The 121,896-nt window shown below is 47.2% G+C and overlaps 5 protein-coding genes across 8 annotated transcripts; 2 read left to right on the top strand and 3 right to left on the bottom strand.

Moving 5' to 3' along the window:
* The first annotated feature begins 1,956 nt into the window (after positions 1-1,956).
* Positions 1,957-28,208, top strand: ANKLE2 (ankyrin repeat and LEM domain containing 2). Its single transcript, XM_043902197.1, has 13 exons — positions 1,957-2,201; positions 12,184-12,654; positions 14,193-14,387; positions 15,738-15,931; positions 16,011-16,199; positions 18,975-19,097; positions 20,909-20,975; positions 22,301-22,473; positions 23,215-23,321; positions 24,144-24,334; positions 24,628-25,264; positions 25,810-25,941; positions 26,297-28,208. Exons 1-13 carry the CDS (start codon positions 2,015-2,017, stop codon positions 26,517-26,519), a joined length of 2,889 nt encoding a protein of 962 aa, XP_043758132.1. The 5' UTR covers positions 1,957-2,014; the 3' UTR covers positions 26,520-28,208.
* A 1,338-nt stretch (positions 28,209-29,546) lies between these two features.
* PGAM5 (PGAM family member 5, mitochondrial serine/threonine protein phosphatase) lies at positions 29,547-37,312 on the bottom strand. Of its 2 annotated transcripts, none has more exons than XM_043902198.1 (6): positions 37,061-37,312; positions 34,546-34,724; positions 32,763-32,888; positions 32,588-32,676; positions 32,333-32,466; positions 29,547-30,597 (listed from the first exon to the last, which is right to left on the bottom strand). In XM_043902198.1, the coding sequence occupies exons 1-6, from the start codon at positions 37,249-37,251 to the stop codon at positions 30,447-30,449; spliced, it is 870 nt and encodes a 289-aa protein (XP_043758133.1). In that variant the 5' UTR covers positions 37,252-37,312; the 3' UTR covers positions 29,547-30,446. The 2 variants fall into 2 exon arrangements, with proteins under 2 accessions (XP_043758133.1, XP_043758134.1); XM_043902199.1 differs by having other exon boundaries at positions 32,333-32,463.
* A 2,136-nt stretch (positions 37,313-39,448) lies between these two features.
* PXMP2 (peroxisomal membrane protein 2) lies at positions 39,449-50,977 on the bottom strand. The gene is made up of 5 exons (XM_043902200.1): positions 50,664-50,977; positions 48,279-48,395; positions 46,599-46,761; positions 42,294-42,413; positions 39,449-39,783 (listed from the first exon to the last, which is right to left on the bottom strand). Exons 1-5 carry the CDS (start codon positions 50,783-50,785, stop codon positions 39,715-39,717), a joined length of 591 nt encoding a protein of 196 aa, XP_043758135.1. The 5' UTR covers positions 50,786-50,977; the 3' UTR covers positions 39,449-39,714.
* Positions 50,978-51,079: 102 nt separating this feature from the next.
* POLE (DNA polymerase epsilon, catalytic subunit) lies at positions 51,080-107,114 on the top strand. Of its 2 annotated transcripts, none has more exons than XM_043902196.1 (49): positions 51,080-51,191; positions 55,387-55,528; positions 55,956-56,036; positions 56,463-56,507; positions 56,660-56,752; positions 57,060-57,214; positions 59,354-59,495; positions 59,622-59,702; positions 60,408-60,515; positions 60,847-60,957; positions 61,218-61,303; positions 61,477-61,596; positions 63,402-63,534; positions 63,627-63,740; positions 63,849-64,061; positions 64,324-64,431; positions 68,753-68,881; positions 68,957-69,059; positions 69,143-69,289; positions 69,647-69,792; positions 72,950-73,098; positions 74,228-74,320; positions 74,576-74,720; positions 77,692-77,849; positions 78,195-78,390; positions 79,010-79,224; positions 80,442-80,544; positions 81,001-81,081; positions 81,178-81,300; positions 86,701-86,913; positions 87,165-87,374; positions 87,634-87,777; positions 89,202-89,342; positions 89,495-89,648; positions 89,726-89,832; positions 90,045-90,221; positions 90,305-90,528; positions 90,651-90,871; positions 91,104-91,308; positions 92,490-92,663; positions 93,567-93,692; positions 95,228-95,360; positions 96,274-96,466; positions 97,479-97,610; positions 97,732-97,925; positions 104,130-104,330; positions 104,635-104,760; positions 105,363-105,452; positions 105,598-107,114. In XM_043902196.1, the coding sequence occupies exons 1-49, from the start codon at positions 51,130-51,132 to the stop codon at positions 105,709-105,711; spliced, it is 6,861 nt and encodes a 2,286-aa protein (XP_043758131.1). In that variant the 5' UTR covers positions 51,080-51,129; the 3' UTR covers positions 105,712-107,114. The 2 variants fall into 2 exon arrangements, with proteins under 2 accessions (XP_043758131.1, XP_043758129.1); XM_043902194.1 differs by having other exon boundaries at positions 96,271-96,466.
* A 1,357-nt stretch (positions 107,115-108,471) lies between these two features.
* P2RX2 (purinergic receptor P2X 2) lies at positions 108,472-112,019 on the bottom strand. 2 transcript variants are annotated; one of them, XM_043900833.1, is made up of 12 exons: positions 111,841-112,016; positions 111,361-111,496; positions 111,183-111,254; positions 111,010-111,085; positions 110,843-110,939; positions 110,586-110,666; positions 110,328-110,466; positions 109,809-109,939; positions 109,498-109,588; positions 109,311-109,376; positions 109,141-109,218; positions 108,472-108,927 (listed from the first exon to the last, which is right to left on the bottom strand). In XM_043900833.1, the coding sequence occupies exons 1-12, from the start codon at positions 112,014-112,016 to the stop codon at positions 108,844-108,846; spliced, it is 1,227 nt and encodes a 408-aa protein (XP_043756768.1). In that variant the 3' UTR covers positions 108,472-108,843. The 2 variants fall into 2 exon arrangements, with proteins under 2 accessions (XP_043756768.1, XP_043756767.1); XM_043900832.1 differs by having other exon boundaries at positions 108,472-109,218; positions 111,841-112,019.
* Positions 112,020-121,896: the final 9,877 nt, after the last annotated feature.

Here is a 121,896-nt window from a genome sequence, read left to right as displayed (position 1 = left end):
TTCTTCACAGTCCAACTCTCACATCCATACATGACCACTGGAAAAACCATAGCCTTGACTAGACAGACCTTTGTTGGCAAAGTAATGTCTCTGCTTTTTAATATGCCATCTAGGTTGGTCATAACTTTCCTTCCAAGGAGTAAGCGTCTTTTAAATTCATGGCTGCAATCACCATCTGCAGTGATTTTGGAGCCCCCAAAATAAAGCCTGACAGTGTTTCCACTGTTTCCCCATCTACTTCCCATGAAGTGATGGGACCAGATGCCATGATCTTAGTTTTCTGAATGTTGAGCTTTAAGCCAATTTTTTCACTCTCCTCTTTCACTTTCATCAAGAGGCTTTTTAGTTCCTCTTCAGATGGGCAGAGTCAGATTATCTGCCTGACCTGTGAAGAGGAACTAAAAGCCACTTGATGAAAGTGAAAGAGGAATTGACTGTTAGTACTGTCCAATTAATTTTTTTAACCAAGGAAGTCAATTTTATTTCTTTAGGGTTTTTTTCTATTTAAAAAGTAAATGTATAAATTACACAGTAAAATTCGCCTTTGTATTGTACATGCCTGAGAGTTTTGACAAGCGTAGTTGTGTGACCCCATCACTATTAAGACAGATGCTTCCACCAGTCGCTAAAATTGCCTAAGCCACTGTATAGTCAGCCCTTCCCCTGCCTGCAGCAATCACTCCCCTGCCTGTCCATCTGCGTGGAAGTCCAGTGAATGGGGTCATCTGGTCACCTCAGGTACATCTGTCCATTGTGTCTGGGAAGCCATGGGTGTCTCCAGGGATAGGATGGTGAGAAAGTAACCTACACTGGCTAAGAAAGTAAGGCGAGTCAGATAAGCTAGACAAGCCAAATGCAGACATGAGTCTGCTGCCAAGTTAAAAGGAATTGTTGCACAGAAGAACCAATTCTGACTCCATGCTGGAACTGTTTCTTTGACTTGCTTTTCGTTGCTGTTATTATAATCATACATAAATGGCACGCCTCAAAGGGCCCTGCTCCTCTGCCTGACTGTTAAAGTGGGTTTGTTCAGCTCAGAGAGTCTGACCCTGCCCACCTGCGCATGGCTGCAAGAGAGATTAACACATCCCTTCCAAAGACTGGCCATTTTCAGAGATGTTTTGCATCTCTGGCCCTTTTTACTTCCTAATCATCTCTCCCTCTCTATTCTGCCTTTTGACTTTAGTTCCTCGTTAATTCTCTGTCTATAAAAAAAAAAAAAAAATGCCATCCTGAGACTTTAGTCTGCCATCTTCTCAGTCTGACAGCTCTCCAAATAAATTCTTATTCCTTGCCACTACACCTCGACTCTTGGACTCATCGGGCCCGCCTTGCGCGAGCACAGCTAGCTTCAACTCGGTAACAGAGTCATGCTGCAGCTAGAAAGTGCACGGAGAAACTTGTCTTCTAGAATCACAAGCTGTTAGAAACCTTGTTTGAAAGCATGTCCGTAAGTAAAATACCAGGCGCTGGCCTATAGGAGTTTGGTCGCTCTGAGCCGTAAAGCAGCCGCGTTTCCACCTAGCGCAACAGAGAAACCAAAGCGGTTCATTTGTGGTTCCACCGCGACTGGAACCCGGGCCTGGCCTGAACCCCCAGCACAACCTCCCAGACCCCAGGGACTCCCTCGGAGACCCGCCCGCGCCTGGGCAACCTCTTTCTAGGGCTCCAGGCCCGGGCCTCAGGATCTGTGGATCTGTCTTCGGACCCGCCCCTGGGGGCCGTCTGCCTGCCCGAGGACCCCGAGCGCCGGCTGCCCGCGCCACTGCCCGACCACGCCCTCACGCGCCCTGAGCCTGAAGGCGCGCCGGCAGCGGCAGCGCTCCCTTGTCGGGCCGCCGGGCGCCGTCGCGGGATCAAGCGCCCTGCCTCGAGCGTGCGGATCCGGCCCCGCCCCGGCTGCCCCCGGGCGCGGCGCCGTCAGGCAGTGGTGCAGGCAGCCTGGCGCGCGGGGTCCTCGGGCGAGTGGGCCTCGGCGGCGGCGGCGGCGGCGGCAACCGGGTGAGTTGTGGCGATGCTGTGGCCGCGGCTGGCGGCGACTGAGTGGGCGGCGTTGGCCTGGGAGCTGCTGGGCGCCTCGGTGCTGCTGATCGCGGTGCGCTGGCTGGTGCGGCGGTTGGACAGGCGGCCGCGGGGCCTGGGTCAGAGCGGTCCACCCGACCCGCCGCCCCGCGCGGCCGCGGGCCCAGCCCCCGATCCAGGTAAGACCGGTTCGCGGGTGGGCCCGCTCCCTTGCCCGGGCCTGGGTCCTCCTTCCCTTCTTCTCCCACCCGCCTCCCCGGCTCGGGTCCCCCGGTGCTTTTCCTCTCCGGGCTTGGATCCCCTTCCCCGGCCTGAGTCGGTGTTCTGGGAAGAGACCTGAAGTAAAACGCGCGAGTCGTTGCCTTGCAGGCGGTGAGAGCGCCGCAATGCTGGATGCCCGGGGGCACGTTTGTGCCCAGTTTTGTGGGTTTGAGCCCCCTGATTTGACCGAGAAGGCAGTGTGCACCCTGCGTGCATCCCAGATCCTCCTTCGTTCAGTTTTCTTTCACCGCGTTGCCCGCAAGTCTGGTTTCTTCCTGGAGGATAAACAGTTTCTCAAATACCCTGATAAGGAGATAGAATTTTATTAGCAGAAAGCTAATTTTATTAGCATCAACACGTTGATGACCCTACCTAGACATCTCGGGGCTGCAGCGGTCCTTACAGATGACTTAATTTTTACAGCAGAGGGAGCAGGCCTCAGGAAGGTCCCGCTCGGCGGGGATGACAAGTCCGAGGCAGAAGCCGTGTGGAGATGCAGGCCTGTTGACACGAGGTCCAGCTTGCCCTGCAACCTGTTGGGTTTCTGGTTGTTTACCTTCTCTCATCCCCTTCAGAAAGTTTCAGGTGACATCTTTAGTAAATCGCGTGCTGCTGTGTCCAGGTACACTGTCAGCACTGTGTCAGAAAACCCACTGTGACAGAAAACCCTATCAGAAAACAGGACGCCCCAGTGAAAGGCTATGCAAACACTAAGACTGAAGACCGTGGGGGCCAGTGGTGTCTGAAAAGTGATGGGAAAGCCGCTGTCAGTCTCTTTGCAACCTGATGGACTGTAGCCCGCCAGGCTCCTCTGTCCACCGGGTTCTCCAAGCAAGAATACTGGAGTGGGTTGCCCTTCCCTTCTCCAGGGGAATCTTCCCGACCCAGGCAAGGAACCCGGGTCTCTTGCACTGCAGGCAGATTCTTTAGGGTCTGAGCCACCAGAGGCTAAGAAATTACAGTTTGGAGTGTCTTATTTATTAAGTTCTTTTTAAATTTTCAACTTATATTTCTAAGTCACTTCAGACAAAAAATTACAGAAGTGGTACAGAAGAAATAAACACATGTGAAAAGATGTTCAACATCACTAGCCAGTCATGAAATTGCAAGTTAAACTTACAGTGAGATATCACTACACACCTATGAGAATGTCTAAAATAAAAAATACCAATGACATTTGGTAATGCTAGTGGAAACGCTGAGAAACTGAGGTCTCATTTACTGCTGGTAGAAATTTTTTTTTTTTTTAACTTATTGCTGGTAAAAAAAATTTTTTTTTTTTTTATTGCTGGTAAAAATTTTAAAGGTGCAGTCATTCTGAAGTCAAACTCCCAGTTTCTCAAATAGTTGAACCTATACTTTACTCTTGGGCATTTATCCTAGAGGGTCGAAAACTTATTTTCACACGAAAACCCTTATGCAAACGTTTATGACTTCATTTGTAATTGCCAAAAACTGGAACAGCCCAGATGTGTCTGAAGGATAAAACTGGCACCTTCATGCTGTGGAATGCTGCTCAGCAGTGAGGCCAAACTGTTGATCCCTCAGCAACGTGGATGGATCTCAAAGGCATTACGCTGAGTGAAAAAAGCCAACCTCAAAAGGTCTGTAGTGTATAATTCCATTTATATAACATGAAGTAAAGGTATTATAACAATGGGGGACACCTCAGTGGTTTTCATGGGTAGGGGACAGTGGAGGAAGTTGGATGTGACAGTCAAGGGTTGGCAGAAAGATCTTTGTGGTGACGGAACAGTTCAGTAATTTAGCATGTCTGTGTGAAGCTATTCGTGTGATAAACGATCATATGGTAAGGGATCACGGAGTTACATACAAAGACACAAGAGGAGAGTGACTGCAGAACCTGGTGAGGTTGCGGTTAGTGCCAGGGTCGGCTGCCTGGGTTGGATGCAGTGTTTCAGGTGTCCCACTGAGAGAAGCCACATAGTGACTCCACAAGACTTCTCTGTACCATTTTTCAACTCCTTGTGTTTATCATTAAAATATAAAATAAAGAGTTAAAGAAACCCTGTATACATCCACTTAGATTCCCAAATGTTAGGATCTTGTGTAATCATACTGCTAGTAATAAGGTCAGGAAGTATTATACAGTCTGCAGACCTGCCTCAGTTTCTTAATCTGTGTCTTTATGTCTCTGTCAAATGAATGGACATGTTGCAGATACTTCTAACTCTAGCCCAAGGGTCAGCAAACTATGGCCCACAGGCCAAATCTGGTTCCCACCTGTTTGTGGAAGACAGCCATCTTTCATCTATGGCTCTTGAGTGTTTGCAGGTTCTTTGGCTCATCAGTTCAGTTCAGTTCAGTCGCTCAGTCGTGTCCGACTCTTTGCGGCCCCATGAATCGCAGCACGCCAGGCCTCCCTGTCCATCACCAACTCCCGGAGTTTGCTCAAGCTCAGGCCCATCCAGTCAGTGATGTCATCCAGCCATCTCATCCTCTGTAGTCCCCTTCCCCTCCCAGCATCAGGGTCTTTTCCAATGAGTCAACTCTTCACATGAGGTGGCCAAAGTATTGGAGTTTCAGCTTCAGCATCAGTCCTTCCAGTGAACACCCATGACTTATCTCCTTTAGGATGGACTAGGTGGATCTCCTTGCAGTCCAAGGGACTCTCAAGAGTCTTCTCCAACACCACAGTTCAAAAGCATCAGTTTTTCGGTGCTCAGCTTTCTTTATAGTCCAACTCTCACATCCATACATGACCACTGAAAAAACCATAGCCTTGACCAGACGGACCTTTGTTGGCAAAGTAATGTCTCCGCTTTTTAATATGCTATCTAGGTTAGTCATCACTTTCCTTCCAAGGAGTAAGCGTCTTTTAAATTCATGGCTGCAGTCACCATCTGCAGTGATTTTGGAGCCCAAAAAAATAAAGTCTGACACTGTTTCCACTGTCTACCCATCTATTTCCCATGAAGTGGTGGGACCAGATGCCATGATCTTAGTTTTCTGAATGTTGAGCTTTAAGCCAACTTTTTCACTCTCCTCTTTCACTTTCATCAAGTGGCTTTTTAGTTCCTCTTCACTTTCTGCCATAAGGGTGGTGTCATCTGCATGTCTGAGGTTATTGATATTTCTCCCGGCAATCTTAATTCCAGCTTGTGCTTCTTCCAGCCCACCGTTTCTCATGATGTACTCTGCATATAAGTTAAATAAGCAGGGTGACAATATACAGCCTTGACATACTCGTTTTCCTATTTGGAACCAGTCTTTTGTTCCATGTCCAGTTCTAACTGTTGCTTCCTGACCTGCATATAGGTTTCTCAAGAGGCAGGTCAGGTGATCTGGTATTCCCATCTCCTTCAGAATTTTCCACAGTTTATTGTGATCCACACAGTCGAAGGCTTTGGCATAGTCAATAAAGCAGAAATAGATGTTTTTCTGGAACTCTCTTGCTTTTTCGATGATCCAGCGGATGTTGGCAATTTGATCTCTGGTTCCTCTGCCTTTTCTAAAACCAGTTTGAACATCTGGAAGTTCTCAGTTCACGTATTGCTGAAGCCTGGCGTGGAGAATTTTGATCATTAATAGCGTGTGAGATGAGTGCAATTGTGCTTTAGTTTGAGCATTCTTTGGGATTGCCTTTCTTAGGGATTGGAATGAAAACTGACCGTTTCCAGTCCTGTGGCCACTGCTGAGTTTTCCAAATTTGCTGGCATATTGAGTGCAGCACTTTCACAGCATCATCTTTCAGGATTTGAAATAGCTCAACTGGAATTCCATCACCTCCACTAGCTTTGTTCGTAGTGTTGCTTTCTAAGGCCCACTTGACTTCACATTCCAGGATGTCTGGCTCTAGGTGAGTGATCACACCATTGTGATTATCTGGGTCATGAAGATCCTTTTTGTACAGTTCTTCTGTGTATTCTTGCCACCTCCTCTTCTTATCTTCTGCTTCTGTTAGGTCCATACCATTTCTGTCCTTTATTGAGCCCATTTTTGCATGAAATGTTCTCTTGGTATCTCTAATTTTCTTGAAGAGATCTCTAGTCTTTCCCATTCTGTTGTTTTCCTCTATTTCTTTGCATTGATCGCTGAGGAAGGCTTTCTTATCTCTCCTGGCTATTCTTTGGAACTCTGCATTCAAATGGGAATATTTTTCCTTTTCTCCTTTGCTTTTCACTTCTCTTCGTTTCACAGCTATTTGTAAGGCCTCCTCAGACAACCATTTTGCCTTTTTGCATTTCTTTTCCATGGGGACGGAAAATTGAGCCTCAATATTTACTCTCGGCCCTTTACAGAAATTTTCTGAGGCCTGTTGTAGCCTCTCCCTTCTCTGTCAGTGAGGAGTCTGGGTCTCAGCAGCCACAATATATCCAATTATTTGCTGATACCTAGAGGACACACAAAAAGCTTCAGAATCGCTAACCTATACCACTGTGAAAACCCACCTTCCAGCTAGAGTGTCTGTGTACCTTTCCTGTCTTTAGAGGAGAGGAGCACATGTTATTTTTCAGTGGCTACATTCCTTCTCCCATTCATTATGTTACTAACTTGTAATACTGATGAGCACATTTGTTTTGGTTTATAGTCCACTTGGAGGTCTCTTCTATCTGTTTATTTACATGATTTTTGTGTATGTGAATCACAGACGTTAGTTACTAAAAGTCAGAACATATAAAATCATTCAGAAGTGTCCTCTCCCCTGCCCTCTGGCCTTGCTGTCTGTTTCCCACCCTCCCCTGAAACTAACTAGTCTCATTATTTCCTGCTTTATCTTTTCTTTCCCACACATGAGCAAATATTTGTGTATTAAGAATATCAGTAACAGAGGATATATGTTTGTCTTTATTCAAGTTGACTTTCTAGCATACTGTGTATTCTGCAAGGCTAATAAGCTTATATTACTTAGTAATAACTTCATATCCCTGACATTTATGGATACTTTGTCAATGTCAAACACATGCATTATTTTATCTAATTCTTGTTAAGAAGTGGAGCTATTATTATGTCTGTTTTATAGATGAGGAAACTGAGGCTTAGAGTTTACATAACTTGCTCAGTGTCACACAGTTAGTGATATAATGTAATTGTTCTCTTCGTGGCTTACTTGGTTACAAGGACAAAAGCCCCTTCAGATTAGCCTACATTAAAAAGATAGCTTTAACTGTTTATAATAGCCAGAACATGGAGGCAACCTAGATATCCATTGACAGATGAATGGATAAAGAAGTTGTATGTGTGTGTGTGTGTGTGTGTGTGTGTGTGTGTGTATACACATACATGCACAATGAAATATTGCTTAGCTATAAAAAGGAGCAAGTTTGAGTCAGGTCTAGTGAGGTGGATGAACCTAAAGCCTATTATACAGAGTGAAGTTTAAGTCAGAAAGAGAAAAATATCATATATTAACACATATATATGGAATCTAGAAAAATTGTACTGATGACCCTATTTGCAGGGCAGCAGTAGTGACACAGATGTAGGTAACAGACTTGTGGACACAGCAGGGAAGCAGGGGTCGGGAGGAACTGAGAGAGTGGCGTTGACACATACATTACCATATGTAAAATCGATAGGAATTTGCTGTATGATGTAGGGAGCTCTACCCAGTACTCTGTGACAACCTAGAGGGATAGGAGGTGAGGGGTGTTCAAGAGGGGAGGGGATATATGTATACCTATGGCTGATTCATGTTGATGTATGACAGAAATCTTTACATTATAAAGCAGTTATCCTCCAGTTAAAAATATTAGCTTGGTGTAAAAGTAATTGCGGTTTTGCATTGTTAAACTTTGCCATTTGGTATTGGAATATATTCTTAAATACATGTGGTTATGTTATCATTTTAATGTGTGTTTCTCGCTTTTTTTTTTTTTTTGCTGATGACTTATTGCTGTTAATTTTATATTCATTTTAGACTATAGAAATGATGTTAAACAAAAAGCAGATTTGAGCGATTTTTCTTTTTTATTCGAGTTCAAAATGGGCCGTAAAGCATTGAGACAACTTGAAACATCAGTGCATTTGGCCCAGGAATTGCTAATGAACATACAGTGCAGTGGTGGTTCGAGAAGTTTTGCAAAGGAGACGAGAGCCTTGAAGATGAGGCGCTTAGTGGCTGGCCATTAGAAGTTGACAGCAACCAGTTGAGAGCAATCACTGAAGCTTATCCTCTTACAGCTACACGAGAAGTTGCCGAAGAACTCAACATCGACCTGTGTTCATTCTGTGGTCATTTGGCATTTGAAGCAAATTGGAAAGGTGAAAAAGCTTGTTAAGTGTGTACTGCATGAACTGACTGAAAATTAAAAAATCGTTGTTTTGGAGTGTCGTCAGCTTTTATTCTACTCAACAACAGCCAACCATTTCTTGATCAGATTGTGACATGCAGCAAAAAGTGGATTGTATACAATAGCTGGTGCAGTGGTTGGACCGAGAAGTTCCAAGAAGGATAACTTCCCAAAGCCAAACTTGCAGCAAAAAAAGGTCTTGGTCACTGTTGGTGCTTTGCTGCTGGACTGATACACTACAGCTTTCTGAATCTTGGGAAAACCATGACATCTGAGAAGTATGCTCAGCAAATTGCTGAGATGCACTGAAAACTGCAGCGCCTGCAGCTGGCATTGGTCAACAGAACGGGCCGAATTCTCTACAATACCTGGCTGCACGTTGCACAATCAACCCTTCAAAAGTTGAGTGAATTAGGCTACGAAGTTTTGCCTCATCCACCATATTCACCTGATCTCTCACCAACTAACTACCACTTCTTCAAGCATCTCAACAACTTTTTGCAGGGAAAGCACTTCCACACCAGTAGGAGGCAGAAAATGCTTTCCGCGAGTTTGAGGAGTCTTGAAGCATGGGTTTTTTTTTTTTCTCATTGGAAAAACGATGTGTTGATTGTAATGGTTCCTATTTTGATTAATAAAGATGTGTTTGAGCCTAGTTATAGTGATTTAAAATTCACTGTCAGAAACTGCAATTACTTTTTCATCAATCTAATAAATTTTTTTAAAAGATAACTTTAGAGTCAGGACACAAGGATGGTATGTGCAAAAGAGAATGTTATCAGGATCAGGTGGCGTTTCTCTCCATTTGTTCATAACATCTGCCCCAGTCCTCCCCACCTCTACTTTGCCTTGCGTGTGGCTTCAGCCTGTCCTGTACTTCTCATACCAGCCCCTTATCACACCTGTTGACCTTATGCCTAATGTTCAGACTCCCCTTAGGGGCTCTCCCTGAGTGGGCTCCTGTAGTCAGTTGGCCTCCCCCTTGGTTTTCTTTGGCAGCTCTAGAGGGGGCTGTGCAATACATTGATTGTTTAAGATAAGATTTTTGAAGTCTTGGAATGTGTGAGTGGGGGGAAGGGTGGTATAAAAATTTATTAAAAAGAAAAAAAATTTATTAAAAAGAAAAATTATTCAGCTGTTACTGAGTCCAGGCTCACTCTGCTCGCTGCATGACAGGCTAATGAATTGGAGACAAGGTGTTGAGGCAAGGATTAAGCACTCATTTATGTACCCTTGACACCCAGCTCTGTTTTTCTCACTCTGAACGTCTTCTGAATCTCAGACTTGAAAATCAAAATGCCTACTTGATGTGCAGTGGGTGTCTCTTATGCTCAATTCCTAAATCCCCATTTGCATCTTTCATATTCTCTGCCTTAGGGGGAATCGCTTTCTAGGCATCTAGACTGGAAATCTAGGTATTACTATAGGCCCACTACAGTCCTTCAAGACCCCACTCCTGGCATCTGATCTGTGGTCAATACGTCCTGTTTCTCTAGTCTGAGCCCTCACCTCCAGCCCCAGTAACTGCAGCAGTGATCTGTGCTCTGTCCTTTCTTACCTTCTCCCAGTTCTAGCTGACCGTACTTAAACCTGTACCATAGATTTAACTGCTCTTTCTCTAAATGTATTGATGAAACCTCCAGCTCCAGTTCACATCCATTTGATTGGTGACTGTATAACTTGAACAAGTCACTTAGCTTCTCTGATTTAGGATTTCCATCTCTGAAGCAGGGGTGAGCAATGGCAATAAACTTTCTTGGGGAGTTACCGTGAATTTTAAACAACTTAGTGCAGACAGAGTGCTTAGGATAGAACCAGGCACTTGGGAATCCCCCCACATGTTAAACATCAGCTATTTGTCATCAGTATTAGCAAAATGACTTCCAGAGCTATCTGTGTGGCTCTTCTGTTTAAATCTTTGCATAATTTCTCATCATGTATGGAATAAAGTACAGATGTATCTGTAGGATAAATTTCTGGAGTTGGAGTTTTGTTTTGTTTGTTTTTTTTTTTTGGAGTTGGAGTTTTGATGGACATTGTCAGTTGCTTTCCTGGGGATTTCTTTTTAATTATTCTGCAGCTGGGCTTCCCAGGTGGCCCTAGTGGTAAAGAGCCTGCCTGTCAATGCAGGAGACTGAAGAGACACAGATTTGATCCCTGGGTTGGGAAGATCCCCTGGAGGTGCATGGCATCCCACTCCAGTATTCTTGCCTGGAGAATTCCATGGACATTGGAGCCTGGTGGGCAACAGTCCATGGGGTCACAAAGAATTGGATATGACTGCAGCGACTTAGCACACATGCATGCATACTGCAACTGGTGACAAGTGATGTACCTGATTCTCCAGCATGCTGGCCTCGCTAAATGTTGGTGTGATCAGATTGTATCATAGACTCCAGAGAATATGGGGAAATAATGGATTGAGATGAAACTTTGAAGTCAATGATTTTTTTTTTTGGTCATAGTGTGTTGCTTTCAGGATCTTAGTTCCCCAATCAAGGGTCAAGCCCTAATCAAGGGTCAAGTCCTCTGCAATGGAAGCATGGAGTCCTAACCAGGGAATTCCCTGAAGCCAGCTCTTTTGCCACTTTTTTTTAAAAAATGGAAGTATAGTTGATTTACAATATTATATTAGTTTCAGGTTACAGCATAGTGATTCAGTATTTTTACATATTGTACTCCATTAAAAGTTACTACAAGATAATGGTTATAATTCCTCTGATGTAAACCTATCCTTATTCCTTGTCTATTTTATACATAGTAGTTTGCATCTCTTAAATCCCATACCAGATCTTGCCCTTCCCCTTCCTCCCCACCAGTAGCCACTAGTTCTCTTTTTATCTGTGAGTCTGTTTCTTTTTTGTTGTATTAACTAGTTTTATTTTTTAGATTCCTCGTACACATGACTACACATAGTATTTGTCTTTCTGTCTGACTTCTTTCACTAAGCATAATACCCTCTAAGCCCTTCCATGTTGTTGCAAATGGCAAAATTTCACTTTTTTGTAGCTTGGCTATTGTGAATAATGCTGCTATGAACTTTGGGGTGCTCATATCTTTTCAGATTAGTGTTTTTGTTTCCTTTGGGTGTGTGTGTATAGATAGATAGATATATCCCAAAAGTGGAATTGCTGGATCATATGGTAGTTGTGTTTTTAGTTTTTTGAGGAACCTCCATACTGTTTTTCCATAGTGGCTATACCATTTTGCAGTCTCATCAAGAGTGTACAAGAGTTCCCTTTTCTCCGCATCTTCTCCAGCCTTTGATATTTGTGCACTTTCTGATGATAACTATTCTGACCAGTGTTAGGTGATATCTCATTGTGGTTTTGTCTTGAATTTCTCTAATAATTAGTGATGTTGAGTACCTTTTATGTCCCTGTTGGCCATCTGTATATCTTTGGAGAAATGTCTGTCTTCACAGGTCTTCAGGTCTTTACCTCTGTAGTTAAGTTTATTTCTAGGCATTTTATTCTTTTTGATGTGATTTTAAACAGGATTTGTTACTTTCTGGTTGTTCATTATTAATGTATAAAAAAGCAGCAGATTTCTGTACATGAATCTTGTATCCTGCAACTTTGCTGAATTCGTTTAAGAGGAGACGTACTTACAGCCATCAAATTGATTTTCGTTCTTTTGGGCCTAGGTGAGATGACAATGGATACCGTCTTGGCGCGATTGAAGCTCCTAAATCCAGACGAGCTTAGAGAAGAGATTGTCAAAGCTGGATTGAAATGTGGACCCATTACGTCAACAACAAGGTTCATTTTTGAGAAAAAATTGGCTCAGGCTTTGTTAGAGCATGGTACACTGCCTTCACACCTGCCCGCCCTTGGTGCCGCAGATGCCCCGTCCCTGGGCCAGGACACACAAAGGATTGTAAAGTCTGCAGTCGGGAGCCCAGCTGAGCAGGTCAGCTTTTCTGAAGACAGAGACTTTGGTTATAGTGTGGGCTTGAATCCTCCGGAAGAAGACGCCATGACTTCTAAGACCTGTTCAGCGCCTTTCAGTGCCTCGGGCGGCGTCAACAGCCAGAAAGCCGTGCTGAGAGCCTCCGCAGAGGCGCCTCTGTACTATGGGGTGTGCCCAGCCTTCGAGGACACCCCGGCAAGAAATGGTAATGTGACCAGTAGGGTGTCTGTTACACAGGTGGTTCATTTACATCAGGGGAGAGGGATTTTGAAAAATCACAAACTACAGAAGAGAAGAAAGAAGACTTTAATCACCATATTCTCATTCCTCTAAACTAACCATTGTTCACATCTTTATATAGAATGCTCCTGAATTTTTTGTAAATCTATATAGGGATTTTTAGAAATTAAGGAAATTGGATTCTATGGAGATACAGTTCACTTATAAATATTTATGGACTGGCTCCATTTTGTGATTAATCATCTCCCTCACTTTTTTTAAATTCTCTGTAACCTGACCACCTTTTATATTAATGAATGCAAATGACCAGTGAAGTTATAATTTTCAACATTAAAGAATTGTAATTTTAAATAAGACTAAAATAACATTGGACAGAAGTAATGAAAGCTTGATCACAATGAAGTTACTTTTTGTAAAACAGTGTACATAATACATACATTTTATATATGTGTGTGTAGTCTGTAAAGATGAAATTTATTCCTCCCCAGCCAAATCTTACTGTTTTGTGTATCATTCCTGACCCTGCTTACTATGTTTTATTTGTGTATTTAAATTTTAATTACTTTTATATTTTTAATATATTTTAATTTACATTTAACATATATATGTATGTATGTACATTATTTTTATTTTTATAAAATTGGTAAGAGTGTCAGGTCAAAAGGTTTTTGGTATTTTTTTTCAGTATGCATTTTTAAAACTGAAAGCTATGGTCTTCCAAAAGATATCACTATTTGCTATGGATGAGTGATTTTTAGCCTCTCTATAGTATGAATGTACATTTTTGTCTATCTGAAAAGGGAAAACAAGAATCTTATTTCTGTTCCATCAACCATACTGCATGTTATTAAACTTCCCTTTTGGTCTTTTCAAATAAGGGAAACCTGTCGTATTTTTATATCTAGTACCCTTTTTTTGTGTGTGTATTTTCTATTTATTTATTTATGGTGGTGCTGGGTCTTTGTTGTTACACTTGGGCTTTCTCTAGTTGCAGTACATGGGCTTCTCATTGCTGTGGCTTCTCTTGTTGCAGAGCACAGGCTTTAGGGCAAGGGTTCAGTAGTTGCCTTACCTCGTGGCATGTGGAAATCTTCCCAAAGCAGGGATTGAACCCATGTTTTCTGCATTGGCAGGCAGATTCTTAACCACTGGACCACCAGGGAAGTCCAATAGTCATAGATTTTTGACTTACTTTTAAAATTATTTAGATCATTGGCCTATAAATTTTATCTTTATGTCCTTAGGTATAAAAACTGCATATGTAGATATAAAATATTTATCATTTATATCCATGCATATTCATATGATCAAACTTACTGTGTTCTTTTTGCTAACTGAAGCCCTTTTTTTGTGAAGATTAAAAATCTGAAATATTAATGAGAGAAAAATCAGGCTACTGGATCACAATTGTTAATTAACAAACCCAGGGCTTCAAGTGTGAATTAGGTGACAAGGGCTCCAGTTAATCGTCTCTGATTTTCCTTTGTCGCTTTTTCCATACAGAAAGGATTCACGTTTATGAAGATAAAAAGGAAGCCTTACAAGCTGTCAAGATGAACAAAGGATCCCGATTTAAAGCTTTTACAAACCGAGAAGATGCTGAGAAATTTGCCAGAGGAATTTGTGATTATTTCCCTTCTCCAAGCAAAACCTCTTTACCACTTTCTCCTGTGAAAATGGCACCACTCTTTAACAATGGTGGGTTAAAAAGTCATTTATATAGCAGTTCATACCTGGCATTACTATCAGATTTACTCCTGGGTGTTTTACACCCTCTTTCTTGGTAACTAGTTTTCTCCGCCTTTGAGAGAAGTTCAGTGTGCTGGGAGTAGAGAACTGAGGCCCAGGCCACGGAGCAGCTGGAGAAGGACGGGTCAGCTGGCCTGGGTTGAGGCAACAGGAGCTGAGTGGGCCAGGCCGCTCTTGGGCCCCAAAGCTGACAGGGCCGTGGGAGGAGCAGCGAAAGGGCCTCCATTGCCCTGTGTTCTGTCCCTCTTATGGCACTTTCTCTCCTGCAGCCTGTTGGGTTCTTGGCCTTTTTAGATGCTGAGACCTGTCTACTTCCGCCCTGAAGCTACACCTTCTAAGACCCACGGTACTTGCTTGTACCTGTACTTGTGAAAGCACTTTGTTGTGCATGTGCTCAGTCAGTCATGTCCTACTCTTTGTGACCCCATGGACCCCGGAGGACCACCAGGCTCCTCTGTCCATGGAATTTTTCAAGCAGGGATGCTGGAGTGGGTTGCCATTTCCTTCTCCAGGGGATCTTCCCAACCGAGGGTCAAACCTGCATTCTCTTACATCTCCTGCATTGGTAGGAGGATTCTTTACCTCCGCACCACCAGGGAAGCCCAAGTGGTACTTGCTTGGCCTCAGACAGTTCCCAGTAGTTGAGCTTGCCTGCGGGAGCCGTCCAGCTGGAAACCTGGCCACTGCCACTCCCAGCTCAGGACCAGGGTCTTGTGAGGGGCCTTTGCTGTCAGCATCATACAAAACCCCAGTGGACTAGCCTCATTCTGGCCCCTCCGTGAGCTCACAGCAGCCCTGCTTCCCAGGCTGGCTGGGGTTCCTGAGGAAGCAAGCGGCTCTCCTTGCAGGCAGTTGGCCTTGGATCAAGAGTGCGGTGTGCCTCCTCTTCTATCACTTCATGGAGGCGTTTCCTCCATGGAAGCCAGGATGATTCCCAACACTTAACAGGTTTCCCTGTTCACGTTTGGTGACAGTTCCTCAAGTGGCTTTCACACACCCACAGGTGTTGTGATTCAGCCAGTAGACCTTCCTCTTGACTCACTGCCTTGCTGGGGATGCTCCTTGCTCTTGGAAGGTCCCATGCAGGAGTGGATCGTATCCCTGGCTGTGTGCCCACATCCCCCTGCTGAGCTTCACAGCCTGTCCTTCACTGCCCGAGGCTGGGACACGCGTCTGTCTGCTGCAAGTAGGTCATCAGCGTCTATGGGAAAGATTTTTCTTACCCTCAGTGAAGCACATAGTGGATGATGAGAAAATGTTTGTGAAATTCAGTGTTCTTCAATTGTCTCTTCGTGACAGATGGGTTGTACTTGTCTGAGTCAGAAACAGCAAGCAAAGAGCGAGCAAACAGCTATAAAAATCCGCGCACACAAGACCTGACTGCCAAACTTCGGAAAGCCGTGGAGAAGGGAGACGAAGACACCTTTTCCGACCTCATTTGGAGTAATCCCCGGTATCTGATTGGTTCGGGGGACAACCCAACCATTGTACAGGTAAACCTACTTCTAGCGTCATTATCATCAGGACTGCAGGTGATGAAAGCGAAGCTCAGAGTCTGCCGTTTTCTTTCAGGAAGGGTGTCGGTACAATGTCATGCATGTGGCTGCCAAAGAGAACCAGGCTGCTGTGTGCCAGCTCACCCTGGAGACGCTGGAGAACCCCGAGTTCATGCGGCTCATGTACCCGGATGACGAGCCGCACATGCTGGAGAAGCGCATCTGCTACGTGGTGGACCTGTACCTCAACACACCGGACAGAGTGGTATGCCTCGTAGCCATCCTGGTGTGGAAACAGTATTTGGGTGTTTATTTACTGCATCCTTGAGCTGCATCAGCTCAGAGGAGAGGCTTGAGCTTAGAAAGAAGTGTTTTGAGACAGACCCGCTCACACTTGAGAAGAGCCCCCTGCTGGCCTGCATACCTGGGTCTCAGTTGGGGTGGAGCCGCCCCCAGGGCACTTCCCTCATGGCCTTTGTTCAGAGAGGCTTGAGCTGAAAGGAGGGGGAGTGAATGCCCCAAAGCTAAAGGGAGAAGTAAAAAGGTTTTGGTGCCTTACAGTCTAGTGTCCTATGTGTGTCTGTTTTTTCCATCTAACATTATGTGAAGAATATTTCCTGTAGGGTTAAAATGTTCAGTGGGGTGATTTTTTTTGTTCTTAAATATTTTATTCAGGTATTCTTGGCTATGTTGGGTCTTCATTGCTGCTCGGGCTTTTTTCTCTAGTTGTGGAGAGCAGGGTCTCCTCTCTAGTTGTAGTGCGCAAGCTTCTCATTGCAGCGGCTTCTCGTTGCAGAGTGCAGGCTCTAGGTGTGCGTGCTTCTAGTTGCAGCATGCAGCCTCAGTAGTTGCAGCTCACAGGCCCAAGAGCGTGGGTTCAGTCGTTGTGGTGCACAGGCTTAGTTGCCCTGCGGCACGTGGGCTTCTCCCCACCCAGGGATTGAACCTGATTCTCCTGCGTTGGCAGGCAGATTGTTCACTACTGACCCACCAGGGAGCCCCCCAGTGGGGTGATTTTTAATGGTGCATAAGGCTTAAGTAAGGATTCTTGAAACAGAAGAGTTTTACATATTTATATAAGGGAGAACCCAATGATGGCTGAGAGCCAAGGGCTGTAAATTCTGAGCGAAACTTAGGAGTTTGAGAAGTCGTGGTTGGCAGGAGAGGAAATAAAGAAAGCCTAGTGGATTATTTTGTAACATATTGAATATGATACATTGAACTGCAGAACTGGAAGCAAGAATAACTTTTCTCACAAGAGAGAAAAGGACAAAGAGAAAAATTTTGGCCATGCTGGCAAAATTAAAGAGGAGCATAAAAGAGAAAACAGTGGTTACATGAAAGCAGTAGTAAGTGTGGAATAGGACAGAGAGAACAAAATCATAGTACGTTAGACTAAGAGTGAACAAACTGAATCAGGGTGTGTGACAGTGCAGTTGGGGAAATGTGACTTCTTGATGCGATACAGGCCCGTGTGCCCCGCTGGAAGTATAATGCAGTGTTTTTCATGCCTGTGTAGCGCTCATTGAAAACTTGCCTGTGTGTCCACAGAGACCACTGGATAAGTTCTTGATATTAGGTGTTACAGATCCCATTCTTGGACCACAAAGCACTGAGAGTAGGAATTGCTTAAAGTGTTGACCTCCAAGCCCAGGGGCTCAGCAGAGGGTATAGTATGGAGGAGAGGCTGGATCAGCCAGGAGTGGCTAGAGGACCCAGAGCCCCCCAGCTGTGCGGGAATGAAGGTAGCTGGCAGGTGTGAGGGGCGTGACTGGGGTCAAGCTGCTAAAGCTCAGAGCGGGTTAGGGAAGGATGTCTTGTGCTTGAGGAAGAGGGGTAGCCAGAAGGAAGGGGAGTGTGGAGGGCACTTTGCACTCTGATATCTTGAACACTGAGTGGACACAGCTGGCCCTGATGTTCAGCGGCCCCGGCCCCCGGGGCCTGGCTGGGAGCTGTGCTGATGCTGCAGCCTTGGCCACAGGGCTGGAGGCGGCTCAGGTAGATGGTGGACCAGGAAGGGCCTGGTTGGGAGAAGGCAGTCAAGCCAGGGCTGGCAAGGGGCAGCCTGTCCCATTCAGTCAGTATAGCTTTACTGGAGCCCAGCTCAGATCCTTCTGTGTGTCTACAGCTGTGCTGGGTGGGGCGGGTGTGTGTGGCAGAGCCTAGTCTTCGGAGCCGGCTGTTTACTGTGTGGGAAAGCCACGGGCGGTGTCAGCAGCTCCTGGAGACGGTGAGATGACCTTCAAAGGTGCAGAGCGGGGAGGGGGCAGGGGTGGAGCTGCCCTGAGGGTATTTGCTTGCACAGGGGTCTGGGGTCACCTTGGAGAAGGGGGACTGGAACTGGGGGTGTGGGTACGGGTAGCAGGGCCCTTGGGACTCTAGATAGCTAGGAGAGAAGCTCTGAGCACAAAGCATGGCATGTAGAGGGAGGAACCAGAGGGCTGGAACGTGTGGTGGTTGCAGGTGGACCTGAGCAGATTCTGTTTTGGCCGAACTGCCTCCTAGTCTGCGGCCATCCCAATGAACGTGCCGGGGGTGGTAGCTCCACAGCTCAGGGGCCTGCTGGTCTGCAGGGAGACTGGGGAGGGATTGAATTGAAAAACCTGTGAAGTCAGAAGGGAAGAGTTTCATTTACTGCAATACTAGCCATTGGAGAGAGTTCTGCGTATAGACCAAATCATGGGCTTTGCTCAATTCTAGATCTTGTTTTTATCTATTTGTTATACCTTATGAGCATTGATTTTAAGACATTGTACTGGGTCCTGAATTGTTAAAGCTGCTGTTTGCTGACGAGGTGTTACACCCTAGCTCTGTTGTAAGCGCCCCCCAGCCATACAGGAACTTAGCGTTATGCTGGGCTAACGCCCTGGCATAAAGTGGGTGTATGCTAGTGTGCCAATTACTTTTCAGTTATAAAGACACTGCCTTTTTATAGTCTTTTAAGGGTTTTGTTTGTTTTACTACTTATTTTTAGTAACTTGAAGGAACTTTATGAACCAAAAAAGTATATAGAAGTGTTCTTCTTTTGCATCTTTCCCAGGGCTATGACACACCATTGCATTTTGCTTGTAAGTTTGGAAACGTAGATGTGGTCAATGTGCTTTCTTCACACCCTTTGATTGTAAAAAACCCAAGGAATAAATATGATAAAACACCTGAAGACGTAAGTACCTATTAAAATCTTATTACATAGTTTTAGAAACGAAAATATATAAAATTACAAGGTCTGCAACCACAGCTACTGTGAAGACACAAGTAACTGTGTGCATGTGTTTACCTTATGGCAACAGAACCTTGATTGTCAAGTAAGATATACTCTGAAGAAGATGCTTCTATAGCGCCAGGAGGGAGTGAACTGCCCTAGTTTGCAGATTTTATTTTCCTGAAATGGATGGTCAAGCTGTCCTCAGTGGGTCACTGTGTTTTGACAAGTTCCCTCTGCATCCTTCAGCTCACCAGGGTCAGAGAACATAGGAGGTGGTACTTGTGCTGCTGATGGTGGTGGTCATGGATGATGGAGATGGTGAGGATGGAGTCAGTTATGATGGTGGTGGTGGTAATGTGATACGGTGGTGAGGATGATGGTAACTGGTGAGGGATAATGGAGGTAGTGATGATGGTGGTGATGATGTGATGATGAAGATGATGCTGCTCGTGTGTTCAGCCCAGTGTGCACCAGGAGCTGTCCTGTGCCTCTTCTGTGTTCTCCCCTGGCCCGCACAAGCCTTAGGAACAGGCCTTTCAGGATGTATGTCAGCAGTTGAGCAAAATGTGCTTTAGAGAAGGCAGCAGTGCCTCTGTACAGTGAGGCAGAGAGGAAAGTGGACCTGAAAGAACTGGAAGATGAGGTAATTTGTAACATGCATGGGAGCTGTTGGCTGGCTTGGACCTGCCAACCCTGTGGAAATAGAATTTGTAAGATCCTGTTCTGGCAGTGTCACCTCCTTTTCATTTGCTGTGATTATGTAAGTTGCACCCACTTCTATAGCAAGTTTAGAATTCACATAAAAAGAATAAAATTTACCAGCCAATTCTGCAACTCAGAAATTACCATTATTTTGGCTTAAATCTGACTCAACTTTCTGTGTGCATGTGTGTGTGTTTTCTCAATATAAGATGGTGACACATTTTTGCTTCACTTTTTATTTTGTTTCATGCTGATAGCCTTGATAGTTTCAGGTGAACTGACTGAGGGACTCAGCCATACATACACATGTATCCATTCTCCAAACTCACCTCCCATCTAGGCTGCCACATAGTATGAGCAGAGTTCCATGTGCTATACAGTAGGTGGTGACAGGTCTTTAAAGCATTGGACATCTCTTACAATCAGTTACAGTTTAAAAGGAAATGTTGCACTCCTTGAAGGATTCACTGTGCAGTGGTAGTTTGTTTTTCTCACAGGCTGGCAGGAGATGGTAATTTTATGGTTCCTTCCTTTTTATTTTAAGGTTATTGGTTTTTTATTGTTTGTAGCTAAAATGTTCACAATTCTCTAATGTCTGAGAACATTGATTCCTGTAGTCGCAAAAATGAAACATTTGTGTCCCTGTTCAATAGAAGTTGTAATTCAGTCCAGCCAAACCATAGAAGACAGGCTCCCAGGCAGTGAAGTGTATAGCCCTGAGGTGTGGACATGCCTGCTCTGACCTGATGGTTCACCTTAAGGTTTCCTTTCCTTGCAGAAAATTAGGAAATATAGACATCCTGAAGAAAGAAGGTAAAATTTACCTGTAATCTCAGAGTTTGTTCTCCTTGTCCTGGCCCCTTGGAGCTTTTACAAAACATTGAAGAAGGAAGATTGCACTGTTAAACATTTTTTATTGTGGGCTTTATGAAATACTCAGGTGTTAGGATCTATCTATCCTTGTTCTCTTGACTTTAATATTTGCTTCTGCAATATCATTTTCATGATAAGAAAATAGGATAAATTTGATTCAGAGTGTTCACTTTTTATTTTTATTTTTTTAATAGGTTATTTGTGAAAGAAGCAAAAACAAATCTGTGGAACTGAAGGAGCGGATTCGAGACTACTTAAAGGGTAAAGAGGGGAGTGGGCGCCCAGAGTGAGGAGGCCCTCCATGGTGAAGGCCCTGGCAGCGACTAGGCCGCCTTGTGTGTGGGAGTAAAGCCAGGGGGCTGTTGGGACCCCCTCAGAATTACCCTGAGTTCCACCTCCCTTTTCTGGGAGACCAAGTTGTCTGTCACTTGACTGTTGCTTGCGGCCTCACCCCTTGACCTCTGCAGCCTCTTGGGCAGCAGGTGCCTCCGGCCCCTCTTCTTTGGCCACAGCCTGCAGGGCAGCCAGAAGGCAGGAGAGGCCTGCCTGGATCCCCTATGTCAGTCTGGTGGCTCCCTGTCCTCCACCGCCCTCTGCCCAGGCTGTCCCCATCTCTGCTTCTGTGACCTCCCAGCCCTGGATCACCACTCTCCAGGCCAAGGGCTTCTCAGACCATGGCCCGTGGGCCAGTCCTTCCTGCTTGGTTTCCGGGGGCCTCCAGCCTCTGGTGCAGAGCTCCCAGGCTGTGTCCCAGCCAGCCTGCAGGCTTCTGGGCATCTGGCGGTGGAAAGCCCCCCTTCCTACCCCCTTTCGGCTCTGTGTTGTTTCCAGGGAGTTTGAGCAGTTGGCAGCAGCTCGCTCAGTGGCGTTGCTGCAGATACTGGAAGCTCTTGGCCTCCCCTGTGTGCTCGTCTTTATCTGCTTCTCTCTGGTTTCCGTTCCTGCCCAGATCCCTGGTGGTTTCTTTCGAGCAGCGCTCGGTGAGGCCTGGTGGCGTGGAGTCTCACGGGCCCCCGGCGGCCCCCACATGGCGCGCCTGCTGTCCTTGCTGCTTTCCTGCCACACTGTCCCTGTGGCTTCAGCCTGTGTCCTTCCCAGGCTCTGTACCAAAGTGTGTCATTCCAGGTCTGCTTGGAGATGTGTGTTCAGTGGTAACAAAATTGTAATGTATGAAACAGGATAGGAGTTGGGGGAGGACGGAGGTTGAAATGCATCTTCTCTGTAAGGTTTCTCCAGCTCATCTTCAGCCGCTCTGGTTCACAGGTCCCACCTCTCAGTCCTCCTATGAACCTGGGAACAAGCATGTGTTTGTTGCTCCCCTTTCCTTTTTTCTCCTCCTCCTTATTTCTCTGCAGAGGAAGAGCGTGGGGCTCATTAGGTACAGGAGTCTGGCGCAGACCGACCTCTCTTCAGGTGCTCTGGCTCCAGAGCTTTCTCAGCCTTTTTACTGTTAGCATCTTTGACTGGCATGCAGAGTCTGTGGGGTAATAACCCAGCTGATTCTTAGGCTGATGCCCAGGGCCTAACGGCCACTGTGGTGCAGGCTCCACACACATCACTTAGCCCCGTGTGTTTTCTCCTCCCAGGTCACTACTATGTGCCCCTCCTGAGGGCAGAGGACACGTCTTCTCCTGTGATCGGGGAGCTGTGGTCTTCAGACCAGACCGGCGAGGTCTCTAACATTGGCCACACTGGATGCTTCCCCAAAGACCCTGTTTTAACCCTTCGAGCCTTCGCAGGGCCCCTGAGTCCATCCAAGGTGAGCATCTGTAGAAGGTTCTGGAACAACTCCTGGCCGTCCCCACCAGGAGTGCTGGGTTTTTCCAGCCTTTTGCTTTGTGCTTGGTCCTGGAGACCAGAGCTCATGAAACTCCAGTGAGTTGTCAGTGAGGCTTCAGAACTTTCCTGGAGGAACAAGAGTGTCTTGACCCTATTATTGTTAGCCAGGGTAGGTATGTGACAAGCGGTGCTCCCAAGAAATGAGGTTTACCTGGGCTTACTCTCCTCATGCTGGCATTACCTGTGCCCCCCCATCCGTGCCCATGGACCTTGCACAGCGTATGCCCATTCCATTGTCCTTGGATTTGTGCTGTCAGTAGGAAACTTCCACTTGCAGACTCTAAAGTTCACCTTCCAGATGGAGGTACTTGATATACTGACCTGTATGCACTCTTTCCTCTTGGTAAAAGAAAGCTGTAGTTAGTTACCTTAAACTATAAAATGTTAGGAATAGATTTAGCTGCGTGAAACCTAAAAAGCACACACATTTATTGGGCAGCAGGTCTGTAGGGTCTCCCTCAAAGCCTCCTGGTTCACTTCTGACCCTGAACCCAGCCCAGACCTTGCCAGGGTCCCTCCTGGCCTCTGCTGTGATGCAGCTGAGGTTCCTTAGCTACAGGGCAGGGGGGCACGTTGCCTGCACTGTGTTTGGGGTTGGGGGCAGGGGGCACCGCCTGGCGACGTGGGTGCACAGCACATCTCAGCACACTTTCTGTTCTAGGCAGAAGATTTTCGCCGACTCTGGAAAACCCCGCCTCGAGAGAAAGCCGGCTTCTTCCACAGTGTCAGGAAATCTGATCCAGAAAGAGGCATTGAGAGAGTGGGAAGGTACTTGGAGGGCACCGAGGGACAGGGCTGAGTGCTGGGATGCTGTGTGCTGTGTGCTGACTGGGACTTTCAAATCAGTAATTCCCAGAAGTGTTTACTGCTTGACTTTAAAGCCTTTTTACTAAGGTCTAATTTGCAGAGGTGTACACTGCAGCCTATGCAGCAAGGCTCCATGAAAACAGTCCCTCCTGGCAGTCAGGTGGGGTGTCCCAGGGGCGTGAGGGTGTGTGGGGAAAGGAGCCACACGAGGAAGGAGAAAATAAAATACCAGAGGAGGACATGGCCAGGAACTGCTGAGAGACGTCCCTGAAAAGTGTTTTCCACAATCAAGAAGCTAATTTACATCGTATCAAATAATGCTTAACTGGATGGTTTTAGAACTTTTTCTCAAAATATGTGCCCAGCTTTAAGTTCACAACTTGAAAAGGACCTCTAAACATTTATGTCTGGCCCAAACCAGAATTGTCTTCAACTTGGTACCGTTGTTTTATGAAAACCAAAATGTTCTTTGTTAGTGGAGTTTTACAGTTTGCCCTTTTTTATCTCTTATGAGTGTTGGTGTGAGTGGAACGGTTTGTTTGTAAGTGGTACCTTTCTCACCTGTGACCTTGACTCATTCTGTAGCACAGTCTTACCCTGTGAGGGGGGTGCTGCTTTAGGAAATTAAGTGTACTCTTTCAGCCCCAAATTTAGGATAAAATGAAACCAAGGTTGCAGGTTCAGTTTGTGTACTTCCAGCATAAAGTGGCTCTTTTCTGTGTAGTAGGTTCTGTGAGTTTTTCTTCTGCTCTCAAAGCTGGTTAATTTGCTTTATTCTTACAGGGAGCTGGCTCATGAACTGGGGTATCCCTGGGTCGAATACTGGGACTTTCTGGGCTGTTTTGTTGATCTGTCTTCCCAGGCAGGCCTGCAAAAGCTAGAAGAGTACCTTACTCAGCAGGAAGTAGGCAAAAAACACCTGCAAGACATGGGAGAAAATGCAGCATGTCGCCAGGAGGACGCTTCAGCCCTAGGTAAGGATATGCAGTGTGTCCAGGGCTGGTGAGACTGGCAGCCCATCCTGTGGCCAGGTCTGTGGGAACCTGTGGCTTCTCATTTTCCTGCCCATGAGGGGGGCCAGCTGGGCCTGGAGCCTGTAATTCTGTCTGCAAGGTCCTGCTTGACTTTTTCCAAGGTTTTCTGTCTTAAACAATGAGGAGGAGGCTTTGAATACGGGAGTGACTTGTCACAGGGTTTGTACTATGTGCAGTGACATCCCGAAGTCCCCTTGTCAACACCTCTGAGAGCTGCTTTCTCTCCCTCACAGGCCGTCACAGGAAGTGCAGCAATTCCATCTCTGTGAGGGCGTTTCTAGATGAAGATGATGACATGAGCTTGGAAGAGATAAAAAACCGGCAAAATACAGCTCGAAACAACACCCCGCCCAGGGCAGCTGCTTTTGGAGACTTGGGGTGTGACATCCTCCCCTTGGAGCAGACAGAACTTATCGAAGCCTCAGCCCCGACCAGTCCCCACAGCAGCAGAAATGGGTTTTGCAGCCCCCTGAGGGATGGCACGACCCTGGGTGGAAAGAGGCCCAAGGCCCAGAGTGGGGAGGAAGACTTCCTGTCACCAGTCTCCGGCTTGACTGTTGAGTTTGATAAATTGAATTTGCAGAATCTAGAAAGTAGCTTTTCTAAGACACCAAATCAAAGAGTGAAAACTAGAGATAAGAAGATCCTGACATCAAGAGTGAACGCAGGAGGAAGTGACGTGTTAGAACCTCTTACTGCTGATAGACTTGGAAATAACCAGGGAAGGACAGAAAATGAGATGTCTGCTGGAATTGCTAACATGTGCCTGAATCCGGACAGTTCCATGCACGAGCCCCGCTATGGCAATGGCTCGGAGCCCTCGGAGGTTCCCACCTCGAAGGACCCTGTCCAGAGGCTCTTCCTTTCTGGGTATGAGTCGGGAAGCATGCATGTGTGTTGGGGGGTGGTGGACACAGGTGCCAGTATGATTCTTGGACACTTCCCTCCACCCCGGCCAGCCTGACAGGCACTTGTTCCATCTGTCTCACGAGTTGGTGGCTTTCTGTCCATCCTCATTGGTCCTCCAAGCCAGTGGGAGACAGCATTTTCCTTCCTGGCTCCTCCTTGCGTCCACTGTATTTCCCACCGTGACTGAGCTGTCCTATGAGTTTTAGGAAGAAAGGCCATCTTGGGGTCAGTCTCAGTTGTCCAGCTGATGGCCTGTTCCCCCTTCTGCTCTGTCTTCCTGGAGGTGGTAATACGCAGAATGCATCTTGCCAGCAGGGCTGGGGCCGGGGTCTCCTCCCTGTGGGCAGCACGTTCCCTCTGCCATCCCCACCTTCACCCTCACCCGCGACCTGGATTGTAGCCTGCAGATAGTGCCTGTGGTGGTGGTAATGGACAGTGGTAATTTCAGTGGTGCTGAATTTCTGGGTGTAATCATGGAGGTTTCTGCTCCTTCTCGTGCCTTCTAGAGAAGAGCCATCAAAACTGGATCGGGATGTTCTGGCAGCCCTGGAGTGCACAGACGTGGACCCTCGCCAGTACCCGGCCATACACAGGTGGAGGAGCGCTGTCCTTTGCTACTCACCTTCGGACAGACAGAGGTACCCACAGACCCAGGGGGCAGAGTTGCTAGATTCGTGGGAAAGTTCACACAGTCAGATCCGTTAGCCAAGCTGATGGGGAGTCCCCTGATGTATGGCTGGGGGTGACAAAGTGGAAGGATGCTGCTGACAAGTGGGTATGGGATGGAAGTAGCCCAGATTCCTGCTCAGGGTCACATGCCACTCGTGTGGAGAATGGTAATGAGCTTTCAGTCTTCAGGGCCCATGGCTCCCAGGCTTGCAGCATCTCTGCAGGTGTTTTCTCGGGGGCAGGAGCCCAGATCCTGTCTGTGGCCTCCACTCGCCCCATCCCATCCAGCCGTCCATGCTGACTGCCCGTTCTTGGTTTCCTCAGCTGGTCCAGCCCCTCACTGAAAGGGAAGTTGAAGTCTCAGCTCCTGGACATCAGTGGCCCTCCTGGCGGCAGCCCTGGGAGAAGCAGCCCTGCAGGCGGCAGCCCTGGGAAGCCTGGCTCCACACCTCACGTCTCCGGCCTGGGCAGCCCCGGGCGCTACAGCCCCGCCAACGGGGGCCATCTCCGCCGGATGGCGCGCCTGGCCCAGCTTGCCACCTTGTAGGGCCCGTGCACACTGCTGGGGTTCTTGGTTTGTTCTTCGTTGTTTTGTGTTTTTTTTAAGAAAAGTAATGTGTTTATTGCTGAAATTTCACATGCCAAAATAATATTCTGATTAATTTATCAGTCCTTATTTAGAGAGTAAAAGAATTTTAGAAATTGCAAATATTCTGTATAAAATTTAGCTTTCTGTTATTTGGAGAGAAGGTAAACGCAAACTCATGGAGATTTTTTGAAAACCCTCCGTGTGGTTACAGACAGGCTCTGTTAGCCGCCCCAGGTGCACACATAAGAGAAGAGGGCGCCAGAGAGGCCGGGGTGCCCCACAGGCGGCAGCCCCCCTCCTCCCTCGACAGTGCTGCGCTCCCTTCTGCTCTTTTCCTGAAACACAGGTGGAAGTTTGTGCCTCTGCCTTTTCTGGGGAGGGTCTTTGACTTTCTAGTTCATGACAGAAAATCCTCTCTGCTTTGCCAACCATTGATTAGATGCTGACGAGGTGGGCATCGGGAGTAAAGGAGCCTTGCGTGTGTCGGACACTTGCAGCGACACTTACAGTTGGGAGTCACTGAAGATATTTAAGTGAGTGACCAGAAGATGAAAGTAGCTTTTTTCTAGAAGAAAAATGGTAGCTGCTGGGAGTCATGTGAATAGTCTCACACAGGACTCACTCACCAGCGGTCCTTGGAGGGTGAGTCCTTTCTCACCAGCACTTGGCCTTTCACAGTGCACCTTATGTAGCTGCAAGTGCAGTGTCATAAAGTAACCTGAATGTTGTTCCCTGGTTTTGAGGTGTACCCCGTATTTTAGAATGCATTTCAGTTGGACTTGCTTTATGAAAGAGCATCACGTTTTAGTAGAGACAAAAGGTCTGCTTTGGAGGAAATACCTGATCCCAGTTCTGTCCTTTCAGTGTGGTTGGTCTTCCCTCCCCCGGGCCGTACCTGCTCGAGGGTTTCCGCACACAGAGCTCTGCATCCCAGAGGGCCTGGGACATTGCAGCCGCGCTGAGGGCTGTTTCTCCCGTGTTAGCAGTGGCCACTCACAGCAGGGTTCTGGGGGCATTGCCAGTGTTTGATCAAAAGTGAGAACTGCCAATGCATCTGCTGTCCAGTGCCTTTTGTAAACCACTTTTGATTCTCCTCTGCTTATTCTTTGAGACTATACAGTGATAGGAGGTAGACATAAGTGAGATTTTTTATTTGTAAAGATTCTGAATTGAAACATGTTTAAAAAAAAAAAGCTTATTTCTTTCACACAGTAACAAGAGACAGGTCAGGAATATCGGGACCTGAGATTAAGGTTTTAAAATTCAAAAGGGTGTTCTCACTTGTGTAGCAGATGACGTAGACATAAGAGAAAAATACATTCTGTTCTACAAACCAAATGGCGTTTTTAAAAGACATCTCTATTCTCAAATAAGAACACAGATGTAGTCATAGTGATGATCTGTTTTCTCTAAAATTTGACCATGCCGTCCTGTATATTGTTATAAATATTCAGATGGAAATTAAAGTAGGGATGTGCCCTAACTTCACAGACTGCTGTTCCTGTTTTCTCAAGTTTAGACCTTTGATTATTTCTCCATTTGTTTATGTAAGTTGGCCCTGGTTCCACTGAATGCATTATCATGTGTCCCGTGGTGGTTTTACATCTTTTTAAAACTACTTAATGGAATAAATTATTTTTAAAACCATGTGGTAATCATTCTAAGCTTTCAGAAAGACCTCTCTCAGCTGTGCCCAGGAAAAGTGCCCTTTTTAGCAAACTCTTAAGCAGTGTTTGGGTTAAACAGAACATCAATCTGAGAGCAGTTTATTTGCTGTCTGGGGCCCTTTCGTTCCTAACACAGTTGTGAAAAGCCTTGGCATCAGTTAAACTAGCAAATATTTCCTAAGTGTCCTATGAAACAGGGAGCCTTTTTCTGTGATGTTGACAATCAGTATGTAACGTCTTCGGTTGAAAAGAGGTGATGGGAACCCCATCATGGTGGGTGCTGGCTGTGCCGTGGGCTGCAGTCCAGGGGGCTTCAGAGGGTCCCCTGCTCCTGGGGGAGAGCTGGCGCCACATGTGGCAACCAGATCTTCTGGGGTAGTTTTTGGATGTTTCCAGAAGCTCAGAGGGGATGGTTATAGGGTGATTGTCTTATTGGGTACAGTTGCTAGTCACTGGGCACATTGCTACCCCATCCCCAAGCCAGGTGTGCTCAGGCAGTTGGAGGCATGTGTTTCTCATTGTGTGTGGAGACCCGCAGGCAGCTCTGGGTAACACGTGCCCTCAGGTTCCTTCCTCAACTGTCTCGAGATATTTTGGAACAAACAGCAATGCAGCCAGTGGGAACCACCTTCATTCCCGCTGCAGTCAGTTCAGGATCCGTCCTGACGCACAGGCTCTCGGGGTGAGTTTTTATGTCAGTCACAGTTGGGAGGTCTTTCCTGATGTTTCTTAAGTTCTCGGTCATATGTCCCACTTCAGGGTGGTTTCCTGGGCCCTTGTAAGTGACCCCATCCAAACACCCTTGTCCTTGCTCCTGGGCTCACTTCCTGTTTATGAAACGTTGCCCTGCTCCTCCGCGGTGAAGTACAAAGGGTGGACATGCCACTGAAGACAGGTCTGCAGACAGGACAGTATGTGACCATACAAGCCCAGGGAGACAGGGGGGACCTGCAGGTGCCGAGGGTCCAGGTGCCCAGGGCTCGACTACGGGACCTCACAGCACCCGAGGCCAGACACCTGGTGCTGCCTGACGCTTTTCTGGTCTTAGACATTGGCACGGCCCCGGGCTAACTTGTCACAACTATTTCTACAGAATGGTGCATGGTTGTTGCTTTTAGAAAACCACTTGAGCTCACTGTCCTGGGTCAGGGCCTCTCACCGAGGCCCCTGTTGGGCAGATGCCCTGCGAAACTTCAGCCCAGGGTACACCAGATCCTGGGGAAAGGGCTTTCTGCTGAGACTTTCTCAGCTAGTTGGGGCTGCTGTTTGTCATGCACAGGCTGCTTGTTTTAAAACATTCACAATTAGTACTTTGAAAAACCAGTAAAATAAAATTTTATTTTGTAGTTATTTCCAAAATTGACAGAAACATCAAATACTCCAATTAGTTGCACTGATTACAGAAAATATTCATAACCACTCAATAAAAATTGTACTTCCTCCTAAAATAACAGAAATTTGGGAGGGACACACTAAATATTTTAATCCATAAGCATAAAAGATTAACAGCCAACAAACAAGAGGCAAACAAGGACTGAACTGTCAGTTGGACGTTTTACTGAAACGGGCCGCTCATGGGGCATTCATCACTGCCTCTCTGGTGAGGCCAGCAGCTCAAGTCACCTCCCTCACTGGCCAAGGTGCTCCTCCTGTGTGTCCAGAAAGGCCTCACGACACAAAAGTTCAGATCCCACAGTGTCAGGGAGGTGTGACTTTGGAGTGAGAAACTGGTTTTCAAAGCAAGAACCAGGTGAGAAAAATCTTTATGTAAGTGACAAGTTTTAGGAAACGAATGTACAAAGCAGAATAAGTTACAAACAGAAGCGCTGCGCCCTCCTCCTCTTCCTCCTGCCTGACGGGCTCTGCTGGCGGACAGCCTGCTGCGGTGTCTGCCTGGTCCCTACAGTCATGGCATCTGGGGGGCCTTATCCAGTCCCTCAAACAGGACTGCCTGGACCCCTCAGGCTCGTCCTGGATGAGAGGGAGGCAGACACCCTGCGAAAGAGATGAAGCTGGTCTGATCTGAGTGCTTCCCTTTTCCATCCTGGACCGTGAGTTAAGAACTCTGTGTTGTAGATCCTTTTGCTTTCCCGCCACCTAGAGGTGGCCGTCCCCGCTGCGCAGCCTGTGGGGGGGACACGGGGGAACCTGCGGTCTTGGCGGCACGCACACCAGGCCGGCAACGGGCTGAGGAGGACGCAGGGCCTCAAAGCGGCCCTCAGGAACGGGAGATCTTGTCAGGAGGCATGAACCCTGTGTCCCCGAGGGCCCTGAGAGCCACTCGGCCATCGGGCCGGACCACCAGGTGGGTAATGCTGCCGTTGTTGAGGGAAAGGCGGAGCCAGCCTTCTGGAGGGAACTGCAGCGCCCTGAGGAGAAGACAGAATGTGCTAGAAACAGGCCAGGTGGGCCAGGTCTCAACAAAGCTGAGGGTACCCCACCCCAGATGAGAAGCCCCTGGGAAGACTTCCAGGGGCCGGGTCCAGCATCTCTAAGTCCCTCCTGCTTTCAGATGGGGTTTCTCAGAGGAAGGAGCTGCCGGGCAGATGTCAACCCAACAGTCCAACAAGGGGTTGGAGAATCCAGTCCCTCTGGGATGGGGATAAAGCGCGCTCGAGGCCTGCAGGTGAGTCACAAGCACACTGGTTAACAAATGCATGCAACTTCATCTGCTTTCCCAGTGTAACCAGAAGGGGGCAGAGAGCAGCCAGATGGTGCAGCAGGTGCAACCACGGCCCCTGGAGCGTTTTCATGCTCTTAAAAGTGCTTTTCAGGCACAGTCAGTATTTGCTGAAGGGCACAGCATGACTACAGCCTCTGTCCATGTCACCAGACACTCTTCCTGCCCTAGAACTGTGGGGTCGACAAGCGGCAGCCCCGTGGCTTGTCTCACCACCTCTGTCAAGAGTTTTGCTGACTTGAAGGAGTAACTACCTACACACTGCTTTTTAAAGTCTCAATGTCATGCTCACCACTTTCAGAAACTGTCCTAAGTTAGGGGGCAGGTCGTCCTCCCATTTCCTGGGGCAGAGGCCCTGGCTCCCAGCAGCCCTGTCTTTAGCACAGGTACCACTGCTCCAAGCCTGGTCATTTCTGGCCTGTTTTCAGCACTGGGTTTGCCTCCCAGTGATGCTGGGTCAGTGTTGTCCTGGAATATGGAAGGATGTGTGTTTATACAGCCCAAAAGTCAAAGCCCAGGCGGCTGGCTTCTTGGTGTTAAAAGCAACACACAGGCTCAAGCTACAAGCCTGCAGCCCAGCCCTTCCTCCCAGCAGCACTCGACCTGGCCTGGACCACGCTCCCCCGGCATGGCGCTTCTCGCCTGGAGCCGTGTGTGACGTCTGGACAAGTGGGCCCATGTGAGAAGGGGGATCCCCTCAGCTCCTGAAGCACCTGCCAAACAGCTTCTAATGGATCTGGGGGAGGCAGGGTTACAGTTATTTAACATCTGGCTCTATGTGGGATTTGATCAAATACATGAGCACCCTGCTGGCCTTTCCAGGTCCAGGCCCTCTGTGACTCAGGATGTGGCTCAGGGCAGCCATCACTGGGAAGGCCTGGAACGCGGTGGGGCCAGGACACAGGGAAGTGGTTGGCTGGCTCCAATGACACAGGAGCCCCTGGAGAAGCTCCTGACTTCCTACAATGGATCAGCTGAAGCAGGGAAGTGACTAACATACTCAGGTTATAACCCTGCACAAGCAGGTCCGTGAGTCCATAATTGCAAAAAATTTCCAGTTAATAAGCTAAAATAAATAAGAAACTATGAGGCAAACATTGAGTAACCACAGTGGCATGATCCAGCGACAGGTGCCAAACCAGTCACTGCATGTCAGGGAAACGGGGTGTTGGCATATAAACTATGACTTCGCAATGTGAGCAGCCGGCGCATAGCACCTGAACCAAGCAACCACAACATCGCCCAGGAAAGACTGCCGACGGAGGACACTTGGTCTGGTCTGTTCCCACCAAAAACACACAGTCATGAGAAAACTGGACTGAAAGCCACTCTACCAGACCACCAGCTGGACCTGGAGGAAACTCTGGAGGCACAGGCGGGCAGGAGGGGGAGCAGGGCCAAGGGCACCCAGCAGGACCCCTCACCGGCACACGATGTAGCGGATGACGTTGGCATGGCAGATGAAGATCTCATAGCTGTCCTCCTGCTGCTTGGCGTCTGCCCGGTGGATGTAGTTCCGGAAGGCGGCCTCAATCCGCGCTCCATCTTCATAATACTGCTAGGGGCAGAAGAAGGAATCGTGCATATGGAGGCAGCATGGGTCACGCTGCCACGAGGAGCCCAAGGGCAGAGTGGAGGTTGCTCCCCATAGGAGGCTGCCCCGGGAGGATTTTTTTTACCACAGCCTCCGGCTTCCAGTGAGAAACAGGGGGGTCGGGCTCGATGGGGGCGCCTTCCCTCAGCAGGTCTGTGCTGACCTTACAGACGCCTGTAGGAAAGCACAGGACTCAGTCCCTTTAGGAGCAGCCACCCCTCCCTCCCTGCTGCTGGGCACCTGGGGTGCCTGGCACTCACCTGGCAGGTGTTTACTGATGATGTCAGTGGTTTCTACCGCACGGGTCATGGAGGAATGGACGATTTTATTAAACTTCAACCCCAAGCTTGCAAGTCGCAGACCAGTTAGTTCAGCCTGCTCACGACCTTGAAGGTGGAATACACTGGAGAATTACAGGTGGTGGGAGACCCTGCTTGTTTCTACTGCACAAATACTTCAGTCCTTACCAAGCACCATTAGGGCTGGGGGACAAGATGGGCAGCCCCTCCTGGGTCTCAGGCCTAAGGAAGAGGTCAGGCTTTCAACAGGTAAAGTCAGTGAGACAGACCAGCCACCTTCAGCCCCATACAGAAAAAGCATCAAAAACAATGGCCATAAGGACTTCCCTGGTGGTACAGTGGATAAGAATCCACCTGCCAATGCAGGGGACATGGGTTTGATCCCTAGTCCAGGAAGCTCCCAAATGCTGCAAAGCAACTAAGTCTGTGCACCACAACTACTGAGCTCATGCTCCTCAACGAGAGAAGTCACTGCAGTGAGAAGCCTGTGCACCGTAATGAAGAACAGCCCCCGCTCACCACTAGAGAAAAGCCCACACACAGCAACAAAGACCCAGAGCATCCATATAGAAATCAATCTTAAAACAAACACTACCCAGCCATGGTTGAGGGTGGCTGAAGTTTGGATGGAGTCCTCTTTACTATTTCTGGGTCCGTTACACTATTCTTACTCAACTTTATCCAAAGATTGGATCTTAATGCTCCAGTGACCAGCCATGCAATCACTACAGATGTCAACATGTAAGGATGGACAACCAGCACTGCTGAGGTCTGGGTGCAAATACAAATGCTTTTCCTCTAACGTATCTTAGAATCCAGTTGAAACGCCCTTGGAGAGTCAGTTTTAGCTGGACATGTGACATCACAGAAGCGGCTTTACTTCTATCTGAGCCTGAGGACAGGCCATCAGCCCCTTCACACAAAAGGGTACCATCTCACTCAACAAAAATATTTGTAGAAATGTAAACTCCACCTCCAAACACCCTGTGTTTCCTGTCTGAGGGAATTCTCCTGTGGATACAGGCACACAAAGGCCAAAGTGAGAGGATGTGCCCAGCAGCACCATTCACAGCAGCAAGAAACTGCCATAGATGCCAGCACTGGGCAGGGCCCTGAGACACGCCACTGTTTATAAGGCAGCCTCTGAAGCTCTTCAGCAACTAAGTCAAGCCATGGGGCACCAGGCGGAGCCACTGCAGAGCACCTGCAGGCAGAATCCATGGTAATATTCTTAAAGTTGAGGGGCCTCCCTGGTGGTTCAGTGGCAAAGAGTCTGCCTGCCAATGCAGGAGACACGGGTTCAATCCCTGATCCAGGAAGATCCCACATGCTGTGGAAGAACTAAGCCCATGTGCCACAAGTACTGAGCCTGTGCTCTAGAGCCCGGAGAACCGCAACTACTGAGCTCACATGCCAGAACTACTGAAACCCACATGCCCTAGAGCCCATGTTCCACAAGAGAAGCCACTGCAAAGAGAAGGCCGCACACCACGTCTATAGAGCAGCCCCCACTCACCACAACTAGAGACAAGCCTTCACAGCAACAAAGACCCAGCACAGCCAAAAATGATTAATTTCTAAAAACTTATTTAAAAAAAAGGTTGAGGACACTTGCAAAGTCTGTCTTGAGTCAGATTAAGCTGATTATTACTATTAATGACAAAGCTCACATCTGGGCCAAGAACGCCTGACACAGGTCCAAGGAGGCCTGCCTCGCAGATCAGCAGACAGCCCAGCCACATACCCAGGGGCGTCAGCGTGCGGTCCTTCTCCAGGGAGGCATCCACGTGGTACTGGGAGTGCCTGATGAGGAAGATGTGCCGTGTGGCCTTGGCCTTGCAGTGGTCCAGCCTGGATGTCAGCTCCTCTTCTCCAGGCTCTAGGCTCCTCTTCCGCAGGTTGACCAAGGACAGTGGTTCTCTCCTGACGTTGAAACACAAGACGGTGCGCTCTGTGCCCCTGCTCACAAGTCACCCCTAGTCTTTCTAACAGAGGGGCTTCCTGTGTTGGGAGGTGTAGGGGAGAAGCCAATGTCCTCTGTTCTCAGTGCTAGGCCTGTGCTGGGTGGCTGGATGGTGGACAGACAGATAAGCAAAGCCTCTGTGCTGTTCATGTCCTCATGAGGAGACAGTCACAGCAAGGGGACCAGTGATGCAGAGAAAAGGAAGGAGTGGTTGTGGGAGGGCAGGTGGGAAATGCCCACAGGGTGGCCTCGCTGACAGGGATGCTGTGCTGCCCCTTAGTAGCCACTGATCGTATGGCTACTTACACTCAAAATCATAAAAATTAGGTACAATTAAAACTCCCATTTCCTCAGTCACACAAAGCACATTTTCAAAGCTCAGCAGCAAGTGGGACAGTGGCCATCACACCGGACAGGGAGAAGAATGTCCCCATTATCACGGGAACCTCCCCGGTTGGCCCTGCCGGGTGCTAGGAAAGGGCTGATTGGGGGGGTGGGGAGGGGCCTGGGAGGGCGCAGCAGTAGCAAAGATGCTGAGAAACGACGTCTGGTGAAGACAGGCTCTGTTAGCTCATGGACCGGAAGTCAGTAGAAGTTAAATGCCTGTGAGACTAGCAGAGCTGGGAAAGAATGTACTCTGCTGAGACAGTGCTGGAAGAATAAGTTTTGAGGGAAGTCATGGTGAATTCAAGGGTTCTGCTTGGGCCATGTGAACCTGGGGTACCCATATACAACCAGGCTGAGATGCCACACTGGCAGTCATGGGGGAGCTGGGGCTTAGCCAGAGAAGACCTCTGGTACCGCAGGCACAGATGCAAGCTTGGCTCCTCAGAAAGAGGCTGGAAATTTCACTGAATGAGGCTCTTTCTAGCATGGATACCACTCTCCTTACTCCCTCATAAATCTAGACTTGGCGAGCAAATATAGCATGTCAGCCTCAAAGAAAGCTGAAGTCTGGCTCTCCAAGTAAGTCCTTTAACCTCACAGTGACTGTTTCCTTGGAAAGGCACATGAAATTAAGAAGATTGTACTGATGTTTAAAAGAGAATAAGGCCCCAGCCTAATCATGAGAAAAACAGACAAATCCCAACTGAAGGACATGCTACAAAATACCTGATCACCACTCTTCAGAACTGTCAAGGTCATCACAAGTTAAGTCTAAGGAACTGTCAAAGCCTGACTGTCATATGGGATCCTGGGAGAGACAATGGACTACAAGTAAAAACTGAGTAAATCTCAATAAAGTATGGACATCAGTTAATAATATTGTACCTACACTGGTTCACTGATTGTAACAAATACCCTATGTTAGAGTAAGGTGTTAACAACAGAAGAAGTTAGGTGTGGAACTCTAGCAAAATAGAAACTCTATTGTCTTTGCAATTTTTCTGTAAATAGAAGACTATTTTAAAATAAATTCATCTTTAAAAATTAAAGGTTAAAAAGAATGCCTCTGAAGTTTCCTATACAAGGAGGTTAACAATAAATATTAGTTCTGTGCCCCACACTCAAAGTGTTAAGTAGGAAAGAGCTGGGACTGGGTAAACCATCCCACAACCCAGAGCAGTGCCATCCAATAGAAATAGAACACCGGCAACGTATGTTATTTAAAATTTCCAAGTAGCCACATTTACAAAGTAGGAAGAAACAGGGGAAATTCCAGTAACTCACTTTATTCACTCCAGCATATCAAAAGTACTATCGTTTCAAAACAATATTGTAAGATCTGCACTGCTTTGGTTTTTAAATTTAAGTTAACATTAAGTAAGACTAAAAACTGCTTCAGCATTTCCAAGCGCTCGGTAGAATACTGAGAGCGCGTGGCCGGGGTGCCTGGGACCCCTGGACCTCATGCTCCTACTCAGTATGTCAGCTGGCCCTGTCCCTGCGCGGCCTCCTCGCAGGGGCCCCTTCCAGAACCCACCTCCACCTGGCCCTCTCGGCAGTATCCCAAATATGGGATTAGCATGCCGTCACCCAATCTGAATATTCATAAGTTGAGAGACAGAAACAGGGACAAGAGCCCTACTAAGGTCCAACTCCTCCGTTCGGACTGAAAACGACCACTCCAGGCATCCCGGTACTCCTTCCTCAAAATGACCCCCTGGGCAGACAAGGAAACTGGTGCTCAAAAGAGGGGTCGAGGGACGCCTCACGTCCAAAGCCAGCCTCACGGCCAGAACCGAAAGAGAAACCAGCAAGCAAACCTGCCCCGCCCGCCCCTCCGTGGGACCCACCACACCGACCAGACGGGACAGCTAGGACCCGGGAAGGGCTACCGCCGCCGGCCCCGCACCTGTCCCAGTTGGGGTCCCAGACGCCGGGCCCCGGGCGCGCGGCCCCCGCCCACGCCGGGGGCTCGACCACGCGCGGTTCCGCGTCCCCGCCCGCGCGGGGCTTCCCCACTGCCACAGCCGAGAAGAGCACCGCGGCCGAGCCCCCTGCCAGGCCGCAGGCCGCCAGCTGTAGCGCCTGCCGAAACGCCATGCCGGTCAAGTCCCGCGTCGACCCCACGCGGGCTCCGCGCAGGCGCGCTCGGGTGTGGACGGCGAGCGACGAGGGACACGCTTCGTCGGGCGTACGCTTCCGGCCGACGGGCTGCGCGGGAGCCGCCGTGATCGTCTTGTCCGCCGCGGTGGCTTCCGGGGATAAAGGCGGAGCCGGGTGGTAGGCGGTGGGTCTGAGACCTAGGCGTGCTGTGCGAGTCGTTTCTGCCGTTGAGCGAGGGCTCAGACGGCGCCCGACCCGTACCCGAATACTTACACCTACACCTGCGGAAAGAGCCCAGGGGGAACCCTGATAACTTGAGGTTCTGGTTCAGATGAACTAGGAAACTACAGCAGGGTTTGCTGGTTGCTTTGTTTTTACGGGGGCAAAATACACGTACTGCAGAATTTACCACCGTAACCGCTTTTAGGTGTACAGTTCAGGGATATTAAGCACGTTCTCTTTGTTGTGCGAGTATCACCAGCATCCATCTCCAGAACTTCCTCATCGTCCCAACTAAAATTCTGTGCCTGTTAAAACACTAAACTCCTCACCCGCTTCCCTCAGCCCTTAGCATCCGCCATCCTGCTTCCTGTCTCAGTTCAACTGCTCCAGGAATCCCAAAGAAAGAGAGTAAAAAAACAGTATTTGTCCTTTGGAGCTGGATTATGTCACTTAACAATGTTCTCAGGGTTCATCCGAGTCATCTGTCAGAATGTCCTTCCTTTTAAAGGGTGAATAATATTCCATTGTATTGACGGACAACATTTTCTCTCTTCATTCATCAATGGACATGTGGGTTGTTTCCCCATTTTAGCTATTGAGAATAACGCTGCTGTGAACATGGTACACAGACATCTCTTCAAGTCCCTGCTTTCTGTTCTCCTGGGTGTGTACAACTAAGGGGAACTGCGGGGTCATCTTGGCAGCCTTGAATGGGGAAGTGATATGATCTGATTTACATTTTAAAGTCACCCTGGATTTTGAAGAATGAATGTATTCCACAGAAATACCCAGACCTCTGCATAAACATGGTGTCTTAAACCCATATATTTATGTCTGCTTCCAGAAGGTCACTTATTAAAAATGATAGCAAAAAAAATTTTTTTTAAGGACAAATTAAAAATAAGTAAATAAATAAAAAGGACAAATTCAAAAAGATGTACTTGAAACAGAAGAAACCAAGCAAAGAGATCAGCTGACAAAATGTTGAAAGCTGGAAATCAGGTTGTTATTGATCTGAGAAGATGGAATATCAATTGCCTTCACTGAGGGAAGCCAAGAAGCAAGCTCATCCAGTCCTGTGAGTCTGGAAGAGCCAGATGAGTTACAGGTACTAGCCCCAACAAAACTGGGTTCCTGCTTGGCCAGCCCACTGCCAAGGACGGTGTCACAACTGCAGCCCGTGTACACAAATCTTCTGAAGAATGTCTGAGTGGCTTTGACTCTTTTAACAATGATACACATCCGAGTATCTACAGACATTTCAGGAAATCCTGATAGGGTAAAACAAAGATCAAATCAACCCTGAATATTCACTGGAATGACTGGATAGAGCTGACTCATTGAAAAAGACCCTTATGCTGGAAAAGACTGAAGGCAAAAGGAGAAGTGGGCACAGAGGATGAGATGGTTGGATGGCATCACTGACTCGATGGACATAAATTTGAGCAAACTCTGGAAGATATTAAGGACGGGGGAGCCTGGCATGTTGCAGTTCATGGGGTCGCAGAGTTGGACATGAATTAGTGACTGAACGACAACAACAAAGATCAAATAGAAAAAGAAAAAAAAAAGAACCCTGTGAAAACAGAAAACAGCACACAAGACAGAAGAAAATTTTAAAATATATACAATTGAGATCCCAAGGGATATTGTATCCATGAAATGAGGATGGGAGACTATCAGGAAGGAAGGTTCTAAGAATGAAAAAGCAGGGAAGGAGGGCCAATGTAAATGAGCAACAGGAGAGTAGACCCAGTGGAAAGGGTGGTATACAGGGCCTTTCAGAAGGTCAGGGAAAGTCTTGGTCTAAGGGGCCCTTGCCCTATGGGGCCAAGTAGCTAAACAGTTGTATTGTGATATATTTTACCACAAATTTTTAAACATTTAAAAAATTCCAAGAGCAGTCCTCTGGTCACTCATTTCTATCAGAGCAACAGCAATTATTCTGAGAAATTAAAATCACCACTGAAAATGCTACATTATAGTTTATTGTGATCCTAATTCAATCCAAGGTGACAGGTGAAATCATCTCTGCTATATTTATGTTTCTAGGGCAGCACCACCTGAGGACAATGATTGCCTTTTTAAAACACGATTCTGACATTAAAAGATTTCTGTTTCTCCATCCGTCATGTTCGAGTCATCTTGAATCTCATGATCTAGAGTCAGGCTGGCTTATTTCCGTTCTGTCACCCCACCCCAGCCATCAGTGTGTCTGACACCCTCTCCGGGTCATCTTCACTTCCCCAGAGAGGCCAGGTAGGCGTACCAGAACAGGGCCACCAAGTTTGCAAAAAGCACCCGGAACTGCCAGAGAGAACAGATGGTAGGGTAAGAAGTAAGAGGAAGGCCCTGGGCACGCTCATCAAGCACGAGGCCCCCAGGACAGCGCTCACCCACTGGTCAGCCCATCCACCCACTGCTGGATTTACTGAGTCTTTACTTTGCATGAGGCACTGTGCTTCGGCTCCCGCAGAGAGAAGTGAGGAGGACAGTCCCCCTGCCCGATGACATTAACCGGACAGTAGGGAAAACACTCCTTCACCAGTCACCTCAGCTCCTGGTAGGCCTCTCTCACCCCAGGACCAGACATCATGTGCATAGCTTCACTTGGCTCTTCCCTGACAACTCCATGACCAGTTCACTCAGACCCATCCTGTTGCCACTATCTGCTTCAATGATCCGACAGACGTACTCCCACCTAAAATCACCTTTAGTCAATTACTGAGTCTTCCCTGCACACGAGCTCCAAGAAAGTAGCAGTTTGGCCTATCTCATTAATCGCTCTAGCCCAGAGTCTACAGCCACAGGGCATACAGCAGGTGCTCAATATATATGTGTTGAATAAAATCCCTGCCCCTTAAGCACTCACCTGCAACCACCTTTTAGGGAGCTCTCTGACCCCACGCTTGCAGTACTGCCCCTAAGCTACTCAGAAGGATTCTATTTTCCAGCCTCTCTACTCTCACCCACAGGCCCCTTCACATCCTCAGCCGTTCTGTTTTCTCATGTCTTTATTTCATTCTCTATATGTCTTAGAACCTATGGTCCATATCCCCGGTTTTCTTCCCTTCCTGTTGCTCAGTTGTACTCTCTTGAAAAACCCCAATCCTCCTTGCTTCTCACCTGCCCCAGGCCCCTGCACAAAAGGGTCTTTAGCCTCTCTTGCCTCCCCCATCTCCAATCAGCCTCCTCTCCTATCTTTCACAATGCCAAGCTGACCACAACTTTATTCCCCTCAAAATACCCATCAGCCTCCCCTGCCCTACCCACCTCCCTCCCAGAGGAAACACAAGGTGTGGCCGGGAGTCCCCAGTAAAAGTGACCTCCTCTCTCTTCTCTGCTCAACAGGAAGAAGTGTTTCTCTGCTTATGTGCCATTCCCACCCCCACCCCCTCACTGGGGCAGCCTGGGGTGCCACGTGCATGTCACATGGCCACTCTTCTAGCTGGCAAACCTTCTCTTTCCCTGGACCACTGCTAACTCCTGTTTTCCCCCTGTGCATCACAAACTTGTAGTTTTCACAAACTTGTAGTTAAACTTTGTAGTTTATCTTCTACTTCTCCACCCACTCAGTCCTCAACAATCTGGCTTCAGCCCCATGGAGCCACTGAGATTGATCTTGGAAAGGTCATTTTTAAAGCTAATGGAGACTTACCGATTTTTATTTTGCTTTAACTTCCAACAACATTAGCTACTGCTGTCCATCACTGCCTCTGGTTTTCTGCTATCCTTGGTGTGTGTAGTGTGTGATTACTAAGCCCACTTTCTCCCTCCTCCCACCCTTTCAAGGTAGCTCTTTCCCAGGGGGGCTCTTGCCCCGGGTATCTTTCCTCTATCTAAAGCAGGGTGGAAACCAGCTTTTATGAGCTAATTTCAGGTAGATTACTTAAATAGTGTGCAGAAAAATCGTAACACAGCAAGCTGAGGCCTGGGAATTTCTGGAAAGGCCTGTTTGAGAGGTTGGTGTCTGGGAACTTAGATGTGGGTTCCCACTTTTCTCCAACTGATGAGAATGGCTCCCTGGGCCTAGAGTGCCTACAAAATCAGTGTGGCTGAAGATGAGTGCCTGCTCTCCTCCCCGGGGTCTGGAACTCTGGTGCAGGGAGCAGTGTCCATGTGCCAGCCCCAAGTAAAACCCTGGGCAGAAATATTGCTGTGGCTGACTCTGTGGGTAAATGATCACTTGCTCCCAGTAGCCCTCAGGGCAGGGAGCATGGGGCGCCTGCAACGGCTTCCCAGGACCCAGTTGTACATCCCTTCTGCATGGCCCTAATAAATCTAAGCCGTGAGCCTGTCCACCTGGCAGTGGTCTTGGGACCCAGTCACAGATGAGCTATACTGGGTGTGAAGACAGTGGACAATGGCAGGGCCTTCAACCACCCGGAGGGTGGCCCCTCAGCTGCCTGCCTAGGGCCAGCGGCCAGAGGTCAGTGAACTGGTTCACGCCCAGACGCCCTGCCCCTTACCACTCAGAGCCCGCCCCTGCCTCACTCAGGTTTGGCTCTGATGTCCCTGCGGGTGAGGCTGCCTTGGGTTGCAATCCGTGAAGCCCTGGAGGTGGGGGGTGGGGGTGGGCATCCAACCCTAGAAACCTGAGCACAGCCTGGGATGAAGGGGCACAGTGTGGACCCAGCTTGGGCCCCCCTATGTCGCTTTGCCTCCTCAAATCCAGTAATGGTAACAACTCGGGGCAGAGAGAAAAGCTTTGGGAGGAATCTGGAACCTGGGATGACCCCAAGGCTCGGGAGGAAGGCTGGGCTCTAGGGGAGCTTGAAGGCCCCTGTAGCTCCACGCTGGCACCTGGCTGGCCTCACCTGCACAGGGATATAGTTGATGTTAATAAACTGCACGGGTGTCCAGACTCTCCAGTTCATCCGCAGTGCCGGCCAGAACCCACTCTTCATCTTGGCAGTGAAAGCGGCGGTGTCCTGCCCCTGCAAAGGGGGGGAAACGCAGACCGTGAGCAATACTGGTCTTCCAGGTGAAGAACCCCAAAGCCTAACTCAGTGATTTCTTTGAAACTGCATGTTTTATTCCATTTATTTGGACATAGCACATGCGTGTGCTTGATCAGTGATACAGCCGGATGAACTAACAATCCAGTAGGAAGATCATTGGAACAGTGCTCTCATTGTGTGTGACCTTTGCCCGTGACCCCTGAGAGCTAAGCTGATGATGGTGTGATTCACACTGCTAACCTGGGCACCAGAATTACAGCTGCTGATGGCTCAGCTGTCAGTTCTTTCCAGAATAACCTCCAAAGCTGATGCATTTCATATCAAAACTTGTCAGGAGTTCTTTTAAAAAAATAGACACCAATAAATGATTGTAAATGTCACCTGGAAGGATAGATGCATAAGAGTACCCATCTTGAAAAAGAGTAAGAAAGGAAGGCTTGCTTTACTAGAGATTTTAAAAATTCTGTACAGTTAGGGCAATTAAAAAGTCTGGTGGTGGCAGTAGTGGTTTCGTCGTTAAGTTGCGTTGAGACTCCATGGACTGTAGCCCACCAGGCTCCTCTGTCCATGGGATTTCCCAAGCAAGAATACTGGAATGGGTTGCCATTTCCTTCTCCAGAGGATCTTCCCCACCCAGGGACTGAATCCACATCTCCTGCATTGACAGATGGATTCTTTACTGCTGAGCCACCCAGGAAGTCCATAGACCAAAGTATACCTCACACTATATTAAAAACAAACACGTAATACTACAGGAAAGCATAGGAGAATATTTCTATTATCTCTGGGCCTATCAAAATGTACAAAATAAAATCATAAGAGTAGAAGAAGAAAATACAGGAAAATATTTCCAGTATCTTCCTTTAAAGAAGCCTATGAAGGAAAAGACTGGAAGATTTGAATACATGACTTTTTAAGCTTTTGTATGGAGAACGACACTATAAAATACTTTATATAACTTACACAAACATTTTTATGAAGTTAAACACCTAAAAATGGGGAAAATATCTGTAACTTTTATTTGGCAAAGGATGGATATCCTTAACATGTATGAACATACAAATAAGAAAGAAAAAATGCAAACATTCTAAGAAAAAATGAGCAGAGTTAGTGGAAGAAATACAGATAAGCGTATAAAAAGATACCCAACCTCATAAAGGTACAGAAAATATTTTTCACCTGACTTCCCTGGTTGGGCAGTGGTTAAGAATCTGCCTCCCAGTGCAAGGGACACGGGTTTGGTCCCTGGTCGGGGAAGCTCCCACACACTGCACAGCAACTGAGTCGGGCACGACTGCTACTGGGCCCACATTCTAGAGCCGGAGAGCTGCAACTACTGACCCTGTGTGCCTAGAGCTTGAGCTCCACAACAAGAGTTGAGAGGTCTCTGGGGTCACAAAACTTGTGTCTGAATCCTGACTCAATGACTCACAGTTACAGCACCTTAGGCCAGTGTTTACCCCTAAATAACTGAAGGCCTCAGCTTCCTCAGCCGTCAAGTGGACGGACGTTAGGCTCAAAGATCTGAAGCACTGGATGCCGAGCTCAGTGCTCAATAGCTGTGAGCTGATGCTATCACGCTAGTAAAGTGATGCTTAAAATTCTCCAAGCCAGGCGTCAGCAATACGTGAACTGTGAACTTCCAGATGTTCAAACTGGTTTTAGAAAAGGCAGAGGAACCAGAGATCAAATTGCCAACATCCGCTGGATCATCGAAAAAGCAAGAGAGTTCCAGAAAAACATCTATTTCTGCTTTATTGACTATGCCAAAGCCTTTGTGTGGATCACAATAAACTGTGGAAAATTCTGAAAGAGATGGGAATACCAGACCACCTGACCTGCCTCTTAAGAAACCTGTATGCAGGTCGGGAAGCAACAGTTAGAACTGGACATGGAACAACAGACTGGTTCCAGATAGGAAAAGGAGTACGTCAAGGCTGTATATTGTCACCCTGCTTATTTAACTTATATGCAGAGTACATCATGAGAAACATTGGGCTGGATGAAGCACAAGCTGGAATCAAGACTGCCGGGAGAAATATCAATAACCTCAGACACGCAGATGACACCACCCTTATGGCAGAAAGTGAAGAAGAACTAAAGAGCCTCTTGATGAAAGTGAAAGAGGAGAGTGAAAAAGTTGGCTTAAAGCTCAACATTCAGAAAACTAAGATCATGGCATCCAGTCCCATCACTTCATGGCAAATAGATGGGGAAACAGTGGAAACAGTGTCAGACTTTATTTTTCTGGGCTCCAAAATCACTGCAGATGGTGACTGCAGCCATGAAATTAAAAGACACTTACACCTTGGAAGGAAAGTTATAACCAACCTAGACAGCATATTAAAAAGCGGAGACATAACTTTGTCAACAAAGGTCCGTCTGTCTAGTCAAGGTTTTGGTTTTTCCAGTGGTCATGTCTGGATGTGAGAGTTGGACTATAAAGAAAGCTGAGCGCCAAAGAATTGATGCTTTTGAACTGTGGTGTTGGAGAAGACTCTTGAGAGTCTCTTGGACTGCAAGGAGATCCAACCAGTCCATCCTAAAGGAGATCAGTCCTGGGTGTTCACTGGAAGGACTGATGTTGAAGCTGAAACTCCAATCCTTTGGCCACCTGATGCAAAGTGCTGACTCACTTGAAAAGACCCTGATGCTGGGAAAAACTGAGGGCAGAAGGAGAAGGGGACGACAGAGGATGAGATGGTTGGATGGCATCACTGACTCAATGGACATGGGTTTGGGTGGACTCCAGGAGTTGGTGATGGACACAGAGGCCTGGCGTGCTGCAGTTCATGGGGTCGCAAAGAGTTGGACATGACTGAGTGACTGAACTGAACTGATGCTATCATTCTGCACCACTGTAGGGAGGACAGACAAGGACAGCCTTTTTGGATAACAATTCTAGGAACTGACCAAGCAGGAATCCCTATACAACAGGGACAGGCATACGGTTTGTAACACGATGTCTGGATCAGAGAATGCCGGATGTGGAAGCAGCTTGTAGTGTGTGTGCCGTATGGAGAGTGTGGTCCCACATGTATCATTATGTGGTGGGAACTTTATGCGCCTTGGTAACATTTGCCTTATCCATGCAGGGTATTTGTTTTTTAATGAAAATATACTCACTTCCTATTTGGAAGGAAAAAATAGGGAGAAACTGCTGTGGTACCCTCAATCCTAACATAGGCACCCTTTCACTTTCTCCCATCTGATTTCCTAAGGACTTCCCAAATATTTCTTTTTACTATCAGGGACTCATTAGGAATCACAGGGAAGTTTAAACATCTTTCCTACCTCCCACCAGGGTCACTTTAGACAGCAATGGGTGTTCTCCTTACTAACAAGAACTTGAGATGTGGTTTCAAAATAAAACCCAAGTGAGAAGTGTTTACTTGCTGTGACTGGCAGAAATAAATCACTTCCAGGGCAGAACGTGACACATCTCATCACACAGAGGATGGAAAGGAGATGGTGAGGGTGGTAGGTAGTGGGAATGAGGTTGGGTGAACACACCTCTCAAGTTTTTCATTGCAACGTTAAGTCTGTACTGATAAGTTAACCTCTTCAGAGCACTTGTGATGTCCAGACTCCGAGTGAGCACAGGGTTCTGCAAGGTCCATGGACCCCTCTGGTGTCTGGTGAAGCCCATGCACCCACTTCCCAGAATCATGTTTTGAAATGTATAAAATAAAATATGTGGGAGTACAAAGAAGTCAATTATACTGAAGTACGGGAGTTGGTGATAGACAGGGAGGCCTGGCGTGTTGCAGCCCATGGGATCACAAAGAGTCGGACACAACTGAGTGACTGAACTGAATTGAACTGGACAGCTATTGAAACATTCAGAAAACATTCTTATAAACCAGTATATGTGCTTCTTCACTAACACATTCAGTGATGAGACTTGCCGAAAGGTGTTAAGAGTGATGAGCATAAACAATACTCCGGGGTAACTATGACAATGGACGTGGACAGCCCACTACCTAGGACGCTTACATTGGGCCAACAGGTGCTGCTAATACGACTGTGCTTTGCTTCTGATATTTCATAGATGACAATGTGAAACTTCAAGTTGAGTGAAAAGTTCAGAGACCCTCTGAATTCCACCAAAGCATCCTTATGCCAACGAACAGCTGGCGTGCACGAGTGCTAGAGACCAACCTCCAGGAAGTTCATGACAAGGAAGAACAATGACAGGAAGGCGGGTGCGAAGAGAAGGCGGTCCAGGAGGAGCCTCTTGACGCCTGCCAAGGGGACCTCGGAAGGGATCCAGCGCTCCATCAAGAGGTAGAAGAAGTGACCCAGCGGCCCTGTAAAAAAAAACCTGAGGCCCGCGGTGGGGGTGAGTTGGATACACCCTTCACCCTCAAACCCCAGATCCTAAAACCTGCCTCCCTGGAGTCCCTCAGCACTGACCACAGAGGTCTGTGTGGCCCTTCTAAAAAACATGCTTTCAATGCATCTGCTCCAGGCATTCATTTTTGCCTCTGACAGACCAGGCTTGTTCCTGCTTTGCAGCCCCTTGTCATCACATGGCTGGCTCCTTCTCAACACTGCTGGCTTGGAGAGTTCCTTCCAACTGTCCTAAATAACGAACCTACCACTGTCCCAGCCACTCTCTATTCCAGGTCCTGTCCATTTTCTTCAAAGCATTTATCACTGGATGTCATGGTCTCATTTGTTTATACAGTGCCCTCTCTTCACCCTTAGAAGGTAAATGCCACAAGACAGGATCGTGTCTGTCTGTTCACTGCTCTGTCTGGAACAGGGCCTGGCTCAGAGAAGGTGCTCGGTAAATAAACAGAGGCATCCCGGGTGTCAGAGCTTTTTATCAAACTCTCTCTGATCATTATCAGGGCTGAGATCTGGTGCTGTGCGCTGGCTTGTCTGTATTATTTTTCATTCCAAACAGCACAGTGTACTCAGGAAGAAAACTGAACCCTGCCACCACGTCTACTGGGTCAACAGATCTGAGACTCCATGAAATCCAGAATCAAAAGATGAGCAGGGGCCCAGGGGCCTTCCAGCTCCACAGTGCCAAGCCTTTAAACAAGTGGTTTTCCCTCGTCTTTCTCCACCCTTTCACAGAATGTTAACTGGCCCAGAGCAGGGCTTCTCAGGAGGAAGAGAAACAGGAAGACTTGAGGATGGAAAACTGTGACTAGATATGGGGAATGCATCAGAATCACTTCCAGGTAGAGGGATTATCACCCCCTTTTTGGAGGGATTAGGACTTTAAATACATTATGGGAAAAGCTGTGATGACTCAAGTTAGCATGCTTACAATACAAAAATGCTATTTGTGAATTTTGAATTGAAAAAAATCAATCCTATTGCAAAAGATTTCTAAATAATCCATCTATACAAACACTGTTGTTGGCCAGAGAACTTGGGGTGGATTTACTAGATAAAACTTCTGAATCTCTGTGCTTTTGCGATTAAAAAGTAGTTCAGAAATGACAATTTTCAGGATACCTAAGGATTTCTTTTCTGAATGGTTATGCTCTGAATTTAACAACAGAAACTAACTGGTCATATTTGAGTCTGTTTTTCTCTTTCAGAGTCTTTGGGTCTTGAAGTCTGATCTCAGGTTTAAGTGCTCTCAGGTCTCTCAGCTCAATTACTATGGCCACCCTCACCCATGCAATTCAAAATAAAAACCAAATAAAACTACAAAATAAGCGAAGCTAATGTTATCCATCATTCTGATTTTTCTCCCATGATGATTTCAATGCTTTTTTAAAAATTACTTTTCCGAATTGGGTAATTCCAGGTGTTGATATCCTAGCTTTGTCGCACTTAGCCTGCTACTGAGTAAACCAGTCCCTTTATGGAACTCACCCATAGATGGCATATCTGAGAGGCCCGCTGAAATCTAGCTTTTGAGAGCAGTTTTCTTTTTTCTGCTTCTTCTCAATCAACTGGGCCAGGAAGTTCCCAAGTGCTGACAAAATGCCGCTGTGGAGAGAGGGGTATTCAGAAAACAGAAGTGAACTACCGGGGCTGGGAGGTGGGGGGCATCTATTACTACACATAATTAGCACAGTGGTTCGAAGAACATGCTGGGGATGGGTGGAGATGAACCCTTATCAAAGCAGTGAAATGTTAAGTTCCCTGCATGAAAAGGTGGAGACAGCAGAACTTAATACACACACACAAGCATGGTAAGATTTCCAATCGGTGGGTTGTATAAGTGTCATATCTGGATTGTGATGCTATCCTATAACTTTGGAAAAAATTACCCTGTGTAGTTATAAAAGGGCAATGCAAGGGATCCTTATGACAAAAGCTTTCTGTATTTTGACTCCGGTGGTAGACACACAAACCTATACATGTGACAAAACTACATAGAACTTAACACCTACAGTCACGGAGGAGTACAAGAAAAGCTGGGGAAATCTGATTATGTTTTATGGTCTGTTATCTATGCAGTGTCCTGGTTGTGATACTAGTTTTACAGAATGTTGCCAATGGGGGAAATTGGGGGAAGTATACAAGGGATCTCCCTGTATTGTTTCTTACAACTACATGTGAATCTGAGCTTCCCAAGTGGCACTAGTGGTAAAGAACCCACCATGCAGGAAACACAAGAGACATGGGTTCGATCCCTGGATCGGGAAGATCTCCTGGAGGAGGGACTGGCAACCTACTCCTTATTCTTGCCTGGAGAATACCATGGACAGAGAAGCCGGGTGGGCTACAGTCCACAGGGTCGCAGAGAGTCAGACATGACTGAAGCAACCCGGCACACACGCACATGTAAATCTACAATCATCACAATAAAACCTTCAAATGGAAAGGTGCAGACAGGCCCAGCTACTAAATAATTGGTCTATAACTGCACTCTGAGAAGCTTTCTAAGCTATAAAGTCCAAAATTCCTGGACAAGACAAGGAGCCTCTTGATCTGATCTTTCACTACTTCTTCCTCATCCTCCTCCTTGGTTGTTGTTCATTTTCTCCAGGAACACAGGCCCATCTTCCACTCCACCACCATTAGATTGCTCCTCCCTCAGGACCTTTGCTCCGGCTGTGCCCTCTGCCCTCTGATTCCCTCTGTTGCATGGTCTGTTCCTTCTTCAGGCTTCTATTTAAGTGTCACCTCCTCAAATAAAATTTCCCTGACCACTTTATCTGTGTTATACATTTATCTACTTTTTGACTAGTTCTTTACTAGAATGCAAGATCCATGAGGGTAGGGACAGGACCTACTTATCTTAATCATTGCTAATGCTCCCCAGACAGGCAGCTGTACACATGTATGAAAGGCTGTATTAATAAAAGGGGACAAACGTGTAAAACGGATTAATTAAAAGGAAGGGGGGATGTCTCATAAAATGTTTAGTACTCCAAATCAAAGGGCCCACCTAACCGCAGCACGGAGGGCACCGTGTCAGCTTTCTCCCAAATGCAAAGCTGCTGAAGCATGTCTTAACACCTCCCACCAGGTCTAGCCTTCCTCTTCCTAAAGGCATTCACCTCAACACATTTAGTTCATCCTGTGGTGGTTGTGGTTTAGTTGGGAAGTCCTGTGCGACTCTTGGGACCCCAAGGCCTGTAGCCCTAGCCCGCCAGGCTCCTCTGTCCATGATTTCCCAGGCAAGAATACCGGAATAGGTTGCCATTTCCTTCTTCCGGGGCTCTTTCTGACAAAGGAATGGAACCCAGGTCTTTTGCATTGCAGGCAGATGCTTCACGACTGAGCCACCAGGGAATTCCCAGCCTATTCTGGACTCAAAACAAGAGGAGGTACTAGGGAAGCTCCAGTCTAACCTAGCCTCAAAACAAGAGCTGGTACTAACGAGCCGGAAGGTAGCAGCAGAACCCGCGCAGAGCCGAGCGGGTGATAGATGTTTCCCCCGTCCCCATTTACCCCGGACGACCACTACCTCCGGGGCAGAGGGGCCAGAAGCCCCGAGGTCTGCAGCAAGTCCTTCAGCTCGTGCACTCCTTTAGTCTGGTCCCTGGGTCCACATTTTAGGGTGTTTACGAGTTACAGCTCGGAACCGAATATACAGAACCGCACGTGCTAAGAGTTCTAGTTAATTTAAGGCAGCTGGAGGGTCATTCTGACACACCGGGATTTTGCCTTCCACATTCAAACCCCCACGTTGGATGCACCTATGGGGTTAGGTCACCGGCCGACGAGCTCTGGCCCGCGCCCCCACCCCCGCGCCACGCCCCGTCCCGTCCCACCCCGTCCCCTCCTCCGCCGCTCCGCGCAGACCTGGTGGCCGCTTTGGTGAGTACTGGGTAGAGCCGCAAGAGGCGCAGGTACTGGGAAAGTGCCCGCTGCGGGAGCGGCCCTACTGTAGCCTCCGTCCGCAGCTTCGACGCCGCCGGCGCCATCTCCTTCCCCAGGCCACGCCCACCGGGGACACCGACCCCACTCCTGGCCTGCGGGGCGCAGGGCCCAGGGCGCGGGGCGGGGACGGCCGGACATTTCCCGCCCCGCCGCGTCCCGCAGTGCCGCCTGGTACAGACCCCTGGATACGCGACGAGCACCTCCGCGCACTTTTCCCGGACTCCCTAACGGGCCACCTCCCCCTCGGGCGCCGGCGGCGATTGGAGCTTTGTGGGGCGGGGTGCGACGAGCCTCCTGATTGGGCGGTGGGGCGCTTCCGGCCTCTCGCGAGAGTTATTATGAGCGCGCCAAATTTCTACGGGGAAGTGGTGGTGGTGGCTGCAGCGTTATGGGTCTGAGGAATACCGGGCGACTGCGCGCGGAGCCGGGCGCGGACGGGGAGCCCAGCCGGTGAGACAGGTGGCAGGCGGGCGCCGAGGACATTCCTTTCGGCCTGACGGCGCAGGAGCACCCCCTGCTTAGCGCGCGCGCGCGTCATCCGTGGGCAGCGGCGAGAGCGCCTGGGGCGCGCCATTCGGCCGCCCGACGTGGCCTCGCGGTTAAGAGTCCGGCAGCTCTCCAAAGCTGCCCCCTCTCCCCGCCGTCTCCTTGTTGGCGCGGTGTCCGAGGTCCTCCGCCTGCGGCCCGGTGGCAGCGCCACGGGGAAGGGGCGGCTCTAGGACGAGGGTGGGGAGGGGGAACGCGCCACAGCCTGGCTCCTGCTGATGATGCGCTGCCCACGAGTTCTCAGGGTAGTAAGTAGCTGAGGGTGTCCGGTTATGCTAGGAGCGCGCGGAGGCCTTGCAGCCTAACCTTCGGTCGGCGCCTCAGGCCCGCGGTCGGCGCGTCTTGTACTGGAGTGAGGGCGGGGGGCCGCAAGGCTCCGGCCTCTCGGGTCCAGCCCTACTGCCTCCCGCGGTCGGGGCGGCCCTGACCGCGGTGTCGGCAAGGCTGCGGAGTAAGGAGAGCAGCTTCTGACTTAGTTCTAAGGTCAGAAGTCCTAAAAATTAAGATGTGACAGGGGTTTGTTCGTTCTGAAAGCTTTAGGGGAGAATCTCTTTTCTTGCCCTTTGTAGCTTGTAGAGGCTTCTTCCTCTCTTTTCAAAAACAACACTGTCACATTTCCAGCCTCACTCTCCTCTCTGTCTCTAATTTCTGGCTTTTATAAAGAACCTTATGATTACAGTGGGTCCACCCAGATAATCCCCATCTCAAAATACTTAAAGTCATCGCACCTGCAAACTCCCTTTGGTCATGTAAGATAACAGGTTCCTTGGATTAGGACACAGACATCTTTGGTGTGGGGGCTGTCAATTATTCTCTCTACAGCAGGTGGCTATAATTTTTTGTGAAAAATAAGGGTCCTTATCTTGAAATAGGTCATTCTGTTCTTCACGTGTAGGTGACCCAAAGAATATCTTCAGGCAAAAGAGTTTTTCTTAAGCAAAATTCTCTGATCACTTATGTTTATAAATTAATAACTAATGAATCATGTTACAGTAATTAAAGACATGAATTCTACACAGGCTTGGTTCAGATCTTTTGTTTTTTCTCTAACTAGTCTCTGTTTTGTATATTTAGCTTTCTTAGACTGTTTCCTTTCTTAGACTGCACCATTCTAGACACATACATATTTTTTCTCTGCTTATTGATTTATAATAAAGTAGCTCATTTATTTACATTAAGACAAAAAGTCATGGAGTATGGATTCTTAGCTGTACATTTTTGAGGAGTGGAGAATATAGTTGGCTTAACTAATAAAGAGGCCTTCAGCCCAAAATATACAGGAGCCAGAATCTCAGAACTGCAGTTTAAAGAAGAAACTATTAATAGCATTTGCTTTTTAAGTTGGAATGCTAATATGGTAATTATTCTGTTTTGAAGATGAATAAGCCATAATTATCGTATTCTATCTAGATGGGATCACACCTGTGAAATTAAAAGATTGTGAACAATTTGATTTTATTTTATTTTGGGGGGATTATTTTAATCTCTGGAATCAAAATAGGTTTGGATAGTTCTGTTGATGGAAAGTCTTTGTCAAGTACTTAATTTAAGGTTTATGATAAAATCTATATGAACAGTTATTTAACCCTAAGCTGAGGAAGGCTTGGGAGGGTTGAGGCAGATGTAACTGAGCTGGGAAGTGATTTCCCTTGTCAGTTGAGATAGTTCCTCTCACACTGAACAATGTTATATCCCCATTTTTATCCACATGTGGTTCTTCCAACATCTTGACTCAGGTGTCCCAGAAGGTATATCATACTTTTAAGGTACAGTTTATTCCACCACGAAAGGTATTTCTGTAACCCTAGTTTGCTCACGTGTAGTTTGGCAAACAGGAGAATATCAGTAAAATATGGAGATTGTATTGGTTCATTTGCAGTTTTCCCTAGGCAAGGGGATCAGAATCGAGTAGAATTCAACAATCTTCAGTAGAGAAGGAAAGAGCCCTTGGCTGGAGTGTGGCACAGATGTGTGCCCTGTTGGCTCTGTTTGAAGAAAATTTTATCTGAGTGCCTGTACCAGTGCCTCCCTCCAATCTCAGGTGGCGGGCTACACTTTTCTCCTATACTCAATAGTCATAAACCAGGACCTTGCCTCTCGTGTTATGCATTTAAACAAACAACTCTGTAGAAACATGGTTATTGACTTTGCTGTATAGAAATTAAAGCTACCTTTCAGTGTTATAAGCCAGCTAAAAGAGAAAATGGCTTAGCATGGAACACTGCTTTCTCTGTGCACTCAGACACTGAACTGCGCAGCCCAGCACACTGCAGCCATCCTTGTTTCACTTTCCTAGCATGAGATACACTTCCCCAGATGTGTTGCAGCCGCCTGGTGGTTGAATGAGTGCTGTGTTCATTTACATGTGCCTTGAAAAGTGTTCAGTATTTTTCCAACGCAAGTTACCTGACTTGAAAACACAAATGAATTAGTTCATTCAAGTTATCTCAAATAACTCTGACGTTACAGAATTTTTATTTGAAGACAACAAAAAGTATTTCTCTCTGTTTCTGTTGGTCTTCAATAAATGTCACAAATGCTATTTATCAAGCACCCACTCTACAAAAAATTCTGTCTGCACATCATATGTATCATGTGATTTAATCATCACTGTTGGTTTTTGGTAGAAGTAGTCTCCAACTTGGTCATTCTTTATTTTTTAAAAAGTTATTTATTTATTTATTGGCTGTGCTGGGTCTTCATTGCTGCGGGATCTTCCCTCTACTTGCAGAGAACCAGCGAGCCATGGCTACTGTCTAGTTACAGTGAGCAGGCTTTCTCGTTGCCGTGGCTTCTCTCGTTGCGGAACATGGGCTCTAGGTGCCCCGGCTTTAGTAGTTGCAGCACATGGGCTCCCGGGCTCTGGAGCACAGGCTCGATGGTTGTGGTGCTCCACGGCATGTGGGGTCTTCCTGGACCATGGATCAAACCCAAGCTCTGAAAATCCTGTGTGGTCGAATATGGTTAATTGCATTTTTTGCAAGAAACAAACTAATAATAAATTTGAGTACCATCATTTTAAAAATAGAGAAAACTTTTTGAGATAATTGTAGGTTCTTAGCAGTTGTAAGAAATTACCCAGAAGGAAGACCCAGAGGGATGGGATGGAGAGGGAGATGGGAGGGGAACACATGTAAATTCATGGCTGATTCATGTCAATGTATGGCAAAAACCACTACAATATTGTAAAGTAATTAGCCTCCAACTAATAAAAATAAATGGGAAAAAAATTAAAGAAAAAAAAAAATTACACAGACTAACCCTTAACCTAGTTTCCCCCAGTGGTAACAGCTGACATGAGTGCAATGTCACAACCAGGAAATTGACATGATACAACAATGCATGAACACTCGTTTACGTGTGTGTAGATTTAGTTCTGTGCACTTTCTGTGTTCGTGACCCCCACCACAGTCAAGTCACAGAACAGTTCTGACCCAAGGGTCCCTTATGCTACCTTTTTATAGCCACAGCCATCTCCCTTCCTCCATTAATGGCTAATCTGTTCTCCATCTCTAAAGAATGCTATATAAGTGGAATAAAGTATGTAATTTGGGGGAGTTGGTTTTTTCACTCAGCCTAATAATTCCTTTGAAACCACTCTAGGTTATTGCATGTATCAATAAGTTTGTTATTGATGAATTGTATTCCATGGGAAGGATATAACACAGGTTAATTATTCACCTGTTGAAGGGTATCTGGGTTGTTTCCACTTCTTGTCTATAATGAAAAAGTTGCAGTGAATGTGCACATGCAAGTTTTTTGTGTGAGCATGAGTTTTCTTTTGTCTGGGATAACTGCTCAGGATTGCAATACTGGACTTTATGCATTTTTTTTAACTACCCCATGAGGCAGCATGTCCAGCCAAGATTGTTTTTATTAGTGTTCTAGTTACATAGTTAAACAAGTTTTGACGTCAGTATGATGTCAAACAATATGACATCCCAGTCATATTTTTCCTATGAGTCCTGTTTTCTTAATGAGCATTTTTCAGGGATGCTCCTACCATGTCACATCTGAAATGCTTACACTGGGTGGGCTGAGGGTTGCGGGTGTAGAGTGTCATGATCAGTGGAGACTGGATTTCCCTCCTTTCACTCAGGGATGATGGCCCCTCTTCCTCTGTCTCCGCACTCAAGCGTCTGGAGCGCAGTCAGTGGACAGATAAGATGGATCTGCGGTTTGGTTTTGAAAGACTCAAGGAGCCGGGTGAGAAGACAGGCTGGCTCATCAACATGCACCCTGTAAGCTCCTGTGCTTTTCCTCCATCTTCCTCCTCCCATTCAGGAGGGCAGCACAGCCCTTATCTGAAGAGTAGGTGACACCTGGAGGGAACATGTTGTGGACCATCCAGGTAGAGATGGGATTGTTTGCAGGTCTCCTGCTTTCCTCTTTAACTTGTCCGGGTCATTAAGAGGTCACTGGAATAACAAAGATGAGGGGCATCCCTGTTACCCATAAGAATAAAGCTTTCAAAGATGAGGAGGAGACAGAGAGATTCCCATCTGGATGCTGTTATGACATGATTCTTGTGAATGGGTCTGGTAGAGTTTATGCAAAGGTGGAGAAAGATTTTGTTTTTAAAGTACTCAGTTTCCCAGAGAAGGAAGAAAAGGCTCTTTTACTTTGTAGAGGAAAACCTTGTGCTCTTGTTGACCGACTCTCTTGCAGACTGAGATTTTAGATGAAGATAAACGCTTAGTTAGTGCTGTGGATTACTACTTTATTCAAGACGATGGGAGCAGATTTAAGGTAAGGCCCTTGAACCCCAAGAAGCTAAAAACCACTCAGTGATAAGGCATAACTGGGCCCAAAATGACGTGTGTCCTTTTAGCTCTGCAGCTGTGAGGAGAGAGGGGTTATGGGAGACTTGTAGCAGGCAGCTGCCTGAAGCTCTTCAGGAACATGGGCCCCATGAAGCCACACTAGTCTCCACTTAAGATATCCTAAGAGAAGCTAGCTCAGGAAGACTGAAAGATGAGCAGTATTGTGTCTCTTAGACTCTTGCCCTTGTGATATGTGCAAGTCTAATTTTCTGTTGTATCATCTCTCTTAAGATATATCCAGGTCAATGACGCATTGAATCTAGGCTGCTCACAAGTGTAATAAAAACAGCCTATCTTCATTTTTCTCATTTTTTTCTTTGTCATCACCCCAAATGGGCTGTGATTCTTGCAGGTGGCCTTGCCCTACAAGCCATATTTCTACATTGCAACCAGAAAGGTAGGTCTGTGGTTTATGGCATTAGGTCAAATGACCTTAGCCTCATCTTGTGGGAGAGTCAAAACTGGAAATAAAGAGGCTTCTAGAGAAACAGGCAAGGAAGGAAATAGATTTTTCTAATGGGATGTCTTTTCATTCTGTTCCTGATTTAGGGTTGTGAGCGAGAAGTTTCATCTTTTCTTTCTAAGAAGTTTCAGGGTAAAATTGCCAAAGTAGAGACTGTCCCTAAGGAGGATCTGGACTTGGTGAGTATCACCCAGCCCTTCTGGGTAAATTAGGCTGGGTCTGCTCTGCCCATGGGGTGAGATGGAGGAGGACATGTTTGGTACCTGTGGGGCAGTGAAGATAATGGACTTTCATGACTGTCCCTACCTCCTCCTCAAAAACTCTAGTGGCATTGTTGGTGCCACGTGCAGAGTTGAACAAGTTGCTTTGGAGTTGCCAACTCTTCACCTCATTTATGTACCTTTGACTCATTCTCCCCTTATTTTCTCTCTCCAACGTAGTATTTTTTTCGCTTGAACTCATGAACACCATCTCTTCACTCCATAGCCAAATCACTTGGTTGGTTTGAAACGAAATTATATTAAGCTGTCCTTCAACACCGTGGAGGACCTCGTCAAAGTGAGGAAGGAGATCTCCCCAGCTGTGAAGAAAAACCGGGATCAGGGTCATGCCAGTGACGCCTACACAACTATGCTCTCCAGGTAAGCTTCGTTCACATAAGCAAAGCAGCCAGTTGGTTCATAGGACTGTTTCCCATTTATCCTAAGTTTACAAGATGAACAGGACATGGGAAAACTCAGCAATGAATTTACCTTAATGATTGGCTTTGTTCAATGCGAAACACTTAAGAGCAATTAGTTAGACTTTCTTATATGTTCCCTTTGTGTTAAATTAATGGTGGATTCCCAGGTTGTAGTTCAGCTGTCCCTCCTTTCTTACATGGGGATAGATTTGGCTTCAAACTGAGTTTCTGTAACAATAAAGACATTTTATATTTCTGATCCCACCACCATAACAGAGTCTGTTTTCATGGTTTTTAGAAATCGTTAAGATGTCTGCAAATTTTATTAAATATCTAGATTTATGTAGCACATCCTCTCCAGAGAACCCTGGTTATTATACAGAGAAACTTAAAGGACAACAAACACTGTTCATTAAACATTTAAACATCAACAGTAATAAGAAACAGGGTAACAGAGTAAGAAGAAATCTTGGCTAATTAAAAGTTATGATGACTTCAACATACCAGATGGCCAACAGGCACATGAAGAGATGCATAACATCTCTAAATGTTAGAGAAATGCAAATTGGAACTATAATGCGGTACCACCTCATGCTGATCGTCGTTAAAAAGTCTGCAAATGACAAACACTAGAGAAGGTGTGAGAAAAGGCAGCGCTCTTAAGTTATTGGCAGGAATGTAAATTGATCCAACCACTTTGGAGAACAGCATGGAGGTTCCTCCAAAAACTAGCAATAGAGTTGCCATATGACCCAGCAGTCCTACACCTGGGCATATATCCAGGTAAAACTATAATTCAAAAAGACACATTCACCCCTGTGTTCATAGCAGCACTGCTCACAGTAACTGAGACACGGAAACAATCTAAATGTCCATGAACAGATGAGTGGATAAAGCTGTGGTTCATATATACAGTGGAATACTACTCAGCCATAAAAAAGAATGGAATAATGCCATTTGCAGCAACATGGGTAGACTTGGAGATTATCATACTAAGTGAAGTAAATCAGAAAGAGAAAGACAAATATCATGTGATAACACTTAATATGTGGAATCTAAAATTTGACAAATGAACTTATCTATGAAACAAAAATAACCTCGTAGACATAGAAAACAGACATGTGGTTTCCACGGGGTAGGAGTGGATTGGGAGTTTGGGGTAGCAGATGCTAGCTATTATATATAGGATGGATAAACAACAAGGTCCTACTGTATAACACAGGAAAGTGTATTCAACATCCTGTGATAAATGATAATGGAAAACTATTTTTAAAAGAATGTGTTTATGTATATAACTGAATCATTTTGCTGTGTAGCAGAAATTAATACAACATTGTAAATCAACTAAAAAAAGACATGCAGAAATTTATGATGATTTCGGAAAAGAGCTAATTGTATCCTCTGGCAAAAGTAGATCAGTTTGGGACCCTGGATGTTTCTGCACCAGCACCCCCTGCCCAGTGGCTCATTAATGACTTTTCAGAATACTGCAAGTTGTATCCAGGGACTGAGTCCCCAGAGGCCTGAGCCCTCTCTAAAACTCATTGCCTTTTTCTTCCCTTTAATAGTCCATTCAGTATTTGGAAGCTTAGTGGACTAATATTGGAGTGAATATTCTAGTGACAGTGATTCCCACTCAGATATGATAAGAATAATTATGACACAGAAATAGTTACTGTTTACCAGTCACTTCACCATGCTAAGAGCTTGTGAGCATGTTACCTTATGACGCTCATGCTGGGTGGGCCTATTCCTGTCGTCTTTGTTTTCTTGATGAAGAATAACCTCAGTGAAGGTGGGTCACATCTGTAGACATACCTTACGAGTAATAGTCTCCTTTATTCTTGGCTCTTTTCATTGGGGTGGAACTTACATCCAATAAAATGCATGTCCTAAGTGTACTGAACTTCCTTGTGTCTGTGGCCTGCAGCTTGGTCAGATGGGGGTCATCCAAGGTCATTCCTTAAGAAGGGCCTGTCCTGATCATCTCAGCCACCTTATAAACCTTTGTGTTTACATTATGTGAACTCCTCTGGCCTTTCCCCACTTCAATCCCTAGCAGAGTATAGTTGAAAAAGTTGGTCTCTTTATTTTGCAGTGTTCTGCAAGGAAGCAGTGTAATTATTGATGAAGAGGAAACCTCTAAGAAGACTGCCGACCAGATGGACAACATTGTGGACATGCGAGAGTACGATGTACCTTACCACATCCGTCTCTCCATCGACCTGAAGATCCACGTGGTAAGTGGTCTGTTGCATGGGGGTAGTTACTGACAGCCAGGAGGTGATATTAAAGGATAGATCCATAGAGTAGACTTCCCTGGACAGGTGTAGAAATCTTTGGTTAATGCACCACATGTCCTTCAGGCTCACTGGTACAATGTCCGGTACCGAGGAAGTGCCTTTCCAGTGGAAATTGCCCGCCGCGATGACCTCGTTGAACGACCAGTAAGTACTGCTTGCATTTCCTCCATCCTAAACTTTTCAGTTGTTTCTGGTGAGAAAGATGAAAGATGAATTTGATTTCGAGATTGGTTTGCTTCTTTTTCCTCAAATACTTTCTTAAAAGAATTTTGAAATAATTGGTATTTTTAATCAGTTTCTGACCTTGCACATATATATCATCGTGTGCTGTCAGTATTTGAGCTAGGCTGGATCTGAACATTTGAGGTAAAGCTCTGACTTCCATTTTTGATGGTTAAGAGCCAAGTGTTATGTTGAAAAATGGATTCAAAACTGGTTCAGGAACAGCTTTGTGATCTTGGGATAGTTTATACTCTGTTTTCTCACATCTAAGATGAGATTGTCAGTTCTGTATCACAGTCTCCTGTCAAAGTTGTCATAAAGGTCAAAATGAGGTGATTCATTTTAAAGTGTCTTGAGACTCAAGTGTTCTGTAATTCTAGACTTTTCCTGTGAACAGTGGCTCCAGCCTTATCTTGTATGTTCCAGTTTTCATATCATCATGGTAGATCAGTCCACCCCAAGATGCCTGTCCCGTTTTTTCCTGGACCTTTCCCCACAGCAGCTCAACTCTTGCTTTTAGTAACTGGCAGTAGGGGTGGAGGTGTCATGGGTGTCAAGAGAACCACCAGGGTCTCCAGAGCTCAGCTTGGTTCTTGGCCAACTTAATGCTACATTTTGTCCCTTCAGGACCCTGTGGTTTTAGCATTTGACATTGAGACAACCAAACTGCCCCTCAAGTTTCCAGATGCTGAGACCGACCAGATTATGATGATTTCCTATATGATTGATGGTCAGGTGAGTGGGTGCCTTCTGGAATGTGAGCTCTCTGTGAACCGGGACCAAGTCTGGTCTCCAAACCTGAACAGTGTCCACCCGTGGTTCGTATTTGTTTGGTGACTAATGAGTGAATGGAGCCCAACAAGTGAACAAGCAAGCTATTCTGGCATCTAGCCACTCTCTGCCTTCCAGGCAAACCTTAGGATTAAGTAGCCTGTCTTTTTTGGGAAAGCCATGGTGTTTCAAGTTGCTGCAAAGGTTTTGTAGCAAGAGTCTCCAGGCTGCATGTGGGAGGTGTGTCTTAGTCTTTGTTTCTGTAACTCGCACTGACTGCTAATGAACTTCCCAGGGCTACCTCATCACCAACAGGGAGATTGTCTCAGAAGATATAGAAGATTTCGAGTTCACTCCCAAGCCAGAGTATGAAGGACCCTTCTGTGTCTTCAATGAGCCTGATGAGGTAGAGATGCCACTTGGGAAAGTGCCTGATGTTTGGGAATAGGAAGAGGAGGCAGGCATGGTGACCCTCTCAGACCTCAGCATTCGTTTAATCATAATAGCAGCTGGGTTCAATCCCCAGTGGTTGGTCCTCATTCACATAAGGTTAGGGTGGAAATAAAGGGGTCATGTGAAGTGTTACTCCTCAGCTTTGGAGAGGTGTTAAAATCACTTGAGGAAGAGTAAAGTAACCCCTTGACTGCCAAAATTTGTTAAATTCAGGTTCATCTAATCCAAAGATGGTTTGAACACATCCAGGAGGCCAAACCCACCGTCATGGTCACCTATAATGGGGACTTTTTTGACTGGTGAGTCAGAAAAGGGGAGGGAGCGATGGGGAAGCACCACTTGGTAGCGTGGGTGAGCTGCTCACCCTGTTTAAGAGGAGATGGTGTGAGGTGTCCCCTGGGGCAGTCTTCCTGGCCTCTGTGGAAATTAGAGATTCACTGTCCCATGTGCTTGTCTGTCCTCTTGTCCTTAGGCCGTTTGTGGAGGCCAGAGCAGCGGTCCATGGACTGAGCATGTACCAGGAGATAGGGTTCCAGAAAGACAGCCAGGGGGAGTACAAATCATCCCAGTGTATCCACATGGACTGTCTCAGGTAGGCCCTGCAGCTCACGTGGTGGCTCATCGCAGTGTCTCATGAGGGCTTTCTGTAAGTGAGACTCCCTTATACACACTGGTCCTTCCCACACCTTCTTACAGAAGCTGTCGAGAAGTAGCTCCTGTCCCCTGAGAGGACAGTGGCTGCTGGCTGGTGCCCAGGGTATAGAAACCAGACCAGAAAGAAAGACCTGGTAGAGTGAGGTCTGGTGCTGTGGGAGGTCACAGAGGGGCCTTGGCTTCCCTGAATTAGATTGGGATGTGGCAGCCAGGCTGTCTTGAAGGACAAGTACGGTGTCCAGATAGGCTAGGGTGTCCAGACTCAGGACAAGTGTGCAAGGTGGCCCAGAGAGCTGAGAAGGAAGGCTGGAGAGAAAGGTCTTGTAGGCTTCCTGTGCCCAGTGAGGAGATTGGTTTTATTTTGGTGGCATGGGGCGCCACTGACACATTTAAAGCTTGATGAATTTTCTCCTTACCCCTGGTGTTATGGTGCGTGGATTGAAGGGGCAGGCAGATTGCAACATGAACAGGAGTGAAGAGAAGGCTAGTCTTGAGATATCTGAGAGTCGAGGACTTGGGGATCTGTAGATTTGGGGACAGGTGCAAGAGGCATTAGGAAACTCTGGTTCTCAGGGCTTGGGCTGGGCTCCTGGGGAAATAGGGCAGAGTTCAGGTTCAGAATAAAAGCAGACCTGGGCGCCCCATCCACATGGAGGACCTGGAGACTGCAGGGCTCGGTGGTAAGACCAAAAAACGTGATAGTTGATGGATTCTCAAGAAGAGAAATAGGGACTTTCCTGGTGGTTCAGTGGCTAAGAATCTGCCTGCCATGCAAGCCACATGGGTTTGATCCCTGCCCTGGGAAGATTCTACATGCCAAGGGGCAAGTAAGCCCATGCTCCACAACTCCTGAGCCCGCAGACTTGGAGACCATGCTCCATAGCAAGAGAAGCCACTGCAATGAAGAGTAACCCTTGCTCGCCACAACTAGAAAGAGTTCACGCGCAGCACCAAAGACCCAATGCAGCCAGAAAAATGAATTTTTTAAAAAAGGTCCCACATACTACAACGAAGATTGAAGCTCCCTCATGGCTGCAGCTAAGACTCTGCACAGTCAAATAAATAAATTTTTTTTTTCAAAGTAAGAGAGGTAAAAGAGAGGTGGGGTTCTTCAGTGGAGGCAGCAATGCTGGAGATCCTTCAGCGGGGCGTTTCTGAGGGGGAGGATGACCCACAGAGCAGAGGCCACAGAAGGTGAGATTGGATGCTGCCAGTAGGAAGTTGTGAGTCCTCGAGATATAGTGGTGTCTGTCTTGGGGCTGAGTTTGTGAGAAAGGAAGAGGTGGAGATGGGCACGAGGGGGTCTTGAGTGTTTTTACACAGAAGGGATCGTGTTAGAGGAGGACGGGAGTTTGGCAGCAGGGTGTGAGGGGCAGGGAGAGCAGGACAGAGCCTGGCAGCACCTGTAGCAGATAAGCTGTGGAGGAATCTAGAAGTTCAGACGGCAGGTTCCTGCCTGGTCCCCTTTGTATTTCTCTGTGAGGGTGAGAGGAAGGCCTCGCAAGGACTAGAAGGACCGGCTGTGTCGTCTCCTTGTGTCTGTGGGTTTGTCTGTGAAGTTGACTGGGTCCAGGTGAAAGCTTTTCACAAGGGGCCTACACCATGTGAGGTCTTGGTGATCTTTTAGGGTACCTGTCAGGACCCTGCATCTTCCTGTAGAGTGTCCAGCTTTGCCATGTCTTGTAGGTTCCTAGGGTTTGTCTCAGAATTATCTCTGGCTTTTGCTTTCCTTCTCCTTTCCAGGTGGGTGAAGAGGGACAGTTACCTGCCAGTGGGCAGCCACAACCTCAAGGCGGCGGCCAAAGCCAAGCTGGGCTACGACCCCGTGGAACTGGACCCTGAAGACATGTGCCGGATGGCCACTGAGCAGCCCCAGGCACGTGTGCTGCCTCACTGAGTCACCTTCTGCAGGGGGGTGGCGGCCACTGGATCCCTCACTGACCTTACTTTCTGATGTCCTCTCTTTAGACTCTGGCCACCTACTCGGTCTCGGATGCAGTGGCCACATACTACCTGTATATGAAGTATGTCCACCCGTTTATATTCGCCCTGTGTACCATCATCCCCATGGAGCCCGATGAGGTCAGTGCCTCTCCTGGCCCACTGCCTGACAGGGTGCTCCCAGGCAGCTGGTGTGGGTGTAGCTGTTGGATTTCCATGTTTGGCTCACAGCCTGGTGTTTCCTGATAGGTTCTGCGGAAAGGCTCTGGGACGCTGTGCGAGGCCTTGCTGATGGTGCAGGCCTTCCATGCCAACATCGTCTTCCCCAACAAGCAGGAGCAGGAGTTCAACAAGCTGACAGATGACGGCCACGTGCTGGATGCTGAGACCTACGTGGGTGGCCACGTGGAAGCCCTGGAGTCGGGCGTGTTCCGCAGCGACATCCCCTGCCGGTTCCGGATGGTGCGCCCCTCCTGAGGCTGGGCCTCGTCCCGCCAGTGCTATGGGAGGACCCAGGAGGGACCCAGCCACAAGGGCTGAAATAAAGTCCTCGCCCCCTTCTCACCTGTGGACTCCTCACCAGCTGTCCTTTGTCTGGCCTGCCCTTTAGGGTGCCGCTCCTTCTGGAGTGTTCTGTTGATAGAGTCCCACCTGAGGTATAGGTTATGTGGTGTGGGGCCATTTTCCTGTCTTACTCACATCCTCTCTTGATTGTTTGTGTTAGAATCCTGCTGCCTTTGACTTCCTGCTGCAGCGGGTGGAGAAAACCATGCGTCACGCCATCGAGGAAGAGGAGAAGGTGCCCATGGAGCAAGTCATCAACTTCCAAGAGGTGATGCACAGGCTCGGAGAAGTGATGTGGGGAGAACAGTCTGTTTACATGCCCTGCCTTGCAGAGTGGCTTCTTTCGGTGGCCTATTCATTGTGCACCTACTGTGTGATAGTACTTGGTTGCCGAGACAGGACATGGGGCCTGGTCTCGTGTAGTCAGGACAGGACAGCGTAGTGTTCACAGTGAGGGACTCAACTTTGTGAACAGGAGACTTTCACAGAGGAGGCGATGGCTTTCAGAACAAAGTGGTAGGCCGATGTGGGAGAGGGAGGTAGGTGAAGGGTAGATACAACTGCGTCTTGTAGGCGGCAAGGAGCCATTGGAGGTTTTTACTTTTTTTCTGTCTATAGACTTTAAAAATGATGATAGGAATTCCTACAAATTACAGGGTAAAATATCGTAACTACAAAGTCCTTCACATAGTAGTTAGAAAGCGCCATTTGCAAAGTGTGTTACATGACCAGAGGCACCAGGCACCGCCTGCTTTGCTGGTCCTGTTCCCTTGGATGTGACGCATCTTGGGTCTCTTATCAGAGGCCCTGCTTCGGCATATTCGCTACTCGAGTGGTTTGCAGTTCTTAACAGTTCTAGGATTGATTTCAAGAAGCGTAACATATTCACCAGGCAAAGTTCAAGCAAGAACGTGTGCACGTGCTCTGCATAGTACAGAGTTCTGTGCAGCTCTTGTCAGCTACAGCTATCATATGCTTTGGGAACTTTCCATGAACCAACTTGGGAAGAAGAGAATGTAGGCTGAATGACAAATAGGAGTTAAAGAGCAACTTGAACAAAACAAAGATACTGCTTTTTTGGCCTTGACATGAGGCTTGTGGGATCTTAGTTCCCCAACCAGAGATCGGACCCCGGCCCCTGGCAGTGAGAGCTCTGAGTTGTAACCACTGGACCACAAAGGAATTCCCCAAAGATACTACTTTCAAGTCTATGAACCGATGAAATGAGTGAGGAATGGGCTGAAGGTGTGCTAATTGGAGGGACCCAAGACACCTTAGTGAATTTGGACGTGGACTTTTTCTAGATGACAGATGGTCATCCAAAGTCCCTGAAATTGTTCTCTGTAGGGTGGCCTAGGGTCTTTAGGGATAGGGTGGCAGGTTCACCTTTGTGTTCCTGAGTGACCATCTCGGCAGTGGTGTGGTGACAGCTGGTGGGAGATGTCAGCTGGGGACACACAGCAGCGTCTGGCCTGTCCAGGTGTCATCCTAGCCTTCCCACTACTGTTGTCTCATCTTCCCTCTCCGAGCAGCATTTCAGAGCATGCCCTAGCACAGAAGGATGGGGGAATTATTCTCTGAGTGGTTCATTTGCTTAAAATTCAGTTAGAAACAGTAAGTATTATGTTTCTGGTATCCTGTTCTACTTGATAGATACTCCTTTCTTCTTCTGGTTGATTTTTGTGTAATTTAGATGTTTTCCAATTTGTACTTTGTCCAGAGGTTGGCAAGCTATAACACAGAAGGGCTGTTTTTGTACAGTCAGCAAGCTAAGAATGGTTTTCATATTTTTAAAATATTTTAAAAGAAAAAGTAGACTGTAGCCACAAAACCTGAAATATTTATTTTCTGGTCCTTCATAGAAGTTTGCTGACCCCAGATCTAAAGGTGTTTTTTGTTTTTGTTTTTGTTTTTAAAGCCAACTTTTCTCAGAATAACTCCTAAGTACAGTAGTTCTCAAGTTTTAATGTTGCATTTCTTGATGTTGTGTAAGTTTTGGACAAAATGAACTTATTTTAAGTACATATCTAATGTTCTGATTTAGGTGTTACATTAGGGAGAGAAAATAAAAGTATATGACTATCAGAAGCTTGTTTAGTCTTTTAGTTTCAGTGACTGTGTTTGTGTTTTAGGACAATATTTTTATTTCTAGAAGCTCTCTGTTGGTTGTTTTTCAAATGTGCTTTATTTCTTTATAGTGGACTTTCTCTTCCTGTGTTTTATTTTTTTAAACTTTTTATTGAAGTATACTGATTTATAATGTTTCAGGTATACAGCAAAGTGATTCAGGTTTTTAAGACACACACACACACACACACACATATATTCTTTTTTTTTTCCCTTTTTTTTTGGCTGTGCCACATAGCTTGCAGGATCTTAGTTCCCTAACCCGGGATCGAGTGCATACCCCCTACAGTGAAGCACAGAGTCCTAACCACTGGGCCACCAGGGAATTCCATGTATCTGTATTATTGTTGCTGTTGTTTAGTCACTAAGTCATGTCTGACTCTTCATACCCCATGGACTTGTAGCCCGCCTGGCTCCTCTGTCCATGAGATTTCCCAGGCGAGAATATTGGAGTTGGGTTGCCATTTCCTTCTCCAGGGGATCTTCCTGACCCAGGGATCAGGAAGTATTTCTTGTGTCTCCTGAATTGGCAGGTGAATTCAAGAACCACCAGGGAAGCCCGTGTGTGTGTGTGTACACATGTATTCTTTTTCCGATTCTTTCACATTATAGGTTATTACAAGGACTGAATATAATTCTCTGTGCTATACAGTAGGCCCTTGTTGTTTCTCTTCCTGTGTTTTAGATTTTATCTATTCACTTATCTTTAACTAGCCTTATTTTACCATGTTTATTCCAGGAGGTTTATTCTCTGATGTTCTTAGGGTTCTCCTCCCACCGTGTCTGCTCTCAGTCATGGTGGGGTTTTTTTTCCCCATGCTTTTACAATTTTGAGACATTTTTTCCCTTGCTGGATGTACCACGTGGCCTCTGGAAGTTTAGTTCCCTAATCAGGGATCGAACATGCACCACCCCCTGCATTGGAAGCGCAGAGTCTTAACCACTGGACATCTAGGGAAGTCCAGTCACTCTGCAATTTTGGAATTTGAACTCCTCTTCAGAGGAGGGCTGTTAGTAGTTTGACAGTTTCTTCTGGGTTCCCCAAAAGTAACATGGGCCCGATGCCCCTTCTTACCTGGTTCCTTGGCTGGAGAGTCCAGAACTAGTGGAGACCTGTTAGTGCCTGTTATGATAAATGCTCAGGGAAGATGTTTTCTTTGCCCAGAGTCCAAAATGGACATGGTGAGCAGACTTGTAGTTTATTCTTTTATGGAGGTGGCTTTTGACAGTCCTGCCTTTATTTGGGGCTGTGCATTTTGTCTCCCTTTTGTTGTGTGTAGCTTGCCCCTCCTTGAGGCAGCATGAGAAATGTGAGGTAAAGAGCTCACGGCACAGGCCTGAGGCTGTGAACCTCAGAAAGGCCTGCTGCATGGCTGCCCTCGGCCAGTGTCTGGGAACTCGGGCTTCAAGAGGTTTCTCACCTTCCTCTAATAAGAATGTCTCACTAACACGTGCTCAGGTTGTTTGTGCAAACAGTGTGGTTTGTGCTAAGCACCTGCTTTCCTTCCGGGAGTCTGGGTTTTGGTCCAGGCAGGCAGAGTTGCCTATGTGATCAGCCCCCTGTAAGAACTCTGGGCACTGGGTCTCCATGAGCTTCCCTGGGGGATAGTACTTTTCACAGCACTTCTCATGTGTTATCACAGCTTGTTGCTAGAAGAATGGAGCTCATCCCAGCTTGAACCTGGGCTCCTCCCAACTTTCCCCCAAGCGCCTTTGCCCTTTGCCTATTGAGCTCTGTGTCTTCCCCTGTGAGTCACCAAACCTAGGGGTGGTCTTGGGGATCCCAACACAGGGCCCGGCCTCTGCCAGACACCAGAGTCAACTCACTGCTCTGATGCTGAATCTCCTCATCACATTTGTTCTCTAGGGATAACTTAGAAGCTCACATCTGCATTTACAGGGATAGTTTTCATATTTCATTTAGGATTTCTATGTGTTTGGTGTCAGGAGGGTTTTTAGGCTCAGAGCCTTGGCTGGAAACAGAATCTGATTCATTGGTTTATAAAGTAATGCCGGAAACCATCTAGTATCACAGTTGAGAGCATGGTGTTTGGTCTCAGAGGGCTCGTTCTTGAGTCCATACTAACTTGAAACTTCTCATACGTTAGATGAGGAATTGCAGGGACATTGATGGTGTGTCACTTGCCTGCACTGTGGGGGCACTCGGGGCACCCAGGAAGTGTGGCTGTTGGTAATCTAGCGGGTCCCCCTACTCGCTAGCAGACGGGCTGTGCCATATGAGGCCACATATTACACATTTCTCTCCCAACTCCAGAGTTCCTTTGGGGTGGAGACTGCTGCTTCCTGTGCTGCAGTGCTCTGTCCTGTACCTCCAGGGTCTGGTGTGTGGTGCCTGTTATCTGTCATCCATTTGGGACGCTTGGTGTTTTCCCTGTTACCCTGTACAGTCTCCAGTTTGCATCTTGGTCACCAGCCTTCACTTCTTTCCACTTTCTCTGTAGGTGTGTGATCAGATTAAGACCAAGCTCACCTCCCTGAAAGATGTTCCTAACCGAATTGAGTGTCCCCTCATCTACCACCTGGACGTGGGGGCCATGTACCCCAACATCATCTTGACGAACCGCCTACAGGTGAGACACATTCTCATACCAGAATCAAGCTCTTTCTGCCTAAACCCTAATGACTCTCTTCCTGTCCCCTCACAGCCCTCTGCCATGGTAGACGAGGCCACCTGTGCAGCCTGCGACTTCAACAAGCCTGGAGCGAACTGCCAGAGGAAGATGGCCTGGCAGTGGAGGGGCGAGTTCAGTGAGTGTCGGCCCTGGGGGCTGCTCAGCAGGAAGCGGGTGGGTGGGTCTCTGTCACATCCTCTCTTCCAACACTCTTTATAGTGCCAGCCAGTCGCAGTGAGTATCATCGGATCCAGCACCAACTGGAGTCAGAGAAGTTCCCTCCCTTGACCCCTGAGGGCCCAGCCCGGGCCTTTCATGAGCTGTCCCGTGAGGAGCAGGCTAAATACGAGAAGCGGAGGCTGGCAGGTGAGCAGTTGGGCCATGTTGGTGTGTCACACCTTGAGGTCAGTCGAACCAGTTGTTGAAGTAGATGAGACCACTGTGAACTAGTTCGTCCTATAGGCTTCCTTTTGTCATTTGTCCTTCTGCGAGTTTCCGGCTCCCAAACCCTCCTTCCTGCAGTCTTTGTTTGGTCTGTTCACACAGGGCTGCCCGTTGATGTGATTCATTAGCAGCTTGTCTTTCTGAGTTTTCTGCTCCTTTGAGTTAACCCAAAAAACCCATGTTTGTTGGCATCCACTCCCTAGCTTTCTTTGGCTGTGTCCAGGAGGCCTGTCCCCCATGTGGAGTCTCATGTGCCCCCCATTCTCAATTGTGTTTCAGATTACTGCCGGAAGGCATACAAGAAAATCCACATGACCAAAGTGGAAGAGCGTCTCACCACCATCTGCCAGCGGGAGAACTCCTTCTATGTGGACACTGTACGGGCTTTTCGGGACAGGCGCTACGAGTTCAAAGGTCTCCATAAGGTGAGCCTGACCTTTGTGAGGTTGGAGCAGAATCTAGTTTCCGAGGTGAAAATCTTTGCTCAGCACTCTCTGGATGTGTTACTCCCTATCTCTGGGCCCAGTGCATGCACTCAGACAATAAACATGCAGTTGTTTTTAACTTTGAAGAATTAAGGGTCTGGGGCCTCGAAGCTATTCTGAATGACTGCTTTTAAAGTAATTATTTAGAGCAAGGGTCAGCAAGCTACGGCTGGGCTGGCCATGTTTATAAATAAGTTTTCCTGGATCTGAGCTGTGTTTGCCCGCAGCAGGCAGGGAGCAGCAGAGACTGAGGGTGTGCACTGTCCGTGTGTGGTCCGTTACTTCCTATGTACAGGTGTGGCCCTTTACTTTGCCAGCCTCTGACCGGGGTGAGGGGAGTGTGTTTACTGACATGTTTCACCAGTAGGACTAGGGAAATAACATAGCAGTACCTCAGTTGTAATATCAACAGGTAATTGTTTTATATTTAAGCATATCGAGTTTTTTTCTGAGAGACCTTCCTTCACCACTAGACTCATTCTTCACATCGTGAACTGCCCTGATAGACTGTCATCATCAGGCTTTGATATTTATTATCATTGTTAACTTTGTATTTTTACTATGGTAAAATATGCACAACATGAAATTTAACATTTTTAAGTGTACAGATCAGTGGCATTAAGTACATTCACATTGCAGTTATCATTACCATCCATCTCCAGAACTCTTTATCTTGCAGCACTGAAACTGCACTCCCTTAACAGTGATCCTCCATTCTGGTTTCTGTGGACTATTGAGTCTGGGAACCTCATGTAAGTGGAATCATACAATATTTGTCCTTTTGTGACTAGGTTATTTCTCTTAGCCTAATGCCCTCAAGGTTCATTCGTGGTAGCATGTATCAGAATTTCCTTTTTAAGGCTGAGTAATACTCTGTTGTATGGACATTTTATTTATCCATTCACCCATTGATGGATAGTTGGGTGGCTTCCATGTTTTAGGTATTTTGAATAATTCTGCTGTGAGCATGGGTATGCAGACATCTCTTTGAGATCCTACTTTTAGCTCTTTTGGGTATATACACAGAAGTAGAATTGCTGAATCATATGGTAATTGTATTTTTAATCTTTAGAGGAATTGTCATACTGCCTCAGTATCTTAATTAAACTGTTGAGTTACGTGTTCATCTATCTTCCTCATCAGATGAGTGTTGACAGTGTTGTGGCTATCCATCTTATGTTTTAGAATCTAGCACAGTGCCTGGCACATAGTAGGCACTCAATAAATATCTTGTGGGGCTTTTTGTCGTTGTTGTTCTTTAAATTCCAAACCTTTAAAAAAATTTTTCTTCTCACATTGGATGGGGAATTTGCTGAAATATATATGGCCGTCCCTGCATTTCTTTATCAGTCACTTTTACTAGGGACCTCCTAAGTAGCTCTTGGTCCCCTAAGTTAATAAGACACAGACGGGCCGGACTCCTCGTCCTGGGACACTTCTGCAAGGCCATTCACATCATGGGAGCTTTCAGTGCAGTGTCACAAGCCCGCCCCACAGTTCTGTTATCTGAGACTCGCTTTGTCATGGTGAAGCAGGAGCTAACGTGCCAAATGCAAGCCTCGCAGCGTTCTGGGAGCTGAGCTGTCCACTGGCCTCTTAGAAGCTCAGCATCCCAGGAGGTGCAGCTTGTGTGGATGCGAGAGATGGGTGTCACCATGTTTTGCCTCCCGCCCTCCCCCCAGCCCTGATTGGCACTGGGCATTACTGGGGTCCTGCATGCCCCTTCCCCACTCCCCTCAGCAGTAACAGTCTGATGTCTTCCAGTGTGATACAAATTTTGTATCACTCAGCACGTTGAGTGAGCACCTGTTCTGTGCCAGACCCTCTTCTAGGATGGTGGGGGAGTAACACACCCCACATCAGGTGGGGGAGTAACAGTGGAACGCGCTGAGATGAAGGAGAATGTCCAGTGTTTGACCACTGTGACAGCAGCTAGCCTAGCAAACAGAAAGAAACACCACTCAGGCTAGAAGCGAGTTCAGAGACCCCTGAGTCACATCCCTGTCTCTCGCCCTCCCTGGTGGTGACCATGTCTACTTTATTGAGGTAAAATTGATGTGGGCTAAGTCTGACCCTTTCAGGTGGGCAGTTCTGTAGATTTGACAAATGCATACACCTGTGTAACCACCACCACAGTGACCAGAACATTTCCTTCGCAACCATTTACAATAGCACACAGCCCTTGTTAACACAGCTGTGTCCATCTTCCAGCGGTTGGTGTAGTATCTGATAAACAGTTGTTGGTCCGTAAGTATTGGCTAAGGAGTAAATTGTTATTCTCAGATGTTGCCTCTAAGAATGTGCACTTTGCTTTCAGCCTGTCAGTGGTTTCTGAGTTCTATTGTTTGAGAAACCCTATAACTCAGCCCATCGAGTACATTAATAAGAGAATAAATTAAGTAACAGTACTTGGATTGGGAGCCTCTGGGCCTCTTTGGTGGGGTGAAGCCCCTGCCTCTGTCACTGGTTTTGAGGTATAGATTTCCTCTGCTTCTCCACTTAGCTGCCAAGTTCTGGATTCTGTTCTATGGGGGTTGAAATTGCCCCAGGTCTGAGGTGTCGAAGTGGACTGTTGCTATCACAAAGTATTTTCTCCTAGTCCTTAGTTTCACAAGTAATAAAAATGTAATATTGATATGTTTCTTTGTGTTCATAAGTCCTTTCAGGATATCTGTCTTACGTGGGGCAGTTCTAGATTGAAAGTGTTTCAGGGTAGGTGAGCACTAAGTGTGCAGACACTATGGGGGATAAGCTGATATATCCATGTTAAATTTCTCAGGTGTAGTATAGTGTTGAGGTTATATAGAATGTCCTTGTTCCTGGAAATTTTTTGCTAACGTATTTAGGGGGGGTCAGGTCATGATAGCTTCAACTTGCCTTTGGTTGTGCCAATAGAGTTTCTCTGTAGAGAAAATAAAGGAAATATGGCAAAAAGTATCAACAGTGACCTCTCTGATATATGGTCTTTGTTGTACTTTTTGTGTGTGTGTGAAGTTTTCTATAGATTTGAAATTTTCAAAATATCAAAACCTTGGGTCTTGTACAGAATGTGAGGTGGAAGAGCCTAGGAGGTGATCAGTCTTTGTGTGGGTTGCAGGTGTGGAAAAAGAAGCTGTCCGCAGCCGTGGAGGTGGGGGACGCGGCGGAGGTGAAGCGCTGCAGGAACATGGAGGTCCTATACGACTCCCTGCAGCTGGCGCACAAGTGCATCCTCAACTCCTTCTATGGCTACGTCATGCGCAAGGGGTAGGCGCCTGCCTGCTGGGGCCTGCGGGCCTGGGCGAGCGGGGCGAGGCAGGGCCTTGTTCAGGGTGCGGGCGAGGGCGGGTGGTGGGGGTTGAGGTCACACTCACTCAGGGTTCTGGGCATCTGGGGCGTCAGCACTCCTGGACGTGTTCTTCGGAGCATCCTGGGCTGCAGAGCGGTTTGGTAGTCTCTGGCATACGACTAGTACATGCGTGCTCAGTCACGTCCAACTCTTTGTGACTCCATGGACTGTAGCCCGCCAGACTCCTCTGTCTACGGGATTATCCTGGCAAGAATACTGGAGTGGCTTGCCACTTCCTACTCCAGGGCATATGACTAGTGAGGGGTGTAAAGTCTTCTGAGAAGTGAAGAAAGCCAGGAATGGGGGAGGTCTTAAAGCCAACATGGAGTATGTTCCCAGGGTAGAGTGCCAAAGGAGGATGAGGCAAGATGGGGCCTGAGTGTGTCCAGTGAACCAACAGCCAGGTGGGTGGGGGCCTCGCAGAGCAGGTCATTGAAGGTGAGGCCTAGCTGTTGTGGGTGGAACCCAGGAGGGTCAACATGGGTGGCCCTGAAGGAGCAAGGTGGTGGTGGGGCCAAGGATTGGTTTGAGGGAAGGTGGTTTTGTTTATTTGTTGTTGCTTTTTAATGGCAGAGAGGGAGGGGCTGAGAGCAGGCTAGCACCTGAGCAGAGTTCCGTGGGGCAGGAGGGCCTGGCCTCAGGTCACTTGACATCTGTGAGACCAGATGTGAGTACTGAGCCAGGTGGGCTGGTGTTTTGCCTGAGAAGTCAAGAGGATGAGTGTGGGGTTTGGGAGAACAAGGAAGGCGTGAGGTGGTGCCTGGGAGAGTGGGAGAACTTGAGGGGGCTCTCTTGGCCACTGCCCTGGAGAGTCCTGCTGAGCTGAGGTCATGAGCTATTGCCATGGCAGCATGCTGCATCCTTTCAGAACTTTCCTGAGCTGAGCACTGCTTTGAAGTAGGAACAGAGGAGTATCCTCAGCACAGAACTAAATCCCACCCTAGTTCTCCTTCTCTGCTTCAGATGTCCACTCCTCCCAACCCTAACTCCTCTAACGTCCTTCTCGAGGGTGCCCCTCCGGCCCCTCAGCTGTGACTGTCCCCCCAGGGCGCGCTGGTACTCCATGGAGATGGCTGGCATCGTCTGCTTCACAGGGGCCAACATCATCACCCAGGCACGGGAGCTGATTGAGCAAATCGGGTGAGTGCTGCATTTGGCCACCAGCTACTGGGATTTGAGGGGTATGGCCTGAGATGAGGAGGCTGGATGCAGGGGCTGAGAAGGAGCAAGCTGGTGACAATAGAGCTGGAGATGCTGGAGATGGGAAGGTGTTTCATTTTGTGGGTTCCCAGCCAGGAGGAACCTCGTCCACTGTCAGGCATTGACACAGGGTTCTTGCTCTATAGACATCCATGCCCACCATTCATGTGGTCTCATTTCCCTGTTTCTCTGAAGGAGGCCCTTAGAGCTGGACACAGATGGAATATGGTGTGTCCTGCCCAACAGCTTCCCCGAAAACTTTGTCATCAAGACCACCAATGTGAAAAAGCCCAAGGTGACCATCTCTTACCCTGGGGCTATGTTAAACATCATGGTCAAGGTGAGCCTGCATCTCTAGCAAGGACCTATTGTCTGGGCTGGGGTTTCTCGTGCCACCTCTCTGATAGGAGTGTGGGAAAGGGGAAAGCATTGGCCCTTAGACTGAGGCCCTCCCCTTTCTGAATGGGTACTCCCATTTCTGAATGTCACTGACTTTCAGATTATCTTTCTCTAGCCTGAACATCTTGTCCAGAGATGTTGTGTTCAAAAGTTACCTGTGTCTCTGTTCCTATTTAGCATAATAACCAGACTTACAGCAAAATTAGAAAAATAGAACAAAAATTCCTGTATATCCTTTAGCCTGCTTCTCTTTATTTTTTTATTTGGCTGTGATGGGTCTTAGTTGTGGCATTTGGGATCTCCGTTGTATCATCTGGGGTCTTTTGTTGCGTGGGCTTTGGAGCTCACAGGCTCAGTAGTTTGTGGCACACGGGCTTAGCCACTCTGTGGCACATGGGCTCTTTCCAAACCAGGGATTTGACCCACGTCCCCTGCATTGCAAGGCAGATTCCTAATCAGTAGACCACCGGGGAAGTCCTGCCTGCTTCTCTTTAACTTTTATAAACCGCAGTGTAATTGTCAGAACTGAGAAGTCACGCCAGCACCACACTGTAACTCAACTATAGCTTTGTTTGCATTTCCCAGCTTTTCCAGGACCATGCCCTGCATTTGGCCAACCTGTCTCCTTAGTCCCCTCCTACCTGGCAGTCCTCTTGGTCTCTCCAGTCTGTTATGACCCAGACACTTTGGTGAATACTGGTCAGGTGCTTTGCAGACGGAACCCCCGTTTGAATTTGTCCCTTGTTCTTTGTTACTAGACTGAGGTTATTTGGGTTTTTTGGAGGAAAAAAACGAGAGATACATGCTTCGTGTTGGCATTCTTTCAGGGCACTGAGTCAGGATCAGCACTCCTGCTGGCTTCCCAACTATCACGTTATAGGAACAAGTCCACGAGTCCACACTCCCAGGAGGAGTGGCAGACCCCAGCCACATAGCAAAGCCACCCCAGCCACTAGTAAAGACTGTGGAGGAGGTACTGTCCTCTACACTGAGACTCTGCAGATGTGCTGTTTCACTGTGAACCTTTGCCCTCTGGTTTTGGTGCTGGTGGTGTCCTGTCATAGTGGGCATCAGCTGCCCAAGGTGACTCCATATTTCCCTCGTTCTTTGTACATTATTAACTGGAACCTTTTGTAAGGAAGAGTTGTCACACTTCTCTCCTACTTTTGTTGTTTAGTCACCCAGTCGTGTCCAGCTCTTTTGTGACCCCACATGCTGTAGCCCTCCAGGCTCCTTTGTCCATGGAATTCTCCAGACAAGAATAATGGAGTGGGTTGCCATTCCTTTCTCCAGGGGATCTTCCCGACCCAGGGGTCGAACCTAAGTCTCATGCTTGGAAGGTGGATTCTTTCCCACTGGACCACTTCCTCTTACCTCCTGGGAAGCCCCTCTCTCCTCTTAGTCCCTCACTTATCACTTGATTGAGTCCTTTGTTAGCTCAGTGTGGACGTGTGGATGTGTGGAGGTGTGCTGTGTGTGGTAACAGCCCAGTTCCATCCTGGTTTGTTGTGTTGCTCAGCTTATTCTGCTTTGGCCACTAGGGGCTCCTTCACATTAGCCCCCTGTGTCCTTGAGACACACCCTGTTCTGTGGTTTGGATTTGGGTTTTTGGGAAGTGCTTTACTTCCTGGGATTACAAGACACTCCAGCCTCATCTTGTGTTTCCGTCCCACCTTGGAATCAGCCATTTCTCCAAGGAGGCCAAGTTCCTTTTATTAGGAAGTGGTGGTAGAAACCAAGATGGAGTGTCTCAGCTGCTCACAGCAGATTGGCTAGGAAGTTGTGTGTGTGTGTAATAACCCCACACATGTGTGTCTATATTTATTTCTCTGTTTATCTGCATAGTTATTTAAATAGATATAACATGAGCATATTGATATATCCGGCTCTAGTCTATTCTCCTTTCCTTATTAGTGACTCCTTTGTCCTATCTCTGATTTTCCCAGTGTGTGTATTTATTTGTTCAACCCTAGTGTTTGTGTAAAGTAGGTTCAGAGTCTTGTGTCTGGAGCAGTAAGCCCACCAGCTGCAGTACAGTGTTCATTCTTTAATCTTACACCACCCACACCATATGAGATTTGCCAAAGTTACTTAAACCAGCCCTCTGGCAGGGTTCTGTCAAGCAATGATAGTGCAGTTGAGTTCATTTGTTCCAGTCTGCAGGCTTTCTTGGGGTCACCCTCGATCCTGGTTGAATGTTGTTTAATTTGCTTCCGGTAAAATTCACGCTTTTGTTGTTGTTTTTATTTATTTACTTCTGGGTCTTGGTTGCTGGGCATGGGCTTCTCGTTGCAATGGCTTCTTTTGTTGTGGAGCACGAGCTCTAGGGTACATGGGCTTCAGTGGTTGCAGCACGCGGGCTCAGTAGTTGTGGCACACAGACTTAGTTGCCCCTCAGCGTGTGGAATCTTTCCGGGCCAGGGATCGAACCTGTGTCTCTGCATTGACAGGCAGATTGTTATCCACTGTACCACCAGGGAAGTCCAAAATTCATGTTTTACAGGGAGCACTTCTATGGGTTTTGACCCAGACATAGAGGCGTGTATCCGCTGTCACAGAGCAGCACGGAACAGCCTACTGCCCCGGAGGTTCCCGGGTGCTGCCCCTTTGTTGTCAGCCCTTCTCGTTCCCTGGTTCCCCTGTGTGTTCTTTTGTGCGATGGTTTTGCCTCTTCCAGCGTGTCCTGTGGATTGAAACATGCTGTGTAAAGTTGGTAGATGACGCAGGAAGCACTTTGGTTCGTCCGCGTTGGACATATGTCAGAACTGGACCTCTTTCCCTTGCCAAGTGGTGTCCGTTGTATGGACGAGCCCCAGCTTGCTGATCCAACCACCCCTTGGAGCGCAGCTGGTCGTCTCCAGGTTTGGGTGATGATGAGTGAGGCCGACCCCCTCTTCACTCTTGCTGGGCAGGAAGGCTTCACCAATGATCAGTACCAGGAGCTGGCTGAGCCTTCTTCACTCACCTACGTCACTCGCTCAGAGAACAGCATCTTTTTCGAGGTTGATGGGCCCTACCTTGCCATGATCCTTCCAGCCTCCAAGGAAGAAGGCAAGAAACTGAAGAAGAGGTAGGAATCCCACAGTCTTTATGCTTGGGAAAGGTCTAACAACTCTAGTAAATGGACCAGGACCCACAATGGGAACAGACCTCGATTCTGGTTTCTTGAGTTTTTGATTCAATTTGGAAAGCTTTTCTTGACACCCACAAATTCTATTCTCCACCTGTTATATTCTGGTTCTACAGATTGCAGGCCCTAAGTCATTTTCATTTTGGAGATCAGAGTAGAGAGATGTTTGCTGCCTGATGGATGCTAAAAGGGAGGATGAGAAAGGGAAGGAAAAAGGCAGAGGGGTGATGAGAAACAGCTAGCATCCCAGACTCTCTCCTCTGCTCTCTTTGCCTATGTTTCTAGGTATGCCGTGTTCAATGAGGATGGTTCCCTGGCTGAGCTTAAGGGCTTTGAGGTCAAACGCCGTGGGGAGCTGCAGCTGATTAAAATCTTCCAGTCCTCAGTGTTTGAGGCCTTTCTTAAGGGCAGCACCCTAGAAGAAGTGTATGCCTCTGTCGCCAAGGTGGCTGATTACTGGCTGGACGTACTATACAGCAAGGTAAGGCTCCTCTCCTGGCCCTGAGGGTCCTGCAGTCAGAGTCCTGATAAGCAAGGTGACAGATGAACTCAAGGCTAATTCTGATGAAATCCCATAACTTCCTTAGTGCCAGGGCTACCCCGAATCCCCCTTAACTTTTGTGTCCAGTGACAGAATTCTGTGAAGGAAACAAATATTAGCATGATAATGAGCCAGTTGTAGGCTATTCGACCTCAGACAGGCCCCTTGGGCTCCTCATCGTTAAAGAAAGTGGCTGGTTCCTTGGTTGGTCCATCTGCTGTCCAACCTGCCCACGTCTCTCTTCTTTTCTCCCTCCTGGTTCCTCCTTTCCCTGTCTTTCTATTCCTTTTAGGACAAAAATCAATTCTTTGTCTTTCCTATTATTCTGCAGTCTTGGTACTAAAAGCTCAATAATGTTTCTTGATATTTTCCGGCACAGTTTAATAAAGTTAAGGTTTTGTGTGTGGTGTGTTGCTGTGCAGTGGTGTGAGACACTCATCACTGCCTTCAGCTCATCAGGCTAGATAAACGCAGTTTCACACGGAGAAAGTCTTGGGTGAGCTCAGGCTGGTGCTCCCTTCCTCTGTATGATATTTTTACCCATTGCCTCTCTCTCCAGGCAGCTAACATGCCTGATTCCGAACTGTTCGAGCTGATCTCTGAGAACCGTTCCATGTCTCGGAAGCTGGAAGATTATGGGGAGCAGAAGTCGACATCCATCAGCACGGCCAAGCGCCTGGCTGAGTTCCTGGGAGATCAGATGGTGAAGGATGCAGGGCTGAGCTGCCGCTACATCATCTCCCGGAAGCCTGAGGGGTCTCCAGTCACAGAGAGGTAAGGGTTTCCAGCTTGAAGAAAGGAATTCCTTAAGGGTCTTGATTGCTGTCTGAAAACCGGCATCTTCTGTAAAGCCTCTGTCCCTCCATAGAGAGATGAGCTTCCTTAAACAGGGCAGAGGTAGTCAGGACTCAGAAGAGGGAGGAACCAGGCCTTGGACTTCTTGCAGAGCAGATGCCTGGAAGGCTGCTGGGGCCCTGGTGGGAATCCTGAGAGGGTGTAGTGAGCTTGTCCACTTGGAGCCCATAGAATCTGGGTTCTTGGGTGGCCAGACTGAGAGTACCCTCTCAGTCAGGCATAGGGTAGTGGGGATGTCTTGGAGGGTCTGCTTCAATGAGCCATAACACAAGGTCCAATTCAGGTTTAGGGCAGAGCTCCGGGTCACTCACACACGAGCAGACTGATGCTGCACTTCTCGAGTTGGGATTATTGAACCACAGCTACATGCTACCACACTGACAGCAAGAAAAGCAGGGTGATACATGAAGGCAGAGTGTACTTCTGTCTATTTAAGTTTACGCACGGGGAAGTACAATAGGAGTACTATAAAAGCATGTAGGGGACTGATAAGCACCAAGATGAACATTGTCTTTACTTCTATATTAGGAGGGTCAACAGAGCTACACAGGGGACTTCATCGTCATTTTTATTTTTCATCCATGACATGAAAATGGGATGGCTGGTTTGATAGAACTAGGTGGTGGGTGCACAGGTTTCTGTTCTTTCTAAGTTTCTTTATGATATTTCAAAATAACAAGGGGGGTAGTGACAGTTGCCGTGTTACTTTGCTAGTGATGTGAAAACTGGTTTCATTTTCAGGCAAGCATGTGGGCCCTGTCTATATTTTACCCAATGAATAAAATTTTTAATGTTTAATTATACACATGCACATGAATATATAATTTATGTAAAGACATCTGTAAATAGCTCTGATAACAGTGGTCAGACATACACTAGATGGCCAATGGTGAGGGGTTGTGCATGAAATCATGACATTTTATTTTTATTTATTTATTTTTTAAAATTTTTTATGACATTTTAATATGAAGTATTAATATTTATTAAGTATGATAAATATCAGATACAGGTATAGTTTATACAAAATAACTACATGAACTAAAAACATAGGTTACAAAGTAGGTCATAAATACTTATTTCCATGTAAACTACAGGAGATTTTCACATTTGTGAGTTTTGTATCTTTTCTTGACCAGGGCCATTCCACTGGCCATTTTCCAGGCAGAGCCCACAGTGAGAAAGCACTTTCTCCGGAAATGGCTAAAGAGTTCTTCCCTTCAGGACTTTGATATTCGGACGGTGAGTGCTGATTTTTTTTCCTACTCTTAGAAATTGAGGAGGAAGACTAGACAGGGCAGAGAATCCCAGACTCGGGTCATGTTTTTGTCTGGGGACTTCACTCTTGATTTCCTCTTTTCTATTATGGAATGAATGAAGAAATAGTTACACTTTAGGAAAAACCTGGAAAAACTAGATGCTGGGGAGGCCTTTTTAACTGTTCTCTGGGATGAACTAAGGCTTGGGGTCTGGCACAGGGTCTTACTGCTGGCTCCTTTACTTGCTCTGATCCTGGGGGATCATTTATGCTCTCCACTTCCATCTCCTCCTCTGTGAAATGGGGCCTTTCAGCCTAGAATTTCTAAGAGGATTAAATAAGACACATGAAGCATCCATCCAGCACAGTGCTTGGCTTGGTGTGCCGCTGCTCTGCTGCTCTTCTCTCATGCACCCATCGCTGGTTTCCTGCACGCTCAGATTCTGGACTGGGACTACTACATCGAGCGGCTGGGGAGTGCCATACAGAAGATCATCACGATCCCTGCGGCCCTGCAGCAGGTGAGGCTGAGACCAGCAGAAACGGAGCCCAGTGTGAAACGTGGACCTGACTAAACTAACAGAGTCAGACAAGTGATCAGTATCGCCTTCATGTAGGTGAAGAACCCAGTACCACGTGTCAAACACCCTGACTGGCTGCACAAAAAACTGCTAGAGAAGAATGACGTCTATAAGCAGAAGAAGATCAGTGAGCTCTTCGTCCTTGAGGGCAAGAGACAGGTAATGGGGCCTGGCCCAGGACAGCAGAGGCTGTGATAGTCAGGCTGGCAGCGTCCTGTGGGCACACAGGCACCAGTCTCCATGCTGCTGCCCATCATTTTGTATGCTTCCGTTCAAGCATCCGGAATGTTTTTTTCTTTCTAAAAATACATATCTTGATACTTAATCCTTTAGTTCTTCTCTGTGTTCTTCTGTGATAGGAAGCTTTGTAATGCATCACTTTAGGATGAAAAACTATCTAAATATGTGATGTACTAAATAATTAGACTCAGTAACTTGGAATGCATCACTGCACCTTGAGACTTCAGTTTTCTAAACTATAAAAAAGCTGTTATAAACACCAAAAAAGACTAAAGACCAGTGTAATGAAAAGCATAGCTAAAATCAGAAGAGCAAGAAGAAAATTCTCAGGTGCTGAAAGTGGAAACTGAGCTTTAAACCAGAGCAATATACAAACTTACCTGCTAAAAACCAGATCCTCAGATTGAATTTTAAAATCTAACTACCTTATTTATGAGTTATACCTAAAACGGCTCCAAAAAATTAGAAGGATGCAAAAACATATATATCAAGTAAATATTAACCCAAACAAAGCTGATGTAGCTATATTAATGCAAGACCAAAAAAAAATTTAAGTTGAAAAGTATTAGTAGGGACTTCCCTAGTGGTCCAGTGGCTAAGACTCCACGCTCCCAATACAGGGATCCTGGGTTCGATTCCAGGATCCCTGGTCAGGGAACTAAAAGATCTCACGTGCCACAAGTAAGAGTTTGCTTACTGCAACTAAATACTCAAGTGCAACAACTAAGACCCAGCACAGTCAGATAGATAAATATTTTAAAAAAAAGTATTAGTAATGATAATGATGGTATTAAATACTACTAAAAGTCAAATTTCACTAGAAATATTTAGTAATTCTAATAGTTTAGCTTCAAATTAAATAATGTGAAAATTTACTTAACTATTAGAAAAAAATTGACATCTAATCAGTTTAGGATTTTAACACATTTCTCAATTGATAGATCAAGCAGACCAAAAACTAGTAAAAATGTGTAAGGTTAGAATGACAGAGTTGCTAACTAGATTTAGTTAACAAATAGAGCTTTGCACTCAGTAATTAAAGAATACACATTCTTTTTAAGAACACCTAAAATAAGACTGAATGCTGCAAAGCAGCTTGTAACAGATTCCAAATAATTTATGTATGTACAGATCATGTTGTTTGAAAACTATTAAGAAATATATTTATAAATAACTCATGGATCAAGAAGTCACAATGGAAATGAGAAATACTGAATGAAAATACTATTAAAATTTGTAGTTTGCAACTAAAGAAGACTATAAATAGCACATAATCTATTTAAATATATAGAAAAGAAAAACCAACAGAAAATTAAGTAACTTCCAACTGAAAAATTCAGAAACAGTAGAAACCAAGAAAGTAGAAAGAAGTTATAAAGGCAGGAGAGCAATGAATGAAACAATAAAGCCAAAACCTTTATCTTTGAAAAGACTTATGAAATAGATAAATCTTTGTCAAGATATTTCAGGTTTTGTGTTAATGAAAACAGATTATCAATGCAGCTATTATAAAGTCTAAGAAAAATAAAGACTGAATTATCTTTCCTAAACAATTGGAAAACTTAGATGGAATAGACAGTATCCTAGAATTACTATTCAAATTAGCCTAAGAAACAATAGAAAAACTGAATAGAACTTCAAGCATTAAAAAGAAACAGATACTGGGCCCAGATGGTTTCTCAGAGGGATTTTATCAAACTTCGAAAAAAAAAAATTTTGGTAGTGCTGGATCTTCACTGCCATGTTTGGGCTTTCTCTAGTTGTGGCAAGTGGTGGAGGGCTACTCTTCATTGTGGTGTGCAGGCTTCTCATTGCAGTGGCTTCTCTAGTTGCAGAGCATGGCTTCTAGATACATGGGCTCAGTATTGGGGCTCCTGGGACCTAGAGTGCCACTAGTTGTGGTACAGGAGTCTAACTGCTTCACAGCATGTCGGATCCTCCCAGACCAGGCATCAAACCTGTGTCCTCTGCATTGACAGGCAGATTCTTCACCACTGAGCCACCAGGGAATCCCCTTACCAAACTTTTTAAAGAAATGATTCCACAGAATAAAAAAAAGAGGGTCCTTAGCTCATTTGGTAATCTTTATAACTTTTGTTACCCTGGTAGCAAGCTAACAAGCCAGGAAAAGGAAGGCCATTTGCAGATAGAACAATAGGTATAAAAATAGTAACAAACTAAATTTTGCACTGTGTAAAGACAGTAACATTGTGTCCAAGTATGATTTATGCAAGGAATGGCAGGTGTTAACTTCAGAAATCTGCTAGTTTAGTTCATTTTAGGAAAAATCGATTCATCATGAAGAGAAGACTTATGGTGTCATTTTCAATAGAGTCAGGAAAGAACATTTGATAAACTTTAATGTCTATTCATGATAAAACTTTGAACAGTCAAAATCAGAAAAGATGATATATTTCTCTGATAAAGTCCATCTGTTGAAACTCAATAGCACACATCATATTTAAAGGCACAACATTCGAATCACTGAAGTGAGGAAGAGGAAATGGATGCCTGTTACCACCACTTCTGTTCAAAATTGTTTGGAAGTCCTGGCTGGCATAATTCAACAAGAAAAAGAAGCTAAATTTTAAGGATAGAAAGATATAAAATATCATTTGTAGGTAAATATAACTGTTAACACAGAAAATGTAAGGAAACCCCAAAATTATTTTAACTAAGACATTTCAACAAGGTCATTAGATACAAAGCTAGTATATAAAAACCCATAGCTTTCTTTTATATTAGAGACAGTTAGGAATTTTTAAAAATTAATTAGTTTTTTTTTTATTTTGGCTGTGTGGCATGCAGGATCTTTGTTTCCCAACCAGGTATTGAACCTGCACCCCCTGCAAAGGAAGCACAGAGTTTTAACCACTGGACCACTAGAGAATTCCTTAGAAAGTATTGTTTGAAAGGTACTGTTTATAATGATGGCAAATAATATACCAAGGAATAAATCATAGTAACAAAATGTGTTTAAAACTTTTATGGAAAAAAATTATACAATTTTACTGAAGAGTAGAGAAATTCACTTAAATAAATAAGGAGATATACCATGTTCATGGATGAAAAGATTCAATATTAGAATCCTTGGGGTGATTTGTCCCAAGGTAATTTGTAAAATTCAGTGTAACTTGACAATCCTAAAATTCATGTGAAGAATAAGGATAAGAAAAAAACAATTTTGAAGATTAAAAACGGGAGGTTTATCTTAATGTGTAACAAAACTCACTCTTATTAAGGCAAGACCATGTAACAGTGGAACTAATAATAGGGACCCTAGAAACGATCCCAATGCACCTGGGAGCTTGGTCTATCACAGAGGTAATGTTATACACTATTAAGAAGAATAGAGTGCTTATTCAATAAATGATGCTGGAGGAAATGTTTTTTCATATTTTAAGAAGAAAGTAGCTATCTCACACTGTGTATGAAGACAAATTCCAAATAAAGATAAGTTGAAAAAAGAATTCTCTGGGGAAAAAAACACAGGAGGCTATCTTTATGATGCTGGGGTAGAAAGGGCTTCTTAAGTCATTCCTAAAAAACACACATCGCAAAAGGAAAGACCAGCAAATTCAATTAATTAAAATGTAAATTTTCTGTAGTCTGAAACAAGAAAGGCAAAATGTTGGTATTTATTGAATTTGTGTTATAAGAACATGGGTGTTCATTACTTTACTTTTGTAATTAAAAATCAAGCTTTTTCTAGCACAGAAGTCACGATAAAACAAAGAGAAAAGTCACAATTCAAAGAAGATATTTGAAACGTACAAAGTTAGAAATGGTCCATAAACATGTATGTTATTTTGCTATTTACTGTGCAGCAAGTGATCCCAGAACCTGGCAGCTTAAATATCATGGGTTTATTATCATCTTGCACTTTTTGAGCCCTATGGGTCTGAAATCTGGGCACAGCTTATCCAGGTCCCCTGGCCCAGGGTCTTCCGCAGACAGCAGTCAGGTGTCAGCCGGGGCTGTGCTCCCACGTGAAGACCTCCCCAGCAGGTGAGGAGGGATGTGCTCCCAAGCTCACTCTGGTCGAGCCATCCTCGTTCCTGGCTCCACGGGCCTCTCCACAGGACAGCTCACAGCCTGACGGCTGACTCCAGAGCAGGCCCCATGTACCAGCCAGAGAGGGTGCCTGCAGTGCAGAGGTCACTGTATTTTATAATCTAGTCTCAGAATGGCATCCTGTCACTTTTGTTGTAATCTCTTCATTAGAGGCAGGTCAGTCACTGGGTCCAGCCCATACTCAGGAGAGAGTCATACAGGGCATGAACACCTGGAGTTGGGGTCATTTTAGAAGACTATCTGCCCCAGGGTCAACCCCACTGTCAATTAGGTAAACACAAAATCAAATATTTAGATACTACATCACAGCAAAAAAAAAAAAAAGAGTGTGGTGACAACAAGTGTTAACACGTGGGGAAGTAGGAGCTTGTCTGTATTTCTGGTGGGCGTGTGAGCACAAGGTCTTCAGGCAGCATGTGAAAGATGGTTGTTGAACCCAGTTTCTGGTTCTGAAAGAGTGGAAATGAACCATTCTTCATTTTAGAATGTCATGGATAGGTCAGCTGGTTTATATGCATAATATTCTACAGTTAGAATGAATGGACAGTGTCCACATGTATCAACAGGGATCAATCTCAAAAATGTATCATTGAGTAAAGAAAGGAAGTCACAGTATGTGTACCATGTGCCTCTATTCATATAAAACTGCAGCTTAAAGGAACAGTTTATGGGTTTATAGCTTCAGAGTAAAAGTACAAAATGTGCGGGGAGTGATAGACACTTGGGGGCTGGGCTTGAGAAAGAGGTCCTTTACCTATGTTTTACAATATTTCTTTTATTTATTTTTTTTACAATATTTCGTATAAAAAGGAGATGGTTCTGGAGCAAACACAGAAAAATATAACATTCACTTCGTAATGGTGGTACCTGAGTAACCTTTTCTTTCTGACCTTTTCACTGTTATAAGTTTAAAAATAGATTAGTTTGGGACTTCCCTGGTACTCCAGTGGCTAAGACTCTGTGCTCCCAATGCAGGGGGCCCAGATTCCATTCCCGGTCAGGAAATTAGATCCCACATGCCACAACTAAAAGTTTGCATGCTGCAACTAAAAAGATCACATATGCCACAACTAAGACCTGGCATAGCCAAATAAATGGATTTTTAAAAATATTAAAAGAATAGGTTAGTCTGTAAATGAATGTGTTCAAGTATTTTACCTTATTCAGGAGTTCACTTTTGGTGGGTTTCTAGAAGGGAGATTTATCAAGAGAGAGCTATTTTAAGGCTCCTTTGGATCTTTGCAGGTGGGCATGGCCCAAGCTTCAGAAGGTACCCAAAGCCTTGGCTCCCCCGACATGGAGGACTTTGGCCTCACGAAGCCACTTCACTCGGCAGTGCCCATTGCTACCAAGAGAAAGCGTATCCACTGTGAGAGGCAAGAGGGGTCACAGGACCTGGAGCTGACGATGCCCTGGCAGGAGGTTTTAGGGCAGCCTCCGGCACTTGGAACCACCCAGGCAAGAATTCTCAGGGAGTCTGGAGTGGCTGGTGGGAGAGGGGAGCAGGGATGCTGGTCAGGCCTGACCTGTGACAAGCTATCTCCCTGTGGGGTCTGCCGAGTAGTGTGGGGGCCTGAGGAAGTTGGTGTGATGTGCCCGGATCTGACAGAGCCTGGGAGCTGCGAGGTTTAGTTGCTGTGGAAGGATGTTTCTGTTTTACTGCGTGCTCAACTCTGTTTGCCTCGTCTCCTCCTCTTGACCTGTCCCAGGAAGAGTGGCTGGTCTGGCTCCAGTTCCACAAGAAGAAGTGGCGGCTGCAGGCTCAACAGCGCCTTGCTCACAAGAAGAGGCGGCATCTGGAGGGGGCAGAGGGTGCACCAAGACCTGGGGCCATCCGAGAGGGGCCCTCCACAGGACTGGGGGGCTTCTTTCGAAGAACGGCTCGCAGCATTCTGGACCTTCCGTGGCAGATTGTGCAGGTGCAGACAGTGATCAGAGGGAGGGCAGGACACCCCTGAGGGCAGGAGCATGGCTGATGGGAAGGGGTATTTGACCAGCTCACGATCCTGGGGACCTGGTCTGGAATGGGGCAGAAGGGGCAGGGCTTTACCTGTGTGCCTCTGTAAAGGAGCTGGTGCCGGAGGCCACCTGGGAGATGGCCTGTGCACAGGTATTGAGTGCTTTCTGTGACAGGGTGAGACCAGTCACAGTGCTATACGATCTGTGTTTCCTTTTCAGATCAGTGAGACCAGCCAGGCTGGCTTGTTCAGGGTATGGGCTGTCATCGGCAGTGACCTGTACTGCATCAAGCTGAACATTCCCCGGGTGTTCTACGTGAACCAGCGGGTAGCCAAAGCGGAGGAGGGCCCTTCCTATCGGAAGGTATGGGGGGCAGCTCTTGTTTCTGGTCACTGAGGTCAGCGGCCTGCTCAGCCTCTGAGGTTGCCTCCACTATGGCAGAAGCCACATACCGATTCAGGCTTTGCAGATACAAAGACCATGTGAGCTTTGTGACCTTGAGCAAGGTGTTCTGGTGCCTCCATCTCTCCTGAGAACCTTCTTGGGATGCTGCATAAATTAGTTGCAGTGATGCTGTGAAGTGCTGAGTGAATGCTCAGTGAGGAAGCTGCGGGCATCATTGTCCTGGTGGACCATCTCTTGCATCTGTCGTCCATGTAGCAGGGAATGGACTAGGTGGACGTTTGTCAGAAGCTGCAGGCTCTGTCTCCGTAGCTGCTTCTGATGTGAACAGCTTTATTGGGGTATAATTCACATGCCATACAGCTCACTCAAAGTATACGACTCGGTGGCTTTTAGTGTATTCAGAGTTATGCAGCCATCTCCCCTGTCAACCTTAAAACGTTTTCATCACCCCACAAAGAAACCTCAGCCCCTTAGCAGCCTTTCCCCTCTCCCAGCCCTCAGTAAGCACTGGTCCACATTCTGCCTCTAGGTTAGCCTGTCGTGGACATTTCACATATGTGGAATCCTACAGCAGGTGGTCCTCCTTTCAGCTGGGGCGTCCTCAGAGGCTCTTGCCCGATGTCTCCATCCAAGCTCCCAGTTAGCTCTGCCCAGGGATCATTTACTGAGCAAATGAGCACATTTCTTGGCTGGTACTAAAATTCAATGAACAGGGTGACACCTAATTGAGGAGATGAGACTAGAGTATTTGTAACTGGCAGCTGGACAGAGGATGCTTCTGGAAAAGGTGAAATCCAGTTCCAACCAGAAGATTCAGCAGAATGTGGATCCTGGAAGAGGACGGGGAAGGAGTGGGCAACAGAACAGATGATCTGGGATTCTGTAGCTTTCTTAGATGTGTGTGATATAAGTAGGAGAACATCCTTCCTTTTAAGGTGTTTTCCCCTTGGGGCACCCCTCTCCTGCTCCTTCCTCGCCAAATACTCACACCCTGGCTGGACAGGGGTTCCATTCCTAGTCTTCTGTCCCGGAAAACATAGCTTCTCTCCGGATTTTTGCTTCCTGCACCCTTAGGTTACACCCAGGAGAGAACAGAGGAAAATGTAGCAGGAGTACCTGCCCCTCACAGTCTGGGAACTTGTCTACTTTTTAGAAGCCTCAAGCAGCTTCTTGAAGCTAGACCCAGACCTTTTAATTTTACTGATAGGGAGAAATGGGCTATAGGACTTTACTCTATGGTTGTGTGCAGACATCCTAGGACTGTTTAAACAATGCATGTATGTGTGTAAGAGTGTGGGCATGTGTGTTTGCCTGTGCATTGTAACAAATGTTACCACTTAGCTCACTTGTGGGGTGAGGTCACTGTCACATGGTGTCACCAGGTGAATCGAGTCCTCCCTCGCTCCAACATGGTCTACAACCTTTACGAGTACTCGGTGCCAGAGGACATGTACCAAGAACATATCAACGAGATCAACACTGAGCTGGCGGCGCCAGATATCGAAGGCGTGTATGAGACTCAGGTGATTATTTTCCCAGTTGAACGGTGCCAGGATCTACCTAAATGGAATAGAGGGAAACAAACCCAATCGAGGCATGGACAGGCCGGCAGCAGCAGCTGGACCTCTGCCTTCCCCCTTCAGCCTTCACACAGCCCCGTCTGCCCCTCTTCCAGGTTCCGTTAGTCTTTCGGGCCCTGGTGCAGCTGGGCTGTGTGTGTGTGGTCAATAAACAGCTGGTGAGGCACCTTTCAGGCTGGGAAGCAGAAACCTTTACTCTTGAGCACCTGGAGATGCGCTCCCTGGCCCAGTTCAGCTATCCGGAACCAGGTATGGCATGTGCCGGCTGCCCTTGCTTGGCCCTACCTCCTGCACATCCCAGGGTGACGGGCCATGTCCTCCTGCAGGGAGCATCCGCCACATCTACCTGTACCACCACGCGCAGGGCCACAAGGCTCTCTTCGGCATCTTTGTGCCCTCACAGCGGAAGGCGGCTGTATTTGTGCTGGATACCGTGAGTCCCGGGCCAGGCCGTGGGACAGCCTCGCTGGGGGAGGCATAGAGCCCGGGCAGGAAGCTCCCGCTCCCCCTTCCCTCCCACCACTGCCTTGTTCTTATGAGAGTGAGAAGTGGATCTGCAGAGGTAGCCCTGCCGCCTGTGTCCACTCGCAGGGCTGCCCCTGCTTCCCCATGGGAAGACAGCTGACCCGGCCCTTATTTGTCTAGGTGCGAAGCAACCAGATGCCCAGCCTCAACGCCCTGTACTCAGCCGAGCACAGCCTCCTGCTGGAGAAAGTGGGCCCCGAGCTCCTGCCCCCAGAAAAACACGCTTTTGAAGTTCGTGCTGAAACAGACTTAAAGATCGTCTGCAGAGCCATTCAGCGCTTCCTGTTGGCCTACAAAGTGAGTGCCATTTGTGGTCCCATGCTGTGAAAGCCCCCTCCCCAGGGCCTGGTCCCCCTCACTGCTTCCTTCCCTGTACTCAGGAGGAGCGCCGTGGGCCGACTCTCATTGCTGTTCAGTCTAACTGGGAGCTGAAGAGGCTGGCTGGCGAGATCCCTGTCCTGGAGGAATTCCCGCTGGTGCCTGTCCGCGTGGCTGACAAGATCAGCTACGGGGTCCTGGACTGGCAGCGCCATGGAGCCCGGCGCATGATCCGCCACTACCTCAACCTGGATACGTGTCTGTCACAGGCCTTCGAGATGAGCAGGTGGGCCGAGGGGAGGGGTGCCTCTGGCCATCTTGGTTGTCGCTGGTCTCACTGGTCTCTGGGGGCAAGAAGGCATTCCCCAGTCATTTTCAAGTCCCGGGGTTGACCCCGTGCCTCTGCAGGTACTTCCACGTCCCCGTTGGGAATCTGCCTGAGGACATCTCTACCTTTGGCTCCGACCTCTTCTTTGCCCGCCACCTCCAGCGCCACAACCACCTGCTCTGGCTGTCTCCTACGTCGCGCCCTGACCTGGGTGGGAAGGAGGCTGACGACAACAGGCTTGTCATGGAGTTTGATGACCAAGCTCCTGTGGAGATCAACAGTTCCGGCTGTTACTCTACAGGTGGGTGGGCAGGGCGCACCGGGGACTGCTGTTCCTGCTATTTGTTGCCATTCTGGGCCGGTGGGAGCACTCAGGTGTATTGGGCTGGGAGCTGAGCCTGCAGGGCCCCTGTGGGTGTGGGCTGTGCAGTCAGCTGCCTCAAGCAGCAGTGATTTTTCTGAGATGGTGCTTGCTGGGATCGGGCTCCACACCCAGGAGGGGTCAGTGCACAAGCAGTGATGTCTGTGTGTAGTGTGCGTGGAACTGGATATTCAGAACCTGGCCGTCAACACCATCCTGCAGTCTCACCACGTCAATGATATGGAGGGGGCCGACAGCATTGGCATCAGCTTCGATGTGATCCAGCAGGCCTCCCTGGAAGACATGATCATGGGCAATCAGGCTGCCAGCGCCCCTGCCAGCTACGATGAGACGGCCCTCTGCTCCAACACCTTTAGGTACCCAGGAGCTTGCCACCCTGAGAATATCACCTGCCCTTTTGTTCTTGTACCCTCTGCTCTCCAAAGGCAGAGCAACAGTTTGCCTCTAGAAGGAGCAGTAGAAATCCTTTTATCCTCTGTCCTTGTTTTGGAAACTGAGAGCTAAGTCAGTGTCAGTGGGGCTTCCCTCTGCCCAGTCAGAAACCAGCACAGGGCCAGGCTCCTTCCTTCACTCACAGGTGGCACTCACAAGTGCCTCCCTCCAGGTACCAGTGACAGTTCCAGGTGCCGCCTTCTGGCCCGCTTCCTATGGCCGGAGGTGTGCCTACAGGAAGTCGCCAATTTACTTGGGTGTGGGTGTTCACCGAGCACCTGCTGTGGGGTGCACAGCCGGACATGAACATGGGTAAAGCCACACAGAAAGTGGTGCAAGTTGCAGGGCATGGGTATCGGGAGAGAACTGCAGTGGTGGCACGGGCAAGGAGCATGTGCTCTCATAGCCCCACCAGGCAAGATGGCTGTCGCCCGTTGTAGAGATGAGGAAACTGAGGCCCAGGCTTGTGGTCATGGTGCAGCTGAGGGGAAAGGTTGGTGTTCAAGAGCAAGTCTTGTGGTTCCAAAACTGTTTTCTATAACTGCCACCCTGTTGCCTTCTCACAGAAACAGGACAGAACTGGAGGGAGGGGGCTTCAGGCCAGGGGACTTGCAGAAAGAAAACCTCAGCAGCCAAAATGCACATGGTGTGGTCAGGGCCAAGGGTTGTTTGGGCAGAGAAGCAGCCAGTTCAGTCCCGAAAGGTGGTGTAGTCAGACTGCAGGTGAGAGAACCATCACACTGGCTTTGTGATGCTGTTTGCAGAGTCATCTGGGGCGACTTAACCAGGAGCAGTTGTGATGAAGCTGTTCGTTAGGACCCGGACTGGCACAAGGGAGAGGGGCCCTTGAGGTCTCAGCTGTGAGTCTCTTCCTGGTTCTCGCAGCAGTGAGGTGCCTCCTTGAAGGGCACCCGCATCTTCTTAGCTCTGTCCTGGCTCTGTTGGAAAAGCCAGAAAGGTGGTGTTGAGTCGGGGGTGCGGATGAGTTACAGAGGGGCGAGGAATGGAGTCTGGACAGTGAGAAGGAGGGTGCAGAGGCGACAGCAGAATGGTGAGGAGCTGGTGCCAGCGACAGTGGGGGGCACCCTCTGAACCCCTCCTGCAGGATCCTGAAGAGCATGGTGGTGGGCTGGGTGAAGGAGATCACGCAGTACCGCAACGTCTACGCCGACAACCAGGTGATGCACTTCTACCGCTGGCTCCGGTCGCCGTCCTCACTGCTGCACGACCCCGCCCTGCACCACACGCTGCACAGCATGATGAAGAAGCTCTTCCTGCAGTGAGTGCCGCCAGTGGCTTTCTCCCCGCTTGCTGATCCCTTGGTCCCCAAACCAGAAAGATGGCTAGTCAGCACCTCCGGATCAAGAGCCCACTTCTAGGCTAGTGGTCCATAGCGATCAGATGGGGCCCGGGAAGAGCTTAGCTGCCATCGCAGCTTCCAGAGGCACTCTGTATGGTGCAGAGTCTCTGCTGCTTTTTTGTAAGTCATTGCACACTGTGCCTATCATTCCGCACCTCGCTTGCCTTCGTTAGCAATGGGTCTTGGAGAGCTATGTGTGGATGTACCACACTAATGGATGTTTCGGCTGCTTCCATAACTTTTGTTGTCACAGTAACCAACCAAGGAATGGTCTTGTGCATGAGGTCATGCAAACATGTCTAGAATAATCTCCAGGAAGTAACACTGCTGCAAGTCTGATGGATATTTTCAGATAAATCGAGAGTGGTAAATGCTAATTTGAATCAATGTTGTCAGCTCCCTGTAAAGGTTGTACAGTTGGTTGTACTACCAGCACTTGGGAACCAGATTGGGAATGTGTGTCCCCATGCCAAGCCCCACCAACAACCTGATGGGATAAAATGCTCTCTCGTTATACCATTAATTTGCAGTCCTAATTATGAATGAGATTGGACTTCCTTTGACCATTTTTCCATAGTTTTGTTTTGTCTTTTTCTCATTGATCTGTATGAGTTCTTTCTAGATAAAAAGTAACCATTTTTCTGTGATATAAGTTCCAGATTTTTTCCTATCTTTGTCTATGGTTTTGTCTATGGTAGGGTTTGGCCATGCAGACCGCTTTGTTCTTTGTTGCTTCTGGGTTCTAGGTATGTGTTCTGCTTCGGGACCATTAACTGTTTTCTCTGTGGTGTCTTGACCTTTGCTTCTGAACTTGGTCTGCAGGCTCATCGCTGAGTTCAAGCGCCTGGGGTCATCGGTCGTCTATGCCAACTTCAACCGCATCATCCTCTGCACCAAGAAGCGGCGGGTGGAGGACGCCCTGGCCTACGTGGAGTACATCACCAACAGGTGTCAGCGTTCCTGCCCCTTCATTTGCCCGTGTTCTCATCTGCTCCATTTACCTGCTGCTAACAGGCTTCCTTGACATATCTTGTAGTGTGGCTCTGTTGGTAACAAATTCTTTCTGCCTTTGGGTATCTGAAAATGCCTTTATTTCACCTTTGCTTTTGAAAGATACTTTTGCTGGGCATAGAATTACAGATGGATATATATGTATATATGATTTTATTTTTATTTATTTATTTTGGCTGTGCTGGGTCTTCATTGCTGCTCGGACTCTTCTCTAGTTGCAGAGAGGGGCATTACTCTCTGGTTGTGGTGCACCGGCTTCTCATTGCAGTGGCTTCTCTTGTTGTGGAGCAGGCTCTAGGGTGCACCAGCTTCGGTAGTTGTGGCTCATGGGCTCAGTAATTGCGGCTCTCAGGTTCTAAACCACAGGCTCAGTAGTTGTGGTACATGGGCCTAGTTGCTCTGCAGCGTGTGGGATCTTACCGACCAGGGATGGAACCCATGTCTCCTGTGTTGTCTGACAGATTCCTTACCACTGAGCTACCAGGGAAGCCCCTAGATAGATATTTTTTGGAAGTCCTTTTTTCCTCTTTGTGTTTCTTTTTGGATAAGTTTCTGTTGTTATATCTTTAAGTTCACTGATCTTCTAGAGTGTTTTATCTGCCATTAATCCCATCCAGTATATTTTCATTTCAGACACGACAGTTTTCATCTCTAGAAGCTTGATTTGGGTCTCCTACATTTCTAGAGTCTGCTTAACATGTTCAATCTTCCTTCTAGTTTTTTTTTAACACATGAAATGCAGTTGTAATAACTGTACAATTATAACTGTTTTAATGTCCTTTTCTGCATGTCAACTCTGATTTGTTTTCAACTGATAGATTCTTCCCATTTGTTGTGTTTCTCTGCTTCTTCGCACACCTGGTGGTACAGGACTGGATGCCAGACGTTAGGACCTTGGCTTGTCTGTTGGCTATTTTTGCATTCCTGTAGATATTCTTGAGCTTCGTGTTACTTGAAAACAGTTTGATCCTTTTGGGCGTTTATTGAGATTTATAGTCAGAGCCAGAGCAATGTTTAGTCTTGGGCTCATTATTACCTCTGTTGAAGCAAGACTTCGGTGAGCACAGCCCCACATGCCCCTGTATATGAGGCTCTGACACTGGTAGGAGCAGGTACTCGAGGCTGGTGTGATTTTCTCCCACATGAGTGTGATCTGTGCTCTGCTAAGTGCTGGAGGACGAGCTCAGTACTCCCTGGGGTTCCCTCTGCGGAACTGAGAACTCCCAGGGGTTCTCACCTGTCGTTCTCTCAGTACTGGTCCCTGTTTCCCCCTCCTGGTTAACTCAGATGTCTCCTTAGTACTATGATTATCATTTTCCCTAGGAAGCTTGAGGGATAATAAAATGTGAATCCACTTTAAATTCATTTTTAAATAAGTAGAGGGTAAACAGATAATAAAAAAAGGAAAGTAGAGTAAAAGGGGAAGACTATTGATTTCATTTAAGCAATTTCTCTGTCTTGTTTCTTTTTAGCATCCACTCTAAAGAGATCTTCCATTCTTTGACAATTTCCTTTTCTCGATGCTGGGAATTTCTTCTCTGGATGGATCCCTCTAATTACGGTGGAATCAAAGGAACTGTTCCGTCTCGGATTCACTGTGGACAGGTAAGAGGTAACCAGTCTTGGAGAGCTGAGGGTGGAATCTGAAGCAACTTGAAGGGTCCACGTTGTCCCTTCAGTGCACACTTGATGGTCACAAGCCGAGTTCCAGGCACGGTTCTTGGCCCCAGTCATGCAGCAGTAAACATCATGAAGTTTGTGAGGGAAAGGATCACGAACAAGCAGACAAGTAGATGTATACGGCAGTGTCAACAACAGTAAGGGCTCAGAGTAGACAGAGCTGGTAGGGGCAGAGAGTGAGCCCTAGGGTAGGGACCAATATGGATAGGGGGTCTAGGAGTCCTCCGAGGAGGTAAAGGGACTGAGATGTGAAGCTGCCTTGAGTTATGGCACAGGCAGGGACAGTGGTCACAGATGTGGACAAAGAGCTGGCTGGGACCAGGCCACTTGGGCCCGAGGGCTATGATGAGACTTGGCTTTTATTGATGGGGAGATTCTGAATGGGCAAGTATCAGGGCCTGACTTCCACTTGGGTCCTGAGTGGACATTACTGCAGGAGGTCAAGGTCTGAGTGGAATAGTGGTCCTACCTAAGCTTAGTGCTCAGAACTGTGGCCGTCCCAGGAAGAGATCCAGAACTCAACAAGAGAGGTGGGCACCCAGGAAGCACCCTTGATTATTCCCTTCCTGAGAAGTGGGAATTGAATAATTTTAAAGTGAATCCTGTGAAACAGCAAATGAAAGTAACAGTCAGTGGTGTACTGAGTGTGTCTTCACACCAGGCACATTCTGTACATGACCTTGTTTTTGCAGCCATCCTGCAGGAATCTCTTGGGCTCGGGGGCTAGAACGACTAGATGAACAGGACACGAGACAGACCCAGGCTCCACTGGGATACTCCCCACCATGAGGTGCCGCTGTGGGCAGACGTTACTGGGATTGTCTTTGTGTCAAAGCAGGACACCCCAGAAGAGGGCAGAGCAGAGCAGGGGGATCCTGAGGAGGAGGAGGATGAGGACGAGGAGGAGAAGGAGGATGAGGGAGGCGCACAGGAGCTGGATGTCGAGGACTTGCTGGAAAACAACTGGAACATCCTGCAGTTCCTGCCCCAGGCAGCCTCCTGCCAGAGCTACTTCCTCATGATCGTTTCAGGTGAGTGGTCCACACTCACCATCACATCTGAGTCGTGCAGTGGGAATAATGTGGCCCTCCTGGGAGCATGCCCAGCATGCATGCCCGGGCTACACAGCACCGTGAGAGGCAGAAAGAAAACCCTCGGGCTCTGCCCAGGCCCCAGACCTCTCACTGCGCCCCACAGTGAGGAAGGCTGTCCTGGGGCATCACAAAAGCTTCATAGTCCTGCCCCCGAGGTTGTGCATGTTACACTTAGAGTGACTAAAGGAGATCCCATGTAGAGGAGTTCAGATACTTCCTAAATCAGCTGCCCCACTGGCTGGTCTCTGAGGCTCAACTTCTAGTGTGAGAAACCCCTATATTTCATTTGAGGCTAAAGGCATTAGTGGTCATTAGTAACACCACATGGTAAATCAACTATACTCCAATCAAAATTTTAAAAAAGAAATAAAAGTTTAGTGTTTGCAAACCAAGTTATTTAGGTTGATGTGAAAAAGAAATGAGAAGTTAAACACCCATTGTAATTTAGAACTAATCATTGGAACAGTTGATGAACAGCATCATAAATTGTCAGCAAACAGATATAGGTACATCTATGTATATAGCAACAGAGGGAGTTCTGTTTATTATTACTTTATCCCCTGTCAATTTATATTTGAGTTCTTCACCTTCTCAAGTTCTCTTTTGGAACGAGTGGACCCATGGAGTTTTTGGAGAAGTGTGCTGACCCCAAGAGGCGAGGCGAGCCCTCTTTTGCACCAATTGGTGTGAAGGTTGGTGCTCGCTGCCTCAGCTGTGCAACAGTCTCTCTAAGCATGAACCTGGGCATCCGCGAGTGCCCTGCTTGTTCCCATTTCTCTAATTGACTCTGGCTTATCTCAGTGCAGCAAATAGAATCATCACCAATAATGACATTTCAGCCTCGTCTGGCTGGCAGCGGGACCAGCCACAGGGTACCCCCGAATTCTGGGATGTGTGAGGCGTCGCCGACTCTCGTGGCCTGTGGCCTGAGCGTGCCCTCTCTCTGCAGCATACATCGTGGCTGTGTACCACAGCATGAAGGAGGAGCTGAGGCGCAGCACCCCAGGGAGCACCCCTGTGAGGAGGAGGGGAGCCAGCCAGCTCTCCCAGGAGGCCCAGGGGGAGGCCGGAGCCCTTCCTGGTGAGCACCCTTGCTGTGTGAGGCCGCCAGTGTGTGCTTCTCGGGGTCCCCATCTCCTTCCCTGGGTGTCCTTGTCACCGGGTGAGTTAGGGAGCAGGCGCCATGTTGCTTCTCTTCCCAGGAATGATCACCTTCTCACAAGATTATGTGGCAAACGAACTCACTCAGAACTTCTTCACCATCACACAGAAGATTCAGAAGAAAGTCACAGGCTCTCGGAACTCTACTGAGCTCTCGGGAATGTTTCCTGTCCTCCCCGGTTCTCACCTGCTGCTCAATAACCCTGCTCTGGAGTTCATCAAATATGTGTGCAAGGTGAGGACACTCACTGACGTGTGTGCAAGTCACTCTGTTCCACAAACACCCACTGCACCCAGTCTGTGCAGTTGCTGTGGGAAAGACCACAGCACTCCCCTGGAGGGCACAGGTGAGCTCAGAGAGCACAGGTGCCGAGAGGTGGGTTCAGGGCAGGGGCAGGTGAGGAAGGACCTCTGATGGGTCGTGGGCTGAGACCACGAGGACCAAGAGGGCCTGGCAGTGGGTGAATCTGACAGAAGAATGAAGTCTGGGCAGAGGGGATACAGAGCCCCTGGGAGGAGGGGTGACAGGGCGGTGCTGGTGAAAGGTGGGCAGGTGAGCAGCGGGATGGCAGAGCCAGCTCATAGGTCATGTGAGGCTGGTGGGCCAGACAAGGAACTGGACAGGGCACCCAGTGTCCAGGCTGTTGTGGAACCTATGAGGAGAGCTTGCTCTGACGCTGAATGCCTTTCTGGGAAAGGTAGGCTGGTTCAAACGAGGGATAATGTTACCAGATAAGGACCTGGCAGGCGTCGTCCCTTACAGAGCACTTTACTATCCATTAAGTTACCTCCCAGCACTCTGTTTCACAGTGATCAAGTGACTTCTCATGGTGGTGAAGAAATGGTTTAATATACCACTTTAACTTCTTGGTAGACTTCAGAATTTTTAAGTTCTGTTTTTATTAAAGTATAATTTACATACAGTGAAATTCACCATTTTTAGAGTGCATTCCATGGGGCAGCCAGTCATGTATTCACCACCACAGTCAGGATACAAAGTCGTACATCACCCTCCAGAGTTCCTCACCCATGGTACATGCTGATCTGTCTTGTCTCTGTTTTTTATTTTAAAAATTTTATGTATTATGGCTGTGTTGGGCCTTCATTGCAGTGCAAAGGCTTCTCTTTACAGTGGCTTCTCTTGTTGCAGAACACAGGCTCTGGAGCACACAGCCTTCAGTACTTGTGGCCCGAGGGCTCAGTAGTTGTAGCTCCCGGGCTGTGGAGCACAGGCTCAATAGTTGTGGCTCAGGGGCTTACTGCTCTTCAGCATGTGGGATCACGCCGGATCAGGGATTGAACCGGTGTGTGCTGCATTGGCAGGCAGATTCTTTACCACTGAGCCACCAGGGAAGCCCTCATGTCCCTACAATTATTTAGTTTTTTTTTTCCTACAATTATTTAATTTTTAAATTTTTCTCTGTGAAGTACAGTTGTTTGTGTTTTCACATGTGGATATGTGAACTGGCCACCAACAGCAAGGTACAGAACGTTCTCCACCCCTGAGAGTTTCCCCGTGCTTCCCCTTGGGACTCAGCGTCTCCTCTCGCCCGCATCCCTGGAACCACCAGTCTGTCTTCTGTCCCTGTGCTGAAAGCTCTTCCAGAATGTCACATGAGTGGAGTGGTTGGTCATGTAGCCTTTTATGTCTGACTTCCTTCTGGCAACCCACTCCAGTACTCTTGCCGAGAAAATCCCATGGATGGAGGAGCCTGGTGCAGGCTACTGTCCATGGGGTGGCAAAGAGTCGGACACAACTAAGTGACTTCACTTTGACTTTCACTTTCCTTCACTGAGCAGAATGCACCTGGGGTTCCTCCATGTCGTTGCTTGTTCCCTTCCATTGCTGACTAGTGCTCCATTGTATGGGAGGACCATAGCTCCCAGATTAAAGGACATTCAGATTGTTTGCACTTATGGGTGATTGTCAATAAAGCCACTGTAAACATTCTCATATAGGTTTTTGTGTGAACATGAGTTTCATTTTTCTTGAGTAAAAACCCAGCGGGGGAATTGCTAGGTCATATCGTGTTTGTTTGTAAAGTGGCACTGTTTTGCATTTTCATCGGTGGTGAGTGACTATAGTGCCAACTGCTCCACACCCCACTGGAACTTGGCATTGTTAATTTTCAAAGTCTATCTGTCCAAATAGATGTGTAGTGGTATATCATCATGTTTTTAACTTGGGTTTCCCTGATACTACTTGGGCTTCCCCGATAGCTCAGTCGGTAAAGCATCTGCCTGCAATGCAGGAGACCCTGGTTTGATCCCTGGGTTGGGAAGATCTGCTGGAGAAGGGCTAGGCTACCCACTCCAGTGTTCTTGGGCTTCCTTTGTGGCTCAGCAGGTAAAGAATCCACCTGCAACGTGGGAGACCTGGGTTTGATCCCTGGGTTGGGAAGATCCCCTGGAGAAGGGAAAGGCTACCCACTCCAGTATTCTGGCCTGGAGAATTCCATGGACTGTATAGTCCATGGGGTCTCAAAGAGTTGGACACGACCGAGTCACTTTCACTTTCCACAATACTAATGATGTGGGGATTTTATTCCTGTGTGTGTTTGCTCTGTGTCTTTGGTGAAATGTTCAGATCTTTTGCCCATTATTTTCCTTTTTTAATAATTTTTATTGGAGCACAGTTGTTTCACAATGTTGTGTTGGCTTCAGGTGTACAACAAAGTGAATCAGTTATTGGGTTATTTTTCTTATTGTTGAGTTTTGAGAGTTCTTCATATTTCTGGATATAAGTCCTTTGTCAAATGTGTGATTTCCAAATATTTCTTCCCAAATTTTGGCTTGCCTTTTCAAAATTTCCTTGACAGTATTTTTCAGTGAGCAGTGGATCTTAACTTTGATTTAATCATTCGCTTTTTTTAAGGGTTGAGCTTTTGGTGTCATATCTAAGAAATCTTTGTTTTAACCAAGGTCACAAAGCTTTTCTCTTAGGTTTTCTTCTAGAAGTTCTATCATTTTAGGTTTTGAGTTAATTTTTGTACAATGTGTATGTTATAAATTGAGGCTTCCCTAGTGGCTCAGACAGTAAAGAGTCTGCCTGCAATGCAGGAGACCTGTGTTCAATCCCTGGCTTGGGAAGATCCCCCTAGAGAAGGAAATAGCAACCCACTCCAGTATTCTTGCCTGGAGAAATCCCACAGACTAAGGAGCCTGGCAGGCTATAGTCCATGGGGTCACAAAGAGTCACTCACAACTGAGTGAGTAACACTTTCATATTTATGCATAAGCATATCCAATTATTCTAGCACTATATGTTAAAAAATTAGCCTTTCTCCATCTAATTATGTTTGTGCTTTTTTTTTTTTCAAAACTTAACTGGCTATGTATGTGTATGGGTCTGTTTCTGGGTTTCCATCAGTCTAAATGTCTATTCTAAAACACCACACTGTCTTAATTTCTGTAACTTTATCAATAAGTTTTGAAACCAGGTAGTGTGAATGCTTTATCTTTATTCTTCTTTTTTCCAATTATTTTGACTTAATTTGCCTTTCCTTACAAATTTCAAATCAGCATATCAGTTTCCATTAAAAAAAATCCTCTGTAGATTATTGAGAGGACACCCTGCAGCAGATTAAGGAAGTTCCTTGGTGCCTTGATAACTGTCATTTCCTGAGAGTGAGTTTGTTTTTCGGCCGCATCTTGCAGCATGTGGTGCTTAGTTCCCCAACCAGGGATCCAATCTGTGTCCGCTGCAGTGGAAGCAGTCTTTTTCTTTTTTGTGGATTTTTTTAAATTTTTGTTTATTTTTTAATTGAAGGATAATTGCTTTACAGAATTTTGTTTTTTTCTGTCAAACCTCAACATGAATCAGCCAGAGGTATACATATGTCCCCTCCATCTTGAACCTCCCTCCCATCTCCCTCCCCACCCCACCCCTCTAGGTTGACAGAGCCCCTGTTGGAGTTCCCTGAGCTATACAGCAAATTCCCATTGGTTATCTATTCTACATATGGTGATGTAAGTTTCCATGTTACTCTCTATACATCTCACCCTCTCCTCCCCTCTCCACGTGTTCATAAGTCTGTTCTCTATGTCTATTTCTCCATTGCTGCCCTGCAGAGAAATTCTTCAGAACCATCTTTTTAGATTCTGTATATATGTATCAGTATACTCTGTTTATCTTCCTCTTTCTGACTTACCTCACTCTGTATAATAGACTCTAGTTTCATCCACCTCATTCGAACTGACTTAAATGCATTCCTTTTTATGGCTGAGTAATATTCCATTGTGTATATGTACCACAACTTCTTTATCCATTCATCTGTCAATGGACATCTAGGTTGCTTCCATGTTCTAGCTGTTGTAAATAGTGCTGCAATGAACATTGGGGTACATGTGTCTTTTTCAATTTTGGTTTCCTCAGGGTGTATGTCTAGGAGTGGGATTGCTGGGTCATATGGTGGTTTTATTTCTGTTTTTTTTTTTTTAAGGAATCTCCATACCATCTTCCATAGTGGCTGTATCAATTTACATTCCTACTAGTAGTGCAAGAGGGTTCCCTTTTGTCCATACCCTCTCCAGCATTTATTGTTTGTAGACTTTTTGATGATGGCCATTCTAACCAATGTGAGGTGATTGTAGTTTTGATTTGCATCCTCTAATAATGAGTGATGGTGAGCATCTTTTCATGTGTTTGTTAGCCATCTGTATGTCTTTGGAGAAATGTCTCTTTAGGTCTTTTTCCCACTTTTCAATTGGGTTGTTTGTTTTTCTGGTATTGAGTTCTATAAGCTGCTTGTATATTTTGGAAATTAATCCTTTGTCAATTGTTTCATTTGCTATTATTTTCTCCTATTCTGAGAGTTGTCTTTTCACCTTGTTTATACTTTCCTTTGCTGTGTAAAAGCTTTTAAGTTTAATTAGGTCCCACTTGTTTACTTTTGTTTTTATTTCCATTACTCTAGAAGGTGGGTCATAGAGGATCCTGCTTTGATTTATGTCATCAAGTGTTCTGCCTATGTTTTCCTCTAAGAGTTTTATAGTTTCTGGTCTTATATGTAGGTCTTTCATCCATTTTGAGTTTACCTTTGTGTATGGTGTTAGGAAGTGTTCTAATTTCATTCTTTTACATGTGTCTGTCCAGTTTTCCCAGTACCACTTATTGAAGAGACTGTCTTTGCCCCATTGTATATTCTTGCCTCCTTTGTCAAAAATAAGGTACCTAGAGGTGCATGGGTTTATTTTTGGACTTCCTATCTTGTTTCATTTGTCTATATTTCTGTTTTGGGAACCACAGAGTCTTAACCACTAGACCCTCAAGGAAGCCCCATCCTGAGAGTTTTAATCATGGATGGCTGTTGAATTGTGTTAAGGACTTTTTCTCCCTCAGTTGAAATGATCATATTGGTTTTTATTCGTTAGTCTGTTGATTTGGTGAATTGCACTGATTTTCTAGTGTTGATCCAGCCTTGCATTCCGGGGGTAAATCCCACTTGGTCAAAATATCAGTGGGTTCAATTTGCCCGTCTTTTGTTGAGGATACTTGAGTGTGTACACATGACAGTCGTTAGTTATCTTACATGGTCTTTGTCTGGTGTTGGTACCTGGGTGATGCTGGCCTCACAGGTGAGGTTAGAAGTGTTCTCCCTCTTGTGTTTTTTGGAAAATGCTGTGTATAGAACAGTATTACTTCTTCCTTCATGTTTGGTAAATTCACTTTCACTTTTTTCTGTCTCTTTTAATTAAGCCCAGTGTTCTCCCTATGTAAGGGACGTGTATAATGTATATATATTTAAAACAATAGTTCCCAATAGGCCACCGATCCTCATTGTAAATATACTTTCAAATTCACCCACTTTGCTTCACATTGACCATAAACACTCCCCTCAGAGACATTTCCTAAGTGGTGTTTGGTTCTGTGCTCTTGGTGTTGTGCTAGGACAGGAGCTTTAGGGCTGGGAGAGACCTGGGGAAGATGTCGGTCCTGTCCTCTCATTTACAGACAGGAAGCTTGATGACTCCCTATGGCTCTGCCAGCACCACGGTGGGAGTCGGACCTCCCATGTCCACACCACGGGCTGTAACATACACGTTTGCTCCAGGGACTTTTCTGGGCTGGCCTGGAAATCCCTCCACCATGGAAGGTTGAAGTCAACCCCTTTGCATTTGAGATGGTAAAGCTCTGGTGGACTTGGGGCTGCCTGTCATTGAGGAAGAAGGAGTCCCTAAGGGTGACAGGTAGAGCATGCTTTGGTGTGTCCCAGACACCCTGAGGCCTGGGGCAGCGCCTCCATGCCTCTGACCCTAACTTGGGGAATCACTGATGGGCAAGAGGCACTTCTTACCTCTGATGCTTCTAACAGGAAAAGGAAGAGTTGAGATGCTTCTGAGAAACTGTAGCTTAAAGAACTGGCTGCAGGGTTTTCTGGTCCAGACAGCCACAGCGAGGGCTGGGAGCCGTCCCTGACACGGGCTCTGTTCTCTGCAGGTCCTGTCTCTGGACACCAACATCACAAACCAGGTGAACAAGCTAAACCGAGATCTGCTGCGCCTGGTAGATGTAGGCGAGTTCTCAGAGGAGGCCCAGTTCCGAGACCCCTGCCGTTCCTACGTGCTCCCTGAGGTCATCTGCCACAACTGTAACTTCTGCCGGGATCTGGACCTGTGCAAAGACCCCTCCTTCTCTCAGGTGGGCCGACTCCCTCAGGCCCCTTGCTGGTACAGTCAGAATATCCAGGCCTCAGCGGATCGGGGGTTCCTGCAGGGCCCCCAATCAACTCTGATGTGAGTTAGAAACAAGCACCCTTTTTCAGGCCACTGAGCTGCCACATGCCAGAACCTTGTCCTGGTAATCACATGGGTGATGACAGTGGAGATGTGAGTGTGCCCTGGAGCTGTGAGCGCGGTGGCACACTTCTCATCGAGAATCCCTCCGTCCCTTCTCAGCACTGGGGACCAGGGAAGGTGACCTGTCCCTTTCCCTGTCTGTCCAGGATGGGACCGTGCTGCCTCAGTGGCTCTGCTCCAACTGTCAGGTTGCCTACGACTCATCAGTCATTGAGATGGCCCTGGTGGAAGCCCTACAGAAGAAGCTGATGGCCTTTACCCTGCAGGACCTGGTGAGCGGCGGGCCTAGTGCTGGGTCTGCAACCAGTCTGACCACCCCTCCAGTAGGGGGAGGCCTCATCAGTAAGCAGTTTGCACCCATAGGAAATGAGAGGTGTGCGCAAGTCTCAAGTTGTAACCTGATCCTCCAAGGTGACACCTCTTGGGTCAGCCTCGTCCACGGGCCCAGCTGACTCTTACAGCATCTGTTGGGCACCACAGGGGCCGATTGCTGGCTTCATGGACCTTTATTCTAGTTGAGGGAGACAGACAGTAAACAAGACAAGATAGTGATGGTCAGAGTAAAGAACTGACAGGCAGTGTGTGTGTGAAAGAGGGAAGCTTTCAGTCTTCGATAGGGGAGTGAAGACCCAAGGGAGGTGTTGGGGTTCAGGCAGGGAACAGCTGGTGCCTGGTGTGATGGATAGGGGACCGCAGACTCAAAGGGAGGTGTCCACAGGGAGGGTGTTGGGAAGCAGTTGGCATGTTTGGATAAAGCCCATATGACGTCTCAGATTTTATTTGTAATTGAGGTGAAAAGCCTGTCTGGTGCCAAGCGACTGGCCGGCTCTGGCCTGGGCGGGGAGGCTCTGACCCAGGCTGCTTCTCCTTGCAGGTCTGCCTGAAGTGCCGGGGTGTGAAGGAGACCAACATGGCCGTGTACTGCAGCTGTGCGGGGGGCTTCTCCCTCACCATCCACACTAAGGTGGGGGCTCCCATGGACAGCCGACCCTGCCACCCTCGCCTCTCCTCCCTCCCCCACCCGGGCCATTTGTCCTCTCTGAGCCTTGCCCTTGCCTCCCTGTGCCTCCTCTGGGACTAGGTCTCACTATGACTGGTCATTTCTGTAGGTCTTCATGGAACAGATCGGAATCTTCCGGAACATCGCGCAGCACTATGGCATGTCGTACCTCAAGGAGACCCTGGATTGGCTGCAGCTTCAGAACCCCCAAGTGGGCCATTAGCAGTCTAGGCAGTGGCCCCATTCTCTGCTCCCATGTCCCACACCCAAGATGGGCACCCAGGTGGACTGCCCCTGGGGAGCAGGTCACACAGCCCAGAAGAAGCGTGAACCAGTCAGAGCAAGAAGTGGCTTCACTTCCCATCTCTCTGGGGTTCCCTGCCTTGAGCAGGGCAGCCCTCTTTAGGCCCAGGAAGCGTCTCCAGCGAGGGGGTCCCAGGGCTGGGGTCTCACTGGACAAACACTCTGCTGCTGCTGCTCGGCCCTTCCTGTAGCCCCAGCCCTTCCTGCCCCTCCTTTGCTGCCCTAAGCTGCCCTCGGAGGTCCTCTGTTTGAGCTGGGATCCTGAAGAGGCCTGGGAGCCAGACCCAGGGTGAAGGGGCGCCTGAGTGGAGTGTGCAGCCCCGGCTTCCAGGAGTAGTGCTGTTCTACACTCCGCGCTGGAAGCCTGTGGGCTGCATCCCGGGATCCTGACTGAACCCGCGGTCACCTGGGCATCTCTCATACACTGAGCTCCGGGGCTTGGGCTCCTCTGTCGGTAGAGATTCAGGGTCAGAGTGAGGTCTGCTGGACTGTCTGTATATGGCGCAGTCACCTCGTCAACAGCAGCGAGACTGGGCTGGGGGCAGGAAGGCTGAGTAGGGGGCGGGGCTCAGACTGGGGCTCAGCCACAGAGGGGCCCGGCACCTCTCCCTCTGCACCTGCTGTGAGGGGACCACTGCAGCAGGAGGTCTGGGGCCGAAGCGGGGCTGAGGCACACCGTTATCGCAGACTTTGACATCATATGTCAGCACCTGGATTCTCGAAAAGCATTTCTTCCTGCGCAACACTAGGTTCTTTCCTTCAGCTCTGAGCGGTGCGGGGAAGAGGATGGAGAAAAGGGCAACAGAAATGTTACCAGGACTGAGGCCATTGTGTTGTTCTTCTCAGCCTTGGATCAGTCCAAGACCTCTGACCCCAAGGGCCTGCCCAGCCTCTGACTGCCTGAGGCAAAGAGGGTCGTTGGCCTGTGCCGCCTTTAAAAGGTGATACCACCAGCTTATTCAGGGCCCTGTTGTTGCACAGAGATGTGGGCCGTGCTGTTTTCCCCTCCAGGATGGAGCTGGGTTGGAGAGTCTGCCTGCCAGCAGCCCGGGGAACCCTCTGCTGAGCCGGAGTTGCTCCCTCTGTACCTCCAGCAACTCCAGAACATAAGACTGACTGCCTGTACCTCATTTTTAACTAAATGTGACTGAAAACAGAAGAAAACCAGTCGGATTGGCAAGGCAGCAGGCACATTAAATGTAAATCATAAACTCAGAAACCCAAACGGGTGGGCAGTGGAAGTCACACTGTTGGCTCTGGAGCCTGGTTTAGATTTGTCCCTGTTACCTAATTTACAATTTGACTTCTATATTTCCTATAGTCTTTACTGTGTGTGTGTGCGCGCACGTGCTCGCGCCTGGGTCTCTGGAAGGAAGGAGGAAAGAAGACTTAGTAGCTGACGTCTGTCCGGCTAGGTTTGTTGGCTGGGTATTGCTATTGCCCGTGGCATGTCCAGGTCCAGTGACTGCAGGAAACTTGACTCTGCTTGGAAGGTAATGGCGCCTGGCAGCCCCCAGATGGAGAGCAAATCAAATTAGGGCTGGGTGGGGGAGGAGGAAGACTCACCAGCCTTCCTGGAAACGGAGCCAGAGAAGTCCCAGGGGAGCACGGAGGTGTGAGGAGCTGGGGCTGTGTGACTCACCCCCACCCTGTGCTCCCTGCAGCAGGGCAGGGGCACCGCAGCTCCCAGTGGTCCCCTCAGAGGCCAGCTTTGGGGCTGGGGGTATTGGGGTGGTGGAGGTCCCAGGGTCATTCATGCTGGGGGATGGGAAACCTGAGCCCCTGACCCAAATTCTTGAGCTACAGCCCAGCCCCAACTGGAAAAGCCAGTTTCCCTAAAACTAGAGCTGGAGCTCTGAGCACCTCAGTGGCCCATGGAGCTGACATCACAGGCACAGGAGGATCTGCAAGGGTGAGGGGGGCTTCTTGGGGGGTTGCTGGCTCCAGTGAGTGGTGCTGGTCCAGTCAGCAGGTGGGAAGACCAGCTCTGACCCTGGTTGTGACAGTCACAGGTGAAATGATCTGTGGGAGGCACTGTGCCTCCTCAGACCTGTGCACTGGTCATTGCTGTTGCTGGGGAAACTGAAACCACCATCTGGCCAAGTTGTGTCAGAGCTGCTGAGTGGAGTGACCATTGTAGCATCCAAGTTCATAACCAGATTATCCGTAGGCCTGATGCGGCTAGTGCCGGCTGTTCCAACCTCCCCCTGCCGCTGTGTCCACTCCTGTTCCCCAGCACCCAGTTCCTTCCCTGGCCCCCATCCCCATGTTAAATGGGGTTCTGGGTGGGCGTTTTGGTGTCAGCCTAAGCTGTTGTCTTCCTTGGGTACAGTTCTCATTGCCCGCCTCCTGACTTTCTTCCTCTAGACATACCACCCTTTTCCCCCTATTTTGAGGTTTGGGGTCTGGGATGATGCCTACAGGAAGCTGAAGGACAGATGGGATGCCCTCAGCCTGTGTGTCCCCCACCACTGATCCCCCCGTGAGACCTGATTGTAACCTGACTGGATTTGGGGGCAGCAGATGCATCCACACACTGTGCCCAGGCGGGCTAGGGGAAGATGAGGACCAGGCACACCTACCACCCGCCGTGTGCAGAGACCTGCCATGGTGTGTTTGTCAAGAGGCTCAAGATGCTTCTCCCCCAAAGATGAGGCTAGAAGGTCTGGTCACAGTTTTATTGGACAGTGGATGTGTGATTTCTTAGCTATGAGGCAAGAAGAGGGTCTGAGTAGGGCTGGGTGGGTGGGCAGGAGCAAAGAGCCTGGGAGGCAGGCAGCTAGGGAGGAGGTGGGGACTTGGCCCTTACAAACCCCTGATCAGTTGGGGGCTAAGATGGAGCAGGAGGTCGTCCCATTCATGTCACCCCATGACCTAGCTGCATGGAGACCCTTTGGCTGCTGGTTTTGCTGAGGTGTGTGGGCGGGGCCTGTGTCCATGGTCCCAGCTGTGCTGCCCTGGAGAGCATGGGGCTGTCCTGGGGCCTCAGACGTCAGGGGTCCCTGACACGCCCAGGGCCTTAAGTGCAGTGTGGCAGAAGGTGGAAGTAGGCTCAGAGCTGGGCCAAACCTCGGGCATCTGTGAGCACGCAGTCCTGTTGGGAAGGCTCGGAAGCGCAAAGCCCTGGTCCTGCACCCTGCTCGGGAGCATCCACCATCTGCTCAGATGGGGCAGAGATGGAGCAAGGCCATGGGGGTGGGACAGCCCGGGCCTGGCTCTGCCCCTCACCCTGCAGTTGGCCAGCTTGGCCTGGGTCTGTAGAGCAGGGATAGAGTGGGGGAGGGGCCTGGCCCAAGACAAGGGCCAGGGTCACAGGCCAGCTGCCTGAGGAGTGCCTTGGAGTACACACCTTGTCAAATTTCTTATGGCTGTAGACCTTGTTTTTGTTCATGAATGTTAGCAAGATCCAGTCGCACAGGAAGGAGCCCTGAGGCCAGCAAGACAGATGCATGAGGGCCTGGCACCTGCCCCCATCTCGCCCCCACACACCCATCCCCGACCCTAGTGTGCTTTTCTTACCACCCCGATGGAGGTCAGCGCTGTGGCCAGGTTAATGATGGTGGGAATCAGGCTGAACTTCCCCGCCTGGGGGCAAAGGCACTACCTTAGATAGTCAGGATTGGGCCCAAAGGAGGCGTGGGGTGTGGTAGGGTAGACCAAGACTGGGTCAGCCTGGATCCCATGTAAGCAGGGTGGGCTGGCCTACCTGTCCATGCACGATGACATCAATTCGGATCCCATAGGCTTTGATGAGTGTGCGGGTGATGCTGCCATTTATTTTGTAGTACTTGGCAAACCTAGGGCAGGATGACCCAGAAGCACATCAGTACCTGAGATGGGATGACCTGGGTGCAAGAGCCCTGGGAAGCATGACAGTGGGGTGCACCCATTGCCCAATGGGGTGGCTCCAAGACCACCAACTACTGGTGTCCCTGGGCTTTGGGGGACCTGCCCTGTTGGTTCTTGAACATCCACAGCCAGGGCAGACCAGGACCTAGCATCTGAAAGCCAAGGTACCTGAAGTTGTAGCCGGATGAAGCTGGGATGTGCTTGGGGTCCAGCCTCCGGAAGGAGTATTTGGGGTTGCACTCTGACGCTGAAAGGTCCAGGTCACAGTCCCAGTTGATAATGACCCCAAGGACACCACCCTGCCCAGAAGTGGACACAGACAGGTCAGGACGGGCTCACAGGGGACCTTCAACAGCCCTGGGGTCCTACTGAGGTTGCCAATGGGGTGCATACTTGGGCAACCCAGGCAGCCCAGGGCAGCTCACTGGGGAAGGGGGCTTGTTGAGTGCCCTGCTTCCAAGGCACGATGGGTGCCAGCAGGCAACTGTGTGACCAGGAGTCAATAATTTAGCAGCAGTCACACACACCCAGATGGGTCAGCCGATCTTGTTTCTCTTTCCTCTGCCCGAGCAGGGCCAGGGCTGGCCAAAACTGAAAAGGGACTGGGCTGTAACGAGACCCTTTGTATGCAGGTGACAGCCAGCACCTGGCCAGACAATGGTCCTGCCCACTCTCAGGCACCCTCACCGTGTGTGCCAGCTCTGTGAAGTTTTCCCCTGCCTGCTCCACGATGTAGCCCAGCTTGAAAATGGGGCAGTAGAGGTCAGAGACCTCATGGAATGTGCAATGCTTCAGGTAGCCATCCTTCCGGTTCTCGATGTTGCCCCTAAGGACAAGGCCCAGTGGCATCAGATGCTGAGAAGCCATGCTCCCCCAAACAACACATTCCAAGAGGCAACTCCCACCCCAGCCCATCCCTTGTCACCACACCCTAATGGCTCTTACTTGGAGAACTGGAATTTGGGGTAGTGGATGCTGTTCTTGATGAGGATGGTGAAATTGGGGGCCATCGTACCGAGAAATTGGCTGAGGAGGCAGACTGGGCGTGTTTAGTCTCCCTTCCCTTCCAAAGCCTCTCCCAGCCTCCCAGCTGCTCTGTCCTTCCCTTCCCCCTCCCCCAACACATCCCAACTCCCGGTAGGTGAGGAGAAAGGAACGAAGAAGTTTGGTCCCAGGTGGGTGGGGTCACCTGGCGCGCACACCTGACTGAGGCCCCGTCTTCCACCGGGCACCAGCCCGACACCTCGCAGGTCTTGGAGGACCCGTGGTAATAAGGTACGCAGCGCCCGGTCCGCACGCCTGCGGGCAGACGCGCGCTCAGGTGGAGAGGGGCGCGGCCCGCCCCCACCCTCAGTTGGTGCACACTGACCGTTTCCCAGCATGTCCAGCTGCCCAGCCACACAGTCTTCGTCCGAGTCGCAGGTGGCGTTGCTGACCCTCATACTCTATGGAGGAGACCGCTTGCTCAGGAGCCAAACAGGCGCAGCTGACCAGGCAGGGCCCCTCCCTCCCATCCCAGCTCTGCTTTCGACGCAGCCTCACCTCGGCGCATGTTCCGAGGGTCTGGAAGGGGGTGACCTCAATCCTGGTGATGATGCTGAACACGCTGCCCCCCTGGGCTCAGAAAGAAGGGACGGTCGGCCGGCGGGGGGCAGCTAGGCCACCGATCAGTCCCACCCTAGGGGTGCGCGGGGTGCAGGGCGGGGCCCGGGTTGCGCACCTCCGGGGGTTTCACGTACTCCTCCACGTCCCACACTTTGTGATCGGACAAGGTGATGCCCTTGACCTTGGTGATGACGGAGCTCTCGGGGCCCGTTTCGCTGTCCTGGTAGCTCTTCTGCACGATGAACACGTACCTGTGCGGACGGGCAGGGCCGACTCTCGGGACGATCCTGGGACAGGCCTGGGACCTCTCCCATGCCGAATAAGCTCGACTCCGGCGGGAACGAGGCTGCGTCACCGCCTCTCGAGGGCCGGGTAGGATCTGCAGGAGCCCGAGGGGCCAGCCCGGCAGTCGCCCGCGTTCTCCACCCACTGCGACCCGTTCTCCCTGCTCACAGTCTAGAGCTGCCCCTCCAACCTGGGACGTCCAAGCAGCCCTAGCCGCTAGCACTCCCCACCCTCGTGAACCCGCCAGACATCCCCTCCCGCCGGACGCCCCACGCGCCCCCTCCCCGCGCCCGGCCCCGTGCGCACCCACCACACGAAGTAGAGCAGGATGAGCAGCTGCACCGCGCGGTACACGATGCCCAAGCGCCGGTTCTTCACCACGATCACCTTGGGCGTCTCGTAGTCCCAGAACGCTGACCAGCAGCTCCTGGCCAGGCGTCCGGCCGCGGCCGCCCCGGCGGGGGTCTTGGGCTCGGCGGCCGCCATGGCCCTGAGCTCGATAGGGCTGGGAGCAAGGGCTGGGGGACTCCCGCGCGCCGCCTCCTGGGCGTGGCCTCGCGCGCCCCGCCCTATCCCGCCTCTGGCCCCAGATTAGTCCGCTAGCAGCCGGGGCGCGGGGCGGAGACGCCCAGCGCACCTGGCAGGTGTCACCAGATGGGACCCCGAGCTGGCAGAGCCGGGGTCGCGGCAGCCCTCGGCCCAGCCCGCTCAGAGAGGGCGTGGAGACGGACCAAACCCTCGCGTCCCTCGGAGATCAGACACTTAAGACGCCCGAGCACGGCCCGCCTCCTCGGCTTCTCCACTAGTGTCGAATGCGCAGCGCGCATTAAGCCCGAATAGCAATTTCTTTAAAAATAAATATATGTATATTTCTCCCAATGTTATTGAGATACAATCGGCACGTGAAGTAAAGTTTAAGGTGTACAAGGAGATGATTTCCCAAGGGCAACCCTTGATTCGCGCCCGCGGTTCTCCGCAGCTCGGCAAAGACACCCCTGCCTCGAGGGTTCACATAAAAATCTGGATTTCTTTCTTGCCCCAGTCTTCTTGCTTTTATCTACAGACACACCTCAGCGCTGTTCGGTTCCAGCCTCTTCCTCCACCCAAGCGCCCAGCCTCGTTTCTCACATGGATTCCGGCAGTAACTTGACACTCCAGGTTTCTATCGATTTCCGACACTGTTGTGTTTTGTTTTTGTTTTTACTTTTTGTATCTCTACCCTCACTTCATTAGTTTGGAACAAATCTCAGATATCATAGTGTTTCACAAATGATAAATGTCACATTTGAGATGAAATTCACGCAGCATTCAATTAACCGTTTTAATGAACAACTTGTTGAAATTTAGTCCATTCACAATAGTTTGCAACTACCATCATCTACTTCCAAAACATTTTCATCATCACCAAATAAAACCCATGCTTAATAAGAACTTCCTATTCCCCTCTCCTCCCACATACTGGCAACCACCAATCTACCTTCTCTCTCTAGTATTTACTTATTTTGGATATTTCAAGTAATGGACTTAGAATATTTGCCTTTTTTGTGTCTGACTTCTTTCATTAGCATAATTATTTCAAAGTGCATCGGGGTTGTAGCATGTGCCAGTACTCCATTCCCTTTTATTGCGAAATAATATTGTATGGATATTCCACAATTTATTCACCCACTGATAGAGGTTTGAGCTTTTGTATTTTATATTCTGTCTAGTGTGACTAGTGCTGCTATGAACATCTGTGTACAAGTATTTGAACACCTACATTCAATTCTTTGGCATATATACCTAGGAGTGGAATTTCTGGATTTCTCATGGTAATTCTGTTTTGTATTTAACCTTTTAAAAGAACTACCAAAATGTCTCCCAAGCAGCTGGGCCATTTTACATTCCAGTTAGCAATATACAAGGATTCCAATTTCTGCACATTCTTGTAAACACTTGTTACTTTCCACTCACTTTGAATTGCCACCCTACTGGGTGAAATTATATAATTTATTTGGATTATGTCTGTTCAAGTCCCTTGCCCATTTTTCAGTTGGATTGCCTTTTCATTATTCAGTTGTAAGAATTCTTTATGTATTCTGGATAGTAGACCCCTATCAGATATATGATTTTTCAAATATTTTCTCCCATTATGAATTGTCTTTTCACTTTATTGATGATGACCTTTGATGCACAAAAGTCTTTAATTTTGATGAAGTCCAATTTATCCTTTTTTTTTCCTTTTGTTTCCTCTGCTTTTGAAGTCATTTCTAAGAATCCATTGCCAAATGCATGGTCGTGAAATTTTGCCCCTCTTTTCTTCTAAGAGTTTTATGATTTTAGACATTATATTTAGGTTATTGATCCATTTTGAGTTAACTTTTGCATATGATGTGAGGTAGGGGCTCCAACTTCATTCTTCTGCATGTGAATATCCAGTTGTTCCTGCACCGTTTGTTAAAGAAACTATTCTTTACCCACTGAGAGTCTAGCACCTGTGTGGAAAATCAATTGTCTATGTCTATAGACATTCTTTATGTCTCATCCTTCTTGATTGAAGACAGGAGGATTGAAGACAACGATTGAAGGCAGGAGGAGAAGGGGATGACAGAGGATGAGATGCTTGGATGGCATCACTGACTCAATGGACAAGAGTTTGAGCAAGTTCCAAGAGCTGGTGATGGACAGGGAAGACTGGTATGCTGCAGTCCATGGGATCACAAACAGTGTGACATGACTGAGCGACTGAACTGAACTGACAGGCATAGAGTTTATTTCCGGTCTTTCTGTCTTTTCTATTCCATTGTTCTATCTGTATGTCCTTATGCCAGCACCACATTGTTTTAATAACTATAGCTTTATAGGAAAATTAGAAAATGTGAATCCTCCAACTTGTTCTTTCTCAATATTGTTTTGGTTATTCCGTGCCCCTTGCAATCCCATATGGATTTAAGGATCAGTAGTACCATTTCTGCAGAAAAGGCCATTGTAATCTTGATAGCGATTGCATTGAATCTAGTTTGCTCTGACTAGTATAGTCATCTTAGCAATATTAAGTTTTCCAATACATGAACATGGGATGTCATTCCATTTATCTACATCTTCTTTCATTCCTTTAAGCAATATTTTGTCATTTTTATTATACAACTCTTTCACTTCCTTGGTTAAATCTATTCCTGTGTAATTTTTTGGAATGCTACTTTAAGAGAATGATTTTCTTAATTTCTTAATTGTTCCTTGATGGTGTGTAGAACCACAACTGATTTTTGTGGGTTGATTTTCTATCCTGAAAATTTGCTGAACACATTTATTAGTTCTAGTAGTTTTCTTGTGGATTCTTTGGGATTTTCTGTATATAAGATCCTATCTTAAAATGGATAACCAACAAGGATCAACTGTATAGCACAGGGAACTCTGCTCAATGTTATGTGGCAGCCTGGATAGGGGCGGAGTTTAGGGGAGGATGGATCCTGAGTCCCTTTGCTGGTCACCTGAAACTATCACAACATTGGTAATTGGCTATACCCCAATATACAATAAAAAGTTGAAAAAAAGACCCTGTCATCTACAAACAGACTTTTCTTCTTTTCTGACTTGGAGGCCTTTTATTGTCTGATCTTTCAGGCTAGAACTTCCACACAGTGTGGATGGCAGTGGAGATAGCAGGCATCCTGTCTTCTTCCTGATGCAAGGGGAAAAACTTTCACTCTTTCACCATTGAGTGTGATGTTAGGTGTGGCTTCTTCATAAATGCCTTTTATCATGTCGGGAAAGTTCCTGCCTTTTACTACTTCTCTGATTGTTATCATGAAAGAATGTTGGATTTTGTCAGAAAAATTTTTTCTGCATCAATTGAGATAAGCATGCACTCTTTACCCTTAATGCTATTAACATGGTACATTGTACTGACTAATTTTCATTATCGAATTACTCTTGCAATTTTAGAAAAATTCCCACTTGGTCATGGTGTATGATCCTTATAATATGCTGTTGGATTTAGTTTTCTGGTATTTTATTGAGGATTTTTGCATCTATATCCATGAGGAATATTGGTCTGTAGTTTTCTTTAATTGTAGTGTCTTTGGTATCAGTGTAATACTGGCCTCATAGAATGAATTAGAATTTGTTCCTTCCCCCTCAATTTCTTTAGAAAAGGTTGAGAAGGATTGGCGTTAATTCTTCTTTAAACGTTAACTTTTAAAAGTTAGAAAAGGAAGGAACAGGTCCCAACTCATCCTACAAAGCTAGTATTACTCTGTGAGAAAAAAAGAAAGACATGACAAGAACAGACTAATTCCTTAAAACATAGATGCAAAAATTCTCAAAAACTAGTAAATCAGTAGTTAATTTAATATCCAAAATTTAATAATGTCTTTATTATGTAAAGGTAGATTCCCTCTATGCCCATTTTATGGAGGTTTTTTTTAATCATAAATGGGTGTTGAATTTTATCAAAAGCTTTTTCTGCAGCTACTGAAATGATCATATGATTTTTACTCTTCAATTTGTTGATGTGGTGGATCACATTAACTGATTTGTGTATATTGAGAAATCTTTGCATCCCTGGGGTAAATCCCACTTGATGGTGGTGTAAAATCCTTTTAATGTGTTGTTGGATTCTGTTTGCTAGTATTTTGCTGAGGATTTTTCCATATATGTTAATCAGAGATATTGGCCTATAATTTTCTTTTTTTTGTTTTTTGGTGATATCTTTGTCTGATTTTGATTTCAGGGTGATGGTAGCCTCATAAAATGAACTTAGGAGTGTTCCTCCCTCTGCAATTTTTTGAGTTTGAGAAAAATAGATGTTAGCTCATCTCTGTGAGGCTATCAAGCCCTGGAAGATTTTAATCACAAGTTGTGATTAAATAATTCAGAAGTTTTAATTTTGTTCCTTGTGATATGTCTGTTCATATTTTCTATTTCTTCCTGATTAAGTTTTGAAAAGTTGTACTTTGCTAAGAATTTGTCCATTGCTTCCAGGTTGTCCATTTTATTGGTGTATAATTGCTTGTAGTATTCTTTTATGATCCATTGTATTTCTGCAGTGTCAGTTTAACTTCTTTTTCATTTCTAATTTTATTGATTTGAGTCCTCTGTCCTTTTTCTTGATGAGTCTAACTAAAAGTTTATCAATTTTGTTTATCTTCTCAATAAACAAGCTTTTATTTTATTTTATTTTTGCTATCATTTTCTTTATTTCTATTTCATTTATTTTTGCTCTGATCTTTATGATTTATTTCCTTCTACTAGCTTTGGGTTTTGTTTGTTCTTTGTCTTGTTGCTTTAGGTGTAAGAGTAGTTTATTTGAGATTTTTGTTTTTCCTTGAAGCAGGGCTGTATTGCTATAAACATTTTACTTAGAAATGTTTTGCTGCATCCCATAGGTTAGCTGCATTCCATAAATTTAAAGTAGTTGCGGCTGATATAAGCTAGTCTAAACTGAGCTAAACTGATCTAAGCCAGTTCAAACAAGCCTAAAATAAAAATTGGTCTAAATCAGATCAAACCAGCCTAAACCAAATCAGACCAGCCTAATCCAGATCAAACCAGTCTAAACTGGACCAGACTGGTATAAGTCAGTTCAGACTGCTCTAAACCAGTCCAAACAGATCTCCCCCTGGGACTCTGGTTGATATGTGTTTGCTTCAGTCAACAATAGTGTCAATTTGTCCCTTGACAGAGGGGCTGCCCATGCTGCCCTGGTCAGCTTCCCCTCACAGACAGCTTCCTGTCATTTCATCCTTGACTCTGCATGTTCCCTTGCCTCACTGAGATGTCCAACATGTCACAGTCACTGTTGTTCCTCACCCCGAAGTGGACAACTTCTTCCTGGCAGTGAGAATCTCTGGAGGGGTGAGTTGTGTGGACAGCTCCAACCTTAACACCACAGCAATGAGCAGGACTTGGCCAGCACTGCCGTGTAATCAGGGTGGGCAGAGTGGGTGAAGATATTTGAGACCAGGAAAGTTGTGCACAGTACAGCCAGAAGATGAGGGGACCGTGAGGTTCCCTAGGGGTCCAACATCCCGAGAGAAGGCTGTAGCATTGGAGGAGGCAGAGACTTTGAAGCAGATGGAGAGAAATGTGAAAAGTGGGTCTTGAGTGTGAATCAAGCGTAGTGAAGGCCATCTAAGAGGAAAGCAAGTTCAGGAAAGAAGAGCAACACACAGAAGTTGGAGAGTACAAACAAAACACCTCGGGGTGCCTGTGGAAGGGGTCACATCAGAGAGAGGCTAGAGGTGAAGAGGACAGAAGAGGGAACACCATGACAACAGAGGTCTTTCCAGGTTCCCAGCTGAGGAAGCCACAGCGTCATCCAGTCTGCCACCTGGTGGGTAATAAAGGATAAGTTAGTTGCATGTGCATGCTAAGTCGCTTCAGTTGTGTCCCACTCTTTGCGACCCTATGGGGTCTGTAGCCTGACAGACTCCTCTGTCCAGGGGATTATCCAGGCAAGAATACTGCAGTGGGTTGCCACACCCTCCTCCAGGGGATCTTTCCAAGCCAGGGATCAAACCCATATCTATTACATCTCCTGCATTGGCAGGTGGGTTCTTTACCACTAGCACCACCTGGGAAGCCCAAGATGGTTGTATACCAAGGCACTATATAATTTAATAATACTTAATCCTTGACTGGGGCTTCCCTGGTGTCTCAAATTGTAAAGGACCCACCTGCAATGCAGGGGACCTGGGTTCGATCCCTGGGTCACAAAAATCCCCTGGAGAAGGGAATGGCAACTCACCCCAGTATTCTTGCCTAGAGAATTCCATGGACAGAGGGACTTGGAGGGCTATAGTCCATGGGGTTACATAAAGTCAGACACAACTGAGGGACTAACACACACACACACACACTCTTTGATTAATAAAATTATCAAATTATCAAATAAGTCCATTGCTTTAAAATTCCATACAGTACTTACAGTCAGATGTTTCTTTTTGTCCAAAGACCTGATCATTGATTGACCTTGTGTTCCATCTGGTAATGCAGTGTAGAACTAAAGACAGACAGGGCTTTGCTGATGGCACAGTAGTGAAGAATCCACCTGCCAATGTAGGAGACACGGGTTTGATCCCTGGTCCAAGAAGATTCCACATGCTGTGGAGCAACTAAGCCAGCACACCACAACTACTGAGCTTGTGCTCTAGATCCCTGGAGCCACAGCTATTGAGCCCATGCTCGGTGGCAAGAGAAGACACTGCAATGAGAAGCCCTAGCACCACAACTAGATAGTAGCCCCCATTTGCCACAACTAGAGAAAACCCCATGCAGCAAAGAAGACCCAGCACAGCAAAAAATAATTAAAAAAAAAAGACAGAGATAGTTTTGAATCTCAGCTCTACCTCATGGTTGATATGACTTACGGCATGTCCCTTACTCCACCTAAGCCTCAATTTCTTTTTTTTTTTTAATGAGGCATGATAATATTGTAAATTGCTTATGAAATTATATAGTGCTAGGGCATGATCAGTTTGCAGTGTTATCATACTTAATATTATTTTGCATTTTCAGTGTGAATTTAGAGATACCTCTCACAAAGGGCATTGTGGGAACTGCACTGGGCACAAAATTGGATTTTCTTTACAACCAGCAGCCTAATCAACCTTAATTCTTCTCCACTTTGGCCTGCATTCTTGGCCTCTCTAATTCCCCCTCTCCTCCCTATTTCCTGCCTCTGATGTTGTCAGTGTTGGTCTCTCTCCAGTGTTGAGTTTTGTCCCCTGTTGCGACTACTTTGAAATGTCAGTCGTCTACTAGTGGGAACGCCTGACCAAGATTCACTAAGAAAGATGACTAGCTGCCTCATAAAAAGGGGAGATTCAGAGCTCATTTCAGTGCTACTTTCTATCTGCTGGCTGTAGCTTTCTCATCCTTCCCCAAGAGATCAGTGATCATAATCTCTTTCTACCCACAAACATTGCTAATCCCTTATTAGTGTAAAGTCTGAATGTCCTTCAACCCTATTGAAGGATTTAACATGTGGCTATTTTACAGATCTTTTCTCATATGAACTAATGTAAACTGATGCACCATACCTTGGTATAGCATTGGAATTTCATCAGAGGTAACTAATCAGGAGATCCAGTCACTAAAATGAAAGAAATTATCCTTCAGGTTGTAGGCTTTTAAAATTGGTGGATCATTGACAGCAAATATTAAATCAAACTTCTTATTTCACAGTTTTCTTCTGAAAGATCTCGAAATGTTTTTGGTTGACATGTAAGCTATGACATTGATGTCATCTCTGTCTCACACCACAGCCCAGCAGCCCTTGCTCCAGTGTATACACTCTCAGAGATCTGTGGCCTCCAGTCCATTTAACAGAGTGAGTAACATGCTTAGACTAACCCCATACCTGGCACAACAGCCCACTTGGCATAAAATACCAGGTCACGGAAACCGGAGTAAAAAGCTCATCCTCTTATAACTGACAAACCCCTGAGAGTCTCAAACTAAGTAATTCCTGGTCATAGCTTCTGACTGTTTTTGATCTTGAACATCAGGTTTTGCTGGTTCAAAGTATTTTCTTCTATGCTGAAGTGACCCTTAATTGTTCCATCACATGTATTCCATAGAGTGCAGGATTTCTGCTTTAGGCTTGTCATAATGATTAAGAACAAGAAGATAAAGTAAGCAAATGTATTAAAGATGAAAGCTATACAAAGTTTTCTTATTAAATTTTAGTAACATGACTAAAACAAAGCAAAACAATACATTCCTGGACTTCCCTCATGGTCCAAGGGTTAAGAATCTGCCTTGAAACACAGGGGACACAGGTTTGATCCCCGGTCGGGGAACTAAGATCCTACATTCTGCAAGGCAACGAAGCCCATGTGCCATAGCTAGTGAGTCCTTGAGCCACAACTAGAGTCTCCACACCAGATGGAAAGATCCTGTATGATACAGCTAAGATTGGAGGCAGTCAAATAAAAATTTAAATAAATAAATATTAAAATATTCCTCTGGCATTAAAATATACCTCACTGTTCTGTTTATGTTTATAAATTTAACATAAAATGGGATGAGAGCTTCTTTTTTAGCACAAGCCATAATTTTTTAAGATTTATTTATTTACTTTATATTTTGATTATGGTAGGTCTTTATTGCTCTGTGTGGGCTTTTTCTAGTTGCAGAGAGTGGGGGCTATTCTCTAGTGTGTGGGCTTTTCATTGCAGTGGCTTCTTTTGTTGCAGAGCTTGGACTGTAGGCTCTTGGGCTCAGTAGTTGCAGCTTTCAGGCTTAGTTGCTCCACAGCATGTGGGATCTTCTCAGAACAGGGATCAAACCCATGTCCCCTGCATTGGCAGGCAGATTCTTAACCACTGAATTACCAGGGAAGCCTACATGTCATAATTCACATGTCTGTTGCTATGGTGATGTGCTTTTAGGGCTCTTTCTACTACAAGTGGCATAATTGGATGCTGGTCTTTTAGAAAATAGAAAGAAATACTTGTGATGACGAAAACTCATAAGTTTTCTATGGCAGGATAATCTAACCAAGACAGGAAGAAAAAAAATAAATGACATTCCCACTTTGTGGTAGACCTTTCTCAATGGGCAGTGTGCATCCACATTATATATTAACCAGACCTCTTCAAAGCCGGAGGAGGAAATCAACCTTTGAGAAAAGTTGGTCTCCTTCTTCAGATGATCGTACTGTGATTCTAAGATTAATACTCCTTTTTCATCTTGTAAATGGATCTTTCATCTTTTTCAAGGAGTCACATTGACCAAAAGCTTTTTCTGTACATGCATAAATGACTAAAACAAAACTTTGAAAAAAAAAAAAACTTTGATGAACTGTGCACAGTTCCTTGTCTCAAAATATATCTATAACTCTTGATCAGTGGAGCAGTTCTCAGAGCTTCGGATGTTTCCTATGTTATGATCTCCAGTTTGGCTTGAGTAAAATTCTCTTTTCTTTCTCTTTAGCTTGATTGTTACTTGATTCTCTTTGACACTGTTATCCTACACGTGAATTCCACCTGTTCTGGCAAAATCTAATCTCCCTTAGTGACTGGTTTCATGTCATTTGCATGGGTTTAGTGTAATATCAGCCTGCTACCAGTAGGCAGATTCATTTCTGTGTACTGTCAAATGAGGTTGTTCTAAGTGTGTGCTTGTGTTTAGTCATTGAGTCGTGTCCGACTCTTTGTGACCCCAAGAACAGTAGCCCACCAGGCTCCTCTGTCCATGGGATTCTCCAGGCAAGAATACCATTTCCTTCTCCATCTAAGTGTGTAAGACTGATCAATCCCATTGTTAAGTCCTCAATTAAATGGATGCCAACTTATAGGTCTTCTTGGGTCACAGCCAGCTACACTGGATCCATTGTTGGTGCAGAGTACTTTTCTATGACATGGAAATAAAGCAATTGGAG

This window comes from Cervus elaphus, chromosome 5 (assembly GCF_910594005.1).
Source record: "Cervus elaphus chromosome 5, mCerEla1.1, whole genome shotgun sequence".
NCBI lineage: Eukaryota > Metazoa > Chordata > Mammalia > Artiodactyla > Cervidae > Cervus > Cervus elaphus.
The sequence above is the reverse complement of the archived record's forward strand: the minus strand, read 5'-3'. Positions and strand labels throughout refer to the sequence as shown.

What these genes read in the sequence shown, in the direction of transcription:
- ANKLE2 (XM_043902197.1), top strand. Translation starts at nt 2,015, where the DNA reads ATGCTGTGGCCGCGGCTGGCGGCGACTGAGTGGGCGGCGTTGGCCTGG. An exon ending in GGGCCCAGCCCCCGATCCAG is followed by an intron (nt 2,202 to 12,183) that starts GTAAGACCGGTT and finishes TTTTGGGCCTAG; the next exon opens with GTGAGATGACAATGGATACC. An exon ending in ATGATAAAACACCTGAAGAC is followed by an intron (nt 19,098 to 20,908) that starts GTAAGTACCTAT and finishes TTTTTTTAATAG; the next exon opens with GTTATTTGTGAAAGAAGCAA.
- PGAM5 (XM_043902198.1), bottom strand. Translation starts at nt 37,251, where the DNA reads ATGGCGTTTCGGCAGGCGCTACAGCTGGCGGCCTGCGGCCTGGCAGGG. An exon ending in TGGGACCCCAACTGGGACAG is followed by an intron (nt 34,725 to 37,060) that starts GTGCGGGGCCGG and finishes TTTCAACGTCAG; the next exon opens with GAGAGAACCACTGTCCTTGG. An exon ending in CATCAGTAAACACCTGCCAG is followed by an intron (nt 32,677 to 32,762) that starts GTGAGTGCCAGG and finishes GCTTTCCTACAG; the next exon opens with GCGTCTGTAAGGTCAGCACA.
- PXMP2 (XM_043902200.1), bottom strand. Translation starts at nt 50,785, where the DNA reads ATGGCGCCGGCGGCGTCGAAGCTGCGGACGGAGGCTACAGTAGGGCCG. An exon ending in CTCAGATATGCCATCTATGG is followed by an intron (nt 46,762 to 48,278) that starts GTGAGTTCCATA and finishes CGCGGGCCTCAG; the next exon opens with GTTTTTTTTTACAGGGCCGC. An exon ending in TCAACTATATCCCTGTGCAG is followed by an intron (nt 39,784 to 42,293) that starts GTGAGGCCAGCC and finishes TCTCTCTGGCAG; the next exon opens with TTCCGGGTGCTTTTTGCAAA.
- POLE (XM_043902194.1), top strand. Translation starts at nt 51,130, where the DNA reads ATGGGTCTGAGGAATACCGGGCGACTGCGCGCGGAGCCGGGCGCGGAC. An exon ending in GGCAAGAAACTGAAGAAGAG is followed by an intron (nt 77,850 to 78,194) that starts GTAGGAATCCCA and finishes CTATGTTTCTAG; the next exon opens with GTATGCCGTGTTCAATGAGG. An exon ending in AGGACTTTGATATTCGGACG is followed by an intron (nt 80,545 to 81,000) that starts GTGAGTGCTGAT and finishes CTGCACGCTCAG; the next exon opens with ATTCTGGACTGGGACTACTA.
- P2RX2 (XM_043900832.1), bottom strand. Translation starts at nt 112,016, where the DNA reads ATGGCGGCCGCCGAGCCCAAGACCCCCGCCGGGGCGGCCGCGGCCGGA. An exon ending in GCTGGACATGCTGGGAAACG is followed by an intron (nt 110,940 to 111,009) that starts GTCAGTGTGCAC and finishes GTCTGCCCGCAG; the next exon opens with GCGTGCGGACCGGGCGCTGC. An exon ending in TCATCCGGCTACAACTTCAG is followed by an intron (nt 109,589 to 109,808) that starts GTACCTTGGCTT and finishes ATCCTGCCCTAG; the next exon opens with GTTTGCCAAGTACTACAAAA.